Genomic DNA, 138391 nt, shown 5'->3' on the forward strand with positions numbered 1-138391 from the left:
TGTAGATGTTACTGTAATGCCTATATCTCTATGGTCATCAGAGGTAATAAGAACGCGTTTATTTCTCCGTATTCAACTAAGTAGGGCTAAAGGGTATATCTCTATCCTCATTAGCTAAACGATTAAATCTAACAAACTCTATTTATCTTATTACGTACGTGAATTTCCTTTCTCTAGTTCAATTCACGTACCACAGATAGTGTCTAACTATTGGCCAGATAATCAAACAATTGAAATCAAGAATAAATAAGCAACCCACAATATGGTAAATCAATAGATAATAATTGTCATCACATCAACTTTCAAGTCTTTCGCCACAACCCTAGAATTAGGAGATTAGCTACTCATGGTTCGATCATAGACAAAAGAAGCCATGAATAAACTAGGGTTAAAAAAGATGAAAAATAAAATAACCTAGAGAGAGAAAAAAAAAGGAGAACGGTGGCTTACAAATCCTTGAATAATCCCAGCACCTCGTTCTCAGCTATTAAAACGTCTATATATAGGCTAGGGTAAAAATAATAAATAAGGAATCCAAATCCTAGTCTAATCGGGAAAACATCCGCAGATCCCCGCTTTCCTTCCGCATCGCGGAAGGATCGCGCAATGTTCTGCAGGTCCTCGCCTTCTTCACGTGATGCGGATGGATCGCGCAATACTGATGACTGAGTTTGGTTGTTCCACTTTCTTCACGCGATGCACCTCGATAGCCTGAAGTTCTGAAGCCTCTCGCGATCCATCCGCGATCCGGGAGGAAAGCGGAGTATCTTCAGTCGGTTAACTCCTTTTAGTTCGTCCTTTGCGATCTGTGCCTCGTCGCCTAAGCCAATCGACATATGCTACACATTCCCATCATTTCAAGCACAGTTTCTATCGTTTGTCGTCATCGTACCTATACACATAAAATATAACGATATAAGTTCAAATACGACGGTTACTTCATGAATTAAGCGATAAAAGTCATAAGAAGAAGTTGTAATACGACACAAAACATGATATTTTTGCCAAATATCACCACCCCCCACTTAGACTTTGCTCGCCCTCGAGCAAACACAAACCAACATCAGACTACCCTTCTAGCTCACTCATTCAAACAGGTCTGCAACGGGATTCGGCTAGTATGGCTAACTCTTGAAGAGAGATTTTCAAAAACAAACCAACGACCCAGATTGCGAAAGCCATGCCAAAGGTTTTAAAAGCCTCATTTTCAGCACCAAGTACTTCTTCTCAAAGAAAACATTTCGAATTTCAAAACAGTTGACTCAGCGACACCACTTTAAAGCAGATAGGCAACCTTATGATCAAGAAATCAACACTTCACCGCTTTATTGCTAATTGTGTGCCCTCACCTCAACAAAGTAGTCCATATTTCATCAAGAAACACATGTTTAAATCAATGGACCTGAAATCAATAAATGCACTCACTCTCGCAAAGAACATCACATGTAATGTACGACATACCATATCCTTGCCCGTAGTGTAACCACTCTACTAATCCAAGTAAGACGAACCTAGAATCAAGTAGGACTTAGAGGGTTGCAATGTAGGCTACGGGACGGGTAGGAATTATTTGGATAATAGTGACTAACCTCCCAAAGCACTTTAATACATTATACATTCGTCATTCTTGCACGCTTTCTTTATTAGCCCTTATTCAATACCAACCAACCTTTAACTTTCTCCCCAATTCACCCATTTTCTTTGTTTAAGCACCATTCTTTTTTTTTTGGAAGTTACACACGTTAGAAGGGAAACTCTTTTCTCTTTTTTTTTTTGGGACTCCCAACTAACTGGTGAACTAGTTCTGTTCATTCGGTGCTCCCCTTGTCTTTCCTAGATTACAATTTATAACCATTTCCCCTCTTTATTTCTCATCCCATCTCCCATTATACTTGTAATTAATTAAAGTGCTTCTGGAGTGTTTTGGATCAAACATCGAGTGTTATAGAACAAAGGGGTAAGGCTAATTAACTGCTATCAAAGAAAAGGCTAAAGGCTCAAAGGGGTTAACTAGGGTGTCATTTGCACGCTGGTAAGATAACTTTTTAGGCTTTTTAGTGACTAACCAAAGAAACGCCTCTATCACTTTCTAGGCTCAACCCAACTTCATTTCGCTTTGTGAACACACAGGGCAAGTTCTAGATGTCAATACCAAACATGGATTCAAAAACGAAACCTTACTCACACATGGCACATAATCAACGCAAGAGGGATCCGGTTGTCCCTCGAAACAATCAAACACAATGGAAATCAACAATGCCAAGTGGGTCATACGAGTCAACACAAAAACCATTTTCAAGTGCTTCCAAGAAAAGTAATACAGTTTCACGGCATGCTTTCACAAAACATTTCAAGATCACTCATATGCCAAGACTTCACCTATCCCGTGCACCTAGCATTTGAATGCACCTAGCCTACGGACTAATTTTCCCTCAAGAAGGTTGTCATCCACCCGTCATCAGGAACAGCCCTTCCTATGACTAAAAAAAAATCTACCTACGCCCGGTTCAAAGGCCCCCTCTCGGGAAAGAACCGAGGCCATAAGAAAACCAAAGGGGGTGGATGATGAATGCCTACTAATGGGGGGACTTAAGAAATTATCAAAGAAAAATAAAGAAAAATAAAATCTTTTTGAAATTTTTCCACTTTTTCTATATGTTTTCATTTTTTTTCGACACTAAGATGCAAAACTAAAAAGACATCCTAAAAAAAAAATCCTACGGCATACTAATCATCATCCGCAACCTCAAAACATGGTGTTACAAACCAGGGACGTATTTTCCCACCCCACACTTAAAATTATGCAATGCCCTCAATGCATGTATATTTGAAAACAAATAAAGCGCAAGCGAGGTAAGAAATACTCCCTGGGGCCCACTAGGGCCTAGCTAGCAACATGCTCTCATCATCAAGGGGCGAATGACCCCACACTTAAAACTCTGGCATGCTCCTCAGCTTTCAACTTTGGGTACTCAGACTTCCCCTAATCGTCATGGCATGACATGAATAAACTTTTTCCTCCACCTCGAACTTATGAATTTCACCCCTAATTTTGCATCCAATTTTCTATCACGCTTCTGGGCGGTGGTGTGAAAATAAAATAACCAATCAATAGATATCGTTTCTTGAACTTCTTGGCCCTTAAGTGAGGAATGTCGCTTTGTCTTTTCGGTGTGGCAAATTTCAGGATGTAAGGCTCTTGTTTCACATCTCTACAATTCTTCATCGGCGTGGAGGGCTCGATTTCCATGTCGCCAACCAAACATAATGTAGAAAAGTGTTTAGAATGAGGACCAACACGCCCCAACTCTAAAACTGCATTATTTTTGTCATCCTCACTTTTGTACACTTCCTCAACAATGACATCATCAACAAAGATCCGATCGAATGGTTGCAGTTCCTCTATCTGCTCCACATGCAGGCCACTATCCAAGGTAATATGTAGTTGGGCATCAGACACCTCAACCTTTTTATTCATCTGTGCCTGCAAGCCATGGATATCTGAGCCAAATTGGTCTATCTCTTGTCCGAGCTCAGTTCTACCTTCTATCAGTTGTGTAGCCATGTTTGTAAGACCATCACGGAGAAACCCATGAAATTTCATTTGTTGAGCTTGTTCTGTTAGCCAAGATTGGCTCACTATCTCTGCTTCTTCAAAGCTATCTACTTGTGGGAACTCGCTCTCTTCTTCTGTTTGAGGTTCGTCTTGAGTATTGGCTAAGCCTATAACTTGTAGATCATTACAAGTTTCGGCCTCGGCCTGCATCTCTGTGAGGTTGGCACGAATCCTCTCTATGACTTTCCACATTTCTGTGTTTTGCTCTCTCATTAATGCATCATGCTCCATCATTTGCTCCCCTATTTGCTTCATCATATCGCTAACCCGAGCAAGACTTTCCGCATCCTCCACTTCGTTACTACTGTCAACATCACAAATAATAGGAGAATCATAATATGGGCTCGGGGATGGGAAGTGAGAGTTAGGACAACCATTCCAATGACCGTCTTGACCACCACATATATTACAAATATTCCACTCAAAAGATTTGGAAGGTGTACACAACCCATTCCCGGAAATATTTTGACAGTGTTGCCACAAGTGGGGTCCCCCACAAATCAAACAAGGATCACCAAAATAGGAACAACCAATATTCGACCAATTTTTACTCCAAGATGCCATATCAAGCAAACTAACCAAAGTATTAAATTAAAAATAAAATAAAATAATAATAAATAAATAAAAACTTGAATAGAAATTCTAAAATCCAAATTAGAAAAATAGTATTATTGCTAAGTCCTCGGCAGCGGCGCCAAAAACTTGTTGCTCCCAAACGCACACGCAAGTATACGTGGTCGTACAAGTAATATAGACTGTTAAGTCCAGATATCGATCCCACAGAGACTTACATTCTACTGTCAACCTAATTCAAATTCGAATGAAACTATTCAAGAAAGTGAAAATCAAGATTGTTTGTTGTACTAAACTAAAACTGGAAAAGTAAACAATTTGTGATGGGTGTTTTTAGGACTGGGATTATGTGGACAAGGACTGTAAGAATTTTCAGATGAGAAAAAGATCTAGGGTTATGGCTTTCGACAATCCAGTTGATCTTCAGACAATTCCACCTATTTTATTTCCTGGGTTACTAGTTAACGGGTTAATTATGCTTTATGATATTCTCTCGAACTACTCACAAACTTGTAGATGTTACTGTAATGCCTATATCTCTATGGTCATCAGAGGTAACAAGAACGCGTTTATTTCTCCGTATTCAACTAAGTAGGGCTAAAGGGTATATCTCTATCCTCATTAGCTAAACGATTAAATCGAACAAACTCTATTTATTCTTATTACGTACGTGAATTCCCTTTCTCAAGTTCAATTCACGCACCACAGATAGTGTCTAACTATTGGCCAGATAATCAAACAATTGAAATCAAGAATAAATAAGCAACCCACAATATGGTAAATCAATAGATAATAATTGTCATCACATCAACTTTTAAGTCTTTCGCCACAACCCTAGAATTAGGAGATTAGCTACTCATGGTTCGATCATAGACAAAAGAAGCCATGAATAAAGTAGGGTTAAAAAAGATGAAAAATAAAATAACCTAGAGAGAGAAAAAAAGGAGAACGGTAGCTTACAAATCCTTGAATAATCCCAGCACCCCGTTCTCAGCTATTAAAACGTCTATATATAGGCTAGGTAAAGGTGTTAACCGGTTCCAACCGGAACCGGACCGGTAACCGGTTAGTTAACCGGCCGGTTCCGGTTTACCGGTTTTAAACTCCAAACCGGAACCGGTCCGGTTTGGAGTGCTTAAAATCTTTTGTTTTTGTTTTTTGTATTATATATATATATTATAGTATTTATTTGTATATTGTAGGTATATTTACATATGTTATACAACTTTATAATTAAAGTTTAAATATTTACTGACTAACAGCCTAACAGCAAGTCAGCAATACAGAATAGTGTTTTTCGTATACATATATATGTATAACTTACATATACTTATATATATATGTGTATATACTATATATACTTATATATATGTATAACTTAACTATATATATGTATATATATGTACTATACACTATATATACTTATATATAGGTATAACTTAATATATATACTATATATACTTAATATATATACTAAATATATGTATAACTTAATATATATACTATACTTATATACTATATATACTATATATACTTATATACTATATATACTATTTTTTCTATATATACTATATATACTTATATATGTTTAAGTATACTATATAACTTAATATACTTATAAGTATATTCTTAGTATATTTTAGGTATATTCCTAACTTAATAAAAGTAAAAATATGAACACAAGTAAATAGAAGAAAGATCAATGAGCCATATATTTTATTCATTCTTGGATAACATTTATTTGCAAGTTGTATTTTTTTTAACTTGCAAATAATACATGAGTTGTACAAAAATAGTAGAATAATAAAATCACCAATTTTGAACCATTTCGTTAATTTCCCCCACATCATATTCGGTCATGGAAATATCTTCAAAGTCTTCCATTTGGTCCGGTCCACTAGCTATCAAATCTTCAATTTCTTCCTCTTCGCCTTCCTCCGCTTCTGAGTTTTGGTTGCGTCGCTCCGATCTAATCCAATCTCGAATGCACACTAGTACTTGCAAGCTAAAGCCGAATAATGAATGTCTATGGTCTCCAATTTGTTGTCTTCCTTGGCTAAATGCGCTCTCCGAAGCCACGGTTGATACTTGAACCGTAAGGATATCTCAAGCCATTCTTGAAAGTACCGGATAGCTTGCCTTGTACTTCTTCCACCATGCTAAGACGTCCACCTCATCCAGTTGGTTGATATCCACATTTGGCTGCATCAAATAAAAGTTATATTCATCAAAGTTTGCAGTAGAAGAAGAAGTTGGCTGTGAATGTAAAACTTTTAAACCCGACAAGCCCTTTTTGCTACTCTGAGAAGTAGTAGGGCGTGGAACAACGGGTGTATCACGTTCTTCCAAACTAGAATAATGAGTAAAAACTTTTCTAAACTCATCATCAATAGCGAGATCGGCTTCAGCTAAAGATGGTTGAACTCCCTCTTCAATTTCTAAAAATGTATAAATTTGACTAACCAAATTTTTAGTATAAGACACTTTTAAACAAGGATTTAAAAGGGAACCCAATATAAATAAAGTTGGGATGGGAAAAAAAATACTTCTTAAATTTGATTATCATTTCAAAAATAGCCACTTGATAATCGGGTTTATATTTATACTCTTGTAAAGCTCTAGCTATTTCCGCTAAGAAGGCTAAAATTCCGGTTACCGTGGGATAAAATTGTCTAGAAAAAACAAGAGTTGCATTATAAAAAAATTCTAAGAGTTCAATACATTCTTTAACATCTTCCCAATGCCTAAAAGTTAATCAATCCTCACTATCAGTATTATATTTGTTGTGAACTTGTTGTAGCATAATGTAAGTGTAGTTCCATCTAGTCTCAATTTCTACTTGAATTTTCCTAGGTCTAAAGTTATTTTCGACACAAGCATTCTTAAAATCTCTAATTCTTCCCCTATTAGCATTACAAAAAAGAAACGCAACAGCATTTCTAACTTTTTGAACAGAATCATCAAAATGCACAAGACCATCTTTAACAATTAAATTTAAAATGTGACAACTACATCTTACATGAAAAATATTTCTTAGAGGAGGGTTTATTTCTCTTTTTAAAAAGACCAATTGCCTTTGTATTATTAGAAGTATTATCTAAAGCAATACAAAGTGTTTTTCTATAAATGTTAAAAAATCTCATTATAGTAGACATTGAATCGGCTAAAAATTTTCCATCGTGACGACCTTTTCCTTCGTCATATAAAAAAGCTATAATTCTTTTTTGCATAACCCAGTTGTCATCAACCCAATGACATGTAATAGCAAAAAAATCTAAATGGTTAATACTAAGACCCAAATCAGCGGTAAGACAAACATTACAATTTAAAGAATTAAATACATGGCGCAAATAAAATCTATATTTTTTAAACAAATCTATAACATCGGCTCTACAAGTACTTCTAGGAATACCCTCAAATAACGGGTTATAACAACGTTGAATGTAAGTAACAAACCCCAAACCCGAGGGAAAGGAAAATGGTAAACAATCATAGGCTACCATTTTAGCTATTTCTACGCGTTCTTTTTTCTTGTCATACTTAAAATTTCTACCGGTTCGTGGGTCTATCGTCATTTGAATCCCCCCTACATTTGAACCCGTTTGTTCTCCCCAAATATCCATATGTTTGGTTCTCATATGACCATTTAGTGTACCCGTTCCACCATCCTTACCAGTTCCTTACTTAAAACTAAATACTTGTCCACATAGGGTACACGTAGCTGTTTGGTTTTCCCTATTCTTAGTAATAAATTTTCAAACTTTAGCTGTTGGCTTACGAGTTCTAGGCGGTTTGTCTTGTGTATGTGATTGTGCAAGACATGTATCTCCTATGAGATTTTCGGGGGGTTGTGTTTCATCATCATCATCTAAGTCTTCATTAAAAGTGTCGGTAAAATGTTGTTGCATTGCCTCATGACCTAAAAGTGGATTATTTCCACCAACATCAATACCTAAATTAGGTGTTTCTTCCAAATGTTTCCTCATTAAGCGCACCCCTAACAGTACGACTACTACTACCGGCACCACGTCTTAATCTCTTTGACATTATTAAATAGAATTAATTTAAATCACAAGAAAATAAATTACAACAAAATAAATTGTGTAAATTAAATTGCGTAAATTAAATTGCGAAAAATAAATTGGTAGAATTAAATTGCGAAAAATAAAGATAAAGTTGGAACGAAGGTACCAAATTGCCGGATTAATTTCCAACAAAGTGAAGGCGGCTAGAATTGCAAATCCACCAAAGCTACTTCGGATTGTTGCAAAATCACCAACTCCACCAACAATATTATAATTGCAAAATTAATAATTGAAAGTTGAAACTATAATAAGACTTTGTGGCTAATTATTGCAAAGAAACTATAATTGAGAGATTGAAATTTGAGAGAAAGATGAAGAAGAATGAATTGATGTGAATTAAAATGAAAATGAAGAAGGGTTTATATAGGGGTGGGGATGGGTTAAAGTGTTAAAAAAAAAATTGGGGGCCAAAAATTAAAAAACTGACCGTTTGGCAACGGCCATTTTTGCAAATGGACCGTTGCCAACGGTCCATTAAGGCCCAACGGCTCTTTCCTTTTTTTTTTTTTTTTAATTTTCACCGGTTAAACCGGTTCCGGTTTAACCGGTCCGGTTACCGGTTAAAACCGGTTAGCCCGAACCGATTGCCACCTTTAAGGCTAGGGTAAAAATAATAAATAAGGAATCCAAATCCTAATCTAATCGGGAAAACATTCACAGATCCCCGCTTTCCTTCCGCATCGCGGAAGGATCGCGCAATGTTCTGCAGGTCCTCGCCTTCTTCACGCGATGCGGATGGATCGCGCAATACTGATGACTGAGTTTGGTTGTTCCGCTTTCTTCACGCGATGCACCTCGATAGCCTGAAGTTCTGAAGCCTCTCGCGATCCATCCGCGATGCGGGAGGAAAGCAGAGTATCTTCAGTCGGTTAACTCCTTTTAGTTCGTCCTTTGCGATCTGTGCCTCGTCGCCTCAGCCAATCTACATATGCTACGCATTCCCATCATTTCAAGCACAGTTTCCATCGTTTGTCGTCATCGTACCTATACACATAAAATATAACGACATAAGTTCAAATACGACGGTTACTTCATGAATTAAGCGATAAAAGTCATAAGAAGAAGTTGTAATACGACACAAAACATGATATTTGTGCCAAATATCAATTATGTGCATACATCATCAGAAGTTAGTGAGAGCCCGTTTGGATTAGCTTATAAGTTGCTTATAAGCTGTTTTCAGCTTTTTTGAGTGTTTGGCTGACCAGCTTAAAGTCATTTTGTGCTTAAAATAAGCTCAAAAAAATAATTGAGCCCATTTGACTTAGCTTATCTAAAGCAGCTTATAAGCCAAAAAAAATAAGTTAGACTACCCAACTTATTTTTTTAGCTTATAAGCTGTTTGCAGCTTATAGGTATAAGTCCATCCAAACAGGCTCTAAATCGTAATCGTGAATAAGAACTGCACTGTCAAAATATGTCATTTTGGGCTCATGAATAAGTAGAGGCAGAGCTATAAGGCAACTTCCAGGTTCGGCCGAATCCATTATGTTTATCATAAACGCTTTGTGTTCTGAAACTCATTAAATATGTCCAAATTCAAATTTACAACATAGTTATTAGCGCTTGAAGTCGTCGTTGTAGAATTCAGAGCTCATAAAATCAAATCCTGAATCCACATCTGAGAATAATGACAGATGCACTTCAAAGAGACTCTACATCAGGTTGCACTCCTGTATGGATGGCTGCAGGACTGATTTGCAATGAATCTTTAATGTAGGGACCTTTTCAGCCGGAGTCCCGGAGCTCTGCAGCCTTCATAGACCATGGGAAGTTGTACACCTGAGATGTAAATGTATACGAGGGGCCTCTGTAGACTCAATTCATTTATTTTTCACCGATGTTCACCCATAATCTTTTGTATGCAGACTGCTGGACCTAGCTGAATGAAAGAGAGTTGGAGGAAGTTCTCACAACAACAACAAAAAACCCAATGTAATCCTACATGTGGGGAGGTGGGGGAAGTTCTCACACGACTACTAAACTGAATACTCACTCTGCTGGTGCTATCTCTTTCATCTTGATGTCCGGCTCAAGTTGTAACTGTTGTTTGATTTTCCACGTTTAGAAACATAATAAATGTTCATCCTTCCACGCAATCAAGAGTATAGTTCATACACCCATTTCTGCTCTCAGCAAGTAAAATTCATTCGAATCCTCCCAAAGTTAAATCAACTTTTTCGTTCAAAATGCATAAATTAACTGATGCATAAAACTATACAGAGGATCTGGATATTTAATATGACAATTGGGCATAGGAAAATTGCATAATAGTATCTGTTCCTTGCATCAATCAGGAAAAAAACCAAGGGCAATTACATATTGGAAAAGTGTAAAATATTATCTGTTCCTTGCATCAATCACAAATCTGTCGTCTGTTTAGGGCTGCTTCAAAGCGGCTCAAGGAGTCGGATCTCATTTCTGTACTCATGTCATTCTCTGGTGCCGGATAGTAATCTTCTCTCAGCTGTACATCTCTTAGGTTCGGGATTCTAAGTAGGAACATCATGAAATGTTCATGCGCTGTTCCATGAATGAACAGCTTTCTGAGTGCGATGCATTCCTGTAGCAGCCCGGCTGCCGGCAAGGATAGACTCCTTTGATTAACATCTCTATCTTGTGGTGGCCAGTAATCAAGTTCCCTGAGATTCAAATTTCCGATCCCAAAGAGATAAAACCGTTCCCACAAGCTCAAATCCATCTGCCCCGACGGGGCAGTGTGTGCGTAACCTATGATATCTCCACAATCCAAATGCATCTTCACAAGATTATGGTACCGCGAAAGGGTGCTCAACCCAAATGCCCTCTCTGAGGGTTTTGACCATTTCCTGCAATTAGAGGTGGCAAAATTAGCCCACGAAAGCATGACCCGCCAAAGCTCAATCCATTTCAGCCAATCAAAAATTGGGCTGATGCGAAGCCCAAATTGACCCATGAGAAATCTTGTCAAAATATTTTGAAAAAAGACAGTTTTTTTGTTTGATATGTTATGTGTATATAGCCATAATAAAGAAAAAAATAGTTTTATTAGGTACTAAAAATTATAGAACAAACATAGAAATTAAAACTTAGTAAGGAATCGGGCGAGTTGGGTCATGACCCACATTTCAGCCTGAGTAACTTTTGGGCGAGTCAATAACCCGCCCATTTTGACCCCGCCCAGATTCAGCCCAACACGCCCGCGTTTGACACCCTTACCTGCAATCTCCTTCCACCCTAATCTTGATCTCCTCCAAGTTAGGACAACATTGAAGACCTGCATCTGCTAAAGGAGTTAAAAGATCACCTACTCCAATCCAAAGCGAGAGATATTGCAGTTGGTCCCACGTTCGTCCACCAAATCCATTCCCATAGCCATTGTCTTCCGTGCAAACACTATTAAGATCGTAGTCGTACTTGCATCTTTTATTCCTGTTAAACATGATATCATCATCCATGGTACCAAACGTGTCCCCAAATCCAGCACCATGACTCGATGCCTCACCTCCATTGGTCTCATTGAGATCAAACCCGTATTCCACACCGTTAAGATTTTCAATTTCTTCAACACTATCCCACACACAATCAATATGAAGCCTTTGAATTCGTTCTTGTATCGGTTCCAATGCTTTCAACGACGAGGACGCTCCAAGATTCTTACAACAAGATATCCGTACATCAACCAAACTTTTCCGGAGCAAAGAAGCTAACGTCCTCATTCCTCTCATCGTGATCTTCTTACAACTCTGAATCTCAAACTTAGCCAATCTCGTACACCCTCTACCAATCGCTATCAACCCCATATCATCCAAATCACCTACATTTCTAATCGACAAAGATTCAAGCCCTTGACAAAGCGCAACTCCATCCAACTTCGACTCAATTGGCACAGAAACGCCATGAAATTGCCCCAATTTCAACGATCTCAATTTAGGACATTTCGTGTTCAGTATTTCCAAAGCAGGACCACTATCTCTAACATTATTACAAACATCCAACACAAGCTCTTCAAGTAAAGAAAGACCCGAAAATACCTCAATCAAAGTCGAAACACTAAACTTAGCATCATCTTCCGTAAACCCCTCATCATCAGGATCAGCCCTACAATTCGACAAAACAGACGTATCCGCTAAATGAAGCACCGACAACTTAGGACAATTATTAGATATACAAACTAAAGCTTCATCACCAACAAAACCAATGTACCTAGATTCAAACATACAAGCCATTTTCAACTCTGTAAGATTAGGACAACATTGCGTAATAACTCTAATCTCATCAGTCTTAAAACCTTCCGAAAACGATGCATTCATAAGATTCAACAACGTTAAATTACGCGACACGACAGGGTTCGATTCGAGAGCTATAGGTATGTCATCAGTCCAACAATAAAAAGTCGATAAATCAAGCGAACTCAACAGTGGGACACCTTGAAATAGTAAGTTAAATTCATCTCCATTTGCTAACAACTGCGGCCTTTGGTGCCAACGTACGAGCTTCACATGCTTCAGTTGCGGCCACTGAGCGGGCAGCACACGGAGCGCGTGGGGGTCACGCGCGTAGAGGGTGAGAGCGTGGACCGACGGGAACGCGTGGCGGAGGAGGTGGGCTATGAGGGTCGAATCAGGGTCATCTTCGGTGGCGCGTGCGAAGTCGGGGTGGGCGCGTGAGGCGCGTGGGGAGAGGAGTGGGTGTCCCCAAGGGGAGAGGAGGGAGAGGTCGAGGTGGGTGACGGAGCGGAAGCAAGTGGGGAGCATGAAGAGGTCGCGCGTGTTGCCACGGAGAGTGAGGGTTAGGCGCGTGGAGCGTTCGAGGACGAGGAATTTGCGGCACGCGAGTGAGGTTGAGTTGCGGCTGCGGGAGTCGGAGATTGCAGCGATTATGTTGGAAAGGATTACATCAGGAAGGTCGTTAATTGTGGTGGGCGGTTTACTAGTTGAAGTTGTTGCCATTGAAAGGATTATGTTTTTTTTTTTTTTTTTGGATTGAGTAGAATGATAGGAGGATTTTGGGTTTTTAGTTTCTTGAGTGTGAGAAAATTAGAGAGATTTTGGATTGAGTAGAGCTGTGTAGTGGGTTGCAGGGGAGTGGGGACGCTGTGTTGGAACAGAGACGAACCCATGTTAGTATCACGTGTGATGAATGCCAAGTGGGCGTGGGGCGTTAGAACATGTTAACATCGGTAAGAAAATTCATGCACTTAGTTTGTTTCTTTCTTAATTTAAAAACATATTCACTTTATAAAATAATTTACAGTCACACAAATATTCAAGATTTATTTTGAATCATAAGTTTCAAAAGTCTTCACTCTTTCTTAAATGTCGTCTCCAGCCAAATGAGTTCACGTAAATTCAAACGGAGGAAGTAGTCGGTTTCAATTTGTTTGTCTGACTTTAAAAAGGTTTTAGAATTATATGGTTTTAAACTAAAAATAAGTAAGTAGGCATTTGGTCGTGAAAATCAGATTTTCACTTTATTTGGTATTTTAGAGTTGAGTTGTGTTTGGTTATAGTTTTTACTAAGTGGGCATTTGGCCATAAGAATTATTCACTTTATTCTGGATTTTGTTTTTTTATCTTTTTTCACTTTTCAGCGTTTGGCCATAAGAATTCCGAATACAACTTGAAGTTGTATTCCGGAATTCCAAAAACAAAAAAAAAAAAAAAAAAAAAAATCACTTTTTTCACTTTTTTATAATTACATTTCAACAAAAATTACAATTTTAAAAACTATGGCCAAACACAATTCTAACTCTAAAATTTCAAAAAAAGTGAATTTTTTTTTGGTATCTATGGACAAGCAGGCCCTAAGAATATTTTATTGTTTGAATGTATTGAAAGTGAAAACAAGTTTTTTTGATGTTTTTCATGGCCAAAAGTTGATTTCCAAATAAAGTGAAAAGTTTTCCAGAAAAAATTGAAAAAAAAAAATCATGGCCAAATGGGACCTAAATGTATACTGCTTTTTAATCTTGTGATCTTAAACATGTCACGTTGAAAGTTGAAATTAAAGAATTGTCAAAAAATAAAAGCTACATTCTTTTTTAATGGATTAAAATGAAAAGTAACAATTTGAAACTGAGGGAGTAAATAGTTATAGTTTAGAGTGTACTAACAAAGCGAAGCTAGAGTTTCTGTATTTACAAAACATATCTACGATTATTGTATCAGGTGGAAGAGTTGTATTATGGGAGTAGGAGTTGTATAACAGCAAAAGAGTTGTATCAAAAGGCAGATATTAGCTGTATCAGTGCATATTGTATCAGTTGAATCGCACGAAAGAGTTATTCAGCGCATAATCTATCACCACATATAGTTACGCGTGTGTATTGGGTGTTTTGCTGCAAAAAAAACCTAAAATGTAGTTACGCTTCATAATTTTTTAAAATTATAGCTATGTAATATAATTGTCGTCTAGATTTTCGCCACATCACGTAATTTTCCTTAAATGAAAGGTTTAAAATTTTCCCTAAATTTTGTAAATACTTTAGATTTTATCTCCATTAATAATTGAGGTCAAAATTATTTTTATTATTCCAAAAACAAGGTTGGATTTTCATTATTGACTACCAGCGAAGTCATTTCGATAAGTGGCCAATTTTTACAAAGAAAAAAAAGTTAAATTACCTTGAACAATGTGAAATATTCCATTTGTCCTTAAATTTTTTCTAAATGATCCCAACGAGAGTATATCTTTATCTTTAAACTAATACTACTTTCCTCAGACTAACTTTTGTGGATGATTATCCTTGGATTATTTCAAACATGTCTAAACAACACCACTACTTCAAATTTATCACAAAATTAGATTCGAAATTCAAATTTACTTCTTCGAATTTATTCAATAATGATGCATTGCCGTTATAATAAATATGATTTTACCACTCAATTTTGGTAAAATTAATATTCTAACCATGATTTGATCTTCATATACAATAACAAATCGATTTTGGCTACTATATATCAATCAAGAGGTGGCTGATTTGAAGAAAACAAATAGAAAAAATGATCTAATTATCAAATTATATGAAATCCGCAACTATCGAGTAGGGAATAAAAAATTTGACTTTTTTTAATTATAAATCGAGTCAAGTGACAGAGAATTTAAAAATCTCGTTTCTTTTTATATGATAAACTTGGAAGACGGGGTAGTATTTTTAGTGGGTCGGGTCAATAAAATGGTTAAAATGGATACTTGTTTATGTCTTACAATTTTGGCTTTGAATGAAAATCAGCAAAATATAATTAAAAATCACTTAAATATGTTGAGTAACTTTGTAGGTGAAACACCAATAGTTGAGTGACTTTCTGAGTGAAACACTCATAATTGAGTGATTTTCTGAATGAAACATCCATTATTGAGTGACCATCTAAGATATTATCTCGTCAAACTTTAGTAGGTGCATGAATGAGTATCTAACTTTTTTGGCAAATAAATTTGGCTTATATATATCGATAATTGTAAATTTTACGCTATCAAATTGTTAAACAAATATTGCAAGTAACCTTTAATAAAAAGTGACTTTCGTAATCGCAAAAATAAAGTAAGTTATTACTAGTTATATATAATATATAAGAATAATTTGATACTGTAAATTTTCTTATTTATACTAACGATATATATAAATTAAAGTCAGAAACTTTATATGACAAACTTGGAGCTTGGAACGTGGAGCGGGTCAGTGTCTCGGTGAAAAATTGTCTAACTTGGAAGGTGCATGAATGAGTATCCATTTCTTTAGCAAAATGATGGATATATGAATATTTAAGTTCCTCGAAACTTCAAATATTATGTGACTCTTGTTTACACTAACGATATATATAAATTAAAGTAAGAAACCTTATATGACAAACTTGGATCTTGGAGCGTGGAGCGGGTCAGTGTCTCATTGAAAAATTGTCTAACTTTGGAAGGTGCATGAATGAGTATCGATTTCTTCAGCAAAATGATGGATATATGAATATTTAAGTTCCTCGAAACTTCAAATATTACGTGGCTCTTTTTATAAGTAAAGCAAAAAGATTAAAAAAAAAAAAAAGGAAAGAGAAAAGTAGAGACGAGGAAGGAACGCAGGACACACCAAATGTTGCATCAAATCATAACATTTATTATGATTATAAGTGATTTGATAAGATTTTGATGTTTTACTTGAGCTAAAGGTCATTTGAAAAAAATTTCTCTATCTTCGCAAGATAACAATAAGGCTATGTACACATCACCCTCTTCATACTCATTTGTGGCATTATACTGAGTATGATGTTGTTGCTCTCTTCGATTAAAAAGAATGTCTACTTAGTCACTTGCATATCTCTTAAAAAATATTAACTCCTAGAAAAAATTATGTAATGTGACTAAGCTATCTCTAATTAAATATGTATTGGGATTTGGTCACTTAGCACTTAATAAGGCTAAATTCAAAAAATTAATGTTAATTCTTTCTTGATTTGATAAGTGGACACTCTTTTTTAACCAAGATAAATAGACTAATTGTACACTTTTTTTGAATTGAAGAGAGTATTGTTGTAAGTGATTAATAAGGTGATACTTTAAACTAGAAATGATTAAGTGAAAATAGGGTGTGCGAATACATGATATGTATCTATTAATTTGATATAAATATCTAGTACAAGTAAATTTTTACCGATAACAGTCGTGTGTAATTGTTGGCTGTTGTTGTGTTTTGTTCTCCACTTTACCATGTTTCCTTTTTTGGTCTTGCGTCCTTTCGAATACGTTATGAGATTCTTATCCACAACTTTGAAGTGGGTGTCCTTAGTTAGTCACTTCTGCCGGCCCTTCACGAATTCGTTAAAGATAATAAACTCTGTAGGCATTTATCCCTTTTACTGGTGCACTAATAGTTGATGTTGATTAAGACAGTACCTATGCTTTCTATACACATGTTATATAGAAACTTTAAGATGGTAGTTGAATCATAATGTTGCTTGCTCTAATTAGTAGAGTGGTTGATGTATGGTTGTTTAAAATCGAACCGTAATTGGTAATTTAATCATAAAATAAATTTATTGATTTGTTAGTATTTGATGATCGAATTAATGGTTGAAAACGATGTGAAATTTTTTAGTTAACGGTTTGAATTATCGTAGTTCAGTCACTCAATTTACTTTTGCATTCTCCATTTTAGATACTTCTCTTCATTTAAGATAATTCTTTTCCTCAGCATTCTTCATTTTACTTTTCAAGTTAACTGTTTCTTCAATTACCTTCTTTAATACTGATTTAATTTTTGGCTAAACCTAGCTTGTTGTTGTGAAGGTGTTATTAGTTTAACCGATAAATTAATTCATAATCACTAAATCAATACTGAATCAACTGATATTTTATTGATTCAGTATATTTAAAAATTGATAATTGATAATCAATAAGTTGACTTGTTAACCACAAATATCAAATCGAATGACTTGATAAGCACCCCTGGGTTGATGTGTCTTTCCTAATGTGTTCATCCATGTTTGATTCTTATTTCTCCGAATTGCGTATTTCCATTTTGGTATTAACTACTAAGTTGCATAAACTCTTTGTTTTTCTTAAAGTTTTATAACAATATGATTTTCAGAATTAACTAACGAGATTACTTTATTTCCGTGTTGCGTTTGACTCATAAAAAGTAAAAAAAGAGATGCTTCATATTAAGAATTTCTATATTTTTGAAGGTTAAATTCGAGACATCTAATTATGGAATGCAAAAATTTCATTCATCCAACTAAACTTCTTAATAGAGTCGACAAAAATTGTAGGAGTATTTAGAATATGAGGAACTGAATAAGGAAATTGAAAAAAAAAAAAAAAAAAAACGAAAAGTAGGAAGTGTGCGTAATGAACAGAGGCGGAGTTGGTGGAAATAACAAATGCCATTCGCCGCAATGATCCACGTGGCACTTCCATATCCACACACATCCATCATGTTCATGTTGAAATTGAAGTCGAGGAGGAAGTTGTTATACGTATTTTTGTTTTTTTTGTTGATAAAAGGTAGAATAACACACCAAACACTATAATGATATAACTTAATTGTAAATATATTTCATTAGAATTACATACGTATACCTCTGAAAATTCAGTAGCGGAGCCAAGATACAAATGAAAGGGTGTAAAAAAATATAGATATATCGCGACCCAGGTTTGAACACGCAATTTTAGGTACTTTTTACTACTCCTTAACCGTTGCGCTGAGCCTTCAGCTTGTATTAAGGGTTATCAACACTGGTATATACACATACCCATAAAATTAAAAATTCACCTATCTACACAATGTAATTTTCCGGAGAAGACTTGACACCTCTCGAGCAGGATAGTTCTGCCCTGTCTGGAACGTTATATTAATAAAGCAATGTTAACCTTTTTTTAAAATATTTAAATTTCTTACATAATGAAAATCTTACACAAGGAAATGTTAATCTAAATAAGTCAATTTAAGATAACTTGAAGAGGAAAATAAATAAACAAATTAAAATGAAAATGAGAAATTCTTCTACAATAAAACATCATAATAAAAAAATTACGAATAGCTTGGATGTCTAAAATACAAGAAAGTTACTGCTAACTATTTTTACACTTTAATTCTCTTTTTTATGTAAACATTCATGTAGTTACTGTTTGATTTCAGGATGTTTTGTCAGGGCTGCTATACTATTTTGTCTTGGCTTCTTCACTTTCATTATTTCTTTCTTCGAACTGCTTTCGTTTTCGTGCCATGAGTCGAGGTCCATCGGAAACAATTTCTCTACCTCCTTAGGTAGGAGTAAGGTCCGCATACATTCTACTCTCCCCAAACCTCACTCGTAGGATTACACTAACCATGTTGTTGTTATAATTAAAGCTGAAAACAAAAAATTTCAACAAAAATATCTAAGATGTTAAATGAAAAAATGGCTAAAATGCACTCCAAACTATGACCGGATTTGTTGTAACACACCTAAACCCCCCTTGACTAATTTAAACTAAGATATATACCTCCCTCGATGGTAAGGTGGCACAGAGAGTGAGAAACAAATAAAATATTAAAAAAATATTTATTCAATATTTCTTTTATCAAATATATCTTTTTTTAATTCTTTAACTCCTTCTCTTCTTCTCCTTCTTAATTTCTTTTGACAGAAGATGCCATGGATGGTATAGTCCAACCACCTATTTTTTTAAAATATGATGATTTAAGGAGCTTTGAATTGCATTAATCTTCAACGTATAAATACTCTACAATACCTTTTCAGAAATATCAAGCAAAAATGGCATCGAAATGGCATTGGGAAATAGTTCATGAAGTGGGTTTTGAAAAGACTGAATTTTACAAATGAAGATTTCACCGGAAAAAATAGCATTATGTAAATTTCTGAAAAAAATAAATTGATTAACTTAATCTTATGAATGACCACCCAACTATATAAATCAAGTGAGAGCCTCTGAAATAACATAGCATATATCTTCCCAATATTTATTGTGTTCCAAATCTGTACCATTTTCCAGGAACTTCTCATTATTGCTAATTACATGAACATCTTGATATAGTTTCACTGAAATACGTTTTCTCACCGGAAAATATGAATTTTTCACACTTAGATGTTGAGGATCAAAAGCAATCCCATGTTTGTAAAATTGATTTTTATCATAAGAAAATAATTTTATGTGGACAGTGGACACAAGGGCCGTATCGGGCTTTGGGAGTTTCTTGGAAAACCCGATAATGGGAAATCAATTAGGGGCCGTTTGGTGCATGGTATAGGCTGAATATTTCAGCATTAATTTTTTATACTGTGTTTGGTAGGAGGTATAAATTTATCCTGAGATAAATTTATACTTCATACCAAACACGGTACAAAATGAAGCCTTATCCTAAGGATGAGATATCCCACCTTATCCCACTTATCCTGGGATTATTTTATCCCATCTGAAAGATGGGATAAAATAATTCTAAAAAGTGGGATACATTAATCCCGAAATTATAATCTCGAAATAATTTTGGTTACCTACCAAACGACCACTTAGAGATATTCCCACCGGTGGTGGTAGTCTCTGCCAAAATTTTCACTTTACCCATAATTTTCGCCCCGAAAAGATCATCTCATCCTTGAACCAGAACTCCAAAATACAATAAATGCAAGTGAAAAAAAAGAAGGAAAAAATTACAAAAATATATAAAATTGTGATATATACACATGGCGGTGCGTGTACATCACCTTCTTAACTCAGCTTTGGAAGTGGGCATCCAAGGAGATAAATATTTCAGTTTAAATTAGTTCAGGGGCTAATAGGCGCCCTCATAAAGTTTAAGTGTGTTACGGAAAATCTGGGCATAGTTTGGGGTGCATTTTAGCCATTTTCCCATGTTAAATTTCATAAATTTAAATATGTAGGAACACTTTAGTTGTAGCTTTTAATTTGTCTTTTAGTAATTGTATTTTAACATAATTAGTTACGGTTATACTTTATATTTTTCAAAACTAAATATTCAACACCCTTATAACATTGAAATATTATCCGAATTAATATTTTTGTAGGATGTTCATAATGAAGAAATTGTAAGTTTTATTTTTATAATATAATATAATATAGGGAATGTATTTGTAATGAATCATATTATGAGTGTTTAATTAAATATAATTTATCCTAAAAAGTAAAGTAACATAGTGGTGCTTTATTAACACAATTATGAGTGCTTGGAATTCTTATTCCAACACCACAAAAAGTTAAAGCTCTAGATTCGAAGGACGGAAGATATACCAAAAAAAAGTGTCACTTCCTTTTGTGGATAAGTTGATAAGGCTTAATAATATTGTGATATGTTATCAACTATTCAATCTGCTTCTTTTTCTTCTTTCTTTTAAAAGCAACAACAAAGCTTTTGGGATTAGTTATCTTATCCTAAATGTTTTTAAAATGTTTCCAAGATGTGTGAGTCTTCTGTTATTAGGAGAAACAAAGAAAGAAATAAAAGTTCATTGGGAGAAATTAGATAATAGAAATAATTTAACATAATCAGCGCTCAATTCTATTAGCAATCCTTTTTTTTCCAGTTCTTTTCCCCCTGAATATAAAAAATCAACAATAAAGCACTATATTTTTTTTTATCCTATATTTCCTATGTTTTAATTTATGTGCTTTATATTTCTTTTTTAGTCTGTTATAAAAATAATATTACTTTCTACATTTAATAACTTCTTAACTCCACGTCTCCAATACTTAACATGACATGTACGCAAATAATTAACCCAACTATGAATCGGGGTCGAATCCTATAGCGAACAATATGCTAGAGTCATCAAGCAAGTAAGGAATTATCACTTTCTAAGTTAAACCAACCACTTGATAATATTTTAATTTTAAGGAAGATTATAACTAGTGCGGAAATATAAACTAATCAAGAAAGCAAGTAAAATATTTAATGGCCACAATCATGGATATAAGAAAAATTACTCTCAAGTAACGATCTAATGTATTTTACGATTTTACCATTAAGAGCGAGTTTGTGTTAATAAATAATGATTTCAAAAATCTCATTGAAAGTCTTCCAACCAAATTAATGAATTTCACTCTAAGTTCTTCCAAGCCTTAGAGTGCGTAGTTAAGCACAATCTATTTAACCTCAAGTTAACTTTCTATTCTAGCTCAAGTTATTAGATGAGATTTAAAGCCTCAAATCTTTGTTAGTTAATCTTTTCCAACCTCAATTTTCCTCTTCCGAGCTCAAATCGAAGTAAATGGGTGAGTCCTAGAGTTAGCTAATCCTTCCAAGAAACATTAAAAGAACAAGATTAACTAAAGAAATAATGACCCATGTCATTAGAAATAAAAATCTGTGAAGTTGAGAAGATATTCATGCCAATTCCTACTCAAAAGAGGAAAGAAATAAAAGGAAACTTTTTTTCTTTATTGTTTTTCGAGTGTGATTGAGATTTAGATCCTTTCTAGGAAAGGATTAGACCTAGTAGTATAAATACATGCTAGCTAGGATTTATTAAGTAGGATAGAACATAGAACCTAAGAGTATTCAATCTTGTAACTTACTTTCTCCCTTGATATAAATAAAAGTGTCGGCCGTTCTCCGTGGACTAGGATCACATAGATCCAAACCACGTTAATTACTGTGTTTTTATCATTTCCGCGCTAACAATTGGTATCAGAAGCCTACAGGTCTTGAAATCTAGGAGACGAGGAGACTATGGCATCTATGAAGTTTGAGGTAGCGAATTTTGATGGGCGGAGTAATAACTTCAACATCTAGAAGATCAAGATCATGATGTTGTTACAGAGAGAAGGATTAGTCTATGCTTTGGACGACTTGTATCCCGAAAATATGAAAGAGGCCGAGAAGCAGAAGATTGAGATGGATGCATTTAGCGCAATTCAATTATCCTTATCAGACAGCGTGTTATGTGAAGTCAGTACCGAGAAAACAGCTGCGAGTTTGTGAAAGAAACTTGAAGATCTCTACCAGAAGAAATCAGTAACAACTAGAATGTTGTTAAGGCAGCGTTCACACACCTTCAAGATGAAGTCAGGCACAACTTTACAGGATCATCTTGATGCTTTTAATAAATTGGATATGGATCTTACTCATGCTGATATTAAAGTTGGAGATAAAGAACTAGCGTGCACTCTATTGTTTTCATTATCACCGGCATACAATGACGTAGTTAATTCAATGATGTACAGTAATGAGGTGGTCACGTTATAGATGGTAAGAGATGCATTGAATTCAGATGAATTAAGAAACCATATCAACAATGGTCAGAAAGAGGACCATGGTGAGGGTTTGACGGTTAGAGGTCCCTCGAGCCAAAAAGTGAGAGGCAAATCAGTAGCTAGGTCAAAGTCTAGGAAAAAGGTGAGTAGGAAGGATGCTGAATGTTAGGGTTGTCATAAAAAAAGGTCACTTTGAGAGGGATTGCCCGAATAAGAAGATTGATAAAAAAAACAGCCAGCGCATCTACGGTTCAGGTAGCTCAAACATCTAGAGAAGATTAAGTGCTAACTGCTTCAACAGATGACATTCAGACACACAAGTGGATTTTAGATTCAACTTGTACCTTTCACATGTGCTTCAAAAAAGATTGGTTTACTAGCTATGATCATATGAGTGGGACTGTATGTATGGGTAACGATGCAGTATGTGAAATAGCAGGCATTGGTTCAGCTCGTATACGGTGTCATGACGACAACATAAGAACATTGTCTAATGTTCGACATGTTCCTGATATGAAAACGAATCTGATCTTTCTTGGTACTCTTAATAAGCTCGGATATAAGCATGCGGGTGAAGGTGGAATCTACAAGGTGACCAAGGGTTCTCTGGTCATGTTAAAGGCTAAACTGAAGGGTGGTCTTTATGTACTTATGGGCAGCACCATTCTAGGTACTGCGAATGCTGCAACCTCACAGTTATCAGATGATGACAAGGCTAAGATATGGCATACGAGATTAGGTCACATGAGGGAGAAGGGGTTGGCAATTTTGAGCAACCGAAATCTTTTGAAAGGTGAGAAGATTAGTACACTTGATTTTTGTGAGCATTGTGTCCTGTGAAATAAAAAACAGGTCAGCTTTAGCACGGGCAAGCACAAAACCGAAGGGGTACTTGACTACATTCAATCAGATTTATGGGGTCCATCTCAGGTTCCATCCAAGGGTAGAAAGAGGTAGCTTCTTACTTTCATTGATGATTTTTCAAGCAAGGTTTGGGTATACTTCTTAAAGGCTAAAAGTGATGTCTTTGACAATTTCAAAAACTGGAAGACATTAATTGAAAATCAGTGTGACAGAAAGATTAAGTATCTTCGAACAGATAATGGCTTGGATTTTGCAATGATGAGTTTGACAATTTTTGCAAGATTCATAGTGTATTAAGACATAGAACTGTTAGGCATACTCCGCAACAGAATGGAGTAGCTGAAAGGATGAACCGCACTCTTCTTGAGAAAGCACGATGTATGCTCTCTAATGCCAAGGTGCCTAAGGAGTTCTAGGCGGAAGCAGTAAATATTGCTTGTTATGTTGTTAATCGTTCTCTAGTGTCGGCGATTGACTTCAAAACTCCAAATGAGGTATGATCAGGTAAACCGTCTGATTACGCGTACTTAAGAATCTTTGGATGTCCCGCATATTATCATGTAAGTGATGGAAAACTAGAACCTAGAGCTCGAAAAGGTTTATTTATGGGATATGCTGAAGGGGTAAAAGGATATAGAATATGAAGTTTAGATCCTCTTAAGTTTGTAATCAGTAGGGATGTTACTTTTGATGAGGCCTCTATGCTTGATCCTGGAAAGACTTCTATTGAGTTTGCAGGACAGAAAGTTCTTACAACAGAAACGGTGGAGGAAAATGTGAAACTCACCGAGCAGGAGGATCAAGTGACTCAGGTGGAGTCAGATAATGAAAATGCTCACACAGTAGTACATGAAGGTGGACCATACAGTATAGCTATTGGAAGGGACAAACGAACTCCGAAGCCTAACCCAAAATATTATCCTCAGGCTTCGCAAGCTAATCTTGTGGCTTATGCATTAGCTACTGCCGAGGAGGAAATAAAGGATTTGGAACCCTCAAGCTATATCGAAGCTACTATGTGTGGTGAAGCTGATCAATGGCATTTATCCATGACTGAAGAGATAGAGTCTCTGCACAAGAACCATACATGGAATTTAGTGAGTCTACCAAAGGGGAAAAGAACTGTTGGTTGCAAATGGGTCTTTAGAAAAAAGAATGGCATTTCGGGTGTAGAAAATGCTAGATACAAAGCAAGATTGGTTGCTAAGGGCGTTTGTCAGAAGGAGGGAATCGACTACAATGAGATTTTCTCACCAGTCGTGAAGCATAGCTCAATTCGTTTGGTACTAGCTTTGGTTGCCCATTATAACTTAAAGCTTCATCAGCTTGATGTCAAGACTGCATTCTTACATGGTGAACTTGAAGAGGTGACCTTCATGAATCAGCCCGAGGGTTTCCTTACTGAAGGAAAAGAAGACCAGGTTTGTCAATTGAAGAAATCTTTGTATGGTTTGAAACAGTCACCACGACAGTGGTACAAGAGATTTGATGCGTTCATGATTACTAAAGGTTTCTTGAGAAGTGCATTTGATAGCTGCGTTATCACATGACGGTATCTTGTAATTCAAATATTTATTTACTGTTATATGTTGAAGATATGCTTATTGTTGCTAATAGTATGACAGAGATAAATGATTTGAAGAAACTGCTAAGTAAGGAGTTTGAAATGAAAGATTTAAGTGAAGCCAAGAAAATCCTTGGAATGGAGATTCATAGGAAGAACGGTGAGGTACATCTCTCACAGAAAAAGTATATTGAGAAGGTAGTTCAGAGGTTTGGCATGAATAAATGTAAACCCGTTACTTTACCGTTAGCACAACATTTCAGACTTTCTTCTTTGATGGCACCACCATCAAAGGAAGAGGTGGAGTACATGTCAAAAGTTCCTTATTCTAGTGCAGTTGGTAGCATTATGTATGCTATGGTTTGCACTCGGCCTGATATTGCTCAAGCAGTGAGTGTGGTAAGTCGATTCATGTCTAATCCGGGGTAAGACACACTGGGAAACAATTAAGTGGATATTGAGATATCTTTAAAGGTTCTTCGAATGTTGATCTAACTTTTTGTGGGATGAGAAATGAAGGCCTCTCGACCCTTGGTTATATGGATTCTGATTTTGTAGGTGATCTTGATAGAAGGAGATCAACAACGGGCTATATCTTTACTCTTGCAGGTAGTGCCATAAGTTAGAAGGAAACTCTCCAGTCTATAGTTGCTTTGTCCATAACAGAAGCTGAATATACGGCAGCAGCAGAAGCAGTAAAGGAGGCTATATGGTTGAAAGGTTTGGTATCAGAATTGAGTAGGGTTCAACGTGAACCAACTCTAAAATGTGATAGCCAGAGTGTTATTCACTTGATAAAAAAATCAGAGATTTCATGATCACACCAAACATATTGATATCAGATTCCATTTTATTCATTATGTTGTTGAAGAAGGCACAGTTAAGGTCCTGAAGGTTGACACAAAGGACAACGCAGCAGATATGTTGACCAAGGTAGTTCCTCTTGTCAAGTTCAGTCCTTGTAAGAATTTGGCAAGAGTTTGTATCAACTGATGCGTCAAGATGGAGAACGGCAGGGCTAGGTAGAGCTACTAGTATGTACAAGGTTTCGATTAGTGTCTCTTATTTCCTACCCGGAGTTAGCTCACGTAGGCTTAGAGACATTGGACTGAATGACGTTCATATGGAAACTCGAAATTCATCTCAAGGTGGAGATTGTGAAGTTGAGAAGATATTCAAGCCAATTCCTACTCAAACGAGGAAAGAAATAAAAGGCAATTTCTTTTCTAAGAAAGAGATCATAGTGATTCATGGCTTTTTCAATCCGGCGAAATGGAAGGCTTTGGCCGTCTTCATGGGGCCTCAACGATCCTGGTGGCGATGTCCAAAGCGTGACGGACCGAGTCTTCCCCCCGGAATGTCTTCTTTAAGAGCGAATCCAACCTTTCTTCTTCCTTCTCAAGCAGATGCCGAACCTTATTATTTAGCGGCTCTCCGAAGTCCCAGAGGTGGAAGCGGTTCTGATAGGCGGGACAAAGTGCTTGTCCATTCCCTACCTTATGATTTTGCAGTAGTCCAAGCCTTGCCCAAGCTTTTCATTCTAGTCGATCAAGATCTTCTCGCCTCACCCGTTTGGGCTCTCGCTCGAATCGAATCCTTTATGCGTTGGTAGGCTTTCGACTCAATCTAATAGGCTACCTATCGGGCGCCAATAAAAGAGAAAGTTTTCGCATGGGCTCATCATTTGATACAGAACCGATGCGAGAGGGAGAAGCGGGGATTGTCCAACAACACTGGCAACCTCCATGGTCTTTCCCAATCCAATCTTTTTCTATTATTGACACTCGGAGCCAGCAACAATTTCTAAAGCAATTCCTGAACCTAATTCCTAAGGTCACTGAAACTTTTTTTCTTTGTTGGTTTTCGAGTGTGATTGGGATTTAGATCCTTTCTAGGAAAGGATTAGACCTATAAATACATGCTAGCTAGAAGTTATTAAGTAGGATAAAACATAGAGCCTAAGAGTATTCAATCTTGTAACTTACTTTCTCCCTTGACATAAATAAAAGTACCGACCGTTCTCCGTGGACTAGGATCACATCGATTCGAATCCACGTTAATTACTGTGTTTTTATCGTTTCCGCGCTGACAAAAGCATTCAATACATAAGCATAACAAGAGTTTCAATCCAAAACTTGATAATGAATGTTTTTATAAACAAGATTCAAGAAATGGAATAGAGTACTACACACTTAGATATTCAATACATAACAAGGCATTGAAGAAATGAGTAAAAGAGGGAAATGTAAAAGAGTATGAAATTTCTCATCAAAGTGATCAAATCTTCAATCCCCAAGTGTGGATGTATGACCCTAACTCTCCAAGACTTGTATTTTACCAAAGATGAAAGATATTTGCCCCATGTCTTGCTTTTGTAGTTCCCTAATTTTTTCAATAAAATATGGCCAAAAGAGCTTCAGATTTTCAGAATTTTCATATTTGCTGACCACTTTTTGTCTTCTAGCTACTTATTTCATTTCTTCAATTTGACCTCCTTTTGACTTGTATTCACTTGATTTCTTTCAATGCTCTTCTCAACCATATAAAACTTGTAAAACACCGAGAAAACATTATAAGTACACTAATTTTCTAACTATTATTAACAAAAGTCTAAGTAAAAAGAAGAGATAAGTTGACAAAATACCAACTTATCAATGATATCGATATCCAACTCAAAAAATGGCTAAAAACGCTTTTAGTCCTTGTGAGATTTGACTAATTGCATTTAACCTTCAATAATTAAAATGTGCATATTTGATCCCTTTACTTGTAAATATTCATAAATTTATCATAATTAGCAATTGATCTGCCACTTAATTATTCATGTGTATATTAAGATTGTATTGTTACTCCATATTTAAAGGTAACATAGTTTTAAAAATAGTTCAAATATAGCATATTTCCTACAAAAAAAGACTAAAAAATATATTTTAATTAATTGAAGGTTAAATGTGTTGAGTCATAAATATATCACAAGAACCAAAACCATAATTTACCAACAATCGAGGAACAAAAAATTAGGCTATTATTAAGTGACTTTAACTTAGTTTTGTAACTTTACTGACACAATAATTAAAATACTATGAATTTAGTGAGACAATATAATTTTATAACTTTACTGATATAGCAAATAAATTTTAGTGATCATGTGTTAAATTAACCATATATTCATTATAATAGACTCAACTATTGAGTAGCCAATGAAACATTTGACTTGTGATTACTAAATCAAGGTGGAGCCAGTGGAGTTATTCCCAATTTCCATCCGCCATCACAATGTTGGGAGAAACAAAGAATATTGAGTGGTATATAATGCCATAGCAACAAATTTATGTCTAATATAACTTCTCTATAAAATCTTCTATAATAATATTTCATTCTAATCCAACTTGTCTTTGAAATTGGCTTTCATTATATTATAAGTATGTTCTCTATAATTAATAACATCTCGCTAAGAGTCAAAAAATATCAGAGAAATGATGAAGTTGGATCGAACATTCATAAATTTAGAAAGTAATAATTAAGTTATTGAAAGCATAAAACTATATATGAAGATGATGGAATATTAATATCTTATCCCTGAATTAGTTTTATTGATTCTATAGGAACATGTCTCATATCTAATGTTGAAGGAAACGAGGATGCACATTTGCGGAATTATAAACAATATAATTAATTGTGACATAATAGATCAGAATTCAGATTATGCTTTTAAGAAAAGTGTACTATGCATGAGTTATTATGCGAAAAAATTGCAAACGATACTAAAAGATTTAAAAAAAAAATACATGTTATTACTAACTTGATGTCAATATATTAATTTTAGAAAATAATTGATTATTCTTTATGCGGTAGGATTGAAGAGTTTAACTCATAATTTTTTTTTTTGATTTAGACGTAGTAGAAATTAGTATGATTTTTCTACTATCTTTGCAACATTCGTGCACTTTACCATCATACCCCCCCCCCCGACCTTTTTATTTGTCATGATTATTAAAAATAATTAATTCAAAATATTTATATTTAAAAATTAAGATAGAATTATTTTTTTGGCATTTACCTTTGCAGTAATAAATGTGAAAAAAATAACGTGGTTAAATAAATAGTAATATTAAATTGAGATAAAAATAAATAAAAATAATTTTAACCAAATTATTCTTTTAATTAATATTTGGAAGACGTGCAAAAAGCAAACAGAACAAATAAATCAGAGCGGAGGAAATAATTCATAAACATTACTGTAAAAGAAATAAACTATAATAACTTTAGCATTCCTTGTAAATCCACTTTTTAATTTTTATTTTCTTGTTTTTAGCCCTGATATTTTATATAAAAGGACAACAATAAAGCACTATATATCTACAGTGTCGAGTTGGGACATTTCAAACCATATCCTAATGTATTCGTTGTGGATTAGATTTGTTGGTATTAATATAATTTTGGGGCCCTTAAAAGATTGTCGTTCTTTGTCGACAACATTTTTGTGGTTGGGTAAGTCAATAAATTCAGTGCTTTTAACTAAAAGACATTTCATATTAACTGATGCGCGATTCTCGTACTACCACCTGTCCCTACACGTCATCGTTCTAGAATTTATAGGGCCAATGAGCCAACCTAATTTGACTTTTACTTAGCTGGAAATCAATAACAATCTTTGAGTGACTAGAATTATTTTTACCATCTTGTGATAGGTGATAACTGATAAATAGTATTTTATTTTTTTAATAAGATATTTCGAGTTTAATTCAAAAAATGAAGTCGCCTGGTAGGAAGCATTGCACTTATTAAAGTAGGATCTTTGGTGTGAATTCACCGCAATGCGGATACTTTTACAGTTTTACCCTCCATTATACAATATTTTACATCATTATATCCGGGGAAAAACATTATGTATAATGTATCAATCTTGTATAAAGTGTCTAATAGTGTATAAAATGTGTTTATACACAATTATAATGAAAATCAGGTGTTTATATACTAAATATGGGCTACGTGGCATACAACGTTGCAAATTCATATATGTGATGAAAAGTTTCAACTATATTATTGTGAGTCTAATACCTCTCTTATACCTCTCTTGTTTGATTAACTGTAGTTCAAAGGGTACTTAATAGGTTGGTTTAACTTGTGAATCGTGACGATTATGAGCAGAATGGTACCTATAGAATTCACACAACAAATTGTCTTTTATGATACAACCTTTTTTATTCACCATCCACCTCAAGATGATAAATGGCGTTTCAGTTTATCTTTCACGTGATTTAAACTTAAACTTGTTAGAGAGGGGTGAAGGCACTCTATATATGCAATTCGAGCAAATCTCAGTGACTTACTATATGATACCTCTAAAGTCATGTTTTTACTCTCTTTAAAACTCCATTGATGTAGATGTAGAAATTTTCTTGATGATACTATTTAAATCTAATATATACAAATATCAAAGATTGTTGTATCTTCTATTTTTTTTTTCGTTTTTGTTGCAGCCATAAATCTAAAAGCAAAAGGAATAACACCACAAAATGTAGTAATAGCTAGCAAGGAATACGATAGTACCTCAACGTAGTTCTTATCCATCTTCCACGTTGGACCAAGTCACGTTACGCGTAGACGTACAGCTTTTCTTCCTTCCCATGTGAATTTTGGCGGAAAAAAACAAAGTAAAACAGTAAAACAAGAAGAAGAGAGAAAAAACCTTTTCCACCGACATTTTTCTTAAATAAATTTGTTTTGATCTCCCTACCCACTTCACTCCAGCACAACGCTTGTTGGTAGGAAAAGGTTAAATTTGCTATATATATCATTCAAAATCATTCAATTTTACTTTTCGTTGAATTTTAAGTCTAACATTATCTATGCTGTTAGAAGAAAGATCTTGTTATTGCCCTTGATCTCTAACGAAGTTCCAACCTTAGGGCAATTTTAAATCATTGTTAAAAGTTGAAGGGCAAAATTGGATCTTTTATTCGAAGAATTCGAATACATGGAATCCATCCATTTCATGTTACAACTCCATTAATGTCAAGTGTAAGTACGAGACAATTTGCTAATGAATAAACCAAAAGTATAATTGAGGATTTCTCATAGTATAGGAACAAATTTAAACATTTTTCCTTTTATTAATACAGCTCCATCAAGAACTTGTCGACGTTTCCCATCGTTCATCTATCAAGGGACAGCTAATTGTGAGTTTGACATTTTATATAGGATGCAATTCTAGTTTTAGATAGCTGTGAGCTTGACATTTTATGTAGATCACACAATTCTAGTTATAGTGTAATAATCTCGAATTTCAAAAGCCTTCTGATAATTATTCTTCAGCTAAATATTTCCTATTGTTTTTCAGTTGAAAGAAAAACAACTGTTACTTATTACTAGTACTAGAACTATACATAATCGCTTTGGTTATCGAATGAATCCAGCATTCAAAATCGCATTGTATCTGTTGCAAGGGTAGGTAATGGAAAATGGCAAGTGAACTTTGACATTTAATGCAATATTTAAAGTTATCTTATTGAGAGCATAGCAATAAGACAGATTTAAAAAATTAATAAAGCATAATAATCCGTCATGTAATGCACAAACTTATTAAAAGGGTTCAATATGTCCTTAAAATGTTTAAGACATGTTTTAAGCAAATCTGCGATCTCATGCCCTAACAGAAACAAAAATAACTTCTCAAGTCTCCTTAACATTAATTGTCACATTTCAAAAAATAAAAAAAATAAGTTCCTAGCCAACGTCAACTTCCTTCGAGAGATGATTGTCACCATTGGGCCAACAAAGGCTGCCAATGAAGACTACCAATGAAGAGATAATTGTCATTATTCGACTAGTAATACGGATGCAAAACTTAACATTAAAAATTACTTTCAAAGCATCATTAGTCAAATATGTCGCCAATGGAAACTCGACAAGATGATGTTAGATTTTCTAAAAGAATTACAGTAGATTGCAGCTTTAATTAGAGGTTTTAGATTCGAATCCTGAAAATGAAACCACATTTGGGACAAAGTGTTTTACCATCCAAAATGAAACTTCACGGCGCGAACTCGAATTAGTCGAACTCAAAGCGGTCATCAAACATCGAGCTGAAAACCAAAAAGAAAATACTCTAAAAGAACCTAAAGTTAATCAAAGCATGAAATAAAAGTTAACAATAAAGTAGGACTTGAGAAGCATGCGTATATGAAGTAAATCAAAGGCATCCTTTGTCCTAACATCGATGCAGATACCCATTTAATACAAAATCCATAAAGCATTGATGATAGGTCCAATAGTTCATGAAGGAAGAAAATAAGTTTTGTGAATAGAACTGGACCGGACGTGAGTCTAATTATTTTAGAGTTTTTATGCCATTAGGAACAAGATATGATAAAATGTCAAGAATGTTTGGCGATAGATTTTGTGAATTTGCTAAAGAATTGGGACCAACTTGATGGATGGGCTAAGCAGAAGTGAATTCAGGATTTCAAGAGGATGAGTTCACCTTAGAATTTTTTTTCAAAAAGAAAGACGCAAAAGTGCATTTTGTAGGGTTCGATTCCGCAACTTTAAAGGATTAAGCCCAATACTTAACCACTGTTCCACTCAGTCTAGTTTGACCATCTGTTCTTTCAGTTAATATTATGTATATTTGAAGGATTATACACATAATATACAGAGTTTAATCGGGTGACCATAGGTTCACGTGACCCATTTTTTATATGTAGAAATGCCGCTAGGGCTAAGCCCCAAAGGCATTAAATGAATAGACCCCCAAGAATATGCGAGGAGGAATATTACACTCAGACCTCATTTTTTTGCATTTGAGGGAGGTCTGAATTTAAATGGATAAAACCTTAGACCATTAAGTGCATTTGCTTACATTAAGATCTTAGCACTTATGTAGTTTGAATAAGTCTTAATCATTAAAATCTTGAACAAAGTCATAATTTCATTAAGAACTATTTTTGTAAGAATAACTTTTACAATCACTCTATCCACAACCACCACCACCCCTACCACCTTCACAATCAACACTATCATCATCATCATCATTACGAGCCACTAGAACCAACCATCATCTCCACCATTACTAGTGAACATAAATGTTTTATTTTTTATCAAATAATGTTTTAATTTATTAAATTTACATTTATTTTTCTAATATTTAGTTACTTTTTTACTTGAATGTATATTTATTATATTTAAATAAATGCATTATGCACATTCAGATGTTTTAAAACAAACAGTCTTATGTCTAATGGGCCATAAATCTTTTAACGGCACGGGGCATAATTTATAAAATATTAAGATGAGAAAACATGAATTTATAGCCACCAAAAAAGTTATTTGCATTAAGGAGCGAAAATTAAAGACCAACACAAAATAGGTACGAAAGGGCAAATGACCCAACATTTGCCCAAATGTTGCCAAAAGGCCCAAAAACACCTTTTGACTCTCAAACGGGTCATATGCACGATTGGCCTTCAAAGGCACTGGTCTTTAATTTTTGGCCCTCAAGTTGGTGGTCTTTAATTTTTGTCTTTCGCTAAAAATTTCTTGGTTTTGGGTTCGAATCTCCGCTCAGTCAAATTTTTTTTAAAATAAAATCGCAAGGCAAAGTTTCAAACTCAACCTTAAAGCAGAATTTTGCCTTTAGGCATAAGGAAGAGCGGAGGTTTGCCTTCAGGCAATTTTTTTTTAACTTTGTTGGAATTTGACAAACCTCTGCCTTAAGGCATAACTTTTTCCCGAATAGGCCTAATTTTGGACAAAAGTTAGACTTATTCAGGCAAAAGTTTGCCTAACTTTGCTACAAACTTCTGCCTTGCGAATTTTTTCTGAGTTTTAGGCGAAGAAAAAATTTAAAGATTTCAAATTTGAGAACCAAAAATTAAAGACCAATGCCTTTGAAGGACATTCCGCACAAAAAAAATGCTTTGAAACCAGAGATGGGCTTTAACCGGGCCCATATTCAAGCTCAAAAGCTCAAATTCAACCATCCCCGTATTCAAACCCAAAAGCTAAAATTCAACAGGAATCACGCGTGGTGTCCCAAAGTGCCCCTCCTTGAATTTTTATCTCTGTTTAACAAAATCTTTAAAAAATGATCTTAATTTGAAAAAATTTGTTGGGAAGAACTTTTACATTAGGCATAAATTTTAGCTTTTGCCTATAAAACAGAACTTGTGATCAATTGAGCAGGTTCACTATCTTGAAATATCCTGAATTTCTACCTTATACGTAAAACTAATTTATATCCACAACTAATGTCCAATGACAATAAAAACTTTGTCTATTGATTTTTTTTTTTTAAAAACGGAGCCTATTTCTTAAACATTTTGTTAAGCGGAACCAAAAAATCAACGTGGAGGCTATATGTGAAATTAACCCCAAATTCAACCATACGCGTATCCAAGCCCAAAAAGCTCATATTCAGCCCATACCCATATTCAAGCCCAAAAACTAAAATTCACCCGGCAATTTGCAGGACTATCCTTCGCTGGGGGTGGTCTTTAATTTTGCCCCTCAAATTGGTGGTGTTTAACTTTTGCTGTTACATCCCGTGTTTTCATGCGTTGGAAAGTGTACGAGTTAAATGATATTAGTAATGGACACGAGGTTATCCCCCAAGGTTATAGGTGGTTAGATTGATAGTACAAATGTGTTGTAAATATCAGAAGTTAAACAAATAGAAGAAAATAAGTTTAGTCGAGGTTTAAAATTTATTTGAGTGAAATACGGTCCAAGCTATGATATTCCTTATTTTTGGACTAGGAAAGTGAACCGTCCAACATGAGGAAATTTATCTGAATCCGGAGAATTTGGTTATATTTAAGCATGAAAAACAAGAACTTGGTATATGTGAGGAATGAAGTCCAAAAATAATTTGGGCCTTAACAAGTGTAACGACGGTGATTGGAAATTATATTTTATATATGGCAAACGAAGCTGTGGACTAGTGTTATATTGCATGGTCATGATAATGGGTATATGAAGTATATAAAAAAATGATTACTATTTAAGTGAATTGAGATCAAGAAATTAATCATGCGGATAAATTATTAAGTGTTGGATTTTAACGGGATATTATTAAGTTGACTATCAAATTATGGATGGGCATGGGAAATGGGCATCCACGTGGGGGCCATGGAAATGGGGGAACTGGTGACTAATACATATTATGAGGAAGTAGGTGGCATCTTTATCAAAGAATGTATTTTTTATACAATATATGTAATGATTAAGTTTTGACTCCATTATTATCCAAAAAAAAAAAAAAAAGGGATGGTGCATTTAAGATCTGACTTGGGGGACAAAATGGAATTAAGTAGACATTAAATTGGACAAGTATTAAAGTACACCTTTCCACGTGGGCTCATTTCATGAAATAAAGGAGATGACTAATATATATGTCTGTACACACGGATGAAAATGTTTTGTTTCCTTTAGAATTAAAATGGTACCATTGAGTGTAATAATTAAGGTGGGCCCACTTTGATTTAAAAGTGGTCACATTGATGTCTTATGTAAATTTAAAAGACACGTACCAGCAAGAAACAAATACAAACACTTTTACATTTCAGATTGTTCTTTCTTCCACTTTGGGAAATTTTACATAAACTTTAAGTAAATTCCTTGAGCATGAACGTTTCCAGCAATTTAACCTTAGGGAGAGGTTGTTTTGAAGAGGAAACGTGACTAGCGATATAAGGTAAGAATTCTCCTATTCTTGATATATTTAAATTCATCTCGGTCATAGCTATATTATGAGATGAGAACTACGAAATTAATTGCGGAAAATCGGATAAATTGTTGTTGTTATGATGTGGACTGTTTGGTGGTTGTTATAAATTATTTGGTGTGCTGGAATATCGTGGGATTGGCTGTAGTTGTTGTGGTTATATTATGGATATACAGAAATAAAGAAGTGTACACAAGTATTGACATTCGAATGTATATTGGGCTGTTTTGGGAGTAATTTAAGAATGGATTTAATCCTAGTTTGATATGAAATTGTTGATATTGTTGTTGTTGGTATTTTGATTGATGTTTGGCTAAGTTGGAATTTCGAGGATTGTTAAGTTTACAGGGGAAATGCTGCCCAATTTTCTCTAGAAGTTACGACGCGTTCTTATAATCGATTAACTAATGTTAATACGAATTCTCCCGTGAAGGTAACGACGTGACATTGGGAGAGAGCAAGTGAACGATAACATAGCTAAACGACAAAGGTATGTGAGGCTAGTCATTTCTTTCTAATGGCATGAATCCTATAGCATAAGTTCTTTTCCTCTTCATGAGTTCCTATTTTCCGGAAAGCTAGAAGCCTAAGTCCATAAATGTCTATATAAGATAAGAGATAAGAGATATGATACGATGATGCCATATTGATAATGATGCTATTTATTTCTTACACCCACCTTATGTACTAATTCCTTCAAGGTGAGGCAGAATGTCAATAATTGCTCCATAATGAAATCGGGGGATCACGACCTTACGTCACCCCGACAGAGTACAGTTGATCTTGAGTCTTATGCATGTACTATGATAAGCATATTATTACAAGTATTTTTTTTTTAGCATGTCATGATCATATTACACCGCGCCTAGTTGGCCGGGCAGTCACCGCCAAGGCGGGCAGCTATACGGATACACCATGACCTTTTGGCATGGGCAGACACCACTAGTGGGCGGCATGAGATGGTACCCCGGACGCGGGAGGCCTGGACGCGGGCTAATGTTATTGATTATCACACCGTTCCGATATGGACGGGCAGCTTGCATATTATGCATATATGAGATTATGATGAGTATGAGTAAGACAACATGCATTACTTCTTTTATGATTGTCATTCAGATTCAGATGTTTCATATTGATGTTCACATTATATTATCACTGTCTTTCTTCATTGTTTATGCCTGTCATACTCAGTACAATGTTCGTACCGACGTCCGTTTTCTTGGGACGCTGTGTTCATGCCCACAAGTAGACAGGGAGGTGAGCTTGGTCCAGACCCTTAGTAGCTGTCAGCTGATTGAGAGCACTCCATTGTCCGGAGGTGCTTATGATTCTTCTTTTGGTATATATGCATATTTTGGGCACGACGGAGTCTTGTTCCGTCTATATGTTTAGTATGTCAGTAGAGGCTCGTAGATACGCAGTGTGGGTCAGATGGTCTCACAAGATGTTATTATTATGTATATATTATTTTGATGGCCGAGAGGCAAATATATATAAGTATTTATGTTTCTATATAAAATATGATTTTCCTACAATTCGTGTATAAAATTGGTAAAAGAGCACTAAATGAGTAAGATGAGTATTAGAGCGAGTGGTGCTCGGTGGCTAGCCCCGGGTACCCGTCACGGTCCCTAGCTGGGTCGTGACAAAAGTGGTATCAGAGCAGTTCAGTCCTAGGAAGTGTCTACGAGCCGTGTCTAGTAGAGTCTTGTTTATGGTATGTAGCGCGCCACGCTAATAAACAAGAGGCTACAGGGCATTTAGGAAAAATGACCGTCTTTCATCTTAAGAGATCGTGCGATAGAGCCAAGTTAAGGATGCAACTATCTAATCTTTTCTGTTTAATTTTCAGTAATGCCTTTGAGAAAGAAGAAGAAAGTCAGCACAATACTAGGCGCTGCGGGAGAAGGCACCAGCCGAGAGCCCCCGGTTGAACTAGGACATAGTGAGTCTCAGAGTGTCACTCCCTCGCATGCTACCTCTATTCCTCCAGTAGCAGAAGAGCATGAAGAGGTCTCCACTCCAGCTCCAGTGCATCCAGTCCCTCCACCGGTTGCTTCGGGTCAACAAGTGACCGAGGCCATCCATTTACTGACACAATTGGATGCCGCCCAGGCACAGCGGCAGAATGCGAGTTCAAGTGATCAGTCAGCTAGTACTAGAGCTCGTGATTTTATGAGTCAAAGCCAGATGAAGACCCGCAAGGTTTTATTGATGAGATGTTGAGGACATTGAAAGTTATTCATGCCTCCGAGACTGAGTCCGTGGAGTTGGCCTCTTATAGACTCCGGGACGTGGCAGTGTTATGGTATAACAACTGGGTGCTGTCAAGAGGAGAGAATGCGCCTCCGGCTGTATGGCAGGAATTTGTGGATGCTTTTATTCGTCTCTACTTGCCGCCCGAAGTCCGCCGAGCTAGAGCGGACATGTTTTTGAATCTAAAGCAAGGAAGCATGAGTGCTCGAGAGTGTAGCCTGCAATTTAATTCCTTAGCCCGGTATGCCCCGACTATGGTGGTCGACATGGGGGATCGTGTGCATAGATTTGTGAGTGGTTTGGGCCACACTTATTCAAAGACTGTCTGACCGCCTCGTTGCAAGAAGGGATGGACATTGCCCGTATACAAGCTCATGCTCAGAATCTAGAAGGACAGCAACCTCCGCAAAGGGGTGACCGGGATGTTGATCGAAGGCAAAACAAGAGGGCTAGATCGATAGGAGCAAACAGTGAATATAAAGGGGGATCAAGGCAAAACTATTCTAGTTACTCAGGTCAATCGGTGACTAGTGTACCTCCACGAGTTACAAGCCAGGGGTCCGATTTCTCTAGTCATCCCGGACCGGATCAGAGTTCTACAGTGTCGGGCTCTCGATATAGGGGAGATTATAGCCAGAGGAGACCCCCAGCACCGCGGTGCAGTCAGTGCGGTAGACTACATTCCGGACGGTGTCTCCAGGGATCAGATGCTTGTTACGCTTGTGGCCGGGTTGGTCACATGATGAGAGATTGCCCATCGATGAGTGGTGGAGTTGGGACTCAGCCCACAGGATCAGCGGCCGGTTCTTCTTCGGTGCGCCCAGGAGGCCAGACTCCCCCGATTCTAGCAGGTAGAGGTAGAGGCAGAGGGGGAGCATCTACTTCAGGTGCCATTCAGCCCCGCATATATGCTCTAGCGGAGCGACAGAATCCAGAGTCATACCCCGATGCCGTCACAGGTACATCTGCACCTTTGAAATGAATATTTGTAATATTAAGCAAGTATGAATTGAGAGGTTTTATGCTATGTAGCGACGGTAATCGATAAAGTATGTTTTGTTGTATTAACAATGTTTATATATATCCTTGAGGACAGTATTGATCCATCACCCGTAATTTTTATAAAATACCTTTTTAAAAGTACTACCGATGGGACATAAAGGGTATTGTAGGGACGATGGTACTTAAGTTTTAAGGAAGTATTGGGAGCGCAGAACTAGTTTAACATTCGAGGACGAATGTTCTAAAGGGGGGGAAGGATGTTACATCCCGTGTTTTCATGCGTTGGAAAGTGTACGAGTTAAATGATATTAGTAATGGACACGAGGTTATCCCCCAAGGTTATAGGTGGTTAGATTAATAGTACAAATGTGTTGTAAATATCAGAAGTTAAACAAATAGAAGAAAATAAGTTTCGTCGAGGTTTAAAATTTATTTGAGTGAAATACGGTCCAAGCTATGATATTCCTTATTTTTGGACTAGGAAAGTGAACCGTCCAACATGAGGAAATTTATCTGAATCCGGAGAATTTGGTTATATTTAAGCATGAAAAACAAGAACTTGGTATATGTGAGGAATGAAGTCCAAAAATAATTTGGGCCTTAACAAGTGTAACGACGGTGATTGGAAATTATATTTTATATATGGCAAACGAAGCAGTAGACTAGTGTTATATTACATGGTCATGATAATGAGTATATGAAGTATATAAAAAAATGATTACTATTTAAGTGAATTGAGATCAAGAAATTAATCATGCGGATAAATTATTAAGTGTTGGATTTTAACGGGATATTATTAAGTTGACTATCAAATTATAGATGGGCATGGGAAATGGGCATCCACGTGGGGGCCATGGAAATGGGGGAACTGGTGACTAATACATATTATGAGGAAGTAGGTGGCATCTTTATCAAAGAATGTATTTTTTATACAATATATGTAATGATTAAGTTTTTACTCCATTATTATCCAAAAAAAAAAAAAAAAGGGATGGTGCATTTAAGATCTGACTTGGGGGACAAAATGGAATTAAGTAGACATTAAATTGGACAAGTATTAAAGTACACCTTTCCACGTGGGCTCATTTCATGAAATAAAGGAGATGACTAATATATATGTCTGTACACACGGATGAAAATGTTTTGTTTCCTTTAGAATTAAAATGGCACCATTGAGTGTAATAATTAAGGTGGGCCCACTTTGATTTAAAAGTGGTCACATTGATGTCTTATGTAAATTTAAAAGACACGTACCAGCAAGAAACAAATACAAACACTTTTACATTTCAGATGGTTCTTTCTTCCACTTTGGGAAATTTTACATAAACTTTAAGTAAATTCCTTGAGCATGAACGTTTCCAGCAATTTAACCTTGGGGAGAGGTTGTTTTGAAGAGGAAACGTGACTAGCGATATAAGGTAAGAATTCTCCTATTCTTGATATATTTAAATTCATCTCGGTCATAGCTATATTATAAGATGAGAACTACGAAATTAATTGCGGAAAATCGGATAAATTGTTGTTGTTATGATGTGGACTGTTTGGTGGTTGTTATAAATTATTTGGTGTGCTGGAATATCGTGGGATTGGCTGTAGTTGTTGTGGTTATATTATGGATATACGGAAATAAAGAAGTGTACACAAGTATTGACATTCGAATGTATATTGGGCTGTTTTGGGAGTAATTTAAGAATGGATTTAATCCTAGTTTGATATGAAATTGTTGATATTGTTGTTGTTGGTATTTTGATTGATGTTTGGCTAAGTTGGAATTTCGAGGATTGTTAAGTTTACAGGGGAAATGCTGCCCAATTTTCTCTAGAAGTTACGACGCGTTCTTATAATCGATTAACTAATGTTAATACGAATTCTCCCGTGAAGGTAACGACGTGACATTGGGAGAGAGCAAGTGAACGATAACATAGCTAAACGACAAAGGTATGTGAGGCTAGTCCTTTCTTTCTAATGGCATGAATCCTATAGCATAAGTTCTTTTCCTCTTCATGAGTTCCTATTTTCCGGAAAGCTAGAAGCCTAAGTCCATAAATGTCTATATAAGATAAGAGATAAGAGATATGATACGATGATGCCATATTGATAATGATGCTATTTATTTCTTACACCCACCTTATGTACTAATTCCTTCAAGTTGAGGCAGAATGTCAATAATTGCTCCATAATGAAATCGGGGGATCACGACCTTACGTCACCCCGACAGAGTACAGTTGATCTTGAGTCTTATGCATGTACTATGATAAGCATATTATTACAAGTATTTTTTTTTAGCATGTCATGATCATATTACACCGCGCCTAGTTGGCCGGGCAGTCACCGCCAAGGCGGGCAGCTATACGGATACACCATGACCTTTTGGCATGGGCAGACACCACTAGTGGGCGGCATGAGATGGTAACCCGGACGCGGGAGGCCTGGACGCGGGCTAATGTTATTGATTATCACACCGTTCCGATTTGGACGGGCAGCTTGCATATTATGCATATATGAGATTATGATGAGTATGAGTAAGACAGCATGCATTACTTCTTTTATGATTGTCATTCAGATTCAGATGTTTCATATTGATGTTCACATTATATTATCACTGTCTTTCTTCATTGTTTATGCCTCTCATACTCAGTACAATGTTCGTACTGACGTCCGTTTTCTTGGGACGCTGTGTTCATGCCCACAGGTAGACAGGGAGGTGAGCTTGGTCCAGACCCTTAGTAGCTGTCAGCTGATTGAGAGCACTCCATTGTCCGGAGGTGCTTATGATTCTTCTTTTGGTATATATGCATATTTTGGGCACGACGGAGTCTTGTTCCGTCTATATGTTTAGTATGTCAGTAGAGGCTCGTAGATACACAGTGTGGGTCAGATGGTCTCACAAGATGTTATTATTATGTATATATTATTTTGATGGCCGAGAGGCAAATATATATAAGTATTTATGTTTCTATATAAAATATGATTTTCCTACAATTCGTGTATAAAATTGGTAAAAGAGCACTAAATGAGTAAGATGAGTATTAGAGCGAGTGGTGCTCGGTGGCTAGCCCCGGGTACCCGTCATGGTCCCTAGCTGGGTCGTGACATTTGCCTTGCGCTAAAAAATTCCTTGATTTCGGGCTCGAATCCCTGCTCAATTAAAAATTTTAAAAAAATCGCAAGGTAGAATTTGGATTCTCAAGGCGCCTTAAGGCAGAATTTGCATGGATAAAATGTGCAAAATTAGAAATTTGCATGGGCAGAATTTCGCAAAATTATGACTTGCGAACCGAACATCTTCTTTGCCATTTTTTTTTACGGAAAAGGGCCAAAATTACCCCTGAACTTTGGAAAATAGTTCATCTATACCATTCGTTATACTTTAGGGCCAATTATACACTTACCGTTATACTATGGGGTCAATTATACCCTTATGTCTAACAGCTGCCATGTGGCATCATCCCAGCCCTTCAAAATTATTTTCCCCTTAAATAATTTTTTACCCACTAAAATAACCCAACCCGACCCGATTGTTTTTTCCAGCCAAGGGGTAATGGGTTGGGTCCGTACTAGTTTGGTTGGAAAAACAATCGGGTCAGGTTTGGTTATTTTAGTGGGTAAAAAATTATCTGATGGGAAAATAATTTTGAAGGGCTAGGATGATGTCACGTGGCAGCTGTTAGACATAAGGGTATAATTGACCTCATAGTATGACGGTAAGGGTATAATTGGCCATAAAGTATAACGAAGGGTATGGATAAATTATTTCCCAAAGTTCAGGAGTAATTTTGGCCCTTTTCCGTTATTTTTATTGATTTAAAATTCAAACCCATAATCTCAAGTAGGAGTGTTCATGGTTCGGTTTGGGTCGGTTATTGATTAAAATCATAACCAAACCAATTTAGTCGGGTTTTAAATGTCTAAAACCATAATCAAACCAAATAAAATAATAACCACCGGTTTGGTTATTGTCGGTTTGGTTCGTTTTGGTTCGATTTTTCGATTTATGACTAGCAGCCATGAGACTTATCAGTAAAACATTAAAAAGTTGAAAAACACATGTTTTTTTTTTTTGGTTCAAATGATAACTTTTATTTATAGTTTAAGGTGGAACATGCATCATAGAAACATTTTCACTATAGTGATAGTGTAGTACTCAAGTTATCCAAAGTTGCTAAACTATTACATATAGAGCTAAAAACTAACTTAGTAGTGGCTGCACCATTTTTGTCATCTTAATACACATAGCTGGAAATAAAGTAGAGCATAGGAGCTTTTAGTTGTTGTTACAAACATACATATTAATTAAACATAAAGACTACCTAAAATTAAAATGAAAATATATAAAATAAAAAAACTTTGTGTAATGATTCCAAACTTTGGGGCAGTACTTGCATTTTGCCCTCAATTCGCCCATTTTATTAAAAAAACTTTGTGTAATGATCCCAAACTTCAGATGTTTTTCTATCATTATCCCCGAGGCTAGGGTCTGGACTACAAGAAGTTGTTCTTTTCTGCTTTTTAGGAGGATTACTCACAGAAGAAGTATTAGGGTCATGTGCTTGAGTTGCAGCAACTGCTGATGTTACTAAAATATCTTCTATAGGAACCGCCAAATTTACAACCTCTGTCCTTTTCATATAAAAAAATATTAGAAGTTTAGGACCCATTCAGACAAGAAAAAAAAGAAGGTATAAATTCGAAAAAGGAAGAAGAAACAACCTAAAATCAAATGACTGACAAAGAAAGGTTAAAAATTTAAGTTAAAGACATCAGACTCTAACGTGAGCTTCTGTTAGTAGGTTAACATTTAATACTTAAAGAATTAAAAGACTTAAAGATATGAGCTTGGACATATTCTTAAAACCACGGGCCTTAAAAATCACATGAAATAAGTAGACCAAAAATTAAATTAATGATTAAAAAGTATAAAATATGGAAAAATTTCATAAATGACTACATTTTAACGGTTAAAAATCTGGCATAGCAACATTTTTCTTATTTACAGCTCGTAGCTACTTTTTTGTTTGTTGTATTCATTTTTTTCGCTGTATTCAATTTTTGTTTTCGCTGTATTCATGACTAAAATATTTTTTTTCCCGCTGTATTCATGAAATAATTATCTGTATTCATAAATTGGCTTATTTTATTCATGAATACAACAAGTAAAAAACTGAATACACATACACCAATAATTACACAAAATACATCATATTTTCTGATATGTATACAACAGATATAGGCGAAAAAAATTGTATACAACATAGATACACCAAAAAATTAACAAAAACAAGCGAAAAATATTGTATACACGGTAAATATACAACAAATACAGCGAAACCATTAATGAATACAATGAATTGTATACTAAAAAATTAATGAATACACTGAAAAAGAAACGTGATTTTTCAGATCCGGTATCGAAATTTGACCGGAAAAGCCACTGTCGGCCAGACTTCGATAGGGTTGCTTATCGGGCGGATTGAACGGATAATTACACTTAACGGTTCGGCTTAACGGTTATCAGCTTTTAAAAGTACTAATCCGCTAGCCAACCTATAAGATATCGGTTGGTTCGGTATCGGATTAGCAATTATCGGACGGTTATCGGGAGGTGTATCGGTTAAATCTAAGAGAAAAATGAATGATAAAATCACATGTAGTCAAGGAAATTACCAGCCTTTAAAGTGACTCAAAATGTAATATTTTTACCTTATTGGTTATAAAGAAGATACTGATATCCTAAAAAAAAAAAGGATAGGAATATAACCAAGAAGATTGAAATGTTGGATTCAATATTAGTAAAAATACCGTAGCAAGTAGCAACAGTTTTCCAAGAAAATTAGCAAACTACGATATAGGCAAACAAGAAACAGGGAATGAACTATTTGATAGAAAACAACCAGGTTTCGCAATTAACAGAAATAGATATACATATTTTAGGTTGATGCTTTAGCTTTAAGTTTACAAATTACAATCACAATACATATTTTATTTGTTAGGGCTAAGAATATAAATATGACAAATTCTTAACGGATTAACGGTTTACCCGATAAGAAAATTGAGTAATCCGCCCTCGCACCGATAAGCCGATAACTATAAAATCTTAATCCATTCTCCAGCCGCTGATCCGATAACGCAATACCATTAAGCCAATTTTGCGGTTGGGTTATCGGTAGCGGTTCGGTTTGGACAGCCCTAGACTTCGACAAAGCAACACTTGTCGACGGTGAATATCTGATGTATATCCGGTCAGATCCAACAAATATTTGACCAGATCTGACCGTCAAAGTTCGCCGGAGAAGGATGGAAGGCCAATCGGTGAAGATCTGATTTATATCTGGTCAGATCCGGTCGAGATTTGCCCGTAAAAGTTCGTCGGAGAAGGACGAGAGGCCAGTCGGTGAAGATTTGATGTATATCCGATCAGATACGACCAAGATCTGACCGGATTTGTCCTTAAAAGTTCGCCGGAGAAAGGCCGTTGTGGCCGGCGACAGAGCAGGGGTAGGGGAGATGGGAGGATTGAGTTGGAAGTGAATAATGTGATGATGGGGTATTTTACTTTGTATATATATATAGCTATAAGTTGTATTTAACATATAATTATTAGCTATGGAATGTAATTATTTTAAACTATAGCTACTAAATATAAATATGTAGTAATGTTAGTTATGCTATGTAGTTATCCCATAAAATATTTATAATTATTTATGAAAAAACTAATACTCACTATACATATAAATAATTATAAAATTTTATGTATATAATTTATCGGTTTGGTTCGGTTATTTTTAATAGAACTATAACCAAACCAAATATTATCGGTTTTTAAAATTTAAAACCAAATCAAACCAAACCAAATCAAATGTCGGTTTTTTTATTTGATTTGGTTAAATTTTCGGTTTGGTTTTGATTTTAACCAAAATCGTGAACAACCCTAATCTCAAGGTATTAGGCGAAAGATAAAACTTAATGACCACCAATTTGATGGTCAAAAATTAAAGACCACCCCAAATGAAGGCCAATCCGCGCAGAAAAATGAATTCAACCCAACTCCATAGTCAAGCCCAAAAGCTCAAATTCAACCCATACCCCCTCCCTACCCCTAACCCCCACCCCTACCCCACGTAACATCGTCGGCACATTTTTGTCGATGTACCGTCGACCCAATCACACTGAATAACTTCTCACCTTCACACCCCCCTCTCTCTCTAACCCTAAAATCGAAAAAAACTAGGGTTTGCGCCGCCGTCGAATCGCCGCCGTCTCCGATGTCCGACAACGATCTCGATAACAATTCTCCGTCACCGTCGCCGTCGTTCTCACCTCCACCAATAAAAAACGAACACCTAGCTCTTATTCCTCACGCGCCTCCTCCTCCTACAATTTCTCCGGCGACGACAATCTCACCGCCGTTAACTCGAACGCCGGCGTTCCCGGCGCGCGAAGATTGCTGGTCAGAAGCGGCAACTCATACACTCATCGAAGCATGGGGATCTCACTATCTAGAACTGAAACGCGGTAATCTAAGACAGAAACACTGGCAGGAAGTTGCTAATTCCGTCAACGCACTTCACGGACACACGAAAAAGCAATATCGAACGGATATACAGTGCAAAAACCGGATCGATACGTTGAAAAAAAAGTATAAGATCGAAAAAGCTAGGGTTTCGCAATCTCACGGTAGGTATGTTCCTCAATGGCCGTTTTTCAATAGCCTCGATGTACTCATCGGTGATAATTTCAAACCTTCGCCGTCGCCGGTGACAACTACGGTAACAACTCCGTCACCGGTGACGTTAACGGTTGCTACTCGCCGGAAAACACCTCCATTGCTTCCTCCGCCGCCTTCCGCCGTACCGGTTGCTCCTCGATCAAAACGACCGGCCGCCGGAGAACTTTACCGGCGAAATTTCTCCGCCATGGCCGCCGCCGCAGCTGCCGTGTCGGATGATTCGGACGAAGAGGATGAGTCGGAAACTTCAACTCCGGCGAGTTTTCCGGCGGGAGGTATAAGTAGGAGGAAGGAGAGTGGTGGTGGTGAATTGGCGGAAGGTTGTAGCAGGTTAGCGGAAGCGATAGGGAGGTTTGCGGAGATATACGAACGAGTTGAAGATGCTAAGCAGAGGCAAATGGTGGAATTGGAGAAGCAAAGAATGCAATTTGCGAAGGATTTGGAGATTCAAAGAATGAAACTCATTATGGAATCACAAGTACAGCTTGAAAAGATTAAACGCGCTAAGCACAGTCCACAACAAGATGGTGAGTAATGGGAGAATTTGCTGTTTCTTTCATTCTGTTTGATTTTTAGATACCGAGTCAATTGATGGTCGTGTATGCATGTACCTATTTATGTATGTATGATGAAAAGAAGCTTTCGATTTGAATGTTAGATATAAAGATATATGGAGGTGTTTCTTATTCTAGTTGTAGTTGACATTTAATATTTAGATACAAAGAAACTCATTATGGAATCACAAGTACAGCTTGAAAAGATTAAACGCGCTAAGCACAGTTCACAACAAGCTGGTGAGTAATGGGAGAATTTGCCCTTTTTTTTTTTTTTTTCATTCTGTTTCATTTTAGATAGCAATGCAATTAATACTTGTGTATATACGTACCTATTTATATATGTATGGTGAAGAGGGGATTTCAATTTGAATGTTAGATATGAAGATATGTGAAGGTGTTTCTTATTCAAGTTGTAGTTGACATTTAGAGCCCGTTTGGCTTTTTAGTTTTTTTGATTGTTAGGCGGGCCAGCTTATAAGCCATTTTGTGCTTAAAATAAGCCCAAAAAAATAAGTTGCCCGTTTGGCTTAGCTTAAAAAAAGCTAAGCTGTATAAGCTGCTTTTTTTAAGCCCATCCAAACAGGCTCTTAATATTTAGTTACAAACATATATGCAGCTTGAAAAGCTTAAACGCGCTAAGAACAGTTCACAAGCTGGTGAGTGACTTATGTATTCCTAATTGGGAGAATTCGCTGTTTCTTTCATTCTGTTTGATTTTTAGATAGCAATGCAATTTATACTCGTGTATGTATGTACCTATTTATGTATGTATGGTGAAGAGAGGGTCTCAATTTGAATGTTAGATACAAAGATATATGCAGGTGTTTCTTATTCAAGTTGTAGTTGACATATAATATTTAGATACAAAGATATATGCAGCTTGAAAAGCTTAAACGCGCTAAGAACAGTCACAATATTCCTAATGGGAGAATTTGCTGTTTCTTTTGTTCTGTTTCATTTTAGATAGCAATGCAATTGATGGCCGTATACGTATGTACCTATTTATGTATGTATGGTGAGTATAGGCTTTCAGTTTGAATGTTAGATACAAAGATATATGAAGGTGTTTCTTATTCAAGTTGTAGTTGACATTTAATATTTAGATACCTTAAAGATGCATGCAGCTTGAAAAGATTAAACGCGCTAAGAACAGTTCACAAGCGGGTAAGTGACTTATGTATTATTAATGGGAGAATTTGATGTTTCTTTCATTCTGTTTCATTTTAGATAGCAATGCAATTGATGGTCGTGTATGTATGTTACCTATTTATGTATGTATGGTGAAAAAAGGCTTTTAATTTGAATGCTAGATATGAAGAAATATGAAGGTGTTTCTTATTCAAGTTGTAGTTGACATTTATATTTAGATACAAAGATATATGCAGCTTGAAAAGCTTAACGCGCTAAGAACAGTTCACAAGCTGGTGAGCCAGGTATGTTATTCCTAGTTGGGAAAATTTGCTGTTTCTTTGATTCTGTTTGATTTTACGTAGCAATCCAATTGAAACTCGTGTATGTATGTACCTATGTATGTATGTATGTATGGTGAAAAGAAGCTTTCAATTTGATTGGTAGATATAAAGATATATGAAGGTGTTTCTTATTCAAGTTATTAGTTGATATTTAATGATTGGGAAGTTTCCAATTGATCAATAATGATGGTATGTTGTCCTAGAAGCAGTTTATTTAGTGTATCTGCTATTGGGTTTGTTGCTGAGTTGCTCTTTTGTCTTTAAATTGGGTTGCTTCCTTAGGAAAGAGAGATTGGGATTGGTGTAGTTAGTTTGCTTTAATCCTCAGTTCTCTTTTACATTTGCCTCTTTTTAACATGCACTAGTAGGGTTCTTTTTAATACGATTGAAGAAATTAAACCTGAAAAGTTTTCAAGGGGTTAGCCATTAGGGAAATTCACGATGCGTGAGAAGTTAGAACTAGTGATGTAATGACCTTTTCCTTAATCTGTACTTGTGCAAGAAACACTGGATATCATAAAGAACAGATCAAGGCCAAGTCTAGCCAAGGATGGAGAATGGGGGCTTCTCACTAAATGTGAATTGGGCATGCATTGTATCTCTGCTGAGTTATATTTGAATGAATTGAATCCCATCTCACTGATAGAGTTAAGGTAGAAAATAATTCCTTTTTTTTTTTTTTTTTTTTTTAAGATAAGGAGTTAATGTATAAGTTTTCTTATATGAGTTAGTTATCTAGGAGGTTAACTGGATTGAAGATACATAAGGTAATATATGTTGTTTTATCTTTTGAAAAGGCTAACATAACAAATGTTATTAATTTATGGGGAAGTTTCCTTATACAAGAAGTATTCCAACAAGTAGAGAGATTTAAAATTAAATATGGTTCTCCACAAACTACACCCAATCTTCTATGGCGACTGGAATCTTATGGTTGCACCAAAAGATACTAGAAATAAGAGGCTATTCATCTTACAAAATCAGACTCTACGCCATTAAAAGCTATCTAATTCCTCTCCTGCCATCGAATCCACATAAGTACTAGTGTGGCGAAAACCTATGCGCTATGCCTTCGTCTCCTGCTTCCATAGGTTCAGTTGTGCAACACCTTTTTTTTTTTTTTTTTTTTTGGAAATGATAAGTAGTTGTGCAACACTTTCTTTATTGTTCGAACTTGACTTGCCAGTCTCAAAGCTGGTACGAAATCTTTCTTGGATAGTTTGGTGTTTCATGTGTCAGGAATCAGCTTCTGAGGGCTTATACAAGTTCAGGCAGTAGGTCTTATTCTACCTTGGTTAGCTATAGATGTAAGTAAACTGTTTAGATGACCCTCTTGGTTTAAGTATGAGTCCTCGTTTGACCAAAATTAAATAGTATTTTAAATTTTCTTGATCTTATTAATTAAGAAATAAAATGATCTTAACCAAAATGTTACTTTAATCTCTTTTTCATTCTGAGGTTTAGATGATTGGATGTTTTTGTGGTTTCATGAGGGCTTTGACCAACTGTTGGTTCTGGCTCCTCTTGACTTTTTCTTTCTTCTTGGCTGTGGTGACAAAAGTGTTCCTGCAAGATGGGTGGGGAAGGGGTAGTTTTTCTAGTTAATTTGGCATTAGGCGCATTATGGTTTTTTATTGAGCTTTTTTTCTTTCCCATAATCCCTACTACTTACTAGCCACATAATGCATCCTCCAAACAATCCCAGTGGTGTAGAACTGAAATGGTAAGTATGATCAAAATTTTATTTTTTCCAGAAGTACTTTATACTTCAATTTAACCAAATTTGATCTGTTCTATTCAATTTCATATTGAAGAATGCATTTTTGTCTACAGAGTTCTCTTAAAATTGCCATAGGACAATGTTGAGGAATATTATAGTGGAAAGATTTTGCGTTCACATCTCTTGAACAGATTGAATTGAAAATGAAGATAGACACTTTTTGATGTGTCCTTGAACATAATTGCTATGGTCTTGACTATCTATTTACTTTCTATGGGGAATTGTTGATTTAATGACTGGTAAAAATGTTATGATGCCACTGGAGATCTGAGATTGGTCTATATCCTGAGTATAATACATCGTTTAAGCTTCAGAGGAAGAGCAGTAAAGATGCAATGCTTGTGGATATGTGCGGAGATTTTTATTGCATGAAACAAATATATTTACTCAGACCCCAAGATGTGGGATTTCACTGGGCTGTTGTTGTTGTTGTAAATATATTTACTCATAGTTATAAATGTGCATCGTCCCCCCACCATGACATTTAGAGAAGCTGTAGTAGTTCAACTGTGTGATGAAAGCTTTAGTCGATAGTTGATTTTCTCATTAGTCTATTATTGTAATTACCATTTGCTCCTTCTTTAGTTAACTTGTCCTGCTGTATCGTGGTAGCTATGCTTTGAAGGAACGACTTATGCTTGTTGAACTCTAATTATGGAGTTAGCAATTGATAGGGTCAGAGGGTAAAATGTTTCTTAATTCTTGCCCCGCTTGGGATCAACAACAACAACATACCCAGTGTAATTCCACAAGTGGAGTTTGGGGAGGGTAGAGTGTACGCACACCTTACCCCTACCTTGGGATCAAGGAAGGTTATTGAGAAGCTTCATTGGTGCACTGTGGCTCCTAAATATTTAGAAGTTCTCGAAAAGAAGAGAATCCTTTATTTTTTGTTGCCTTCTCTTACCCTCCCACCTTCTAAATATCACGTAAAGCCAGTAATGTCCTCGTTATTATGTATTAAGTACTATTCTCTGGATGTTTAGTTTGAAATTACTTCGACACAAATGTGAAGTTAATGGGTTTCTATTTTTATGAGCAGATGGTTACTTGTAGAAGGAATGTTGACTAGAAGAGTGTGCATTTATCGACAAAACTTTTGGAGGTGATACATATATTTTGGTTAACCTCGCCAAGAGAATACAAGTTTGCTATAGTGAAGATAAGCAGTAGATACTATTTTTAGGTTTGATTTAGTCTGTTGTTGTTTTGAGATTTTAAGAGCTTGTAACTTATTTCTGTGTCAAGTGTTGGCCTGAGCCAGACCCTCAGCGTGGTCCTAGTTATATTCTTTCAACTTTAAGCTTTCTTTTTTTCCGATAAGAAATATCCTTGTGCACATGTGAATCGAATCATGAAGTTCCTGTTTCGACTGACTAGTTTATACATTTCCACCAAATGGGTTCTCATTTCTCCTTCAACATTCGATTCTCAATTTTTGTTTATAGCTTTTACTATGACCGTGGAGGATTATTGTGACTGAGGATTGAAATGATATTTCTGTTCCTGTGAATTTTGCTCTGGTTGGACTGCATTTTCTCAAATTTTCTGCATTATTCGTGAAACAGTTGGGTAAGCTCTGCGTGAACTCTACCGTTTCAGACCCCCCTTGTGCCATTACACTGGTGTATCGTTCTTGTTGTATTTGTGAAACAATTGCCTTTATAGGAGTTCAATCACCATCCATCTTGCTACATCATACACGTTGTCCGTCTCACTATTACTCTATCTCCTTCCTTTAAGTAGTTGATGTTACTTTCCGCCTGAGAGCGACCTGTTGGAGCTCAGTGGAAAGACGACTAAAGGTTTGCTGTATCTTTGTATTTGTTTGACTAGCTATTTCTTTTTGAGTTCTAAGTTCTCTACACTACCGATAAATACTTATACAATTGGATTACTTAAAAGGTAATTGTAGGCAAGTCTATTAATAATATTGATTGATAACCTAGAATAATAACTGTAAGTATCCTGCTATATGGGCTAAATTAAATTTTTGAGTTCTAAGTTCTCTACACTACCGATAAATACTTATACAATTGGATTACTTAAAAGGTAATTGTAGGAAAGTCTATTAATAATATTGATTGATAACCTAGAATAATAACTGTAAGTATCCTGCTATATGGGCTAAATTAAATTGATGGCGTAAATGATTATTTTACTATTATGCGCTGATGCGCCAGTGAGGAGGTGTGAGAGGATGGCTGTGGTGGGCCTGAAGAGAGGGAGGAGTAGGCCAAAGAAGGCTTGGGGAGAGGTGATTCGGCAGGACATGGCGTTACTCCAGCTTACCGAGGACATGACCGGTGATAGGAGGGGGTGGAGGTCGAGTATCAGGGTAGAGGGCTAGTGGGGGGCCGCGAGGTTTCCTTTCTCGTTTTAGGAGTATTTTTATCCTGCTTCTATGTGTTGGTCTTGTCTATCTTTGTTATTTTATCATGACTTCATTGCTCTTGCTATTTCTCATTTTCACATGGTTTTGATTTGCTTGTCCGTATCTGACTCTTTTCCCTTGTTTTCCTTGTTTTCTTCTGAGCCGAGGGTCTTTCGGAAACAGCCTCCCTACCTTCCAAGGTGGGGTAAGGTCTGCGTACACTTTACCCTCCCCAGACCTCACGTTGTGGGATCCAACTGGGTATGTTGTTGTTGTTGTTGTTGTTGTTGTATTGTATATAACTTAAATTATGTTTGAATTAGATCCTTAGGGGTTGCAGAAATTGATACCAGAAAAAAAAAATGCATGTTACGTAGAGAGGAAAATAAATCTATCTTCTAATATGAAAAGCCAAAACCATTATAAACCTTGTGAAAGAAAGGACACATGAAAAAAGATCTTATAATTCTTTATGGTCCTGGCAATGTCAATAGGATGAGAAGCATGGATTGCAACAAAAAATTGTCATGTGCTGCTCTCGTTGAGAGTCGAACTCAAGACCTCCCGCTTACTAAACGGGTGCTCTAACCAACTGAGCTACGAGAGCTTGATGTTTGATGTGCGCTGATTTGGCTTTGTAACAGCAATATGAAAATTCATTCTGGGACGAATTCGCTGTTCAGTATTAATTGTAGTGGAAGAATAATAGGATCCTAAAAGATTGCTGATGATACATTTTTGAGCATTTTTACCTCTTCTTTCGACTTCCATCCAGTTGGAAGTGAATGTAGAAAAGTGAAAGATCAACTATTCTCTTTTAATGGAAGAATTAAAATAAATGTACTAGAAGCCTTTTGTTTCCACCTAATTTGTGTTTTAAGTTATGGTGACATTGGGGTTTTGTTAGGTAAACAATATTAACTATGAAATCATCATAGTTCCTTAACAGGAGTATTTATAGCTTTTTATATCTGCTTACTGGATCTCTAGTGCTACCTGTTTGTTTCTTTTCATTTTGTTTATCTTATTATCTTGTTGTTACGGCCTTTATTATTGTTGCATTTTCATCTTTCTTTGAGCCAAAGGTCTATCGGAAACAACCTCTCTACCTTTACAAGATAGGGGTAGGGTGTGCGTACACTCTACCCTCCCCGCAACCCACCTAGTGAAATTATACTGTGTGTGTTGTTGTTGCCTGTTGGATGAGACGGCGGGTGACTAAGGAAAAAATTACTCGCATATACAATATCAACGAGTGTTCCATATCAGTTGTTGCGTAATATTCAATTGTAGTTTTTTTTCAACATAATAATGGATACATTTGCCTCAACTCTAGCCAGGCCAAGAATTCAGAACCTAAAATTTGCAGAACCCGAACTCATTCTATACAATAATTATGGAATGGAGTTTAAGAGTAAAGAGAAAGAAGACTGGCCATAGAGCAAACTTAAAATCGGGACAAGCAGTGCTTTATTTTGCTCCTTGATGAGTAAACTATCTAAAAGGACATGAATTCAACATGAAAATTCGTTGTTGCTTGAACTATACACCTCGTTATAAAACAAGAAGAATGTTGTAAACATGTATATCTTAGTAGGGGTGGGCATAAATACCGAAAGCCGAAAAACCGAACCGAACCGAATGAATTTGGTTTTTCGGTTTTCGGTGTTTCGGTTCGGTTCCGATTTTTTTAAATAGCAAATTCGGTGTTCGGTTTCGGATTTCCGGTTTTTCGGTGTTACCGAAAATTTAATATATTTTTTTTATACCAATATATAATATATATCAATATCATAATTAGTTAATTACTTCCAGATTTCCGTACTACCCTATGTATGTTAGTGTATCAGTTGTTCTGAGCTAGCAATAACTTTGTCATTATTGAAAACTATAATGAACGAATCTTATAGCTTCGATCTGTTATTCCTTCTTTTTGCATCAGCTGATGGTAATGAAAGACAGAAAGAGGAGGGGCTGCTATTGTTGAGAAATTGGGGTGGCAGAGATTTCCAGATTGCCAAAATACATTGCTTTCAAGTGATGTTTCATTTTCATATTCAAAAACATATATGAGTCATCTAACTTTATTTTGCTGATCCATTGGACAGTTATTTAGAATTTTCTCAGTTTAATTTCAACATTAACGGCAACTTGTTCAATACATGACTCATCCTAGGTATAGAGTAATACTTCTTCCTATAGTGGCTGCTCCATTTGTTCAGGCAGACACTAGTTTGGTTAAATTCAAAATTGCTGACCAGTGTTGATGTGTATAGGTTCATCTTATGTGTTCATTGCCTTGAAAAACTGTTGCGGATAACATGGAGCTATCAGCATAAGTTAAAAAGGTCGTGGACATGTCATTTTCTCTGCTAATTTAAGTTTGGGCAGCTGTCTTTTGGGCGTGATTAATAGCCATTCCTTTTATCATAACTAAACCTTCCTTCAGGATAATATATGTTTACATGTACGTTGAACAAATGGTTGAATCAAAATGAAAAAGTTAGGAATTTGTGGCTGCAGTTGCGGGCAGCTGCTGCTGGCTGCTGCGGCGGCTGTTGATACTTGATCATGAATCATCTAGTAACGGGTGACTATTGCTTAACCAATGTCAAAAAACCGAAACCGAACCAAACTTCAAAACACCGTACCAAACCGAACTAATTCGGTGCGGTGTTCGGTTTCCACTTTCAAAAAACCGAAACCGAAACACCGAACTGAACTTTGAAAAAATCGAACCGAACAATATTGACACAAAAATTATCAAATCCTATAAGGGGGACTTTGGTACTATACCTATAACGTATTAACATTACGTTTCTGTCTTCTTCCCTACAATTGTCACTGCCTCCTCAATTGCTTGTGCAAAAGTTGCAATCTTGTAAGTGAAGAACCCCACTAGCATGGGTATCAACTCAAGGTGCATCAATCCATACTCCGCCGCAAGGATCCTGAAAAGAAACCAAATTAAGCGAGCAAAATACACGAATGTAAGCCGCTTTATGCAACGTAAAAGCATCAGAGCTAGCTCCAGAATAGTCCAAGAATAAAGTCTATAAATAATTCTTTGGTTCATTTTATAGCCCGTTCGGCCAAGCTTTCAAAATTTGTTCATTTTCAAAAAATGCTTTCGAAAAAGTATTTTTAGACAGTAGCAGCTTGTATTTGACTAATCAATTTGGAAAACACTTTTGCCAATATTAAAGCAGTAATTTATGCAACTTGTTTTAGCTTCTGAGAAAACTACTCCTGCTACTACTAAAAAACGCGTACTTTTCCCTACAAGCTTTGCCAAACATCTCAACTTTTTAAAATAAGCACTTTCGGCTTTCCAAAAGCTTGGACAAACAGGACATTAATCACTAACGAGTTCAAGCTACTTCAGAATGGTTGATAATACCCTTTCTAGTGGTGTTTCAACTTTTTAATGGACAAGTCCCAAGTTGAATGAAGGTGATTACTTGGAACTGGGTGAAAACTTCGCTTTGACTTTTGGTCATGGACAATACCCTTGGGACGTCTCAAACTAGAAACAAACAGATTAATTAATTTAATGCCATTACATTAGATTGATATTCAAGTGTCAAAACTTCCCTCAGCTTACTAAGTTTTTCTTTTGTTCTTCGGCAGATAAGTGGTCAACTTCTAAATTTGGTAAACCAAAAGTTCTAATTAAATCTTGTAAATAAATGGTGAATAGGAGAAACAGAAGCTCCTTTTAAACAGCTCGGCAGCTCCAATTTCTTTATCCATGCAGAAACATAATAAGAGAAGTTTCCTTGCAACAATTATTCTATCCGTACGTGTTTTAACGCAATACAATGAGAGCGGAAGATCCTTACCCATTCCACCGGTTATAGATCATGACCAAAACAACAGGAACCAGTAGCCTTGGCTGCCCAGCTGCTCCCCTGCAAGTAAGCCTTTCTCGTAAGTTAATTAATCAGAGATCAAACTAGTCCTTTATGGCATATGACTACTATCCCTGTGCCAGTTAGGGATTCAATAATGATGCATGGTCTTGGATCTCTATTTATTCACCCATTGCTTAATAACTTAAACCCTTGGAATTAAGAAATTGTTGACAGTGAAACAACCACAGTATAGCTGATCATGTACAACCCCAAGATGAAAATGGTAATTGCAAGTCGGGAAATGTTTGAAGAGTGAAGAGTAGGAGGACGTCAAAGAAGTAATCCTAAAAAGATCTTTTTACCTATTTCTTAATCCAAGTATAAGGTACAGAGAGGATGAGGATGTGAAAGTTGACAAATCAACCAATCGACGGTAACATATTTAAGCCTATTTGGTAATAATGGATTACCCCACATTTTTCTTTTCAAATTTTGATATGAGCAAATAAAATATCTTATTAGTATTTGTGGCCAAGCTATTCACAAGCAGAAACCCTAGACACAGTGTCACTCTCAGAGTAGTCTCAGCACAATGTACTCGTGATTCGCCGCCAAAAAGAAAATCCACAAACATGAAGATAAAACGAAAAATTGATCATGTCTACTAACAGAAATTTTTCCAGAACTAGGTAATATGCATCCTATGCAAAGTGGAGTAAAACAATATCCCACGAGGATCAAGGTCCAACTTCACTTAGGAATTTGAAAGTAAACTTCTAAATTAAACCCTTCTTTGATGTGATTGTTAGGATTTTGGTCTACCCAACCAACATTAACAATGATGAACAAATACCATATCTTAGCCCCAAAATAGTTTGGTTGGCTATATGAATTCTTCATACCTATTTTATTGCATTTGAACATGTTCCATGCCACATTCACTCTGACATAACATTACCGGTCTCAATCATTTTATAAAATTTTCCTTCCACTCTAATTGGTATCTTCCTATAGGCTATAGCATAGCACTCTCGTTGCAGTCCTTCATTTCATTCATCCTATTCAAATAATATTATTGCCTTGAATCTGAAAGCCTAGATAATCCCACTTCAATTTCATTCTCCTATGGGGGCCAAAGTTGCAATGTATGCATTCCGTCCTACTTATCTTAAAACCCTCATCTCTAGAGTACTTCTCCTGTTCTCTATAGATCAAAATTTTGGTTGACTTCTTTGCTAGTTTCGTCTATTAATACAATGACATCTTCAAACGGGATATACAATGAAACTTGTATGCTAATGTTACCTCATTCATAACTAGGATAAATGAGAAAGGGCTCAAGGCAAATCCTTGGTGTAAACCCATGCTTATGCGAGACTCTGTTAGTTTACACGAAGAATCTTTTTTGAGCTTATACTTGCTGTTAAATTAACAACCTTAACTTTGAGAATTTCATACTGATCTGTGGATCCTTAATTACTGGGGCCCATATGGTCCAATAGCTTCAGATATCTGATGATAATTATTGCACTTCCCGGGCGTAGCACACACATACCATGCAGAACATGCAAAATAATATAAAGCGAGCCTCAATTAACTTTCCGTCTTAGTATCCTAACTTAATACTCATTAAGCAGAACAACTTTTTGCCCGCAGAAAACAATAAAATTGCAATATGAAAATCAGATTCAGTTTCTTAAGCAAAAGTAAAATATTATGGAATTACACCTAGGCTATGATTAAGGAGGAAGATAAAAGACAACATCAAAATAATGGAGAGAAACATGCACAGAAGAAGTCATCAGCTAAAGCTTGAATATGAAAAGCATACTTGATAAGCGCTTTGGGTCCATCTGTCCTTAGAGAATCCACACTGTTCCCCAACATACGCATGTACATCAATGAACCAAGTAGCCCAGCACCGTAACTGGACAGATGTTAAAACATAACATTATATCAATACCAAACATATGCATGCACATGAAAGAACCAAGTAATTAACACAGTACCGTAACTGGTCACATGAAACATATTTTATGACTACCAATTTTATAAGCTTCATGGCATATGTGCAGACCACCAGCTTAATTCCTTGCAACAAATTCGGAAACTCAAATTTATATAAGCAAAACAGAAATAAAACAGTCCTGGTTTAATAACGGATATGCGAAGTATACTAGAAGATTTGGTCATTTTATGGTATGAAATGGCTATTTTTCCTGTGACAAAATCATTTTTTGAAGAAAATAGGCAAAAAGATTTCATTCATTCGGAAGTACTACCAAAACTAGATTACTAATTGAAGGAAAGCTAGCTTAACGGATAAAGGGTTAGGTCAGACTACAACATCATTTGAGTCACACCATGCATTAATTCAGAAGACATTGAAAAGAACTAGAATTTGTAGAAAGTCAACTAGTTTACCTTGCTGCGATTTCAGGAGAATAAGAGACATATGCTGAAACTATGCCAACACCACCAATACCTAGGGTGAGCAACTGTAGTTTGTCCTTCAACTGCAGAGGAAAGAAACACAAATAATTTAGAACTGTGAACTTGTACAGTCAACAGGTCTCAATCAAGAGTATGAGCCCGTTTGGATTGGCTTATAAGTTGCTTATAAGCTGTTTTTAGCTTTTTTGAGTGTTTGGCTGGCCAGCTTAAAGTCATTTTGTGCTTAAAATAAGCTCAAAAAAATAATTGGGCCCATTTGACTTAGCTTATCTAAAGTAGCTTATACGTTGAAAACAGCTTATAAGCCAAAAAAATAAGTTAAGACTATCCCAACTTATCTTTTTTAGCTTATAAGCTGCAAACAGCTTATAGGCATAAGCCCATCCAAACAGGCTCTATGACTCAGGTGGAGAAAATAGTAAACATGTACCTTAAGATACTGCGCTTCCGACTGAGCAGCCAAAATATTTGGGTCCTCTTTTGAGCGTCTTGTTTCTCGGAGCAACACTTCCTGAGGGATGGATAACTTGGCATTATAAGGTGAGTAGCACTTTTCTATATTTCAGGAGACATGTTTAGCAAAAAACAAGTGATAACCTTTTTGGACCACTCTAAAAAATAATAGCCAGAAAATGTATATGTAATGTATATTAAGTAAAATTTTACATTAATATACATATCGTATACACACAAATATACATGTAATATACTTATCATATACATAATCAATGTATATTTTTGTAGTTTGGCTAGCGCCCGTAATGAATTTTGGCCGACGGTCAAAAATGTCAAAATCCCAAAAAACAAAGAATCAAATTTCAAGAAACAAATTCTTTAGGCAGTTCCTAATGACATACACTGCCTCCAGTTGCAGCCTTTGCAGCCCTATCCCACTTCTCTTGCTCGCGTCGTGTTGGTGCTGGTCTCCATTTTTGAGATGCACTTACACTAGCCTGAAAACTATTTCAGCTTGAACAATGTCCGATTAAAAAAAAATGAATGTCAAATAGCTAAAGCTAAATGCCTTAAAATTGACTTACTTGACTTTCATTGACTTGAGGGTCTAGCATAGGTTTAGAAGGGGCTATTAGCTTCTCGGTTAAGTCAATTTCCATACTGCATCCTCCAAAACGCAATCACATTAGAGGAAGAATCAACTGATATTTCTCTATCAAGAAAGGTCGAAGAAGGGTCCCACCTGTCAAGACTCATGACTCTGTTTAAGCTAAGAAATCCAGATGGCTCTTCCTGTTAAGATCAAGATGACATGGTCACAAACAAATTAAGCAAAATGCCGAATTTTACCCTCTATAGTAGTACAGAACTTCTTCGGTTGAAGCCAGTCAGCCACTACAGGGACAAATCATATTTTCGTGCAATTCAATTTAAAGAAAAGGTAAAAGAACAAAAAGAAAGGGAAAAATCACTCGATGACCAATATTTGTCTATTCCCTGTCGTGCAGAAAGCTAGGGACTATCAAGAAAAGATTCCTCAAAAGACATAACAATTGACGACAAACAACACAACAGAGAATCCTTAATGTAGTTCAAACAAAATTACCTCAACTACAAACAACTTGGAGTCAATTGTATGAATTTTCAGTAACCATTACATTCTATTCAGGACTATTTCATTCCAATACTGGTAATTCATCTTTCAAGACCAATCAAGGATTCTATACAACTAGAGGTCATCTAAATCAGACGCTTACCTTGAAATCAATTCTCTAATCAAAATAAAAACTACTCCTGACAAAACCAGACCAAACTAAGGGTGTGTTTGGTAAAAAATCCAGAAAATGTTCTCCAATTTTCTCATGTTTGGTTGGTCAAAATGTGTTGGTTTGATAGATTCGCCTCGGAAACAAGAAGTTCTGGTCCCGGAAGGATAATATCAACCACTTGACGCCCATCTGACGCATCTGTTATTGTTATCTCATACCCCACTTTGTCTTTTCGTATGATTTTGCTTACTATACCTGCTGCTAAACATTTTCTTTTATAGAAAAACATGTTCCTTAAAAATGAGGAAAATGACTTCCATAATGAAAGTAGGAAAATCAAGTTCCATAAATGATATTCCGAGTTTATTATCTCCTCACCACCCACCCAATGCCCCCAACCCCCACCTCTTGACCACTCCATCCCCGTTGACCCCGAACCTCACCCTCCAGCCCAAATCCAATCCACCTGCATAGTGTTTTGCTAGATTACATATAAATGCTGTTAGGATAATACTTTTTGCTTACTTACAAAACACAAAAACCACTTGTTTTCCAAGAAAACATTTTCCATGGAAAATATTTTCCTTCATACCAAACACACCCTAGGTTTATACAACAACAACTAAGTTGGTAGGCAGCTCAATTGCCTAAAACACTAAAAACCCTCAATAAACGGAAAGCTCAATGCTCCGAAACAAGTTAGAAAACATCGTGTGACAACATTTCATATCATCAAAACACCATGAAATATGACAAAATTCAGAAAGTACTTAACATTGAACAAGATAGCAAAAAGACCAAGATTAGTAATACAAAGATTGGACCGTGGCAGGAGCAGAGCAATTTTCTTGAGGATCCTGAACAAACTTTTTCATAGGACCCACAAATTATTTATTCCAAATAAAATCATCAGAGGTTCGAGGGTCTTCATCTTTACCCCAATATTTCCTTAACTTAGTTGAAGTAGGTGGGCCCCCATATTCACCTGGTGCATCCCCAGTGGACCATTTCATAGGCTTCTTTTTTGGAAGAATCACTTTGGTTTGCCTTTAAAGTGAGGAAAATGACTTCCCTAGGGAGAGTAGGGAAAACAAGTTCAATAAGTGGCGTTTCACAAATATTTTCTCCTCCGTACCCTCCAACCAGAGGCGAATTTATGTATTAATTTTGGGTCACGTAAGCACATGGTCACTCAACTAAACTCGATATATTATGTGTATAATTCTGAAAATATATCTAATATTACCTTAAGGAACACATGGTCAAACTAGGCTGAGTGGAGAACTGGTCAGGGACTGTGTTTATTTCCTCACTCCTGCACGTTCTATGCTTTTATCAAAGCAGCCTTTTAACTTTCCTTTTTATATTATTCTAAATCTTTTTTCTTCTATAGTTCTAATTACCCAAAAGTAAACACCGTGTTTCTTTTTTGTATTACCTCTAATGATTTTTTTTTCCTTTATTTCTAATTACCTAAGTCCCAAAAGGCAAAAGAAATAAAAAACCCCATAGGTGCTAAGCTGCAACGAACCAAAGACAAAAGAAATCAAAAAACCCCATAGCTAATGGTGAACTCATCCTCTTAAAATTCTGGATTCGCCTCCACCTCCAACACACCCCACTCCACCCCCATAGCCCCACCACCACACCCCTACCCCACCTCCAACACCATAGTGTTTGCCTAGATTAGATTACAAATGTTTTTGGAACAATATTTTCTGCTTACTTACAAACGCAAGAAAATCAGTAAGAAAACCACTTATTTTTGTGGAAAATATTTTCCTTCATACCAAACACGCCCTAAGGAGTCGTTTGGACATGATTTGAAATTATGATGATTTGAAGTTGAAGTTTGTTTGGACATGCAATTTGGATTTCTTAAGTTGTATTTTTTCTTATAGATATAAAAACCCCACAAGTTGTGAAAACCATCATTAACTTTCCCAATTCTTATACAATCTTACCAAATAAGCAAGTCATAGTTCATAACAAAATTAATATGCCACTAGAAGGCCTTTCTAAAAAATACAACATCAATTGATCAAACTTTAGTTTAATAAAATGGAAAATTGAACATGAGTTGTAGTGTAACTACTCTTTAATATAATCCTCCCACATGGTTGGTAAGAGTAAATTTGTTATAAATATACTACCAACTTGTAGATCTTTTAATATTTGATATAAATGGTTGGTAAACATAATTGGTATATGATTTGGAATCCCAAATCATGCCTTTTTGGATGATTTGGGATGTCATCTCATGAGATGAAATCACATGTCCAAACGCCTACTTTGTATACAACAACTAACTTGTCAGGCACCCCAATTGCCTAAAACACTTAAAGTTTGATATACCAGAAGCTCATTGCTCCTAAACCAGTTGGAAAAACTTCAGTAACTACATATCACATTTATCTTAACACCATGGAATGTGAAAAAATTCAGAAAGTACTTAACATTTGAACAAGAATAGCAAAAAAAAAAATCAAGATTAGTAATAGAAATATTGGACCTTTACAGGAGCAGAGTGATTTTCTTGAGGATCCTGAACAATTTTTTTCATACGACCCGTAAATTCTTTATTCCAAATAAAATCATCAGAGGTAAGAGGGCCTTCATCTTTACCCCAATACTTCCTTAACTTAGTTGTAGTAGGTGGGCCTCCATATTCACCTGGTGCATCCCCAGTAGACCATTTCATAGGCTTCTTTTTTGGAAGAATTACTTTGGTTGGTAGTGTTGGTGATGAATTTGTTGATGATTCTTGAGATTTTGGTGTGGCTGTTGAGGTTACTGAGAGGTATTAGCAACTTAGAACAGCCATTTCTTCCCTAAGGGTAGTAGGAAAAACAAGTTCCCTAGGGTTTCATAATGATTGTCTCTTCCTCACCCTCCAAAACACCCCACCGACCTAGCCCCATAGCCCCTATACCCACCACCCCCAGATCCCTACCTTACCTCCACCACCATAGTGTTTGCCTAGATTATATACAAATGATTTTGGGACAATGTTTACTGCTTACTCACCAAGCACAAGAAAATCAGTAAGAAAACCACTTATATTTCCGGGAAAATCATCTTTCGTGGAAAATATTTTCATTCATACCAAACACCCCCTAAGTGTATACAACAACTAAATTGTAACGCAGCCCAATTGCCTAAAACATTTAACAGCTAGATAAACCTTGTGTGATTACATTTCATATTATCAAAACACCATGGAATTTGAAAGTAAAAACACTGAAAACCAAGATAAGTATAGAAAGATTGGACCTTGGCAGGATTAGAGCGAGAAGCAGGGTCATTTTTTTCTTCAGGATCCTGAACAAACTTTTTCATACGACCCATTATTCCAAATAAAAGCATCTGAAGTAAGAGGGTCTTCATGTGCATAACCAGTGGACGATTTCATAGGCTTCTTTTTGGGAAGAATAACTGAAAATACTCCTAATGAAAACAAGACTTAATTAAAGGTGTGTTTGGAATGTTCTTATAATTGGTTGGTCAAAATATTTTCTCCAAGAAAACAAGTTCATTAAAAATGAGGAAAATGACTTCCCTAATTGGTATAGGGAAAACAAGTTCCATAAACAGCCTTCCAAACTCATTGTTTCCTCCCCACCCCACAAAGGCCCCCAACCCCCACCCCTTGCCCATCCCCAAACTCCTAGTCCCCACCCCGTTGTTTTTCTGCATTACATATAAATGCTCTTGGGACAATATTTTTTTTGCTTACATACCAAACACTACACACACCATAAGTGTATACAACAACAACAACAACTAAGTTGTAAGGTAGCTCAATTGTGAAAACAACTTAAAGCTCTATAAACCAAAAGCATGTGTGACTACATTTCATATTATGAAAACACCACGGAGTATGAAAAAATTCAGAAAGTACCAACATTGAACAATAAGGAGTCGTTTGGTTGCTGATTAGGAAGGAAGTTATGCATGAAACTAAAATAGCTAATACCATGTTAGGAAGTTATTTAGTTGCTTTGTATAAAATTTAGCACACCAAGTACAATATTTGGTTATCATTTTACAACCCCACATAAATAAAAATAGGTATAAGTTATGAGTCAATTTATGTATTATTTTATACAGTTAGAACATGGAATAACTAAACTCTGCATAACTAAATCCTGCATGACTATAAACATCAACCAAACAACCCCTAAGAACAAAAAAGACCAAGATTAGTATAGAAAAATGTGACCTTTACAGGAGCAGAGTGATCTTCTTGAGGATTCTGAACAAATTTTTTCATTCGACCCATAAATTCTTTATTCCAAATAAAGTCATCAGAAGTAAGAGGATCTTCATCTTTACCCCAATACTTCCTTAACTTAGTTGTAGTAGGTGGGCCACCATATTCACCTGGTGCATCACCAGTAGACCATTTCATAGGCTTCTTTTTTGGAAGAATTATTTTGGTTGGTAGTGTTGGTGATGAATTTGTTGAAGATTCTTGAGATTTTGGTGTGGCTGTGGAGGTTACTGAGAGGTATTAGCAATTTAGAACAGCCATTTTCTTTTGCTAAAATCAGACTTAACTAAGGGTGTGTTTGGTATAAATATTTCCAAGTTTGGTCGATTACAATAGTTTGGAAAACATTTTCTCTAGGAAAACAAGTTTCTTAAAATGAGGAAAATGATGTCCTAGTGGGAGTAGCGAAGACGAGTTCCAAAAGTGTCCTTCCAACCTCATTATCTCCCCCCCAACCCCAACCCCACCCCCACCCCAATGGCCCCCATTCCCCACCCCATCCCTCCTCCATAGTGTTTTGGTTACGTACCAAACACTAGAAAATAAGTAAGAAACTTTCCAAGTAAACATTTTCCTTCATGCCTAACACACCCTACGTGTATAAAACAACAATAACAACAACTAAGTCATAAGGCAGTTCAATTGCTGGAAAAATCTAAAAGCTCGACAAACTAAGGCATAACCTTGTGCTATTACATTTCATATAATCAAAATACCAATGGAATATAACAAAATTCAGAAAGTAATTTAACACTGATCAAGAATAGCAAAAAAGACCAAGATTAGTAAAAGATTGGACCTTGACAGGATTAAAGCGAGAGGCAGTATCATTTTCTTGAACATATTTTTTCATACGACCCATAAATTCTTTATTCCAAATAAAGTCATCAGAAGTAAGAGGATCTTCATCTTTACCCCAATACCTCCTTAACTTAGTTGTAGTAGGTGGGCCACCATATTCACCTGGTGCATCACCAGTAGACCATTTCATAGGCTTCTTTTTTGGAAGAATTATTTTGGTTGGTACTGTTGGTGATGAATTTGTTGATGATTCTTGAGATTTTGGTGTTACTGAGAGGTGGCAATTTAGAACTGCCATTTTTTTTGTTCTTTCTTTCTTTCTTTCTGTTTTTTCTTTGGTTTTTTGGGGATGGAAAAATATGTGAGAAATGATCAAATGTGTGTAGATGGCTGTTGTGTTTTTTTGGTAGGGAAAATAAGTGGAAGGGAAAATCTGCTTACATGGCCTGTTTAGGAACATTTGATTTTTACAGTAAAGATCATATTAAACTATTTTATCGTAGGAGATATAAATAAATTAAATAACAATCATATCATGATTAAGTGCAAAAAATATCCTTTTTCTTTTTTAAAAAATATAAAATCAAAACGATGTTTGGTTTTAGCATTGATTGATTTTTTTGAAGCTGAACTTTTCATACTAATTTTTAAAGTGAAATTTTTTCCCTCATAAAATTTCAACATTTTTTGAGTTAAATACATGTGCAGGTACAATTTAAATTATCAAATATCTTTTTTTATTGTTCAAATATGTTTTCCTTTCACTAATTGGTCTAAGATTGCTCCTCCTTCCACCTATTTGGATTTAAAAAATGTCCTTAACGTATTAGAATTGACTCAAAAATGTCTTTATACCTATTGGATCAAATTTGCCCCCTAAAATTATTTTTAGGCTTAAAATTGCTCCTCCATTAAGGGCACAATTATATGCTACTCCCTCTGTCCCAATTTATATGAGAGCTGACCTATTTGGCGAATCAACCGCTCTTTCTTTGAATATAATTTTCTCCAACTCTTTTCATATATTATGAACTATTAATTATGCAGACTTATAATACTTTTTATGTAGGAATTAGTTAATTAATTATTTACCTGGTACCACTGCAGTGGACCATTTCATAGGCTTCTTTATTTGGAAGAATTATTTTGGTTGGTAGTGAGGGTTGTGTTTGGGATGAATTAGTTAGTGATTCTTGAGATTTTGGTGTTGCTGTTGAGGTCTCTGAGAGGTAGTAGCAATTTACAACTGCCATTTTGTTTTGCTCTCTCTTTCTGTTTTTCTTTGGTGTTTTTTGGGGATGGAAAAAACAGTGTGAAATGATCACAGTGGGGAAAATGATCACTGGTGGCCATTGTGGCTTTTTGGTTGGGAAAAAAAATAAGTGGCAGGGAAAATCTGCTTACATGGCCCCTTTAGGAACAGCAATGCGCACTAGTGGAATTTGAATCACAAATTAAACTATTTTATAAATAAGAGACATAAACGAAATAACAATGCGTATCATGATTAAATGAAAAAAGATCTGTATCATTAAGAAAAAATACCATAGGAATTTATTTCTTTTTCAGATAAAGAAAAAAATCAAAATAGTGCTTGGTTATATATTGAATTGATTTTTTGAAAGAATTTTAAAAGATGAATTTTCAAAACCAGTTATTTAAGTGAATCTTTTTTTCACCAAAAGTTTTTAAAAAATCAAGTTAAATACATGTTCAAATACAAGTTTAATTTGCAAAAAACTTTTGTGCAATTTAATTTTAATCTTTTTTAAATACCACAATTTTTATGTCCAAAATTTTATCTTTATCCGTGGTTAAGGTAACACTTAAGAAAGTTATTATGAATTGGCAATTTGAGTATTAAGGTTGGAAAGAGTTGCTCAATACTTCATCCAATCCATTTTACTTGTCATCCTTATTAAAAATAGATGGTCCAAATTAATTGTCATTTTAGAAAATCAAGATATAATTAATTATTAGTATCTGCCTTTAACACAATAAATGTGCAGAGAGATTAATGTGGTGAAAAGAGAATAGTATTATAATATTAATTGATATTAAAGAACAAATCAGGATATTTTTATTAAATTACTCCTTTAGTTTATTGGACTGGAAGAGGGAATAAAAGAAAAGAGATTTGCCTTCTAAGTAAATATTTTTTTCGGATAAAAAAGAGTGTCTACTTAACTCCTTTTTTTATTGAGTCAAAAAGAGTGTTCACTTATCAAATTAAAAAAATTAACTTTATTATTTTCAAATTTGCTCTCATTAAGTGTTATGTGACCAAATTCCAGTATATATTTAATTAAGGGCAGTTTAATCAAATTACCTATTTTTGTCTAGAAGTTAGTATGTTCTTAAGGGTGTGGAAATGATTAAGTGGGTACTTTTGTTGATCCAGAGGAAGTAGGGAACAAGAATTCTCAAAATTTTGAAATATTAAATTTATTTCTTATATATTATGCTTTTTTATTTTAGTTTCTCACTAGGTGTTTTGTTCCTGCATTAAGTTTCAATTAAATTAAAATACCCGACTAAAAATATCATATTGAAGGTAAGAGCTCCTTAACAAAAGCGATGTACTAAGCTTCTAACAACATACTCCCTCTGTTTCAATTTATGTGAACCTATTTCCTTTTTAGTCTGTGCCAAAATGAATGACCTCTTTCCTAATTTGGAAACAAATTCACTTTATGAAATGATTTACAGCCACACAAATATTCAAGACTTAATTTGAACCACAAGTTTCAAAAGTGTTCACTCTTTCTTAACTGTCGTGCCCAGTCAAATCGGTTCACATAAATTGAAACAGAGGGAGTATTAGTTATTAACTTATCGACTAATCCCTTGAGCAGTAGACGTCACTAATAATAACATACCCAGTATAGTTTCACAAATAGAGCCGAGAAGCATGGGATATCAGTGTCTTGGTTATTTATGGTAATACTATAAATTTAGCCAGGTTGTGATTTTAGTATTATTTTTATTATTTGTTGGTCGACAATGCGTATGTTAGTTTAACATGAGAAAGAGAAATGCATATTCATACTTTAATATCCTAATATGCATTTATAATTCTTTTATCCATTTTAATTTTATATGCAATTTATAATTAAACGTCTTAATTTATACAAAGACATTTAAATTGAGACGGACGGAGTAGTATTTTTAAGTATGTAAGTCTGGTGCAAATATTAAAAGGCGTGGAAGTTCTACGAATATATTCATACACTTCTTTTTGTTAAATTTTTTCAACGATTAAAATCTTCAAATTGTTTTTTCTGACATTGACATAAATTATTCAAGGTATTTGATGTCCAAAATAAATTACGATGACAATACGCTAACCTTCATCCTAACTACTCATGTCGAATTGAATAATTTTGTGACTCATCAACGATTGCAGTGTGACGAAACAAATAGTATCCCTCCACCTTTAACTATAAGTCTCAAACTCGAGCCAAATTTAGAAAAAAGTTTTGATAGAAAATACCTTGCCTCCCATTAAATGGCCCTTCCTGGCACAAATTCAAATTAGTTGGAGCCTCTAATACAGGTGTCGGAAACCGAGGAGTCCGGAACCAAAATGCCCCCAAAAAAATAACTTTGAATCAAAATACCTCAACAAAAAAAAAATGTTACAAAACTATCTAATTACTGCGCTAAAGCAGTTCACGGAGACGGAGCCGTTAACTGCTTTAGCGCAGTATTTTACTGCGTTATAGAAACAGTACCAAAAAAAAAAAAAATTGGCCAACTTTATTTTTTGCAACATTTAGTGTTTTTTTCCATACTTTGACCAATAATTAGTCGTGTGTCAAGACTCCGAAACGTCAATATTTTATATAGAACCTGATATTTTTTTCTGCGTACAATAATGTAGGCTCAATACCCCAAGGATACGTAAACGTTCGGATCGTCATTTTAGGGGTTGAAAAGGTGCCCGAAGTAAGTTTTATTAGTAAACTTTAGGTTAAGTGTTTTATATACATAGACGTCCATTTTTGTTTGAAGACTTATTGTCATTAGCTTAAGGTTTTTTATTTTTAGGGTTTAGATTTATTGAAAATAAAGCCGTTGCCAAAAGTTTTTAACTGCTTTAGCGCAGTATTTTACTGCGCTAAAGTTTTTTTTTTTTTTTGTATAGCGCAGTAAAATAGCGAGCACTAAAAAAAAATTGGCAAATTTTTTTTTTGCAACACTTAGTGTGTTTTTTCATACTTTGACCAACGATTAGTCGTATGTCAAGACTTCGAAACGTCAATATTTTATATAGAACCTGATATCTTTTTCTGTGTACAATAATGTAGGCTCAATACATCAAGGATACGTATACGTTCGGATCGTCATTTTAGGGGTTGAAATGGAGCCCGAAGTAAGTTTTGTTTGGAAAAAACTTAGTGTTTGACTGTAAGGTTATTTTAGTCAACTTTATATGTCGAGAAAATTAGTCAGCTTTATTTTTAAAAAATTGAAACCGCAAAAGTGAAATTGACATTCACAGCTACATTACCCCGGGATTTTTACGTTGAAATCTATTGCGTATCATCATCTTATAAGTAAATAAAACTGAAAATTTCACGCCAATTTGGGAGAAAATTGAAATTGAATGGGATAAAAGGTGTTTTTTTAAAAATCGGCTCGGTCAAACCGCCTTGCGGCCGTTTGTCCGCGTAGATCTCAAAAAAATACGCAAGTTAAAAAAAAACGCGTAAATCGAACGTCCGAGCGCAAAGTTATGACCATCTAAAGTTTGACCACTTTACAACTAGTTTTTCACCTTATATTTTTTAGAATTAGATTTATATTCAAAATAAAGTTACGTCTGGATTAAAAAATAACACGCTTAAATCAAAATCTTAAAAAATAAAACACTTAAACCTTAAACAAAACTTACTTCGGGTACCTTTTCAACCCCTAAAACGACAATCCGAATGTTTACGTATCCTTGATGTATTGAGCCTACATTATTGTACGCAGAAAAAAATATCAGGTTTTATATAAAATATTGACGTTTCGGAGTCTTGACACACGACTAATCGTTGGTCAAAGTATGAAAAAAACACTAAGCGCTGCAAAGAAAAGATTTATTAAAATAAGATGTTGCGATCTTTTTATGGAAAAAAACACTAAGTTCCTTAAGTGTGTTATTTTTTAATGCGTAACTTTCTTTCGAATATGTTGCAAAAAAAAATCGCGTAAATCGGACGTCCGAGCACAAAAATTCGCGTATATTAGAAATAAAGTTACGCTTTAAAAATAACACACTTAAATCTAAACCCTAAAAATAAAAAACTTTAAGCTAATGACAACAAGTCTTCAAACAAAATGGACGTTTATGTATGTAGAACACTTAAACCTAAAGTTTACAAACAAAACTTACTTCGAGCACCTTTTCAACCCCTAAAATGACGATCCGAACGTTTACGTATCCTTAATGTATTGAGCCTACATTATTATACGCACAAAAAAATATCAGGTTCTATATAAAATATTGACGTTTGTGAGTCTTGACACACGACTAATCATTGGTCAAAGTATGAAAAAAAACATTAAGTGTTTCAAAAAATAAAGTTGGTCAATTTTTTTTTTTTTGGGTACTGTTTCTATAACGCAGTATTTTACTGCGTTATAGATTTTTTTTTTAACAACTTCTATAACGTAATAAAATACTGCGCTAAAGCAGTTAACGGCTCCGTCTCTATGAACTGCTTTAGTGCAGTAAATTACTACGCTAAAGGTAATTTTATAACATTTTTTTATTAGAATATTTTAATTGAAAGTGATTTTTTTGGGGCATTTTGATTCCGGACTCGAAACCGAGCGAGAAATAAGAAAAATAAATTATAGAAAGAAAAAGTTTAGGTAAAAGTACATTTTACTCTCTATAGAAGCCCTACTGAAAAATCGCTGTCAGGTAAGAACATTAGTAGGTGCTAGCACTACAAAAAGAAAACAAAAAAGAAGAGATAGAAAGGAATCTCTCTTGTTTTTTTTTCAACAGAGAGAAGAAAGAAAGAGAGATAGATCGGAAAAAATGGCTTCTCGTGAGAACTTTGTATATATCGCTAAGCTTGCTGAACAAGCTGAACGCTATGATGGTTAGGGTTTTAACTTCCTTTTTTTTTTTATAAATTAAGCCTTTTTTGCATCTTTATATCAATAGATCTCAGTTAATGTGTATATGTTCTGCTTAATTGCCTGTTTGGATTGGCTTATTTTAGGCCAAAATGACTTTTAGAGCCCCTTTGGAAAGTGACTTTTAAGTGTTGAACTTATTTTATAAATAAGTAATTACGTGTTTGGATAAAAGTGTTTAAATGGTTTTTAGAAGTAAGGTTAATATTGGAATTAACAGAAAATATAAGGGATAAAAGGGTAAAGTTATTGGTCAAACTAAAATGACTTTTATGTTAAAAAAAAAAAAAATTGAGGTTGAGCAACTTCTTGGTTTTGGCTTATTTTTAAACATTTTTTAACTTAATTTAAGCTGTCTTCTATTTTACCAAACACTTAAATAAGTTAAAAATGGCTTCTAAGCTGGTTTGACCAACTTATAAGCCAATCCAAACGGGCTCGAAGTAGAGTAATTGTTACTCCCTTTTGAATCTTGTGTATTTGTAGTCCTTTAAATACTGTGGTCTTAAACTTGTCAGGTAAAATATTGAAATTGGAAAACTTACTAAATATAGAAAGAGACACTCTATTTAGGACATACAAAAAAGGGAAGTAAGGCCGTTAAATTGGGACGGAGGGTGAATTCTCTTTCTTCAAAAGAAAAAGCTTCATGCTCCCTCTATTCGAATTTAAGTATCTTACTTTCTTTTTTGTATGTCCCAAAAAGAGTGTCTCTTTCTATATTTAGTGAGTTGACAGTTCAAACATATTACATGACCACTTTAAAATCACAGACCTGCAAGGGTTGGGTGAGTGGTTCCCCACATGGGAGACTTGAGGAACGATTTCCCTCACCAGCAACCTTCTCAGTCAGAGCTCGTTGCACCGGGCTTGCCTAGTGAGGTTTACATTTCCAGTGTGGTTTCCAAGCTTGCACAGTGAGCAGGTTACCCAGTGTGCACCCAAAGGATAGCGGGATTTCTGAAACTTTAAAACGACAAGATTCAAAGGATATTTTAGTACATTACACACATCTTTAATTTAGGACCACAAGATTCAAATGTCTCTTTTTATTCCTTAAACTTTGTGTTAGTCAAACTAAGACACTTAAAATTGGGACAGAGGGAGTAATAGATTATCAAAATTTAGTGCTTTGAAATTTCAAGTTTTAGTAAGCTGCTACTATTGGAGTATAGGAAGAACTTGCAGTATGGACAATTTTTAGAAAAAAAGTTTTTTAGGAAAAAGTTGTTATCTCTATATGAATATATCTTAGTTAAATTTTATGTTCTTTAAATTTACCTGCTTAAGTAGAGTGATTTTCATTCTCTTTCTTAAAAGAAAAGGCTTAATAATCAAAATTTCAAGTTTCAGTTAGCTGCTACTGTTGGAGTTTTAGTAAAGGAAGAATTTGCAGTGTGGACAATTTTTAGTTAGAACAATTTTTTTTTTTGTTTTTTTTTGTTTTTGAGAAGAAAGTTTTTGCATCAGGAAAAAGTTGTTGTTTGGATGGTTGAGTTTTTGAGAAGTTCTGTGAGTGGAGGAAGATATATATTTTTTTTTCAAAAGTGCTTCAATAATCACACACTTCTTCACCCAAAAAGGTTTTTGATTTTTTTTCTTCTGTTTGGAAACCTTTACCAAAGTCAAAAACTTTTTTTTCCATTTTCTCATGAACTTCAAGTAGTAAATGAATTCCATCTTGGTTGACTTGCTTATTTTTTCCGCTACGCTGTTCGTTGTGATATGTAATGTTTAGAGAATATGTTGCAGAGATGGTCGATGCAATGAAGAATGTTGCAAATATGGATGTTGAATTGACGGTGGAGGAAAGGAATTTGTTTTCTGTTGGTTACAAGAATGTGGTAGGATCTAGGAGAGCATCTTGGAGGATCTTATCTTCCATCGAGCAGAAGGAAGAGTCTAGAGGAAATGAACAGAATGTGAAGCGGATCCAAGAGTACCGGAAAAAAGTTGAGGCAGAGCTCACCGACATTTGCAATAATATCATGACTGTGATTGATGAGCATCTGATTCCATCATGTACTGCAGGCGAATCAACTGTGTTTTACTACAAAATGTGAGGCTTGGTATATTGTTGGGATTTTTTCATTTTTGACCTGTCAGCTGAAATTAATTATGGGCGCTAGCCAAAATATACAAAAGATATACATCGATTATGTAAATTATATGTAAAAAAATATGTATATTTATATTACTTAATATACAAAACTATATATTTGTTGGCTATTATTTTTTTGGGCGGTCCAAAAAGGTATTATCCCTATATTGTTTACTTTGAGTTGAAAACATTGAGTTTGGTTTTTCAAGTGTTAAGAACTTCATAGGTTGTTCATTTTGGTCAGTTTGCTATATCTTTGGGTGCAGGAAAGGGGATTATTATCGATACCTTGCAGAGTTCAAAACAGGTGATGACAAGAAAGAGGTTTCTGATCTGTCTTTAAAGGCATATCAGGTATGCAGTTGCTAAACGTTTAGATGAAAATGATCATCTTTTTTAATGATAAAGAAGAAGGCACTGATACATATTGTTCGTCGTCTGTGATCTTCCTCTTTTGTTCTTGGTGGATTGCTTCTTAAGGAATGCTAGCATATGTTTTCCTTGATTGCTCCATGTCTAATTACTTAAATTGATGCTGTTCACTTCCTACATTTTGCTATTATTTTCGAAACTGCCTCTTGATTTTCTGGTCTGTAATATGTCACAGATTTCAAATGGTACTACTTATGTTGAACTGTAGGACACATGAGAAATATCCCATCTTGTTACTCTTCCATGTGAGGAGTTAAGAGAATCCCGCTTATGTTGGTCAATTACATTTGAACATGTCTTATTAAAACCCTGACTATTATTCAATCCAACATTTTACCTCTAATTCCGTGTATGAAAGATAAGCAATGCCTGGCATGCTTGATGTGAGTGCTGTCTTCAGATTTTCGGACACTTCACCATAATTCTGAAGCTGACAACTATGAAAAACATTCAGGAGTGGGATTTGGTTTTTATTTAGTGGTTGATGTATAACATCATGATTTGCTAAATAAGAATTTGTTACAGTGGATAACCTTTTTTAGATAGACTCTTATCGAGTTTTGGCCATGGTGATCTTGTTGAGCAATTCTGCTGGATAAGTCTGCAGTTATTGTTCGTTTCTCTGCAACTGTTCCTTTTATTTTAAGGATGCATGGCAGTGAACTCAAAAGTTAAAAACCTACATGCTAGTTGACAATTGTGTAACTAACATATACACAGACTGCACTATTGGTATACCGATGATCTATTGGTTATATCGTATGGGGCCTCAGCTTTGCCACTTGTGCTAGGGCCTCCTTTAAATTTAGCTTCATGATTTAACACATGGCATACACATCATATACGTTATATGTAAGTGTGCAGCAGAGTTCTTATTTTTCTTGTTAGTTATTCTACTTTTTTTTGTGAACCCCTCTCTTCATGTTTTTAAGTATAGTGTTTGTATTTGTTTTCTTAACATGCATATCCATATCTATATGTATCTACTTCCACTTATTGGTCATTCTAAACCTTGTGTACAGAAAGCTACAACTACTGCAGAGGCTGAATTACCAATTACCCATCCCATTCGGTTGGGTTTGGCTTTAAATTTCTCTGTTTTCTACTATGAGATAATGAACTCCCCTGAAAGGTTTGTGTAATTTTGAGTTTATTGAAGTCTATCCATGACATGTTCTTCATCTCAGTTGATTATAATCTGTTTTCTTCAGGGCATGCCAACTGGCTAAGCAGGTTTTTGATGAAGCAATATCAGAGCTGGATTCCCTCAATGAGGACAACTACAAAGATGGCACCTTGATTTTGCAGCTTCTAAGGGACAACCTCACTTTGTGGACTGCTGACATTCCAGAGGATGCCGGTATGTACTAGTCTTGTTCTCAAGGTTGCTTTGGTGCTTGCATGATCCTTGTAGCTGGTTCATTAACTTTCTACCTGCTCTTTTCTTCTCGTAAGTTGCTAAAGTTAACTTGAGTGGTCATGGGTGCAAAATTTGCCTACTAGGCTATTATAGATGAGAGATATCTTCAGAAAATTAATTCATTTCTGCAGCATTATAGATGGCATTTAGTGGGGAATGCACTGCACTATTAGCACATTATTTTCAGGATTAAAACACTAGGCAGCAAAAATGAAAGTTTTAGACATCCCTCCTTGTTTGATGGGAGAAGGGTAGTTGGAGGATTTCTTTTCTTGTTCATACAGTGTTTTATTAGACATTGGATGATTAATAAGGATCTAGACAAATCTGCTTTACTTTTTTTTTTTTTTCCACTTCCTGATTTAGGGTGAGGTTGAGATTACTTGCACTAGTAGGCAGGGGCGGAGCCAAGAAGGGGTTCGAACCCCACTGTTTATACATGGTTAAATTTTTTTTTTTTTATGTATATATAGTAGATGTTGAGCCTCCTTTGGCTTCTTCGTGTGTTCACTTTTTCATATTTTGAACCTCCTTAGTGGAGATCCTGGCTCCGCCACGGCTAGTAGGTAAAGAGGCTTTTGACCTTCTTGAATTAAATGGCTGTATTCATTAGGAAGCAGAATAATTCCGATGGCTGCTCCTACTTGTATTTGGGGCCTTGAGATTGGAAAAAAGACATTTCTAGTTATGCACTTAAATTGAACACTCATTTCCAGTTAGGAATTGTTTCCTTTAGAAAGGTTTATGATCGTAACACAACAGCTAGTTTGAGTTGACGAGGCTATAACAAAGGTATCCTCAATGACGCTACAAAAAGGCAACTAGATTGAATATAAATCGTTCTATGTTATTATTAAGAGGAAACTTAAATTTCTGATTTTACATAATCCTTCTTTTTCCTTCTGTATAGAAGATGGCCAAAAGGGAGATGCTGCAAACAAAACAGGTGGAATTCAGGATGCGGAGGTGGGTTCTTTACACGTTGTCTTTGTTTTGGTATAATCAAGTTCCGTTACACAGTCTAAACCACATCTTTTTGGTGTGCTCTTGCAGTGACGGGCCTTACGAGGAGAACCTACCATGTGTGTTTGGTAAAGGGAGGACGATGAAACATCCTGCTGATTGTTTGTTAAGTACTCTACTCATAGATAATTGTAAGGCACCAATAAAAGAAAATGGATACTTTTTTACTGGGTGCACCTTGCTGGAGATTATTTTCACATTAATTGGACATTTGCATATCGTTTGATTTGCATTTCCATCGTCATTTCCTCTGCGTATTGCTAGTTTTTTCAGCCAAATGGGGATATCAGCTGTTAGTCTCTCAAACCTTTATGATCCATCCTCAGTTTTGGTATAGTTCGCGCCTCTTTCATTAAAGTTTCAAGCTTTCTTTTATAGCATGGTTGTGTTGATATTATTATGGAGTGAAAAGGTGTGCATCTAGCTCTCAATACCAAGAATTGCACTGATTTCTGTGTTTTCATAAACCCAAACGTTTGGAATGTTTTAAACATAACATTGCATTTCAAAATGAGAAAATGCAGAATTTACAAAGGAATAAATTAGACTATTCCAAACAACCTGTGTAAGCTTAATCAAAAAGGAATTTTTACTACAAACTTGCTACATTAAGGTGCCGTTTGGCCATAAAAAGTATTCACTTTTTTTCGGAAGTTTTTTTTACTTTTTTCCGGAAGCAGCGTTTGGTCATGAAAATTCCGAATACAACTTTAAATTGTATTCAGGAATATCAAAAAACTTGTTTTTAAAAAAAATTATACTTTTTTCACTTTTTTACAATTATATTTCAGCAAAAATTACAATTTCAAAAACTATGGTCAAACACAACTCCAACTCCAAAATTTCAAAAAAAAGTGATTTTTTTTTTGATATCTATGGACAAACGGGGCCTAAGACTAACCAAACAGCCTCACTATGTAAGATTTTTTTCAATCTTCACTCTAAGTCCCTTGTATTATGTTTCTACTTCCATGTGAGCTTCAGAACTGCAGTTATTTAGGAAGTATAGTATATATACTAGGATATAAAACAAGCTTTCTCGTATACCTTCCTTAACAAGATAACAGGCATTTGCAATTGTTTTCTTCATAGTAACTGTCAAATACTGCTAAATAAGCAACACCACTTAACAAAATTAAGGAGTATTGCTTGTGCTTATATTAACACTTGGCACAAAACAAAAAATGGAAACCATGATTTTGCCGGGCATGTTGCATTTCCTTTGTTGGCTTCCATTGTTTTACAAGATAAGGTAATATTAATCATACTTGCATCATCAAAACAAACTACGGTGGCCAACTTCAGACTTTACCATTGATTACAAAAAAGATTATGTCAAAATGCACATTTGACCCATCATAAATTGCAAGAGAAATAACTCGAGGAGATATTCAACAAACTTTTTAATTGTCATCAATAAGGCATTACTTGACAAATAAAAATGATATCTCTCATGCCACTGTCCTTACTTTCTTTTATTTACGTTACAGAATTATTTGAAATGCTAATCTCAACCAACTATCTTTAAGTAAAACGTTCCACTTTTACAACTTGGCTTGCCCTTCTTGTTCTTGTCGCTTTTGTTTTCCAATTAAGTTCTTCATAGTACTGCTTCTTTGTGACTTCTTGAACAGCACTTTGCACACACATAACACCAGAAAATGCAACTTGCTCATCATTTACACTCTCCTCTGTAACGTCAACTTGTTCATTAGTCACACCAGCTGACTGTTGGCTTGGTACCTAATGAAAAAATTCAAAAATAAGAAGCTGATAAACAAAGTTTTATCAAATTAAGAGAAAATAATGTATATCGCGTTATCATAGACTCAACATCTCAATATTACTATGAGTTTCCAAGGAAGAGATTCACTTCAGGCTAGAGTCAATCTTATTTGCGCATAGATTGTACCATATTTTGCATTTTGTAGTCATCAATAAGATCAAACCATGATTATTAATCAAACAAAAGCTAGTCAAGATCAGTTATACCCATTTTGTTCCCCAATTAAGCTTTTCATAGTGCTGCTTCTTTGTGACTTCTTGAACATAGTCCTCCATGACTCTTTTCGGAACACCCACAGCACTTTGAACACACATAACACCAGAAAATCCAACTTGTTCATCATTCACACTCCCTTCTGTAACGTCAACTTGTTCGTTAGTCACATCAGCTGACTGTTGGCTTGGTGCCTAATGAAAAAAAAAAAAAAAAAAACAGAAAATAAGAAGCTGATAAACAATTAAAGCTATATCAAATTAAGAGAAAATAAGTGTATATGGCGTTATCATAGACTCAGCAACTCAATATTACTATGAGTATCTAAGGAAGAGATTCACTACAGGCTCGAGATCAATATTTTTTGTGCATAGATTGTACCATAGTTTGCATTTCCTATCTATCAGTATGATCAAACCATGATTATCAATCAAACACAAGCTAGTCAAGATCAGTTATACCCATTTTGTTCCCCAATTAAGCTTTTCATAGTGCTGCTTCTTTGTGACTTCTTGAACATAGTCCTTCTCCATGACTCTTTTCGAAACACCCATAGCACTTTGCACACACATAACACCAGAAAATGCAACTTGTTCATCATTTACACTCGCTTCTGTAACATCGACTTGTTCATTAGTCACACCAGCTGACTGTTGGCTTGGTGCCTAATAAAAGGGAAAGATTTATTTCAGGCTCTAGATCAATCTTTTTTGCACATAGATTGTACCAAAATTTGCATTTCCTAGCCATCACTAAGATCCAACCATGATTATCAATCAAACACAAGCTAGTCAAGATCAGTTATACACATGTTGTTCTATTAGGACTCCTTACATTTCAGTACTAGTAATCCTATGCCACGAAGAAACAGAATCTTTTTCTTAATTTATTTTTTTTCACTCCAAGTAAACAAGACATTACTGATCACCTTTTGCTTCTTCATTGGCGGCATATTCAGCACTGATGAAGCTGAAGCGTTAGTCTTCTCCTTGCGGTGAACTGAGTCCTTGACACCGTTAGAGAAACAAATGGTTTGCAGAGAAGTGACACAGCATTCTTGCCAATTGAGATGAGTGAGGTCTTTGATTGCTTCATTGAGAGAAACGAACGCTTCTGATGATATCTCCTCTTGCAATGTGGAGCGTCGCAGGTCCATTAAATCCATTGATCTCACCGTGTCAACCAGAACGTTCTGTAAAGTTAGCACATCACGGAATTAAGATTCGAATTAGCAGTGACTACAGAATTTGACAAGGTAAGCAGCAGTTAAATTCGACGTTTGAACACTGCAAACTGTGAATTTGACCTTTTGACCCTTGTGTTTTTTGAATCCGTGAATGCTGATGATCTGCAAAAATCATCGACATATAAAGAAAATATTATTCTCACGGCACATAAAAACGGAGATTGAATTCCAATTCTGTTCCGAACTCATATCATGAAATTGACGATTCAAACGTCAAAATCAAATACAAATAATAAGAATTTCCGATTTCATACTGGAAACACGACTAGGAGAAACACTGAAGTGTATTGAAATACAAAAAAAACAAGCAGATCTATAGCAGATATTACTCGTATCAACGATTAACCACACAATCTCTACGCAGTTCGCATATTCAGAGAGAAGGAAAGATACCTCACTGAGATTAGTGTTAATGAAATCGAGTTGCTTGTTACATTATAATACAGAGATTGAGTTCCAATGCTGTTGCGAACTCATCTCTTCAACTTGATTTGATAAATAAATCGAGCAACACATAATAATGAAAATTGACCATTCAAACATCAAAATGACTACGAATAATAGTAGGAATCTTTATTTTTCACACTGTGATGTACGATTTCATACTGGAAAAACAACTAGGAGATACACATCCTCGAGTAATTGGAACCACAACGTATAATTCATTAAACAAAACACTGTAGAGAAATCTCTACACATTGAGATTAGCAATAGTGAAATCAAGGTAATTTTCTAAGGGTTATTAGATTAAACTTAGATCTTCAAATCATATATAGCTACTCTAATAAGAAGTTAAAAATAGAGTTTGAATTCCAATTCTCTTCTGAAATCACCTCCTGAACTTGATTTTGGTAAAAATCGAGCAACGCACATCATGAAATTGACTACAAATAATAAGAATCTTATGATTCACAGTCAAATCATCATTCTCCGATTTCATACAAGCAGATCTCTGCATATATTTGGCTACACAAACACTGTAGAGAAATTATACACAGTTTGCACATTCAGTGAAAAGGAAGAGATACCTCTTTGAGATTAGTGATAGTGAAATCGAGTTGCTTTTTTTTACATTATGATATAAGGATTACACTCACGGAAAAACAAAACAGAGAATTTTGTTCCAATTCTATTCCGAAGTCCTCTATTCAACTTGATTTTGGTAAGATCGAGCAACGCACATCACGCAATTGACTATTCGAACATCAAAAATCAATATAAATGATAAGAATCTCCGATTTCATACTGAAAAAACGAAAGCGATATTGAAATACGTAAAACAAGCAAGCAGATATTATTAACGATTCAGATCAACGAACGAGAAATGAATACTGATAGGCATTATGCATTATAATTCAGTAAATAAAACACTGTAGAAATACGTATAAACACTGAAGCATTATTGAAATACGTCAAAACAAGCAGATATCAGGAGATATTATCAACGATTTAAGATTACCGAACTACAAATGAATACTGATAATTCAGTAAACAAAAACAGTGTAGAAAAATGTGCATACATCATTGAGATTACCGACAGTTAAATGGAGTCTCTTGTTGCTGTCAATGAAATCGAGATAATTCTCTAAGCTTATCGATTTTTTCACCATTGTGATCTCCCGTATGTTTGTTTTGTGTCAATTTTGAGCACATCCGAGATGTTTATAGTGACTACTGGGAATGTTAACACGTTAATTACAAGCATTTTGCGATCCATTTTCCCGCCACTCAAGTGCAAGCAATTAAGTTTTGTATGACACAAAATGTTTTCTTGAAAAATACTCCCTCCGCATAACTTATTCTTTTTTTTTTTTTTTTTTGTTAAAAAATAGTGTCTACTTATTAAATCAGAAATAATTTAACCATATTCATTCAAAATTGTCCTTATTAAGTGTTAAGTGAGCAAATCACAATACTTATTTAATCAGGGGTAGTTTAGTCAAATTACATATTTTTGCCTATGGGTTAGTATTTTCTTAAAAGGTGTACAAATGACTAAGTGGACACTCTTTTTGATCCGGAGGGAGTAAGTGATTGTTCTACTTATTTTTTGATATTTGATAGGCAAGTTGGAAAATGTCATTCTAAAAGCATTTCCATATATTCAAAGAAAACTCTAAGGTTGTTAAGTTCGAAATGCAACTTATGGTGGTGGGGATGGAAGAAGTGAGAGGTGGTGTAGGCAGGGGCGTGGGGGAATAAAATTTATACTTTTTTTTTTTCGAAATAAAATATATACTTGTCTGTATCCTTTTGTACCCTTAGGGGTCGTTTGGTGCATGGTATAGGCTGGGATATCCCAGCACTATTTTTTGCCCATTAAAATGAAAGTATTTAACTTTTTCCCTTCACTTAAAACTTCAGGGTTTCGGGTTCGAATCCCTGCTCAGGCGAAAATTTTAAAAAAAAATCGCTAGGCAGAGGTTGCCTACAAACTCTGCCCTATCGGGCATAGTTTGCCTGCAAACTATGCCCTATCGGGCATAGTTTGCCTGCAAACTATGCCTTAGCAAACTCTACCTGATAAGACATAGTTTGCAAGAAACTTTGGCCCATCAGGCATGCAAACTCTACCCCATTAGTATAAGTGTTAGTTTGCAATCATCTGCCATAATCCCATAGTAGTTCTCTTCAAAATTCTTCCTTGCGAATCCAAACATCTGCCTTGCTATTTTTTTTTTACTGAGCTGCAGTTCGAACACACAACCTCGGAGTATTAGGCGAAGGGAAAAACTTAAAGACCACCGATTTGAAGGGCAAAAATTAAAGACCACCCCAAATGAAGGGCAATCTGCACACAAAAAAAAAAAAAAAAAAAAAAAAAAAAAAAAAAAAAGAGAAATTTCAAGGCGTGCCATATTTGGACAATGTCATTTAACATGTATCCATTATTTTTAAGGGGAATTTACTTGGGGTAGCGAACATATGAGTGATATTTATATTTAGTAACTATAGTTTACTTTAATTAGATCTTATAGCTAAATGTTGTATTTCAATTACATAAGATAACCAATACATAACTCTCTCTCCTCCTCTCTCTAACGTCTGCTCTCTTCTCTCACTTTCTCTCTCACCCATCTCCTCTTTCCCACCCTTCTGTCTTCCTCTACATCTTCTCCGGCGAGTCTAACCGCCGCCGCCGTTGAACCATCCTTAAAAACAGTCGAAACACCTTCGCCGCCGTCACACACACACATATATATACACATATACTCGTTACATATCGTGTATCTACATGTCCACTTCGTAACCCTAGGGTTTTGGATTGTTAACAGTTCGTTTGATTTTGTGTGGATCTGTGTTGATTTGAATGGATACAACATCGTTTTCTTCGTCAATGGCAGAGTAGCGTCTTCTCCGGCGAGTTCTAACCGCAGCCGCCACACGCCGACCGAAAAAGGAGTAGTAAGGCCCAGATCTGACAAGAACAACGATTTCCGGTAACTTCCAATGGACCCCGACGATCTCCAACGTATTTAATTTCTTGTATCTCAGATCGGAATGTATTTGAGTGTATTCGGTAGCTACAATTTCTTTATTGGAGATGACGGAGGGAGTAGAAGGAGAAGGGAATAAAGGAGCAGTGGTGTGTTGTTGGTCGGTGGCCCGAGCTCCGGCGATGGTCCGGCGGCTGAGAGAGAAGCAGTCAAGATAATTTTTTTTATAAATAATAAAAATAAAATATTCTACTTTAAATATATATGTAGCTATTAATTGTATTTAACATATTACTCTTAGCTATAGGATGTAATTAATCTAAACTATAACTACTAAATATAAATATATACTAGTAGTTAGTTATGCCATGTAAATTTCCCATAAAAAATTTAGTGTTGTCTTATTCTTTGTTTGGTTATTAATTCTGGGATAAGTTATACCGAGATTAGAAATAATACCCGGATAAGTTATTCTTGTCGGAGAGTGGAATAATAGTATCCCAATTAGTTATATCTAGATAAAATAATGAAAATGACAAAAATACTCCTCAGTTATCTCTAATTTGACAAAAATGACGAGTTATCTCTAATTTTCTAACCCTCTGTTTGGATGGTTGTTTCCCGTGGTTCATTAATGTACAGTATGGTGTTGTATGGTGTTATATTGTATTGTACTGTATTAATGAACATAATGTTTGGATAGGCTGTATCGTTTGTTGTGATTTAATAACATTTGTATTGTTTGATTTGACTGTATGATATTATATAATAACTTGTAAGTTTACTAAAATACCCTTAACTCTTAATTAGAAATTAATTTACATATATTAATAAAACAAAATAGGAACTTTAAAAAATAAGTAGGTAGTAAATGAGGGTGGTGGAGGGGTAGGTGGTGTGAGATGGGTGGTGGTGAGGGGTAGTGGGCGAGGGTGGTGGATGGGTGGATGGTGTGAGGTGGGTGGTAGGGTGGGGGTGAGTTGTGGGGTGGGGTTGGGCGGTGATGAGAGGTAGTGGGTGGTGGTTGGGCTGGTAGGGATAGGTGGCAGAGGAGTAGGGTAGTTGGGGGTGGGTGGGGTGGGGGTGAGTGGTAAGGTAGGGGTGGGTGGGGTGGATGGTGCAGAGTGGGGAGGGGTGGGGTCGATGGTGGAGGGTGGGGCAGAGGTGGGGTGGGGGTGAGTGTGAGTGGTAAAGTGGGGGTGAGATGGGATGGATGGTGGAGGGTGGGATATAATATTGAAATAAAATACGTAATCACGAAAAAATCACCAAATCCGTGATTACAAAAATTGAGACTTTTCATGGTTATACAATCATGGGATAAACCACGAATTTACAACACCATACCACATAATGTTAAGAACAAAAGAAACAAACATGATTTCATACAAAACCATACATTAATGAACCACGGGAACCACCATCCAAACAGGGGGTAAGGTTATAATCTTCTGTGACTTTCTCGTCATTTTGTTAATGTGAATTTTGGAAAGTTTTGAGCACATCCGGGATATTTATAGTGACTTGGGAATGTAAACACGCTAAAAGCATTTTGGGATCCATTTCCCTGCCACTGTAGTGGAAGCAAACACACGTCATAATCCCTTACAAAGTTGTAGCAAGTCGCCTGCCCAGCGCTAAGACTAGCATTACTATAAAATGGTGATAATTATCATCAGCTCTTAACAAAAAAAGGGCAAACCAGATTCTAGAAAGGCTACAACAAAGAAGAAAGAACAAGAACAAATTCAATCCTCGCCCCGACAAACCCTATTTAGACAATTAGTTAAACCTTTGATTGGGAAACATTAACTAGCATGGCTAAAGAGACCTATGTTTCTCGGACTCCTCAATAATGTCGAGGGGTTCGTGTTGGATACTCCAAAAGTAGTGCATTTTCGAGGATCCGACACGGGTGTATCAACATTTTTGAAGAGTCCAAGCAACACAGAAAGAGACTCCAATCTGTGTTTTTATTCCGTTAATCTGCAAAAGATACATAACAATCAAAAGTACACAGATGACATAGTTAAGTTAACAGAAAAAGGTTGAATTTTTCATAATTTACCAACAGAAATATGTTCAGTAGATCTTCTTACCCTCCAAAAATCACAGCATACAGAAATGATCTACCTTTAAAAATTGCTCAACCAGACTAAACATAACCTCCGGCCTAATGCCTTACTCCTTCCAATTCCATAAAACCACCACCATCACAATAGACGTGACTGACAAAGAACTTTAGTTGCCAGTTTGTCTGAGCTCGGGACGGACAAAGTCGGCATCTGGAGGAACTGAAATGTCGACTGTCGGTCTCAATCGGGCACAAACTTCAATAGCTTCGTGCACAGGATCACATACGAAATTGGTGATAAGATCAATATCGATAGGAAGGTTATTGTCGACTGCCACCAGAGCTTGCTGGGTGAGGTTGTAATCAAATCGAGGGGCCCACTTCCTGGATCCTAAACGCGCTGTTGTAGAGCAATTGTCAACCATGAATGACACTCCACGTGCATGCATGAAAGGATTGAGGGAATCAACAGACTCAATGACACTTTCGTTTATGATCTCTGAGTAAGAGTGGCCTTTCTTCCTCAGAACCTCAATCTGTTAATATTTGACAACAAAACGTTATATGATAAAGATGTCACAGAATAGGGCACATCTCTTTGCTATCGTTTTCTTTTTGGGCATTAAGGTAAATTCTCATGTCTTTTTTCACTGTGTTTCCTGGTTTTCAATTTTTACCACTTTAGGCAGCTTTCTGCAAGAGGCAATATTTCTTTTTTGAGTTTTGCAAAAACCTAATTTTGCTTCTAGAAAGCTGAATTTCATTAAACAAGACCTAGATGCTCTCACTCTAAGCTAATACCATGTACCATCAAATTCAGGAGATAGAAGCAAAGAAGAAATCACAAAAACTGAAAATAAGCAAAAGAGATCTGGGAGGGGGTTGTTCATCAGGTTGATCTAAACCTTGTCAAGTAGTGAGGATCTAGGTAAAAAGCGCTTGTAGCTAAAAAGAGAGCATATAAGAGAAGGTTCTGAAGAGATTCAAAGTTGACAGCAGCTCAAGATACACACACTCAGACCTCCTTTTACGACTCAAAACATAAAAATGAAATCAACCACATGGATTGAATAAAAAGCAGACCTGGGCCATCATCAATGCGACATAGACACCAGCTGTGAAAGGATACAGAGGACCCAGATCACCGGATGGGCGTGTTGCACGGACATGCTCACCGACTTTCCACATCCTTGTCTGGTCTATTTTGCCCATTGGGAAAGCTGGTAACCCCTCTTTCTCCTGTATGAAAAAAAAGAAGGTTAACATCTTCATTTTTTATTTTTTTTTGAGAAGGTAACATATATTAACATCTTCATTTGATAATCAGTATTTCACTTTTCCATAATGCCGCAGAAGCCCTTGTAATATTAGGTTTTACAACAAGGATAACCAATTTCTTAAAGTGATCAAAAGAAAATGTAGGGGAAAAGCACACCACAAGCTAAGAAGTTTCCATCAAGGAGGTTAAATATTAATGTGCCTATGTAGAAGGGGGTGCGACAGAGAAAGAGAGAGAAACAAATTGTTAGGAAACTTAATGATCAAGAATCAACTTACAGAAAAGCGGCGACCTGCCAAGACAACACTCCTGATCTCACTACCTGTTGCAACATCTTCATAGCACTCATACAAGATCTCCATGCAAGGGTAATATGAAGCAGTATATGCAGTCGCGAACTCCTTCTTGCCATCCGCATCTAATGAATTGTATAGAGCTAACATACCCTAATAAACACATATATTACACGTAGAATACTTTCAGAACAATTTGAGAAGTTATAAAAGTATCTTGCTAAACATAATACTCCCTCCGGATCAAAAAGAATGTCCACTTAGCCATTTGCAAACCCCTTAAGGAAATACTAACTCCTAGACAAAAATAGGTAATTTGACTAAACTGCCCCTAATTAAATAGGTATTGGGATTTGATCACATAACACTTAATAGGAGCAAATCTGGAAAAATAAGGTTAATTCTTCTTGATTTGATAAGTGGACACTCTTTTTGACCCAGGAAAAAAAGGCTAAGTGGACACTCTTTTTGATCCGGAGGGAGTAATACACCAAATCAGAAGATTGAGAAATTAATTCCGACCTTGGTTGATATGGTCCTAGAAATGTTTCCAGTTATGCACTCAACAGTATTCTTGTATGCGAGCTCTTCACTCATTCCATTTTCCGTGTACCTTCTGAACAACGACTCAACAATGCCATGGACAGCGCCAAGTAATATGCCTAAAAGAAGACCAGTGGAACTCAGCAATACTGGTTTAGTAAGTGAAAAAAGACTTTGGAAACATGCTAACCTCGCTCGCCAAATATATCGCTCCTGTATTCCTGTTCAAGGGTAGTAGCAAATGTAAAGGGGGAACCAAGGGCAACTGACCACCCAAGAGCAACATCTGTGGCCCTTCCATCAATATCCTGTATATAGTGAAAGGCGTTACATCTCATAGAACATGAAAGCCAAGAGTTTGAGAGAAAGTAGAGGAGGGTGAATTATAAAAGGCTGCACAAGACCTGGTGAACACCAAAACTTGCATTGATTCCAGCACCATTGATTTCTTTTCCTTGCACATATAATCTCCTGACAGATGGGCCCATTCCCTTGGGACATACAGCAATCACACTGATATTCTTGGGAAAGTCAAGGCCCATTGACTGCAAATGGCCGAGAAGGAATCCATGCGAAAGACCTAGTATGCTATTCGGCTTCATGTGAGAAAACACTTCTTCATAGTTGTCCGCCTGCACATACATCAGGAACTTCAGAACACAGGAGTGGTGATCCTGTGAAGGAACACGCTGTCTGATAAGCTATCAATTTCCATTTTCTTAAGGTGTAATGTGTCAGGGAAAATACAGGGCTATGTTTATCCTTTCAGAGTGTGTGGCTCGGTCTTATATTACAATCCTTCAGTTCTCTTTTTAAAGGTTCAGCTCATATATGTTGCCAAGCTAAATACTCCATTGAATAGAAAGTTCAAGAATACAGTAGGTACACGAGACTATCAATTCATGAATTGGAGAAAAATAATGTGGAACAAGTGATTCTGATAATAATCTGTGTTTCCGCTAACCAAAATGAGTTCTATTTAGATTCTTCAAAACCTCACCAGAGAAATACTAAATTTAGTGGAAGTAACTGAGTTCGCTGACCATAGTCCACCCCCCCCCCCCAACCAACCCAAACCCCAAATAAAACAACAAAATCACATCTAATCACCAGTGGTGGGAGCAGAAAGCACAAAGGTATAACTTATGACATAGCAAAACATTTGTCGCACTTGTTATGACATAGCAAAACATTTGTCGCACTTTGGAATGAGTTCTATTTAGAATGTTCAAAGTCTCACCAGAGAAGCCCTTAGTGAAAGTTACTCTGTTCGTTGACCATAGCGCCGCCCTCCCCCACCCCAAATAAATCAACACAATCACATCTAATCACCAAATGGCAGGAGCAGAAAGCACAAAGGTATAACTTATGACATAGCAAAACATATGTCGCGCTTTGGAAGAGTAGAAGCAAGAAACAAGATATCTAGCATCCAGGTGCAAAAACCAAGCACCAGATCTACCAGTATATGAATTTTACAGTCCAACAAAAAGCATGCTATAAAGAGATGAACCCCAATGGCGAAAGGAGCTCCTATGAACAGCATGACTAGCTTTTGCATGCCTATTCTAATAAGAATTCCAGTGTTAGTAGGGTTCTTTATGGGTGACCTGATAATTCTGAAGTGCCCACTTAAAGCCTACTAATGATTTTCCGTCCATATTTACAGCAGATACACAACTAATGTGAGCTGCCAAGAATTGGGACGTTGCAAGAACGTATAATTCAAATATTCTGCACAAAGACACTTCTATTTTACCAATACCTATATAGTCATCTTTCTCGTTCATACTAAATGTATTCCTGTACCATTTTCATTTCAACAGTTTGCAAAAGGTGACATTGAACTATCAGGTGAAGGAAGCCTTCACTAAATGGTATTACCAAGTTGTCACGAAAAGAACACGAGGCTAACACAATGTGCCAACCTGAGCTGCATCAGAAATCAAAAGCAGCACTAGATCACTGCCAGAGATAGTTTCATATATGTCTCCTAAGGTACCATTTTCTTCGGTAAACCCAGCTGCACGAGCCTCAGCAAAGGAGCGAGAACCCTTTCTCAAACCAATCTGCATAAGACCAACGTTCATACCTCATAAGTTGCAAGACTACAAGAATTTAATCTGTATGCAAACCAGATAAGGTCCAGCTTCAATTTCTAAACCAGAAGTAATGAAGTATTACCTTAACAACTATATCAGATTTTGCTTCTGCAAGAGAATCCCTCAAGTTCTGGGCTTGAGCTGGTCCCTGCCAAAAAAGAAGGGTATTGCTAGGCTACTTTAATTTGGAAGAAAGAAGGAATGAAACTTCAACTGGAGAGATAAAAAAACATTAACCTGACCTAGAAAAAAATGCATTTTTAACCAAAATAATTCAATGCTATATATTTACACTTTCAAAACAGTATTCAGATATATTCTGATATAACCTTCAGTGTTAATGATGAAAAATTAACAACATAACCAATTATCTATGGAAGTAGAGTATGGAATACATAAAATTTTGAATGGACAAAGAAGCATCATCTTGAGAAATACTACAATAGAGAAACTTTATCAGCAAATATGCTAGAATGAGTACGAAGAGCAAACACTCGATGATAGCATAAATGATTTTAGAAAAATCAACAAAATGAGTAGTTTGACGCTGCTTTTATCAAGTACATCCGAAAGATTGTAGCTTTACAGCAAAAATAGTAAATCAGAAGACTTCTATAATATAGAATCTAGAAAGAAAGATCTTCTCCAAATTTTGGTTAATTAAACTCTTGGTAACGGATGGCACTCAGAAATACTATTCCCTCAGATTTCATTGAGCTCAAACTGCAAACTTTCTCTTCATCAAATTCATATTCCAATAACTCTCAGAATGAAACATCCTACAGATATCATTATTGAATCAACTGAATAAAATTAAAACAGCAGAAATTTCACCTGAGAACCCCAGCCAATGACACCAATCTGCTTGATTCCCTTGAATGCATCCGGCAACAACTTGAACAAATCTCTCCCTCCTTTCACAATGTACTAAACCACAATCCCAACAATATACATTACACATCAAAGCCAAGAACTTTCACATATAAAGATAAATGTATTCAACATAGATACACTGAAGAAGAATGATAATGCCCCTTCCGTCCGATTATTGTGTTTTACGGTACTTCTACCAAGTTTCCGAATATCTAGTGCTTAATGGTATCTGTTTGAGTTTCTCCAAAGAAGTGTAGCAAAATTATTTTTTGAAATTAAAAAAAAAAAGTACTTTTTTTGAAGAAGTTCATACTAAAAAGCTCAGGAATCTTTTTATAGAAGAACTCTGACTATCTGAACACACATTTCCTTTTTGTACAAACCCCTTATTCTAAAGCTTTTTAAGAAAAAACTTCCTATTATTTCGCAAAACAATAAAAAAAATGGGTTGACATCCAGAAATAGATGTCCAACTACTTGAAATTAAGTGTAAAAGAAAAACTTTCGCTCTTGCTTAAGTTAAATACTTGATACAAAAATGAAATGGAGTTATTTAGTACTTTAATATAGTTTTCAAATACCTAAATATTACTCCCTCCGTCCCAAGTTATGTAGCATTCTAGAGTCAAAAGAATTTTTCTTTGACTGAGATTTTTTCATACGCCTTTTAAATACTTTGAGTTGTTGATTATTGTGATTTATTTCAAAACCTATAAATTTTATTTGAAGAAACCTATAAAGCTTCTATCTATGCCGAATTCACTGTCAAAATTTAAAAGTTTGAATCTCGATATCTGAACGGTGCCACATAAATTGTGAAAAAGAGAGTATATCACCAAAAATAAAATTCTCACTCCGTTCACTTTTACTTATCCACATACTAAAAATACATTTTCACTTTTAGCATATCCTCAAATCATTTCCCAAGATCTAAGACTAAACATAAACTAATATGAATATTATGGTAAAATACCTGTATCAATTACTCCCTTAGTCCCAATCTAAGTGTGTTACTCTCTTTTTGGTCTATCCCAAAAAAAATATCTCTTTCTATATTTAGTAAGTTGACAAATCAAATGTCAAGACAAGTTTAAAATCATAAGACACTTTAGTATATTACATACATCTTTAATTTAGAACCATAAGATTGAAAAATCTCCCTATATTTCTTAAACTTCTTGACCAGTCAAACTAGACACTTAAAATTGTGAAGGCTGGAGAATAACATTCTATGTCTATTTGGAGAAAATATTTACCCGAAATGGCCCATATTTTTAATATTACCCAAAATAGCCCAAGGATTATACATTATCTACAGTAGTAAGTGTATAATGTTTTATAATGTTGTATATAAACACTGTTGAAAAAAAGGTTGCTTATGCGGATGTAAATAAAAAATATAGCTACGTGGATGTAATATTTTATGCTGGATTGTATATTATTGAAATTATCCCTATTATTAAACTTGTGTCCAGTACACTTAAATTGTGAAGGAGGGAGTATTATTTTTTTTAAAGGATGTGCAAAGTTCACACTAGACAAGTAAAAGTGAAGGGAGTGAGTACAAAATTACTGCACCCGAGAAGGGAAGGGAAGAGAAACAGACCTCATCGTGTCCAGAAAGGGTAACTTTCTCTTTATTGAATACAGACGTTTCAAAATCGAGTGAAATCGGTGCTTTTATAGTAGCAGGAGCAGCAACCATACGAGCATTAAGTGCTCCATTTCCATTTCGAGTAGATGAAAGTGATTTAGTAGCTCTGAGAGGTTTAAGTGAAGAAGAAAGGAACCCTAAGTTACTCGAAAATGTAGCTAATTTTAGGAATTTCGAAGTGGAAATGGAGAAAGCAGTAATCGCCGCCCCCGCCATTGCTGCCGCTGGAGAGTGTGGAAATGAGGGTCACGTGTTTATGTTCGGATTTGTTTTATCAGAATTTATAGCTAGGGTAAGGATACGCCGTATATCTGAATAGACTATACAAATGTGGCGAAGCTGAAACTGTGATTGTAATACCCTCTTAGCTTTTTACAGTATTAGACTATTTCTGTAAAAAAAAAAAAAAAAAAACATACACCCTCCATTTCATGTTTTTTGTTGCATTTACCAAAAAAATAGTTGTCGTTTTAGAAATTTAAGGCACAATTAATTATTTTTTTTATTTACTTTTAGTAGAATTTTGTTTTTAATGGGGATGACACATAAATAAAGTATACATTTAATGGAAAGAGATCATAACTTAGATATAAATAAGGATAAAATTAGTCAAATATTCCTCTTAATTAATAGTGTTTCTTAAGAAGTGTGTAAAACAAAAAAAAAAAAGACAAATAATTTGAGATAGGGAGAGTAGATTATGTTTTATTGTCTGTTTAGGCAAGTTTATGAGAAGCTAAAAGTATATACCTTTTAAAAAAAGTGTTTATTTTAGAAGATTGTGGAAATTGGTCAAATTTCTCAGAAAAATAAATGTTTTTAAATATTAGTAGAAAATTTTTCCTGAAATTTTAATTTTTTTGTAAAATATTTTTAGAATTTTGGCCAATTACAATTATTATAATACTAATAAAAGTACTTTTCAAATTGAATACGCAAAAGCAAAACACTAATATTCTCTTAAAAGTACATTTTTGTATGCATCGGAAATATAACTTTACATGTGGCATGAAGAGAGAAGGACATATGGAGACGGGGTCAAATAATGGTGTGATGTGTGATTTAATTCAGAATGAATGATGTCGTACAAATCCGGATCAAATGTTACAGAACAATTGATACGGGTCATTTATGAGCAACTAACGTTACGTAACTGGTCCGGATTCGAAGTTGAATGTTACACATCTGCAATAAAAGTAGCATTTATTGGTTATTATTACTCATTGTTGGGCACGAATTTACGGCTCAAAGCTAGCGATTATCAACTATAAAAGGAGCTTAAGCTCAATGTAATAAGCATCTAATATATACATCTTACACTCAATTACACAATCTGCATTCTAGTTATTAGCAAAATTATTCTTTTGTCATTCTTTTTGTTCCGAATTAATAAAAGTTTCACAAGATTAAGTGCTCAGTTGGGGGCATTCAACGAAGGATATCCGCCGAGCTCAAACGGCCCAGGCTTATTTTTGTCACGACTCAACCGGAGGGCCATGACGGTCCCCACTCCTCCTCCTCCCACCCCTCCCCCTCCCCACCCCCACCCCCTTTCGCCCACAAACAAAAAAAATTGAAGATTTTTTCTTTTTGTTTTTTTGCACCCCTCACCCTTCCAAAATTTTTTTTAGAAGGGTGAGGGGAGGCGGGGAAGGAGTGGGAGGAGGAGAAGGGGGGCTAGTGTTTTTTTTTTGATTAAGTTGGAATCTTTTTGTATTTTATAAAAAATTTAAAAATTTGAAAAAAATATATTTTGGGCTCAATCTTTTTAATTTCAAATTTAATTAAATTTTGATTTGATGTGATCCCACACGTCACCTGAGCTAATTTCACGACTAAAAGGACACTTTACCCCCTGTTTGGATGGTGGTTTCCCGTGGTTCATTAATGTATGGTTTTCTAGGAAATCATGTTTGTTTCCATTATTCTTAAAATTATGTGGTATAGTGTTGTAAACCCGTGGTTCATTCCATGGTTATATAACCATGAAAAGTCCCAATTTTTTAAATCACGGATTTGGTGATTTTTTCGTGGTTTCGCATTTCATTTCTCCATTACACTCTCCACCATCCACCCCACCCCACCCCATCCCCACCCCCACCCCCACCCCCGCCCTACGCTACCACTCACCCCACCTACCCCCGCCACTCACCCCAACCCCACTCTGCCCTACCACCCACCTCCACCCCCAACTACCTCACTCCTCTGCCACCTACCCCCACCACCACCCACTACCTCTCACCACCGCCCAACCCCACCCCACAACAACTCACCCCCACCCTCATCCTACACTACCCACCCCTCCACCACCCCTACTGTTACATCCGACATTTTTGCATATTCGAAAAATCCGAGATAATTTGGCTTGTAATGAATGAGGCCATATTTGGACCTTACTTGGTATGAACGTGTCGGTTAAGAATACATTGGCGTGGAATTACGAAAGGAGGCCAAGGACAAAATAGGAATTTTGGAAATTAGTTTCGGGATTTACAAAATAAGAATTCTAACCAAATGGGCTCAAAAATAAAAAGGAAAAATAAGGCCCAAACTTGGAGGCCCAACCGGCCATGTTGGCCCAAACCCATGGCCATAAGTCATGTGATTAGTCACATGACTAATTAATATAAAGAGGTAATAATACATGTTTATTCATAGAAGGTTCAAGAAAATTTGAGAACAAGAGAAAAAGGAGAGAATTCGGCCAAAGAAAAGAGAAAGAGAAAAAGAAAGAAAAATTCTTGGAGCTTAATTCTTGGTTCAAAAATCCATCTCTTTTAAAATTTCTACTAAGCTCAAGGTGCTCTTCAAGTTGGTATAATTATTGTGGCAAGAAACTACCAATTGTGGCAAGTGGAAGAGTTGGAAAAAGGTAAGAATCCATCCCTTTTTTATTATGTTATGGAGCTTTGTTCATGTTGTGGAATGTAGAAATGAATAGAATTTGTGAAAATATGGAAGTTTGCAAAGTGGGTGTGTTTGTTGGAAAGTGGTCGTGTGTGTGTGTTGATGTATTGATGTAATGAGTTGAATTTTTATGTTGTATTCTAGTTGTAGTTATGGTGAAAATTGTATTAGAAATGAAAGTTGAATGAATTCGACGGAAATTGGAAATATGGAATGTAGCCGTGTGGTGTTGTGTTGATGGTGGAAAATGAACTAAATTTTGTTAATATGTTAATTGTGTTGTAGTGAAGTAGATGGAAGAATAAGGGGTTAAGCTAACATGAAGAATTTGTTGTTAAGTTGTTGTCGGAAAGTATGTTGTTTAGTATGATCTTATGAAATTAAGAAAATGAAGTGGTTAAGGTGCAAATGATGGTTAATGTTGATAAACTTGGAAGATGGAAATGTGTTATGAACTGGCATGTTAAAGATTAGGAGAATTGGATAGATTATGGCCTTGATGGAAAGTTTGCATGTTTGTATATTTTGTGTATATCTCGTGTATATATTGTAGAAATGTTATGATATGATTCCGAATGGTATTGTAATGACTTTGATTAGAATAAATGAGAGAATGTTGGTATTGATTTGGGAGCGTGAAGTCGAAATGAGGATTATTGTATTATGTCGTAAAGTAGACTAATTGTGTATATTATGAATTATGATAATTGTTGATGTTGTTGATATTGTTGTTGGGTTGTTGTTGGTTGTTTGGAGCCGAGTTGAATCTCGGGGAGGCTATATGTATAGGGGAGGTGCTGCCCAAATTCTTATAGACAAGTATTGGTTAAGGTTAGAAATGTTAAGTCTCATGAATAGTAACTGGTAAATGTGACCATTTGCAGTTTTTGAGCGAAACAGGAATCGAGTTTGGACGAGCGTAGGACGCAACCAAGGTATGTAAAGCCTACCCCTTCATTCTTAGGCATGTTCTGAATGTAATAGGCTCGGCCGCGAGCCTTAAGTACGACTCCGTTCCTCGGAATTCGAGATGGAAATCCGCTCCAATTCCTTCAGTAAGATTGAATCATTTCTCTTATAACTTGTCCCTAAAGTGAACTTTTGTATAAAACTTTCCTAAACGGAGTCGGAATACTTCCAAATGATTATGGATGACCTCATAAGGTCTATTATCAGTAATTTACATATGTCGCCTCGAGTTGGTCCGAGGCGGGCCCACAAGGCCCGATGCCTTCTGTATAACCTTAATTACTTTGGTTCTGTTCCATTTTCTCAGAAAACATCTGGACTATTATTGTGATTATGAAATGACTATTTTTATGCAAATCTTACAAAATGATTTCTGGACATCTGAGAATCTGATCCTGATAATAATCTGTCGTGCCTTCCCAAGTAGGACATAGGCGCGTATTATGCATACTATCCGGATACTCTGACTTGACTCGCCGTCTGGCACCATTCAGTTCGATTGAGTATGTATGTTGAGTCTGTATGTATGTGGTTTCTCATTAGTCTGTTCGTGGATGTCTCAATGCTTCCTTCACTGCGTCCCGGGCCAGGTTCTGTTATCGTGCATATTACTCTGCATTGTTCACCGCGTCCCTCGGTGTGCGGGCCGGGATCTGTTTATATCTGTATGATATTATGATCTGTGTATGGGGATGGCGGCCAGGATGGCACATTATCTGATTCTGTCTGTCCACCGCGTCCCGTACTAAGAGGGCCGGGTTCTGTTTACCGCGCCCCCATGACAGGGCCGGATCTGTATGTATGTATGTATGTGCTATCAGCATTTATATAAGCACATGACTCTGTATGATTCTGTATGACTCTGCATGCATAATTCTGTCCGGCATACTCCTGTCTGTCCGTCTGGATTACGATTATGTCTGTATGTCCGTATGGATTCTGATTTTGTCTGTCCGTATGGATTATGATTCTGTCCGTCCGTTTCACTTATGGTTCTATCCGCTATAACTCTGTACTTCTGGTTCAGACTATGACTATGCTTGTTATGTTTCGGCTTTACATACTCGGTACATTTTTCGTACTGACCCCCGGTTCTTCGGGGGCTGCGTTACATGCCTGCAGGTACAGACGCACCTGGAGATACACCGCCAGTCTAGGACTCAGATTCTGCTATTTTGAAGAGCTCCTTTGATCCGGAGCGAATACTTTTGGTATATATCTTCTGACATCTGTATATTCTGTATGTATGATAATTCTGGGTACGGCGGGGCCCTGTCCCGTCATCTGATTCGGTACGTCTACTAGAGGCCTGTAGATATGTATGTGGGTTACGGGTTACATCTGTTCAGGTAGATGCGTACGATTTTGTGACTCTATCTGTTATGTTAGCCTCATCGGCTTATGCAAAAGTTTCAGTATGCATATGTATATATATTTTCGCGCGCGCCGTATCTGAATTGGCTTGAATCTGTAAACACCTATTTGAAATATTCTGTCTGGTACGCCAATTCTGTCAGGTAGGTACGTATGGGTATCCAGTTAGGATACCAGTCGCGGCCCACGGGGTTGGGTCGTGACACCTACCCACTACCCCTCACCACCACCCAACCCCACCTCTACAACTACTCACCCCCACCCTACTACCCACTACCCCTACTGTCATCTCACAATCACCCACCTCACACCACCCACTACCTATTTATTTTTTAAAGTTTCTATTTTATTTTTTACCTGAGTTTATTAATATATATAAATTATTTCTAATTAAGAGTTAAGGGTATTTTAGTAAACTTACAAGTTATTATACAGTATCATACAGTCAAACCAAACAATACAGATGTTATTAAACCACAATAAATGATACAGTCTATCCAAACATTCTATTCATTAATACAGTACAATACAATACAACACCATACTGTACCATACCATACTGTACATTAATGAAACACGAGAAACAACCATCCAAACAGAGGGTTAATTTCATAACCGGCAAAGGCTCAAATATGCCCCTGAACTATACAAAATTGCATACATTTGCCCGTCGTTAAAAGGTTGGTGCAAAGATGCCCCTAACGTTTTTTTTTGGCTATATATGCCCTTGAGTTAACGGAAAGTTTTGGAGGGCATATTTGTTGAGTTTGCATAGTATAGGGGCATATTTGAGCCTTTGAAATTCCTGAATATTACGGCACAAATAGTTTTCAGAATTTTTTGTAGTGCACTTTATGCTAGCCAATAATTTATTGCAACTGCGTTTTGAAACTCCACACTTATCGTACAACTCCTCACTTTTCTCTCTTATTCTTTCACTTGTTTATGAAATGTTAGAAGCTCCGAGTTCTTCAAATAACTATGGAAGGGTTTGTGGATGTGGAGTTATGGAAGGGTTTGTGGACGTGAAGTTACTGCACTCCATCTCACTTATGAGCTTCAAATAATTCTACTAAATTTCAGTTATGCGTGAAATTTACGAAAGAGCCAAACCACATTGAATGTTATATAAGAAAATGTATAAATGCTTAAGATGTGATACTCTTTCTATTATTATTATCAAAATTTTGAGCACCGCGGGAGACATTTTTTCATATGTCATAAGTCTAATATAAGTTATATCCTTTTTTATGTTTATGTTTTATTACGGCAATTGTTGCATCCATTATTGTGTAGATATTGGGACTGAGAAGACAAAAAATATCCAGAAAGAACAACAAATTTAAAAATAAAAATGATATTATCATTAGTAAAAAAAAAATCTTCTGAAAAGGGAAAATGATGCTCTTGTTGTGAAAACAGTCTTTAAAAGATGTTTGTAATTGCATCTGCTCTTTCAGTTGTATAATTGTGATGTAATACAATGGTGGATGGATTGTAATTACAAATGTTTTTTTTTTTTATGTTTTGGAATGCAATTATATTTTGTGCCATAATATTCAAGAATTTCAAAGGTTCAAATATGCTCCTATACTATGCGAACTAAACAAATATGCTCTTCAAAATTTTTCGTTAACTCAAGGGCATATATAGCAAAAAAAACATTAGAAGCATCTTTGCACCAATCTTTTAACAACGAGCAAATGTGTGTAATTTGTTATAGTTAAGGGCATATTCGAGCCTTCACCGTTTCATAACTAAAAGGACACCTTTAGTTAAATCTTCCTCTCATCTCTCTCTCATCTCACAGAACAACAATGGCGGCGGCGGCGGCTACTTCGTTCTGCATTTCCGCTTCCTCTACTTCTTCTTCTTCAACGAAATCCCTAAAAGTACCTACACTTTCAAGTAATTTAGGGTTCCCTTCTTCTTCGTTTAAGCCTCTCGGAGCTACTGAATCACTTTCATCTACCCGAAATGGAGCACTTAATGCTCGTATGGTCGCTGCTCCTGCTACTATAAAACCACCGATTTCTCTAGATTTTGAAACGTCTGTATTCAATAAGGAGAAAGTTACCCTTGCTGGACGCGACGAGGTCTGCTTCTCTTCTCGGTGTAGTGATTTTATTAATACTGCTTTTGGTCCCTCAATTATTGATAAATTCTACTCCCTCGATCCTAATTTGTGTGTTACTTTCCACTTTTTGAGAGTCAATTTGACTAAACTTTGAAGCTAAATTCAATTAGATTAATTCTATATTTTAAGATTAAAGTCTATATATTTGATTCTTTGTCATGTCAATTTGGTGAAAAAGATATTGGTAAAAGTGCATGCAGTTTGAATATGCAAAAAGTATCACATAAATCGGGACTGAGGAAATACTTTAGTCCTTGGGATATTTGATTAAGCACATTAACCTTCAGTTACTCGAAATATGCACTTCCATCCCTTTGCCTATGAATATTCACAAGGTTCCAGAACAATTAACCATTCCACCATTTAACTATCTAGTATGTATTATCGTAAACTTGTATTGTTAATCTATAATTGATTTTGAAACCTCTGTCTTCAATGAGGAGAAAGTTACCTTATTAATAATTGATTTCTGGACACCATGAGGTGCTTCTCTTCTCAGTGTAATTTTATTAATGATAGCATTTTTGGTCCCTCAATTATTGATAAAGTTCTACTCTAGTCCTTGAAGATATTTGATTAAGCACATTTAGCATACAAATCAAATATTTTTCACTTTATTTGGAATCTTTGAAGTTGGAGTTGAAAATAGAGTTGTGTTTGGTTATAGTGTTTGGAAATAATATTTGATTGTTTGAATGTTTTGAAAGTGAAAAAAGTGTTTTTCAAATTCCAAAACAACTTAAGTTGTATTTGGAATTTTCATTTCCAAACACTGATTTTCAAATAAAGTGAATAAAAATTCGGAAAAAAGTGAATAATTCTCATGGCCAAACGGGTTCAATTACTTGAGATATGCACTTTTGATCCCTTTGCCTATGAATATCCACAATTTTTCAAAATAATTAACCATTCCACCGTTTAATTTATCTATGTATTATCTTTAACTTGTATTGTTACTCTATATTTGATTTTGAGGGTGATATACTTCTAAAAGTAGTTCAAATGTATGACATATTTCCTGCATAAAGGGGCCAAAAGCACACATTTTAATTGATTGAAGGTTAGATGTGTTGAGTCATTTATCACAAGGACCAAAATCAGAATTTACCAATAATCGAGGGACCAAAGATACTGTTATTCCTTTTATATTTTGTGATATACCCCTCTTTCACAATTTATGTGGCACCGTTTGGATTTCGAGATTCAAACTTTTAAATTGTGACGGTGGATTCGTCATAGAATCTTTAAGTTTTTTTAAAAAATAAAATTTATAGATTTTGAAATGAATTACGATAATTAACAACTCAAAAACCTCAGTCAAAGAAATATTAGTTTGACTCCCGGAGTCTGAAAGTTGCTGCATAAATTGGGACGGAGGGAGTAATATTTAGATATTTAAAAACTACATCAAAGTACTAAATTACTCTGTTTCATTTTGTAGCAAGTATTTAACTTAAGAAAGAGCGAATTTTACAGTTCATTCCGAGTAGCTGGACATCTATCTCTAGATTTAAAGTCATTCTTATTGTTTTGTAGGAGGATTTGAACAAATTTGACAATTTTGCTTATAAAACTTTTTAGAAAAGGGGTTTGTATAAAAAGGAAATGCATGTTCGGATAGTTAGAGTTCTTTAAATAGATTCCTGAGCTTTAGTATGAACTTCTTCAAAAGAAGTTCTGCATTTTTTTTTTCTCAAAAAAGAATTTTGTAAAAACTTCTTTGGAGAACTTCAAACAAACACCTTTAAGCATTAGATTTTTGGAAACTTGGTAGAAGTACCATAAAACACAATTTCTGACGGAGGGAGTAATATCATTCTTGTTCGGTGTATCTATGTTGAATATGCTTATCTTTATATGTGAAAGTTTTTGGCTTTGATGTTTAATGTATATTGTTGGGATTGTGGTGCAGTATATTGTGAAAGGAGGGAGAGATTTGTTGAAGTTGTTGCCGGATGCATTCAAGGGAATCAAGCAGATTGGAATCATTGGCTGGGGTTCTCAGGTGAAATTTCTTTTGCTATGATTTTATTCGGTTGATTCAATTTTGATATCTGTAGGATGTTTCATTCTGAGAGTAATTGAAATATGAAGTTAATGCAAACAGAAAATTTGTTGTTTGAGCTCAATGACGTTTGAGGGAATAGTAATTTTGAGTGCCATCTGATACCAAGAGTTGAGTTAACCAAAATTTCGGAAAAGATCTCTCTTTCTAGATACACTAATGTAGAAGTCTTATGATCTACTATTTTTGCTGGAAAGCTAGTCTTTTAAATGTATGTGGTAAAGGTAGCTTCAAACTACTCATTTTGTTGACTTTTCTAAAATCATATATGTTCTCACCAAGTGTTTGCTTTTCGTACTAATTCTAGCATATTTGCTGATAAAGTTCTCTGTTGTTGTATTTCTCGAGATGATACTTCTTCCTCCATTCAAAACTTGTTGTATTCCATACTCTACTTCCATTGATAATTGGTTATGTTGGTATTGTTTCATCATTAACATAGAAGAAAAAAGGGCAGCCCGGTGCATTAAGCTCCCGCTATGCGCGGGGTCCGGGGAAGGGCCGGACCACAAGGGTCTATTGTACGCAGTCTTACCTTGCATTTCTGCAAGAGGCTGTTTCCACGGCTCGAACCCGTGACCTCCTGGTCACATGGCAGCAACTTTACCAGTTACGCCAAGGCTCCCCTTCTTCATTAACATAGAAGGGTTTTATCATTAACATAGAAGGTTTTATCAAAATCTATCTGAATACTGTTCTGAAAGTGGTTTAGTGTATATAGCATTGAATTATTTTGATTAGAAAATGCACATTTTGTTGTTTAGGTCAGATTAATGTTTTTCATCTCTCCTTTTCAAGTTTCATTCCTTCTTTCTTCCACATTCAAGTAGCTTAGCAATACCCTTCTTTTTTGGTAGGGACCAGCTCAAGCCCAAAACTTGAGGGATTCTCTTGCAGAAGCAAAATCTGATATAGTCGTTAAGGTAATACTTTCATTACTTCTTTTTTAGAAATTGAAGCTGGAGTTTATCGGGTTTGCATACGGATTATATTCTTATAGCTTGCAACTTATGAGGTATGACTATCCTTTTGAACACATGTTTTCCTAATTTAAAAATAATTCTAATACTAATGTATATTGGGAAATCTGTTTCGATGACCCCAAATCAAAGGATAATAACTTGGATTTAAACTCTTGTGATGATCTTCCACCACCAGGGGTGCAACTGCCTCAACAACCACTTTTATCCACATCTGTCGCAAACCAAGGCCTTTTCAACAATTCAGGTACTGCTCTATCTTTATTGCCAAATATTTCTCCTAATCCATCTTCATCTCACTCTGGCAGTATCTCTGCCACTGCTTCTGTCCCGCCACTATCTACATCCCCTTCAACATCCCACCCAACCACTTCTGCACCCATAATTAACCGCCCCCTCATCACCTATCGACGCCGTAACTCTCACTCTGTAGCCAAACCTCTACCTTCCTCCAACCTGCCAACAGTCGCTCCCTCTATTTCTCCTTCTAAGACATCACAAGTCAAGTCAACAAACCTATCTTCCAAACCTTCCTGCCATCCTATGATTACTTGGTCCAAGAGTATCCAACATCCCCCTTCCCAGTTTCTTATCACTACTGAAAATATTTCAATTCCCAGAACTCACAAACAAGCCCAATCTCAATCTCAGTGGAGAGCTGCAATGCAGGCTGAATTCGATGCACTTATTAGAAATCAGACGTGGAAATTGGTGCCCTATGACCCGTCAAAGAACGTGGTGGACTGGAAGTGGTTATTTTGCATAAAGCATCATCCTGATGGTTCTGTTGACAGGTATAAAGCTCGTCTAGTTGCTTGAGGATTCCCTCAGCGACCTGGTGTTGACTTTCATTCCACCTTCAGCCCAGTGGTTAAACCCACTACGGTGCAATTGGTAATCTCCATCGCAACTCAACATAACTGGCCACTTCATCAGCTCGATGTAAATAATGCGTTTCTATAGGGACATCTTGACGAAGAGGTTTATATGCGACAACCACCTGCCTTTGAAGACTCTTCATTTCCTCATTATGTCTGCAAACTGAACAAGGCAATTTATGGTCTTAAGCAGGCACCTCGAGCTTGGTATACTGAACTCAAAAATTATTTGATATCAGCAGGTTTCAATAAGTGCAAGTCTGACTCCTCCTTATTTATTTTTCATAACTTTGGCTTTACAGCATATGTGCTCGTTTACGTCGATGATGTTATCATTACTGGCAATCACATTTCTGGTGTTCGTCATGTTATTAATGGTTTGTCCAATCGTTTTTCTATTAAAGATCTTGGTGCACTGCATTACTTTCTGGGAGTTGAGGTCTTTCGCACTACTAATGGTGTTTTGTTGTCTCAGCAAAAGTATATTATGGGCCTACTGCATGATGTTCATATGCAGGACAACAAAGGTGTGCCTACACCGATGTGCTCTACCACCGTTTTTGCTCCTTTGAAGAATGATTCTTCTGTTGATATATCCAAATATCGGCAACTCAACGGCAAGCTTCAATACCTGTCCTTCACTCGGCCAGATATTGCATTTACTGTAAACAAGGTTGCTCAGTTTATGCATTGTCCTAACCAAGTTCACTGGAAGGTGGTTAAACGCTTGCTCAGGTACCTTAATAACACTTCCTCCTATGGTATTCGAGTGATTACAGAGCGAGATTCACGGTTGGTATTCACGGTTGGTCGCTTATTCTGACTCTGATTGGGATGGGGACCTTATTGATCGCACCTCTACTACTGGTTACGTGATTTATCTTGGCAGCACTCCTATTTCCTGGTCCTCCAAGAAACAACGCTCAGTTTCACGTTCTTCAACGGAGGCTGAATATCGTGCAGTAGCAGCTACTGCTGCAGAACTTAATTGGCTAGTCAATCTCTGTCGAGAATTTCGGTTTCCTCTCACTGGAATTCCCAAATCATGTGTGACAATGTTAGTGCAACCTACATTTGCCAGAACCCTGTGTTCCACAGCAAAACGAAACATATTGCAACTAATTTTCACTTCGGTGACGAACAAGTGCAGAACAACACACTAGAAGTGAAACATTTACACTCTGCAGATCAGGTTGCTGACATACTCACCAATCCGCTTCCACATGCTTCGTTTGAACGGGTTTTCAAAAAGTTGGGTGTTGTCAATGTCACCACCAACTTGCTGGGGTGTAACAGTGGAAGAGACCTATTGTGACTGCTATTTGTTATTTGTTTCCTAGTTTTCAGGGATATTTTAATTTTCAACATCTTTTACTTGTTTTCTAATCTTAGGACTCTATTTCATATAGGGAGAGTAGTTGAGACTTATACGAATAGTAGTTAGGGTATCATCCTTTATATACCCTGTCATGTATCACAGAATATACACAATAAAATTTAATTAGCCATTCCCTTTTATTCCACACCCGCAATTTCTTCTTTATATAGGTTGGCTTCTTGCCCTTCATTCACTTTAATCTCGGCCCTCCACGTATATAACCAATTTTGAATTATTTGCTGAATTACATTTAATTGGACTGTAATAGCTACTCAATACGCTGTCGTTTGGATAAATAATAACTAATGCTCTTTAGTTAATGACTTGGGTCATTACATAGCTTTGGTGGAGACTACTAAATTTTGTTTTTACATTCCAAAAACTAACTCACCGGAAAATGAAATTCTCGCAAGACTAATGAAACCCAACATGTTTAATGTGCGGGTGGCGCCATCCCCCGAAAAATAAAAAACAAGTCTCTACCTGGAGCTTTCATCATTTTCTTCCCGTTGGAAGTAATTGTTTATGGATCTACCCCATCAATTAGATTAGATAAAATCCATGGCTACTGTGAACCCTCTGTAGATATTGAAATTTTGTTGGACTCTACAAGATAAGCCCAATATCTGTTAGGGTTTCTTGGATTCTACTCTACCCCAGACCCTAGCTTACGCCTATATAAAGGGGCACATATTCCCTTAAAAAGGCATCTCAAATATCCCATAAACTCATGAGTATTCAAAAATAGGTCAATATGTGACCGGATATTTCTTGACAACCAATACTTCAAGAAGATCCTCAATATCCTTTCATGGAGATCAAATACATCCCAAGAAAGTCCGCATATCCAAATCCAAATCATCCTACGTTCGAGAAATAAGCTACTAACGGTCCTTGAATTACGGAGAAACATTAGGAGAGAAGAATCAAGGGAGTAAACAGATCTTGTACCCGCAATATTCATCAATAAAATCTCTGTTTCTTCATATTTTGTTTGGGGTTGTAATTTATTTCCGCATATTAAAATTTGTTGCAAACACCCTCCAATTACTACTATTTTATTTCAAATTTCTTTCCTCCGGTAGACAGACATTAATGTTTAGTTGACATTAATTAGCGACTCTTATTAAAAGGAAATTATTTAGGCTGTAAACCATGTGTTTAAGCTGTGTAATCTACAAAATATGACGTGTTTAACAAATTCCAAGTTTAATTGACCTATAAATTATCCATGGCCGACTCGAATCTTGCTGTTGACTTGGTCTCTACGTGGGGCTTGGCTTTCATCATTTTAGGGTGTTTATTTGGGATCGGGTCAGTTATTTTATTTAGGGGACGGGTCGTAAATATTATAAGTGTTTTTTAGTTTAGAAAATATTATAAAAAAAAGAAACTCATTAAATGACGTGGACCTATCACAAGGCGAGTGGTGAAACAACACCCAACTCTTAATTAGTCCGGGCTAAGTAAGGTTGAACATAATTCACGTATAAGTTGTTTAGGGGATAAAGAATTGGCGGAATGGCTTGGGAGGCCATCATATTTGTCCGGACTTGGCATCTTGGTGTTTGTACTTCACAAGGTTTCATCCAGACCTTTCTAATTTTTAAAACACATTATTTTAAACTCCTCTAACCGTTGACTAAACTATGTGGCAACTTGATGGTCGAATTGGAGAAAATGAGTGTATATCACGAGTTTAAGGAGCGTGAAAGTAGATAATTAGAGAAAACATACTAGTAAAAGAAAAGTAAAGAAAAGGGGAAAAAAAGATTAAAAAAAATAATTGCACCATACCCTAGTCGTCACCCCTTTGTCGTTGCCCCCCGCCAACCCCCAACCCTCATGGTCCTCCACCGGTTGCAAACAGCTGCACCGTCCTTTCTTCTTCCCTATAAAGACCAAATTGTGTTATGTCGTTAGGGTTTGTGAAATGTGGGAATTGAATCGATTTGGGGATTTAGATGAATTAGGGATTTCGTTTGGAAAGGACACGTGCAGAATAAGGGAAAGGGCTAGCTCATTTAGTGAAGCAAGGATCCTACGGTGGAGATTAGAAGTAGCAAATAAAGGGTGGACGGTGGAGATGAGCTCAATACAGCTGGAAGCTGAGTCGGTGCCAGCTGGTGCCAACTGGCAAACCCAAATAAATATCCCAACTGAAAATAGGGAGAGGCAATTAATCATTTTCTGGTAAAATAATTTCTCCCATATTTTTATCATTCTCTCTCTTCGATTCTCTCCTTCCTCTCTCTAAATTCTTCTTATTCTCTCATCTCAGGTAACTCAATTACTGTGGAATCATTTGACTGTGGAGATTGTAGTTTAGATTCATTGGCAATCATGTGGTAACTGAAATTGTAGTTCATTTGACTGTCAATTGGTGACTGTAATTGGGAAATTTGGTTGAGTGATAATAAAATTACCAGATTTGGCCCTAATTTCTCTTGATTACTTCCGCAACCCATTAGAATATTACAATTGGTATCAGAGCCCAGTCCTGGCCCAAAACAGCATGACTATTACATAAATTAGATCAAAAACTATGGAGCAAAGTGTAAAAAAACTCGAAAATCAGTTGAAGAACCACATTGTTGAAGCGGCTCGCAAATCCGAAATAACGAATGCAAAAATAGACGACTTAGGGAAGAAGCTTGATATGTTGATGGAGAGGTTTGCACCAGTTCGTGATGGAATATTGGGCAGTCCTTCTAGAGTCAACGTGCAAGAGGTGGAACAGCAGACGAGTGGATCTGGTAATCAAACCAGAGAAAATCTAATGGGAGCACCTGCAATAAGGAATCAGATTAATCATTTTAGTCGCAATGTTGAATTTCCTTATTTTGAAGATGGAAATCCACAATCGTGGTTGAGAAAATGTAACAGATACTTCCAATACCACAATGTGAGGGATCCTAAAGAGAAACTAGAGATGGCAGTCCTTCATTTGAGTGGAAGGGAAGAGTCCTGGTATTTCTCATATCACTTGAGTAAGGGTTCAGTAGGATGGACTGAATTCACTGAGGAGTTGTGCAAAAGATTTGCTGAAGGCACCAACAGTGTACTCAACCTTTTGGGAGAATTCAAGAGGGTGGAGCAGAGGAGTACAGTTAATGAATACTTGGAAAGGTTCGAGGATCTAAAGGCATGGGTGTTAATTAGAAATCCAACCATTTCGGATGACTTTTTTCTAGGGTTCTTTGTGGAGGGGTTGAAAGAGGATATCTGACACAGTAAAATTGTTAGACCCTTTCTCATTGAGCCAGGCTGTAGAGAAAGCTAGGTATCAGGAGAAGGTGTTGGAGGTAGCTAGCAGAAAGAACAAATTAACATGGAGCAAAGGGCCAGGCCCCGCCAACAACACTTACAATACTAGTAATAGAACTTTCCCAACAGGTTCTACAGGAAACAAGTTGATGGAAACAAAAAGGAATTCAGGACATTCCTATAAATGTGGTCACAAGTATTTCTATAGTCACTAGTGCAAGAATAAGCAGCTTAATGCCATAACTGCTGCTGAAGATCAATCCAGTGCAGAAACAGAAGGAGAAACAATGCCAGAAGAAGAGGATCCTGCACTTTTCGATGAATCGGAGATTGTGGAGGAAGCTATAAGTCTGCATACATTATTAGGAACTGAGGTTCCTAACACTATCAGTCTCAGATTCAGGAAGTACTCATAACTTCGTGGACTTGAATACTGCTAAGGAAATGGGGAGTGTCATCAGACAGGTGAACCCATTGAAGGTGACGGTAGCAGATGGCAATCAAGTGATGAGTTATCACATTTGCCCTAGGTTTAAATGGAGGATACATGATATTGAATTTGAGGATTGTGTCGGGCCGATTAACCTAGGGGCATCTGATATGATATTAGGGGAGACTGGATGAAAAAACACAACCCTGTGCTCTTGGATATCGAAGCATATGAGGCACAAGTTACTCATAAGGGGAAAAGAGTATGGCTGAGGGGTATGCATCATCAAGCTACCCTTAAAAGCATGACATCTACCAGTGTTAAGCAATTGTTGGAAAAGAGTAAACTGTTTTGGGGCCATCTATTTACCATAACAGCAGAAGAGGTTCATGAGGTGGAAGAATTACCTGTGGGTATAACTACAGCATTGGAACTGTTTGCTGATGTATTCAGTGAGCCAAAGATCTTTCCGCCCAAAGGATGCCATGACCACTTTATCCCCTTGAAGCCTGAGGCAGCACCAGTTAGTATAAGACCGTACAAGTACAATTTCTTTCAAAACAATGAGATAGGAAAGCAAGTGAATGATATGCTAAGTAATGGAATAATACAACCTAGTCACTCTCCATTCTCTTCACCAGTGCTATTGGTTAAAGAAAATGATAGTACTTGGAGATTTTGTGTAGATTACAGAGAATTGAATAAGATGACCATTAAGGATAAATTTCCAATTCCCTCGGTTGATGATCTGTTAGATGAACTGAATGGGGCTGCTATCTTTTCTAAGATAGACCTTGGGGCTGGGTATCGTCAAATTAGGATAAATGTGGATGACATATATAAGACAGCTTTCAGGACACACTTAGGTCATTATGAATTTTAGGTCATGCCCTTTGGCCTAACTAATGCACCAGCCACTTTTCAGAGTTTGATGAATCATGTGTTCCAAGATCACATTAGACATTTTGTACTTGTGTTCTTTGATGATATATTAGTCTATAGTTTTACAGTACCGGAACATGAGGAGCATTTGAAGAAGGTGCTGCATATTCTCAGAAAAAAGCAACTTTATGCAAAGAGGTCAAAATGTTCCTTCTGTCAAAAGAAGGTGGAATATCTGGGACATGTAATCACCGGAGAGGGTGTATCCACTGATCCTGCTAAGATTGAAGCAATGGCTTCTTGGCCTGTGCCTAGGTCACTTAAGGCATTGAGAGGATTTTTGGGCCTGACTGGTTATTACAGGAGGTTTGCAAGGAACTATGGGTGGATTAGTAAGCCCTTAACTGCATTACTTAAAAAGAATTCATTCAAGTGGAGTTCTGAACCCCAAACAGCCTTTGAGGAGCTAAAGAAAGCTATGTCATCAGCACTAGTTTTGGCTTTGGCAGACTTCACTAAGGCTTTTATTGTTGAGACTGATGCTTGTTCTAAGGGGATTGGAGCTGTTCTAATGTAGGAAGGCAGACCTATAACCTTCTTTAGTAAAACATTAGCACCAAGACATTAGGGGTTGTCAACATATGAAAAGGTTTATCTAGCAGTTCTATCGGCGGTAGACCGGTGGAGGCATTACCTAATGGCGGGTCATTTCATTATTAGGACTGATCACCACAGTCTTAAGTATTTGTTGGAGAAAAAAGTCACTACAACACTGCAACAAAAGGGTTTGACTAAACTCTTCTTGATAATGAGGTGCAGTATAAAAAGGGGACTAAGAATAGGGTGGTTGATGCCCTATCCAGGAGAAATGAAGAGGATCCTATGTTGTGTGCTATAACTATGACTGAACCCACTTGGATACAGGAAGCGAGTGGAAGTTATGAACATGATCTTGCAGCATTACAACTATTGACTGAACTGATTACTGATCCTTCAAGTCAGGACACATATTCATTACATCAGGGAATTATTAGGTATGAGCAGAAGATCTTTGTGGGCAAGGGTACTGACCTGAGATTAACAATTTTTGCTGCCTCACACCATTCTCCTGTGGGAGGTCATTCAGGGCAACAGGCTACTTTTAAGAGGATCAGGGTCATCTTTTATTGGCTAAATATGAGGAAGGATATATTCAAATGGGTGGCTGAATGTGATGTGTGCCAAAGAGTTAAGACTGAAAATGTGCATTATCCTGGACTATTACAACCTTTACCCATCCCTGAACTGCCGTGGCAAGATATTGGGATGGATTTTATTGAGGGGTTGCCATCGTCCCACCACACAAATTCTATCCTAGTAGTGGTAGATAGATTGACTAAGTATGGTCATTTTTTCTAGCACTTAAACACCCTTACACTGCTCAGGATGTGGCTGACCTGTATCTGAAGGAGGTGTACAAGTTACATGGCCTACCTAAGTCTATTTTGACTGACAGGAACTCTGTCTTTACTAGTCATTTTTGGCAGCAACTATTCAAGTCCTTGGGTACAAGATTAAACATGACCACAGCCTATCATCCTCAGTCGGATGGGCAAACAGAGAGACTCAATAGGTGTCTAGAAACCTATTTGAGGGCCATGGTGTTTGCTGCTCCTAGACAGTGGGTTAAATGGTTGCATTTGGCAGAATGGTGGTACAACACCAACCATCATAGTGCCATTAACAAGACTCCCTTTGAGGCCCTCTATGGGTTTTGTCCTCCACATATTCCTATGGGGTCTTTGTCGCACCCAATTAATAGTCAAATTAGCACATGCATGGTTCAGAGACAACAATTACTACAATCACTCAAAGACAACCTCCATATAGCTCAAGCAAGAATGAAATTTTTTGTTGATCGAAGCAGATCTGAGAGGGTTTTACAGCCTAGTTCTCTAGTCTATCTCAAACTACAACCATATAGGAAGTCTACCGTGGAAGTGCGTCCGAATCTTAAGCTAAGCGCGAAATATTATGGGCCCTACAAAATACTCGAGAGAATAGGTGAGGTAGCTTACCGATTGGAGTTTCCACGTGTCGCAGCTCTAGCTTCGTGTGGGTCCAGCTATCACACCTCAATCACAGCCATCGGCGTGTGATGATGATGGTAGAGTCTTGGTGGAACATTTGGCTATCTTGCGCAAACAAATCGTCAAGGTGAACAACGCTGCCTCGGTGCTAGTTTTGGTGCAATGGACGAATCTCGGCTCCGATGAGGCTACATGGGAGGACTGGTCGTATATTTGTAGCAGGTTTCCTGAGTTTGTGGCTCACACCCAACCTTGAGGACAAGGTTTTTTCGATGGGGGTGGAATTTTGTTATGTCGTTAGGGTTTGTGAAATATGGGAATTGAATCGATTTGGGGATTTCGATGAATTAGGGATTTCGTTTGGAAGGGACACGTGCAGAATAATGGAAAAGGCCAGCTCATTTAATGAAGCAAGGATCCTACGGTGGAGATTAGAAGTAGCAAATAAAGGGTGGACGGTGGAGATGAGCTCAATACAGCTGGAAGCTCAGTCAGTGCCAACTGGCACACAGCTGGAAGCTGAGTCGGTGCCAGCTGGTGCCAACTGGCAAACCCAAATAAATATCCCAACTGAAAATAGGGAGAGGCAATTAATCATTTTCTGGTAAAATACTTTCTCCAATATTCTTATCCTTCTGTCTCGTCGATTCTCTCCTTCCTCTCTCTAAATTCTACTTATTCTCTCATCTCAGGTAACTCAATTACTGTGGAATCATTTGACTGTGGAGATTGTAGTTCAGATTCATTGGCAATCATGTGGTAACTGAAATTGTAGTTCATTTGACTATGAATTGGTGATTGTAATTGAGCAATTTGGTTGAGTGATAATAAAATTACCAGATTTGGCCCTAATTTCTCTTGATTACTTCCGCAACCCATTAGAATATTACAGTTGGTATCAGAGCTCAGTCCTGGCCCAAAACAGCATGACTATTACAGAAACTAGATAAAAAACTATGGAGGAAAGTGTAAAAAAACTTGAAAATCAGTTGAAGAACCACATTGTTGAAGCAGGTCGCAAATCCGAAGTGACAGATGCGAAAATAGACGACTTAGGGAAGAAGCTTGATATGTTGATGGAGAGGTTTGCACCAGTTCGTGATGGAATATTGGCAGTCCTTCTAGAGTCAACGTGCAAGAGGTGGAAGAACAGATGAGTGGATCTGGTAATCGAACCAGAGAAAATCAAATGGAAGCACATGCAATAAGGAATCCGATTAATCATTTTAGTCGCAAGGTTGAACTTCCTTATTTTGAAGATGGAGATCCATAATCGTGGTTGAGAAAATGTAACAGATATTTCCTATACCACAATGTGAGGGATCCTAAAGAGAAACTAGAGATGGCAGTCTTTCATTTGAGTGGAAGGGAAGAGTCCTGGTATTTCTCATATCACTTGAGTAAGGGTTCAGTAGGATGGACTGAATTCACTGAGGAGTTGTGCAAAAGATTTGCTGAAGGCACCAACAGTGTACTCAACCTCTTGGGAGAATTCAAGAGGGTGGAGCAGAGGAGTACAGTTAATGAATACTTGGAAAGGTTCGAGGATCTAAAGGCATGGGTGTTAATTAGAAATCCAACCATTTCAGATGACTTTTTTCTAGGGTTCTTTGTGGAGGGGCTGAAAGAGGATATCAGACACACAGTAAAATTGTTAGACCCTTTCTCATTGAGCCAGGTTGTAGAGAAAGCTAGGTATCAGGAGAAGGTGTTGGAGGTAGCTAGCAGAAAGAACAAATTAACATGGAGCAAAGGGCCAGGCCCCGCCAACAACACTTACAATACTGGTAATAGAACTTTCCCAACAGGTTCTACAGGAAACAAGTTGATGGAAACAAAAAGGAATTCAGGACTTTGCTATAAATATGGTGACAACTATTACTACTATATAGAAACGTCAGTTTCTATATCATCGTCGTCAGTCACTCGTTTTTCCTCATCCGTTTAAAAAAAATTGTTGGCCCACTTATTTGAAATAACTACTAATATTTTAGAAAAACAATTGTGGGCCCATATATTTTAAACAACTACTAATATTTAAAAAAAATATTGTGGGCCCCATATTAAACACCAACCAGTAATAAAAAAAAGAGAAAAAAGTGGAACCCACCACATCCAAACTCAGAAAAAAAAACGTGCTTAGAAAATCAAACAGTTAAATCAATAATGATGGATTCATTGCCACATGCGTATTGTACAAATGAAATTAGAGGGATCAAATGAAATTATTGTACAACAACATATTTAAAATACTCATATATTAAATCCGTTTTCCAATTTTTGAAAAAAATATTTGTGGGCCCATATATTTGAAACAGCTAATAATATTTTTAAAAAATTGTGGGCCCACATATTTTAAACAACTACTAATATTTAAAAAAATAAATTGTGGGCCCCATATTAAACACCAACCAGTAATTAAACAAAAAGTGGAACCCACCACATCCAAACTCACAGGAAAAAAAAGTGGATCCCATATTAACAAAATCAAGCAATATTAAAAAAAAAAAAAGCGAATCCATATTAAAAAAACAAACAATGTTAAAAAAAAAGTGCTTAGAAAATCAAACAATTAAATCAATAATGATAGATTCATTGCCACATGCGTATCAACCCATTAGAGGGAACAAATGAAATTATTGTACAGCAACATACTTAAAATACAAAAGTGCTTAGAAAATCAAACAATTAAATCAATAATGATGGATTTATTGTCACATGCGTATCAATCCATTAGTGGGAGCAAATAGAATTATTGTACAACAACATTCTTAAAATACTTATATATTAAATCCGTTTTCCAATTTTTGAAAAAAAAAATTGTGGGGCCATATAGCTTGATGGATTCATTGCCACATGAGTACCAACCCATTAGAGAGAGCAAATGAAATTATTGTACAACAACATACTTAAAATACAAAAGTGCTTAGAAAATCAAACAATTAAATCAATAATAATTGATTTATTGCCACATGCGTATCAACCCATTAGTGGGAGTAAATGTAATTATTGTACAGTAACATACTTAAAATAATTATATATTAAATCCGTTTTCCAATTTTTGAAAATAAATAAATTGTGGGCCCATATATATTAAACAACTAATATTAAAAAAAATGTGGGCCCGATATTAAACACCAACCAGTAATAAAAAAGAAGAAGAAAAAAAGTGGAACCCACCACATACAAACTCACGGGAAAAAAAAGCGGATCCCATATTAACAAAATCAAGCAATATTAAAAAAAAAAGTGAATCCGATATTAAAAAAACAAACAATGTTAAAAAAAAAGTGCTTAGAAAATCAAACAATTAAATCAATAATGATGGATTCATTGCCACATGCGTATCAACCCATTAGAGGGAGCAAATGAAATTATTGTACAACAACATACTTAAAAATTAAAATACAACAGTGCTTAGAAAATCAAACAATTAAATCAATAATGATGGATTTATTGTCACATGCGTATCAACCCATTAGTGGGAGCAAATGCAATTATTGTACAACAATATACTTAAAATACTTATATATTAAAATAAGATAAAATTTAATTACTTTTTCATTTTTTCCTTACTTTATTAAATGTGAAAAGAGATTAATGTCATAAAAGAAAAAATAATATTAAATGAAGATCAAATAATTAATAAGATAAATTAGTGAAGCTATAGTTCTAATTAACGATTCCTTAAAAAATCGTGTAAAAAACAACATGACAAGTAAAATGTTCCCATGCTTTGTCGTCCGTTAAGCATTTAAAAAAAAAGTGTGATCCCCATATTAAACACTAACCAATATTAAAAAATTCAAAAAAACACCAACCATTAAGCATTAAAAAAAAAGTGTGATCCCATATTAAACACCAACCAATATTAAAATATAAAAAAACCACCAACCAATATTTAAAAAAACAAAGAAGTAAATAAAGTGGAAACCACCATCTCCAAACTCACGGGGAAAAAAAAAGGTGGACTCCGTATTAACAAAATCAAACAATATTAAAAAAAAGGTGAATTCCATATTAAAAAAACAAACAATGTCAAAAAAAAAGAGTGCAGACTTTGTATTCGTAGCAAACACTAATATAATAAAGTTTTCGATACGGAGCACAAACTACAATGTTATATTAATCGTGTTTTGAACACAGTATCCCATATTGACAAAATCGCAATATAAAAAAAAAGTGAATCACATATTATAAAAACAGTGTAAAAAAAAAGTGCAAACTTTGTATTCATAGCAAACACTAATATAATAAAGTTTTAGATACGGAGCACAAACTATAATTTTATATTAATCGTGTTTTGAACATAGTGTATATATATATATATATATATATATATATATATATATATATTATATGCATAAAAATAATAGAAACTAATAATGTCCAAAAGGCTGGGCCCCATACTAAACAACACCAATCAATATAAAAAATATAAAAAAAGAAGAAACTATATAAAGCATGGGTTTAGACCCATGCTTCGCCGTCCGTTGTCCCTTAAAAAAAAAGGAGGGGGGTGGGCCCCACACTAAATAACACCGAGCAATAAAAAAAAAGGAAGAAAAAAATGGAACTCACCACCTCCAAACTCGTGCGAAAAAAAAAGTGGACCCCATTTTATCAAAATCAAGCAATATCAAAAAAAAAAAGTGAACCCCATATTAAAACAAATATAATGTTAAAGAAATAAAGTGCAGACGTTATATTCGTAGCAAACATTAATATGATAAAGTTTTAGATACGGAACACAAACTACTATGTTATATTAATCGTGTTTTGAACATAGTATATGTATATATATTATATGCATAAAAATAGTACAAACTAATAATGTCCAAAAAAAAAGTGTACCCCATAAAGAGTGGACCCCATATTAGATAACATCAAGCAGTATAAAAAAAAGTGGAACCCACCATCTCCAAACTCACGGCAAAAAAAAGTGGACCCCATATTAACAAAATCAAGTAATATAAAAAAAACTGAACCCCATATTAAAAAAAAATAATGTCAAAAAAAAAAGTGCAGACTTTGTATTCGTAGTAAACACTAATATAATAAAATTTTAAATACGGAGTACAAACTACAATGTTATATTAATCATGTTTTGAACATAGTGTATACACACACACACACACACACACACATATATATATATATATACTTTATATATGTACTTTATATATATATTATCACTATTCAAAAACAACTACATACACATAAATGCACTATAATCTAAAGTGTTGGGCCCGTGCAGCCGTCTAGTATTTCTATGGTCAGCAGTGCAAGAATAAGCAGCTTAATGCCATAACTGCTGCTGAAGATCAACCCAGTGCAGAAACAGAAGGGGAAACAATGCCAGAAGAAGAGGATCCTGCACTTTTCAATGAGCCGGAGATTGCGGAGGAAGCTATAAGTACGCATGCATTGTCAGGAACTGAGGTTCCTAACACTATCAGTCTCATTGGAGAAGTCAAAAAAAGGATGGTGAGTGTACTTCTAGATTCAGGAAGTACTCATAACTTCGTGGACATGAATACTGCTAAGGAAATGGGGAGTGTCATCAGACAGGTGAACCCAATGAAGGTGACGGTAGCAGATGGCAATCAAGTGATGAGTTATCACATTTGCCCTAGGTTTAAATGGAGGATACATGATATTGAATTTGAGGATTGTGTCGGGCTGATTAACCTAGGGGCATCTGATATGATATTGGGGGGAGACTGGATGAAAAAACACAACCCTGTGCTCTTGGATTTCGAAGCATATGAGGCACAAGTTACTCATAAGGGGAAAAGAGTATGGCTTAGGGGTATGCATCATCAAGCTACCCTTAAAAGCATGACATCCACCAGTGTTAAGCAATTGTTGGAAAAGAGTAAACTGTTTTGGGGCCATCTATTTACCATAACAGCAGAAGAGGTTCATGAGGTGGAAGAATTACCTGTGGGTATAACTACAGCATTGGAACTGTTTGCTGATGTATTCAGTGAGCCAAAGATCTTTCCGCCCAAAGGATGCCATGACCACTTTATCCCCTTGAAGCCTGAGGCAGCACCAGTTAGTATAAGACCGTACAAGTACAATTTCTTTCAAAACAATGAGATAGGAAAGCAAGTGAATGACATGCTAAGTAATGGAATAATACAACCTAGTCACTCTCCATTCTCTTCACCAGTGCTATTGGTTAAAGAAAATGATAGTACTTGGAGATTTTGTGTAGATTACAGAGAATTGAATAAGATGACCATTAAGGATAAATTTCCAATTCCCTCGGTTGATGATCTGTTAGATGAACTGAATGGGGCTGCTATCTTTTCTAAGATAGACCTTGGGGCTGGGTATCGTCAAATTAGGATAAATGTGGATGACATATATAAGACAGCTTTCAGGACACACTTAGGTCATTATGAATTTTAGGTCATGCCCTTTGGCCTAACTAATGCACCAACCACTTTTCAGAGTTTGATGAATCATGTGTTCCAAGATCACATTAGACATTTTGTACTTGTGTTCTTTGATGATATATTAGTCTATAGTTTTACAGTACCGGAACATGAGGAGCATTTGAAGAAGGTGCTGCATATTCTCAGAAAAAAGCAACTTTATGCAAAGAGGTCAAAATGTTCCTTCTGTCAAAAGAAGGTGGAATATCTGGGACATGTAATGACCGGAGAGGGTGTATCCACTGATCCTGCTAAGATTGAAGCAATGGCTTCTTGGCCTGTGCCTAGGTCACTTAAGGCATTGAGAGGATTTTTGGGCCTGACTGGTTATTACAGGAGGTTTGCAAGGAACTATGGGTGGATTAGTAAGCCCTTAACTGCATTACTTAAAAAGAATTCATTCAAGTGGAGTTCTGAACCCCAAACAACCTTTGAGGAGCTAAAGAAAGCTATGTCATCAGCACTAGTTTTGGCTTTGGCAGACTTCACTAAGGCTTTTATTGTTGAGACTGATGCTTGTTCTAAGGGGATTGGAGCTGTTCTAATGTAGGAAGGCAGACCTATAGCCTTCTTTAGTAAAACATTAGCACCAAGACATTAGGGGTTGTCAACATATGAAAAGGTTTATCTAGCAGTTCTATCGGCGGTAGACCGGTGGAGGCATTACCTAATGGCGGGTCATTTCATTATTAGGACTGATCACCACAGTCTTAAGTATTTGTTGGAGCAAAAAGTCACTACAATACTGCAACAAAAGGGTTTGACTAAACTCTTCTTGATAATGAGGTGCAGTATAAAAAGGGGACTGAGAATAGGGTGGTTGATGCCCTATCCAGGAGAAATGAAGAGGATCCTATGTTGTGTGCTATAACTATGACTGAACCCACTTGGATACAGGAAGCGAGTGGAAGTTATGAACATGATCCTGCAACATTACAACTATTGACTGAACTGATTACTGATCCTTCAAGTCAGGACAAATATTCATTACATCAGGGAATTATTAGGTATGAGCAGAAGATCTTTGTGGGCAAGGGTACTGACCTGAGATTAACAATTTTTGCTGCCTCACACCATTCTCCTGTGGGAGGTCATTCAGGGCAACAGGCTACTTTTAAGAGGATCAGGGTCATCTTTTATTGGCCAAATATGAAGAAGGATATATTCAAATGGGTGGTTGAATGTGATGTGTGCCAAAGAGTTAAGACTGAAAATGTGCATTATCCTGGACTATTACAACCTTTACCCATCCCTGAACTGCCGTGGCAAGATATTGGGATGGATTTTATTGAGGGGTTGCCATCGTCCCACCACACAAATTCTATCCTAGTAGTGGTAGATAGATTGACTAAGTATGGTCATTTTTTCTAGCACTTAAACACCCTTACACTGCTCAGGATGTGGCTGACCTGTTTCTGAAGGAGGTGTACAAGTTACATGGCCTACCTAAGTCTATTTTGACTGACAGGAACTCTGTCTTTACTAGTCATTTTTGGCAGCAACTATTCAAGTCCTTGGGTACAAGATTAAACATGACCACAGCCTATCATCCTCAGTCGGATGGGCAAACAGAGAGACTCAATAGGTGTCTAGAAACCTATTTGAGGGCCATGGTGTTTGCTGCTCCTAGACAGTGGGTTAAATGGTTGCATTTGGCAGAATGGTGGTACAACACCAACCATCATAGTGCCATTAACAAGACTCCCTTTGAGGCCCTCTATGGGTTTTGTCCTCCACATATTCCTATGGGGTCTTTGCCGCACCCAATTAATAGTCAAATTAGCACATGCATGGTTCAGAGACATCAATTACTACAATCACTCAAAGACAACCTCCATATAGCTCAAGCAAGAATGAAAGTTTTTGCTGATCGAAGCAGATCTGAGAGGGTTTTATAGCCTGGTTCTCTAGTCTATATCAAACTACAACCATATAGGCAGTCTAGTGTGAAAGTGCGTCGGAATCTTAAGCTAAGTGCAAAATATTATGGGCCCTACAAAATACTCGAGAGAATAGGTGAGGTAGCTTACCGATTGGAGTTTCCTCCGGGTTCAAGAATCCATCCGGTGTTCCACGTGTCGCAGCTCTAGCTTCGTGTGGGTCCAGCTATCACACCTCAATCACAACCATCGGCGTGATGATGATGATCGAGTCTTGGTGGAACATTTGGCTATCTTGCGCAGACGAATCGTCAAGGTGAACAACGCTGCCTCGGTGCAAGTTTTGGTGCAATGGACGAATCTCGGCTCCGATGAGGCTACATGGGAGGACTGGTCGTATATTCGTAGCAGGTTTCCTCAGTTTGTGGCTCACACCCAACCTTGAGGACAAGGTTTTCGATGGGGGTGGAATTTGTTATGTCGTTAGGGTTTGTGAAATGTGGGAATTGAATCGATTTGGGGATTTCGATGAATTTAGGATTTCGTTTGGAAGGGACACGTGCAGAATAAGGGAAAGGGCCAGCTTATTTAATGAAGCAAGGATCCTACGGTGGAGATTAGAAGTAGCAAATAAAGGGTGGACGGTGGAGATGATCTCAATACAGCTGGAAGCTGAGTCAGTGCCAACTGGCACACAGCTGGAAGCTGAGTCGGTGCCAGCTGGTGCCAACTGGCAAACCCAAATAAATATCCCAACTGAAAATAGGGAGAGGCAATTAATCATTTTCTGGTAAAATACTTTCTCCAATATTCTTATCCTTCTCTCTCTTCGATTATCTCCTTCCTCTCTCTAAATTCTACTTATTCTCTCATCTCAGGTAACTCAATTACTGTGGAATCATTTGACTGTGGAGATTGTAGTTTAGATTCATTGGCAATCATGTGGTAACTGAAATTGTAGTTCAATTGACTATCAATTGGTGATTGTAATTGAGCAATTTGGTTGAGTGATAATAAAATTACCAGATTTGGCCCTAATTTCTCTTGATTACTTCCGCAACCTATTAGAATATTACAAATTGAAACCCCCATAGGAGGCTGTGGGAGCTCACCCATTTCTCAAAATCAATGGTGCAGCATAGCCCCCCAAAATCAAACACCCATTTCTCCTTTGATCCATTTTTTGTACAAATTATGCAATATTCATCCAAACCCAGGCTTGCACTCCAATCCTCCACAAGGTCAATGTACATACTCAGAATATAGGTGCGCATCCTAATGACAAACAAAAAGTTGATTCCTGTAAACATTCTTCTACATTTGATCTACTTTGATATATCCTGTTGCAGCTTTACTGATTTTTCAGTCATAGGTTAATACTTTAATTAGCTTAATTATCTGTCAATATTGCAGTCAAATCACTTCATTTTAGTTGTACAGTTGCAGAGAGGATTAGCAACCAATATTTCACTTTTACATAGTAGTTAGAATGAGTTTTATTAGTAAAGATATAATGACACTTTTTAGATGGACAAGTTGAACTGGTGATGTTAAATTTTCCTATTAATTTCGGGGCACGTGATCATGTGCAATTAAATTTAGATGAGTGGATGCAGATATCAATTTCAATGTTAGTTATTACCATGATGGTCTAAATCAAGGATACGTAGACGTTCGGATCATCATTTTAGGGGGTTAAAAGGGTGCCCGAAGTAAGTTGTATTTGAAAAAACTTAGTGTTTTTGGTCAATTTTTTTTTTTTTTTGCAACACTTAGTGTTTTTTCCATACTTTGATCAACGATTAGTCGTGTGTCAAGACTCTGAAACGTCAATATTTTATATAGAGCCTGATATTTTTTTCTGCCCACAATAATGTAGGCTCAATACATTAAGGATACGTAGACGCTCGGATCGTCATTTTAGGAGTTGAAAAGGTGTCCGAAGTAAGTTTTGTTTGAAAAAACTTAGTGTTTTTTGGTCAATTTTTTTTTTTGCAACACTTAGTGTTTTTTTCATACTTTGACCAACGATTAGTCGTGCGTCAAGACTCTGAAACATTAATATTTTATATAGAACCTGATATTTTTTTCTGCGTACAATAATATAGGCTTAATACATCAAGGATACATAAATGTTCGGATTATTATTTTAGGGGTTGAAAAGGTGTCCGAAGTAGGTTTTGTTCGAAAAAACTTCGTGTTTTTTTGTCATTTTTTTTTTTGCAACACTTAGTGTTTTTTCCATACTTTGACTAACGATTAGTCGTATGTCAACACTCCGAAACATTAATGTTTTATATAGAACCTGATATTTTTTTCTGCGTACAATAATATAGGCTCAATACATCAAAGATACGTAGATCGAATTGTCATTTTAGGGGTTGCAAAAGTTCCCGAAGTAAGTTTTATTTGAAAAAACTTGGTGTTTTTGGTCAACTTTTTTTTTTTGGGTAAATAATCATTTTATTAATCATCAAATTAATCCTTGAACGCCCCAGCTAAGCTACATCACAGCTTTCTGTCCATATTAGCACTATTGCACTATTACATCACTACTGCATTAACTACTACCAGCTCTTATGTTCAGTAAGTAAAACATAAGCTGTTGTAGTACACTTCTGCTCGTCTCTGATGCTCTAGCATTGCAGATGCAAGCTATTTCCCTTGCTAGGCTGTTTGGCTCCCTCTCTGATTGCTCGAACACTCTGGTATTTCTTTCGGTCCAAATGGCATGGATGAATTCTGTGAAGACCATTTTGATGATCTGTGCTGTGTTGGACTTCCCTTTGGTCAGTTTCCAATTCTCTTGCTGTCTAATATTTCTTCCCGGTGGAATGTGTGTCCTTTGGTGTACCCATTGCATCAGCCTTTGCCATAATCTCTGTGCATAATCACATTCCTGTAATAGGTGTTCACTAGTTTCCCTTGTACCTCCACATAGCACACAATCCGGGTTTACATCAAGTCCCCATTTGGCTAGTCTATCAGTTGTATTCAAATGGCCATGCAGGTACACCCAAAGAGTGAATCTTGCTTTTGGTCTAGCCTCGTTTTTGAACATCAAGTGCTTCCAGGAGACTTTGGGATGGGTACCTATCAGCTGTAGATACATATGATTGATTCTGCTATTTTGTGCTGGTGGGTCCCCTTGTATGTGTTGGAGAGTGACTCTAGCTTCTATAATCTTCCGTACCATCCAACTTGCTTGGGTTGGTATGGCCATGTCTTTAACCTGGTCATCCTTCACATAATACGCATGTATCCACCTTATCCACAATTTATCCTCCTTGTGTGCTAAATCCCAACATATTTTAGCAACTGCTGCTTTGTTCCAGTTTTTCAAATCAAAGATATGTAGGCCCCCTGCTGCTTTTGGTAGACACATTGTGCTCCATGCCACCAATGCCCTTTTGGTAATTTCATTCGTGCCAGACTATATGTAACTTTTACAATATGCCTCTATGGTCTTTATCACTTTGGCAGGTAGTAGGAACAGTTGTGCCCAGTACGATTGTATCCCAAAGATCACTGTTTTTACTAGCTGTACCCGGCCTGCATAAGACAGTTTTTTTGCTGTCCAGGAGGATATTCTTGCTACTATTTTATCTATCAATGGTTGCCACTGCAAGACGGACAATTTCTTTGAAGCAAGGGGTACACCCAAGTATTTGAAAGGTAGGTCTCCTAATGTGATACCCAGTTGCTGTAAGATGTTCACCTTTTCATTTCTGGTCACACCTCCGAAATAGATACTACTTTTGGCCATATTAGCTTGTAGTCTAGAGGCTCGGGAGAACACCATAAATTTGTCATATAATAGCTGGATAGAAAGGATGTCTCCTTTGGCAAATAGGAAGAGATCATCTGCAAATGAAAGATGAGTTAATTTTACCTTAGCACATTTCGGATGAGTCAACTTTTTTTTTTTTTTGCAACCCTTAGTGTTTTTTCTATACTTTGACGAACGACTAGTCGTGTGTCAAGACTCCAAAACGTCAATATTTTATATAGAACCTGATATTTTTTTTCTGCATACAATAATATAGGCTCAATACATCAAAGATACGTAAACGTTTGGGTCATCATTTTAAGGGTTGAAAAAGTGCCCGAAGTAAGTTTTGTTCGAAAAAACTTAGTGTTTTTTGGTCAACTTTTTTTTTGCAACACTTAGTGTTTTTTCCATACTTTGACCAACGATTAGTCGTGTGTCAAGACTCCGAAACGTCAATATTTTATATAGAACCTGCTATTTTTTTCTGCGTACAATAATATAAGCTCAATACATCTGTCACGACCCAATCGAAGGGCCATAACGGGCACCCGGTGCTAACCCACCCGGGCACCTCTAGTCGTACATTCACATTTACATTTAGGCGAGCCACATCGCTTAATCATAATTTCTATCCATCATTAATGCTAATCTCATCGGACAACAAGACATTTATATCATCATCGACACAATGCCCATATCAATATACGCAAGCTGACGAGGCTATCAAAATGATATACAAAATATGAGCCGACAAGGCTAAGGACATCTAATCATATACAACTGTCTACGAGCCTCTAAGAAGAGTAGAGTATGTCACATCATATAGGCGGGACAGGACCTCGCCATGCCCATAGGTATATACACAAAAGAATAATACCAAAAGTTGTAGCTCCGGATGAAATGGAGCTCCTCTATGCAGTGCCTGAATAAGATATCTATGGATCAAACCTGTCTTCCTGTCCACCTGCGGGCATGACGCAGCGTCCACAAACAAAAGGACATCAGTACGAGTAATGTACTGAGTATGTAAAGCATAATCAGCATCATAATAGGAGCATAAAAGACAGTATAAGAAATAGCATAAGATGGGAGAATCAGGAGATAGTAGCCATCATCGTAATTACTTACTTGTCTTTCATAGGGACCTTCCATTTCTAATGCGTGCTCGTGTACATACATATATACATATTCAAATATCCATATCTGTATCCATATTCGTATCCGTACTCATATACATATTCGCATCCATAGCATACCCGACCATGAAGGTTCGGTTGTTTCACATACCCGGCCATGACAAGGCTCGTGTCGTACGTACCTGGCCCTACCAAGGCTCAGTGTTATCCTTACCCAACTGTAGTGGTGTGCGCGCGATATGTATCATACTCGGCCATATAAGCTCGGTGTTACATAATAGTCATACATACATAGACACGTATACATAAAAGTCCATAAGTATCATCAATATCATTGCCATCATCGTTTTCGTTACACCGATCCTTATAGGATCAACTATTATATAAAGGAAGTACCAGTATTGTGAAAGTATCGAGAATCATGAGCTTTGGTACTCTTAGAGGTAGAGTCATTTATAAATCATTATGGAACTCATGAAAGGATCCGCCAGACACCTATAAATAGCAGCATTTGTGAAGAAGCAAAGACATCACCAAGAAGAGCATCAACCACCTCTCTCTCTAAAAAACTTCACTTGTCTTTTAGCTGATCTGTCCGTTTACTGTGGCTGATCTGTCTATTTACTGTGGCTGATCTGTCAATTCACTGTGACTGCTTTATTAAAGTTGCTTTTAATAAAGCCTTCTTTTTCTGCAAATGTCTACTAGCCGTTGATTTTTTCAACGAATCTTTCAGCCTTTTGTATCATCATGACTATTTCCTCCACTACGTTTGTCTGATTACATACATATATAATTTTTTTTTAGTGTCTAAATTATGTAGTGCAATAGAATCAAAACTCATTCCCGAATGGTAGTCGTTTGGGTCTTGTGAATCTTGAAATGCACTATTCTGGAAATTTATCATATCTCTTTCTTCTGAACTATGGACTGGAGACATCCTTGGACTTGGAGATAGTTCTGGACTAGGGTTCTTGATTATATGCTTGTCTTGTTCTGCTTTTGTTTGGAAAAATCTTTCCAAAGTCTCTTTAACTATATTTTCTATGTTGTCATTTTTTTTCTTTTTTGCAAGTATGCTTTTCTTGGTAGAAATAGCTCCTTGCGTCAATGTCTTTGGTAGTCTTCTTCTTGTCTGGAGAGATGAACATCCCTCATCTTCACTTTTTGGCAAAGTGACAGCCATCAACGGATTTGATGAGTCTTTACCGGCTACCGTTTGAACCGGACTAGCTGTATCTTTATCCGATACAGTGGATCTATTTGCATTCATTGGGGAATGCACACCCGTCTCACCTAATGTACACCAATTCTAAGGGAGAAACATCTATACGTTTTACTAATTATAATTATACGCCACAAAAGGACATAGAAGAAGAAAGTACTCTAGATGAAAATGAAACTACTGAGTCAACCTTTATGAACATAGAATTAATACAAAAAGATTTTGAAGTAGACATGGCTATAGAAGAAGCAAAAAGACTCCAAAAAGAAATCCGTTTTAATGTCCAAATAATAAAGGACGGTGTTGGCCGTGGTTACCAGGATGTGGTTAAAGAAGACTGTTATTAAGCATATACGTTAAGAGAAAGAGATGAACAGCATAACAAGATTCGTGACAAAATAATAATAATAATAATAATAATAATAAAAATTACTGTTCATTACTGATCACTTTTACTGTTCATAGTACTGTTCACGGTACTATTGGTAGTACTGTTCATAAAAACTAATTGGGAGATAGATAGAAAATTAATAAATATAACTACATGATAAGAAGAGAAATATAGGAGTGAGGAAGTACCGAGTAGGATTGTTAAAAATTTATTTGAAAACAACATTAATTTATACATGTTCAGAATTTTACAAACCAAGCTATAAAATGGATAAGATATGGGTAAGAGACCTTAATATAAATGTAGACTTTGTCATAGGATTGGACTTTATGTTACATAATAATGGCAGCTGTATGATTACAAGAGATGGAGTAATGTTCTTAAAAAATATTACCCATACACCAGTACAAGTTCTTAAGACTGAAACTAGGATCCGTCATAAAAAGATACCTACTACAGACCTGCAAAAGAAAAAGGATAGTTGTTGTAAAGAATGTCAAGAAAAAGAAGGCTTTATTAAAAGCAACTTTAATAAAGCAGCCACAGTGAATTGACAGATCAGCCACAGTAAATAGACAGATCAGCCACAGTAAACGGACAGATCAGCTAAAAGACAAGTAAATGAAGTTTCTTTCACAGTAAGCGGACAAGTAAATGAAGTTTCTTTTGAAAAAGTTCATGTGACGATGGGCCCAAAGAGCACCCGGCTGATTTAGGATATATAGTCTAAAACTATTTAATCCATATATTACAGCTAGAATTTCCGCTAACACCTCAGAAAGAAAAAGTTAAAGTAATTAGAAAACCACAAAGATGGACCTTCTTTCAGCTAGACCAAGAAACGAAGGAGGATCAGAAAGGCAAGAAAGACCAAGAGTAAGTTTCTCAGAAAATAGAATAGGTAATAATTTCTTATCAAGAATTCTAAGTAGAAGAACACCAGAAGAAAACAATCAACAGCTAAGTGAGGTAATAGACGTAGATAGAGATATAAATTTTTTCCAACAAAACCAATTAAAACTATTAAATCCAAATTTTTTATATAATATAGGACAGTTCTCAAGAACAGCACAATTATATAGACATTATAGAGAGGAACAATTATCAGCCATATATATATATATATATATATAGCAAGGGAACCATGCCTTAATGAAAGAAGGATTAGCCTTACATACCTCTTTGTCTCCTTAACTATTTAACGTTCCCCGTTGAAGCTTGAATAATCTACATTTAGAAGGATTCATAGCATGGTTAAGCCTTAATGATACTCCTAAATTCAAACTAGAATAATTCATGACCTAATGAAAATTGAGCAGCATTTCCCCTATTTCGTCAACTTCTACCATATCACAAAACAACTCCCAACAACCACAATAATATCCACAATATCATTATCGAGTATTCACATTCGATTTAGCCTTCAAAATTCATCCTTGTGTTTAATTTATACCAACAACTTCACACCCATTTAAGCATATTTCCGTACAATGCTTCCTCATCACTATTACTAACTTCCATAACAATATTATATCCATATTATACTAAGAATCATAACTCAAGTTAGCTTACAACTCAAAAACATCATAAAAACTACATTTAGAACTCATCTTCTACTTTCTCCTTCCACCCAAGTTATTCAACAACTAAACATTCTTGATAATATGCAATAAGCATGAAAACTAATCTTTTATCTCATAAGAATGAGCTTTGGAGCAAGCTATCAACTTATATGAAAACCCTAGCCTCAATATCCAAAGAATTCTTGGAGTCTACTAACCTTAGCAAGACTTGTAACACATGGGTCTCTTGATTCTTGCCTCTAGATATTTAATCTCCCTTGGATTTTGTCTTGGATTAGTTTATGGAGTTGAAGAGAGGGTTTTTGCAGAGCTTTTGGGTATGATTTGGTAAAATAAAATGTCCAAATGAAGTGGAGTGAAATATATAAAGTGGAACTTAAAATCCCATCGGGCAATTCTACGCCCATTTTGACGGGCCGTCAAAATTCCTACAGACCGTCAAAATGGTTCGTAGAACTGCCCAGTCAAATATGGTTCACTGTAACCATTTTACGTTGGGTTGGTGCAGTTTGACGGGCCGCAGAATTTTCTGCGGGGGGTCAAAATTCCTGCGGGCCGTCAAATGGTCCACAGAAATGTTCTGCTCAGACAGTCTGTCTTGAAACACCCATAAATTTTTACTCCGAAGTTTGTTGCGTTGGAAACTAGACTCGATGAGCTTCAATTTTGATGAAAGAAACACACCAAAACTCCTCATATTCTAGGAGATATGCCTCCTTAATCTAGACCAAAATCCTGTCCGAAAAGTTTGCCAAGTTTTACCAAAGTTCCCACAAACTCCATTCATTTATTTGCTTGTTCTTAAATCCTTCCATAGCTCATTTCATGGACTTAAACCCCCATAACCATAATATGGGAACATGTAATCTCATATATCCTAAGGTAACTCCCATTTCCACGATTAGGACAACTAACGCCTAATGAATCTCAACGGACCAAACTACGAAGTGTAACATTCTCCTCCTCTTAGAAACATTCGTCCTCGAATGATAGACTCTTGGGGATTATACAAAAATTTCGCCACAGTTTCCCCTGTAATATGGCACTTCCATCCTGTCACAGCAACCCAAAATATATATCGCCTCACAGGGCTACAACAACAACATCAACAACAATGGCCACACACGACCAAGAAAACATTGAATAAAGCATCACATACGTGGGGGCAATGGCGTCTCTGCCTGAGTCTCCTCTGAAGGTGGAAATAAATGCGGGTACCTGAACTTCATGTCTTTTTCCGCTTCCCATGTCATTTTCTCTCTGTTATTATTTCTCCATAAGATTTTAACTGAAGTTACATCTTTGGTTCTGAGTCTCCGTACTTGCCTATCTAGAATGGCAATGGGAGCTTCTTCATAGGATAATTGCTTAGCGACTTGCACATCATCTACCGGTACAACTCTAGAAGGATCTCCAATGCAGTTACGAAGCATTGATATATGGAAAACTGGATGGATTGACTCCAAATCCGCAGGTAGGTCTAATTCATAAGCCACTTGTCCTACCTTGCGTACAATCTCATAAGGTCCAATGTACCGCGGACTAAGCTTGCCCCTTTTGCCAAATCTCATGACGCCCTTCATTGGCGACACCTTTAAAAATACCCAATCTTTCACTTGGAATTCTAAGTCTCTTCGACGATTATCCGCGTAGGATTTCTGTCGACTCTGAGCTGTTAATAATCGATCCCATATAAGCTTGACTTTCTCTATAGCTTGCTGGACCAAGTCTGGCCCTATCAATTTGGTCTCTCCTACTTCGAACCACCCAATTGGAGATCTACACTTTCGCCCATATAAAGCCTCATACGGGGCCATTTGGATGCTAGAATGATAACTATTGTTATAAGCAAATTCAATAAGTGGTAAGTGATGATCCCACTACTTCCAAAATCCAATACACATGCCCGTAGCATGTCCTCAAGGGTCTGAATAGTACGTTCAGCTTGCCCATCCGTCTGTGGGTGAAATGTCGTGCTAAGGCTCACCTGAGTCCCCAAACCTTCTTGGAAATATTTCGAAAAATTGGCTATAAACTGAGTTCCTCTATTGGAGATAAAAGAAATTGGAACACCGTAAAGTCACACTATCTCTTTAACATAAAGCTTTGCATAATCTTATGCAACGTATGTTGTTCTGATTGGTAAGAAATAAGTTGACTTCGTGAGTCTATCCACAATCACCCATATAGAATCATACTTATGTCGAGAACGGGGGAAGCCTGTAATGAAGTCCATGTTAATCACTTCCCATTTCCAAGTTGGAATTTCCATAGCTTGCAACAATCCACCTGACTTTTGGTGCTCAATTTTCACTTGCTGACAGTTAGGACATTGAGCTACGAATTCAGCTATATCTTTCTTCATCCCATTCCACCAATATATAGATTTAAGATCATGATACATTTTCGTTGCTCCTGGGTGAACAGAATAACGAGAACAATAGGCTTCTCTCAATATTTGGTGGCGTAATCCTACAACATCAGGAACACATAACCTGCCTCGGTATCGGAGAACCCATCTCCATAAATCTCAAATGATGACTTCTCGTTCTGAGGGAGTGTATTTCTGTAATGAATTAGCATGAGATCTTCGTATTGACGCTTTTTCACTTTCATTACTAGTGACGAGACCGTTGCATTTTGAATGATAGCCCCCATACAACCTGAGTCCACTACTCGAACTCCTAGGCTAGCTAACCGCTGGAGCTCACGAGCCATCTCTCTTTTCTCTGGTTGCACATCGCATAAACTTCCCATGGATCTACGGCTAAGAGCATCAGCCACTACATTTGCTTTACCGGGATGATACAGGATGTCAACATCATAGTCTTTCAACAATTCCAACCACCGCCGTTGCCGTAAATTCAATTCTTTCTGCTTGAAGATATACTGAAGGCTCTTATGATCTGTATAAATATCAACGTGGACGCCATACAAATAATGTCTCCACATCTTCAATGCATGAATTACTGCAGCCAATTCAAGATCATGGGTCAGATAATTTTTCTCATGTTTCCACAACTGTCTTGAAGCATACGCAATCACCTTACCATGTTGCATCAACACACAACCTAACCCAACGCCTGAAGTATCACAATAGACAACATAACCTTCTGATCCCTCTGGAAGTGTCAGGACTGGGGCAGAAGTTAACCTATCCTTTAGCTCTTGAAAACTATGTTCACAAGCATCTGTCCATTGAAACTTAGCTGATTTCTGGGTCAGCTTCGTGAGTGGTGCAGAAATAGAAGAAAAACCTTCTACAAATCTCCTGTAATAACCCGCTAAGCCCAAAAAACTACGGACCTCCGTAGGTGTTGTGGGCCTTAGCCAAGTCTTCACCGCTTTAATCTTTTGGGTATCTACCCGAATACCATCGGCTGAAATAATATGCCCCAAAAAGGTCACTGAGTTCAACCAAAATTCACACTTATAAAATTTGACAAATAACTCTCGCGTTTGAAGAACTCTAAGAACGGTACGCAAATGATCCGCATGTTCTGCCTCGGACCTCGAATATACCAGAATATCATCGATGAACATAATCACAAATAAATCTAAGAAAGGTCTGAACACATTGTTCATCAATTCCATAAATACCGCCGGTGTATTGGTTAGCCCGAATGACATTACCTGGATCTCATAATGGCCGTATCTGGTTCTGAAGGCTGTCTTAGGAATATCTTTCTCCCTAACTCGCACTTGATGATACCCGGATCTCAAATTTATCTTTGAAAACCATTTGGCACCTTGCAATTGGTCAAATAAATCATCAATCCTCGGAAGCGGATATTTATTCTTGATTGTGACCTTATTTAGCTGCCGATAGTCAATGCACATTCGCAAGGAGCCATCTGTCTTTCGCACAAACAACACGGGTGCTCCCCACGGGAAAGAACTAGGCCTAATAAAAAAAAATTCAAGCAAGTCCTTCAATTGATCCTTCAACTCTTTCAGCTATGCGGGGGCCATTCTATAAGGAGGAATAGATATAGGCTAGGTATCCAGTAGCACATCTATAGCGAAATTAATCTCCCGCTCTGGAGGGAGGCCTGAAAGCTCTTCCGGGAATACATCTGGAAACTCATTCACCACAGGGACAGATTGAAGAGTTGGCGATTCAACTTCTACATCATGGACCCGAGCTAGATGGTAAATACAACCTTTGGCGATCATTTTCCTTGCCTTGAGATAGGAAATAAACCTACCTTTTAGGGACGCAATATTTCCTTTCCATTCTAAAACTGGTTCTCCCAGAAACTGGAAACGAACCATTTTCATTCTACAATCAACATTGGCATAGCAAGAAGCCAACCAATCCATGCCCATGATAACATCAAAATCCACCATTTTTAACTCATGTAAATCAACCATAGTATGATGGTCACAAGTCACAACCACACAATTTCTATATAATCGACTAGCTATTACCGGTTCACCAAAGGGTGTAGATACCTTAAAAGGTTTGATCGACACTGGTTTGACCCTAGACCGACCCACAATATATGGAGTAACATACGACAATGTGGAGCCCGGATCTATCAAAGCATATACATCATGAGTAAATACCAATAATATACCTGGAACGACATCGGGGGAAGACTCAAGATCTTGGCGTCCAGCCAAAGCATAAATACGGTGCTGAGGGCCACTAGAACTAGGAGTTCTCCCTCTACCTCTACCATGGCTGACCGGCGCCTGTGAACCTTGCTCCATAGGGCGTATCGATGATGAAAACTCGGCTGCCGATCCTAAAGGCTGGACTCTACCCCTACCACCAACCGAGCGGCAATCACTCATGATATGGCTTGGCCGACCGCATGTATAGCAAATCTCTGAACCTAGTCGACACTGGCCACAATGTAACTTCCCACACTGGGAACACCGTGGCATGGGTGGCCTAGCCTGACCCGAATCACCCCTGAACTGAGAACCCGAAGCCCTGAAACTCTTACTCGGCCCGAAATGAGTAGATCTATCAAATCTTTGGCCTGTAAACCTTGGAGGCGCACTAGTCATAGAATGGCCTGAATGCCTAGAAAATTGTTGTCTTGGCCCGCCTCTAAACTCACTTGTTGGACCGGAAGATCTAGCCCTCTTGTTATACCCTATATCATGCTCACACTCACTTCTTTGCTATTGTTGGATTTCTTCCAAATTCTGGGCATGGGCTTGAATGCGTGAAATATCCATGTTGTCCTGAAGGTACGCAGTCAAGCACCTATCCATCAAATGTGGCCCTAGGCCTCTCACAAATCGGTGCACTCGGTCACCCATATCCGCTACCATGGCCGGAGCATACCTAGCCAAAGAATTGAAGCGGAGACTATACTCTAAAGTACTCATACTTCCTTGCCTAAGATTTAAGAACTTATCGGCTCTAGCTCGCTGAACCTTTGGAGGCAAGTAGTGTCAGAGGAAGGCATCCACAAATTCTTACCACACCGGGAGAGGTGCATTGACTCCCCATGAAGCCATCCAAACTGTGTACCAATGAACCGCGCGTCCCTCAATCTATAGGATGCTAACTCCACCGATTCAATGTCCGAAGCATGTATTAACCGAAGTGTCCTCAACATCCCATCAATAAAATTCTGGGGGTCCTCATCCGGCTTCGACCCGAAGAATTCCGGAGGGTTTAAGCTAATAAAATCACAGGCGCTTGCACTAACAGCCGTGTACCTTGCCGCTGAGTCTGGGCGGTAACCAACTGAGTAAGTAAATGAATGGCCTCTTTTACATCTTGGCCCGACGCATCCAGTGGAAGAGCTGGGGCTGAGGCATAAGAGACAGTATAAGAAATAACATAAGATAGGAGAATCAGAAGATAGTAGCCATCATCGTAATTACTTACTTGTCTTTCATAGGGACCTTCCATTTCTAATGCGTGCTCGTGTACATACATATATACATATACAAATATCCATATCCGTATCCATATTCGTATCCGTGCTCATATACATATTCGCATCCATAACATACCCGATCATGAAGGTTCGGTGGTTTCACATACCCGGCCATGACAAGGCTCGGTGTCGTACATACCTAGCCCTACCAAGGCTCAGTGTTATCCGTACCCAACTGCAGTGGTGCGCGCGCGATAGGTATCATACCTGGCCATATAAGCTCGGTGTTACATAATAGTCATACATAGTTAGACACGTATACATAAAAATCCATAAGTATCATCAACATCATTGCCATCATCGTTTTCGTTACACCGATCCTTATAGGATAACCTATCATATAAAGGAAGCACTAGTATTGTGAAAGTATCGAGAATCATGAGCTTTGGTACTCTTAAAGGTAGAGTCATTTATAAATCATTATGAAACTCATGAAAGGATATATATATATAGCAAGGGAACCATGCCTTAATGAAAGAAGGGTTAGCCTTACATACCTCTTGGTCACCTTAACTATTTAACGTTCCTCGTTGAAGCTTGAATAATCTACATTTAGAAGGATTCATAACATGATTCAGCCTTAATGATACTCCTAAATTCAAACTAGAATAATTCATGACCTAATGAAAAATGGGTAGCATTTCCCCTAGTTCGTCAACTTCCACCATATCACAAAACAACTCCTAACAACCATAATAATATCCACAATATCATAATCGAGTATTCACATTCGATTTAGCCTTCAAAATTCATCCTTGTGTTTAATTTATACCAACAACTTCACACCCATTTAAGCACATTTCCGTACAATGCTTCCTCATCACTATTACTACCTTCTATAATAATATTATATCCATATTATACTAAGAATCATAACTCAAGTTAGCTTACAACTCAAAAACATCATAAAAACTACATTTAGAACTCATCTTCTACTTTCTCCTTCCACCCAAGTTATTCAACAACTAAACATTCTTGATAATATGTAATAAGCATGAAAACTAACCTTTTATCTCATAAGAATGAGCTTTGGATCAAGCTATCAACTTATATGAAAAATCTAGCCTCAATATCCAAAGAATTCTTGGAGTCTACTAACCCTAGCAAGACTTGTAACACATCGGTCTCTTGATTGTTGCCTCTTGATATTTAATCTCCCTTGGATTTTGGCTTGGATTAGTTTATGGAGTTGAAGAGAGGGATTTTGGATATGATTTGGTAAAATGAAATGTCCAAATGAAGTGGAGTGAAATATATAAAGTGGAACTTAAAATCCCGTCGGGCAATTCTACACTTATTTTGACGGGCCGTCAAAATTCCTACGGACCGTCAAAATGGTCCTAGAACTGCCCAGTCAAATATGGTTCACTGTAGCCATTTTACGCTGGGCTGGTGCAGTTTGACGGGCCGCAGAATTTTTTGCTGGGGGTCAAAATTCCTGCGGGCCGTCAAATGGTCCGCAGAAATTTTCTGCTCAGACAGTCCGTCTGGAAACACCCATAACTTTTTACTTCGAAGTTTGTTGCGTTGGAACCTAGACTCGATGTGCTTGAATTTGGATAAAAGAAACACACCAAAACTCCTCATATTCTAGGAGATATGCCTCCCCCAATCTGGACCAAAATCCTGTACGAAAATTTTGCCAAGTTTTACCAAAGTTCCCACAAACTCCATTCATTTATTTGCTTGTTATTAAATCCTTCCATAGCTCATTTCATGGGCTTAAACCCCCATAACCATAGTATGGGAACATGTAATCTCATATATCCTAAGGCAACTCCCATTTTCACGATTAGGACAACTAACGCCTAACGAATCTCAACGGACGAAACTACGAGGTGTAACAACATCAAGGATACGTAAACGTTCGGATAGTCATTTTGGGAGTTGAAAAGGTGCCCGAAGTAAGTCTTGTTTGAAAACTTTAGGTTTGAGTGTTCTATATACATAGACGTCCATTTTTATTTGAAGACTTGTTGTCATTAGCTTAAAGTTTTTTATTTTTAGGGTTTATATTTAAGTGTGTTATTTTTTAATGCGTAACTTTATTTCGAATATACGCAATTTTTTGCGCTCGGACGTCCGATTTACGCGATTTCTTTTTGCAACATATTCAAAATAAAGTTACGCATTAAAAAATAACACAATTAAGGAATACTTAGTGTTTTTTTGCATAAAAAGATCGCAACATCTTATTTTATTAAATCTTTTTTTTTTGCAACACTTAGTGTTTTTTCCATACTTTGACCAATGGTTAGTCGTGTGTCAAGACTCCAAAATGTCAATATTTTATATAGAACCTAGTTTTTTTCTGCGTACTATAATGTAGGCTCAATACATCAAGAATACGTAAGCGTTCGAACCATCGTTTTAGGGATTGAAAAGGTACCCGAAGTAAGTTTTTTTTGGAAACTTTAGGTTTAAGTGTTTTATTTTTTAAGGCTTTGATTTAAGCGTGTTATTTTTTAATTAAGACATAACTTTATTTTGAATATAAATCTAATTCAATTAGATAAAAACGTATTTAAAAAATATAGCGAGAAAAGCTAGTTGTAAAGTGATCAAACTTTATATGGTCATAATTTTGCGTACGAACGTCCTATTAACGCGATTTTTTTTTAAAATTTATTTTGGGTGTTTTTCCGAGATCTATGTGGACAAACTGCCGCAAGGCGATTTGGCTAAGCCGATTTTAAAAGAAACACCTTTTATCCCATTCAATTTCAATTTTCCCCTAAATTGGCGTGAAATTTTCAGTTTTCTTTTTTTATACTATGATGATACGCAATAAATTTCAATGTAAAAATCTCGGGGTAATGTAGCTGTGAATGCCAATTTCACTTCTGTGGTTTCAATTTTCGAAAATAAAGCTGACTAATTTTCTCGACATATAAAGTTGACCAAAAAATACTAAGTTTTTTCAAACAAAACTTACTTCGGGCACCTTTTCAACCCCTAAAATGACAATCCGAACGTCTACATATCCTTGATGTATTGAGCCTACTTTATTGTACGTAGAAAAAAATTCAAGTTCTATATAAATATTGACGTTTCGGAGTCTTGACACACGACTAATCGTTCTTTATCGTCAAACCCCCAAATGTGCATCTTCGAGTCTTTCATCCGATCCGCAATCTCCCAGTATCAATATTTCGGCTGCGCACTTTATGGCCTTAAACAAGCACCCAACCTATACTCCAATTCTGATCGGTAATAAATTCCGGGACTTTGCTATATTTGATTGATCACAATTCTATATATTCCATTGACTTCCCAGGGAATTCATTAGAGGAATGGTTCTGATCAAAATTGTTTGTTCTTGCATATCCCTACTGTTTTTCCAAATTAATCCCGCGTCCATCAACCTACAAAAAGAAAGAGCACGTCTTGTCCGATCGGAAACAGGTTTCCTTTTTTCATTTGGATCCTATCAACTAGGAGAAAAACCACCTGCCGCCGTTTTCCCCCTCTTTCCTATTCAAGAGTTCTCCTCCCTAACGGCACGCTTTGTCGCAATCAATCAAGAATGCCTCAACTGGATAAATTCACTTATTTCTTTTTCTCGATGGCATTTTCTTTTGACCCAATTTTTTTTCTCTCCTTATCACTCAGAAAAGACAAAAAAATTTCAGGATAACAAACATTCTCTAGAATTTCTCTTAGATTCAAACCCAAGAAGGCCCGCTGGATCTATCCAAATTCAAAGCCCATCAAAGACTCTG

The 138391-nt window shown here is 36.4% G+C and overlaps 9 protein-coding genes and 2 non-coding genes across 20 annotated transcripts; 5 read left to right on the forward strand and 6 right to left on the reverse strand.

Moving 5' to 3' along the window:
- Positions 1–10432: 10432 nt before the first annotated feature.
- LOC132636581 (F-box/LRR-repeat MAX2 homolog A-like) lies at positions 10433–13362 on the reverse strand. Its single transcript, XM_060353508.1, has 2 exons — positions 11473–13362; positions 10433–11102 (listed from the first exon to the last, which is right to left on the reverse strand). Exons 1-2 carry the CDS (start codon positions 13203–13205, stop codon positions 10631–10633), a joined length of 2205 nt encoding a protein of 734 aa, XP_060209491.1. The 5' UTR covers positions 13206–13362; the 3' UTR covers positions 10433–10630.
- A 33088-nt stretch (positions 13363–46450) lies between these two features.
- On the forward strand, positions 46451–52323 carry LOC132636582 (trihelix transcription factor ENAP2-like). Of its 3 annotated transcripts, XR_009581318.1 has the most exons (3): positions 46451–47618; positions 47790–47885; positions 51943–52323. XR_009581318.1 is itself a non-coding variant. In XM_060353509.1 (2 exons), the coding sequence occupies exons 1-2, from the start codon at positions 46628–46630 to the stop codon at positions 49000–49002; spliced, it is 1035 nt and encodes a 344-aa protein (XP_060209492.1). In that variant the 5' UTR covers positions 46451–46627; the 3' UTR covers positions 49003–51936. The 3 variants fall into 3 exon arrangements, 2 of the variants coding, with proteins under 2 accessions (XP_060209492.1, XP_060209493.1); XM_060353509.1 differs by lacking the exons at positions 47790–47885; positions 51943–52323 and adding an exon at positions 48959–51936; XM_060353510.1 differs by lacking the exon at positions 47790–47885 and having other exon boundaries at positions 46452–47618.
- A 1484-nt stretch (positions 52324–53807) lies between these two features.
- TRNAT-AGU (transfer RNA threonine (anticodon AGU)) lies at positions 53808–53881 on the reverse strand. The gene has a single exon. It is a non-coding gene; the product is annotated as a tRNA-Thr (tRNA).
- Positions 53882–55696: 1815 nt separating this feature from the next.
- LOC132636583 (protein CONSERVED ONLY IN THE GREEN LINEAGE 160, chloroplastic-like) lies at positions 55697–66824 on the reverse strand. Of its 4 annotated transcripts, XM_060353512.1 has the most exons (10): positions 66379–66824; positions 60781–60830; positions 60623–60698; positions 60440–60535; positions 60013–60093; positions 59553–59644; positions 58960–59055; positions 57117–57185; positions 56071–56225; positions 55697–55874 (listed from the first exon to the last, which is right to left on the reverse strand). In XM_060353512.1, exons 1-9 carry the CDS (start codon positions 66676–66678, stop codon positions 56087–56089), a joined length of 999 nt encoding a protein of 332 aa, XP_060209495.1. In that variant the 5' UTR covers positions 66679–66824; the 3' UTR covers positions 55697–55874; positions 56071–56086. The 4 variants fall into 4 exon arrangements, with proteins under 4 accessions (XP_060209495.1, XP_060209494.1, XP_060209496.1 ...); XM_060353511.1 differs by having other exon boundaries at positions 55697–56225; positions 66379–66821; XM_060353513.1 differs by lacking the exon at positions 66379–66824 and adding an exon at positions 65529–65717 and having other exon boundaries at positions 55697–56225.
- A 5469-nt stretch (positions 66825–72293) lies between these two features.
- Positions 72294–77738, forward strand: LOC132636584 (14-3-3 protein 8). 2 transcript variants are annotated; one of them, XM_060353517.1, is made up of 7 exons: positions 72294–72481; positions 74271–74577; positions 74886–74973; positions 76074–76183; positions 76263–76411; positions 77385–77437; positions 77525–77738. In XM_060353517.1, the coding sequence occupies exons 1-7, from the start codon at positions 72418–72420 to the stop codon at positions 77525–77527; spliced, it is 774 nt and encodes a 257-aa protein (XP_060209500.1). In that variant the 5' UTR covers positions 72294–72417; the 3' UTR covers positions 77528–77738. The 2 variants fall into 2 exon arrangements, with proteins under 2 accessions (XP_060209500.1, XP_060209498.1); XM_060353515.1 differs by having other exon boundaries at positions 72297–72481; positions 77382–77437.
- A 1096-nt stretch (positions 77739–78834) lies between these two features.
- LOC132638628 (uncharacterized) lies at positions 78835–82738 on the reverse strand. 3 transcript variants are annotated; one of them, XM_060355439.1, is made up of 6 exons: positions 82260–82734; positions 80800–80841; positions 80422–80685; positions 79955–80158; positions 79487–79687; positions 78835–79237 (listed from the first exon to the last, which is right to left on the reverse strand). In XM_060355439.1, the coding sequence occupies exons 1-6, from the start codon at positions 82347–82349 to the stop codon at positions 79019–79021; spliced, it is 1020 nt and encodes a 339-aa protein (XP_060211422.1). In that variant the 5' UTR covers positions 82350–82734; the 3' UTR covers positions 78835–79018. The 3 variants fall into 3 exon arrangements, with proteins under 3 accessions (XP_060211422.1, XP_060211423.1, XP_060211424.1); XM_060355440.1 differs by lacking the exon at positions 82260–82734 and adding an exon at positions 81768–82064; XM_060355441.1 differs by lacking the exon at positions 79955–80158 and having other exon boundaries at positions 82260–82738.
- Positions 82739–85709: 2971 nt separating this feature from the next.
- On the reverse strand, positions 85710–93320 carry LOC132636585 (ketol-acid reductoisomerase, chloroplastic-like). Of its 2 annotated transcripts, XR_009581319.1 has the most exons (11): positions 92947–93320; positions 91302–91394; positions 90550–90615; positions 90294–90434; positions 88770–88997; positions 88556–88673; positions 88345–88484; positions 87808–87975; positions 87334–87489; positions 86276–86786; positions 85710–86162 (listed from the first exon to the last, which is right to left on the reverse strand). XR_009581319.1 is itself a non-coding variant. In XM_060353518.1 (10 exons), the coding sequence occupies exons 1-10, from the start codon at positions 93208–93210 to the stop codon at positions 86418–86420; spliced, it is 1743 nt and encodes a 580-aa protein (XP_060209501.1). In that variant the 5' UTR covers positions 93211–93320; the 3' UTR covers positions 86211–86417. The 2 variants fall into 2 exon arrangements, 1 of the variants encoding a protein (XP_060209501.1); XM_060353518.1 differs by lacking the exon at positions 85710–86162 and having other exon boundaries at positions 86211–86786.
- LOC132639023 (small nucleolar RNA snoR103) lies at positions 89947–90052 on the reverse strand. The gene has a single exon (XR_009582070.1). It is a non-coding gene; the product is annotated as a small nucleolar RNA snoR103 (small nucleolar RNA).
- Positions 93321–100024: 6704 nt separating the features above from the next.
- Positions 100025–103422, forward strand: LOC132638629 (ketol-acid reductoisomerase, chloroplastic-like). The gene is made up of 3 exons (XM_060355442.1): positions 100025–100340; positions 102294–102386; positions 103304–103422. Exons 1-3 carry the CDS (start codon positions 100062–100064, stop codon positions 103394–103396), a joined length of 465 nt encoding a protein of 154 aa, XP_060211425.1. The 5' UTR covers positions 100025–100061; the 3' UTR covers positions 103397–103422.
- Positions 103423–110265: 6843 nt separating this feature from the next.
- Positions 110266–110838, forward strand: LOC132637822 (uncharacterized mitochondrial protein AtMg00860-like). Its single transcript, XM_060354853.1, has one exon. The coding sequence runs from the start codon at positions 110266–110268 to the stop codon at positions 110836–110838; it is 573 nt and encodes a 190-aa protein (XP_060210836.1).
- Positions 110839–118753: 7915 nt separating this feature from the next.
- LOC132637824 (uncharacterized mitochondrial protein AtMg00860-like) lies at positions 118754–119326 on the forward strand. The gene has a single exon (XM_060354854.1). The coding sequence runs from the start codon at positions 118754–118756 to the stop codon at positions 119324–119326; it is 573 nt and encodes a 190-aa protein (XP_060210837.1).
- Positions 119327–138391: the final 19065 nt, after the last annotated feature.

This window comes from Lycium barbarum, chromosome 4 (genome assembly GCF_019175385.1).
Source record: "Lycium barbarum isolate Lr01 chromosome 4, ASM1917538v2, whole genome shotgun sequence".
Taxonomy (NCBI): Eukaryota; Viridiplantae; Streptophyta; class Magnoliopsida; order Solanales; family Solanaceae; genus Lycium; species Lycium barbarum.

Coding starts and splice junctions, on each gene's coding strand:
- LOC132636583 (XM_060353512.1), bottom strand. CDS start 66,678: ATGGCAGTTCTAAATTGCCACCTCTCAGTAACACCAAAATCTCAAGAA. Junction 60,831..66,378: donor CTCGCTTTAATCCTGTCAAG/GTCCAATCTTTT, acceptor TGATCTTAACAG/GAAGAGCCATCTGGATTTCT. Junction 57,186..58,959: donor GGACCCAAAGCGCTTATCAA/GTATGCTTTTCA, acceptor GCTTACTTGCAG/GGGAGCAGCTGGGCAGCCAA.
- LOC132636585 (XM_060353518.1), bottom strand. CDS start 93,210: ATGGCGGGGGCGGCGATTACTGCTTTCTCCATTTCCACTTCGAAATTC. Junction 90,435..90,549: donor AATCTGATATAGTTGTTAAG/GTAATACTTCAT, acceptor GGTCTTATGCAG/ATTGGTTTGAGAAAGGGTTC. Junction 88,485..88,555: donor CGATATATTTGGCGAGCGAG/GTTAGCATGTTT, acceptor GTCTTCTTTTAG/GCATATTACTTGGCGCTGTC.
- LOC132637822 (XM_060354853.1), top strand. CDS start 110,266: ATGCCCTTTGGCCTAACTAATGCACCAGCCACTTTTCAGAGTTTGATG.
- LOC132636584 (XM_060353515.1), top strand. CDS start 72,418: ATGGCTTCTCGTGAGAACTTTGTATATATCGCTAAGCTTGCTGAACAA. Junction 74,578..74,885: donor ACTGTGTTTTACTACAAAAT/GTGAGGCTTGGT, acceptor CTTTGGGTGCAG/GAAAGGGGATTATTATCGAT. Junction 76,184..76,262: donor ATAATGAACTCCCCTGAAAG/GTTTGTGTAATT, acceptor TGTTTTCTTCAG/GGCATGCCAACTGGCTAAGC.
- LOC132636581 (XM_060353508.1), bottom strand. CDS start 13,205: ATGGCAACAACTTCAACTAGTAAACCGCCCACCACAATTAACGACCTT. Junction 11,103..11,472: donor AGGGTGGAAGGAGATTGCAG/GTAAGGGTGTCA, acceptor CTCTAATTGCAG/GAAATGGTCAAAACCCTCAG.
- LOC132637824 (XM_060354854.1), top strand. CDS start 118,754: ATGCCCTTTGGCCTAACTAATGCACCAACCACTTTTCAGAGTTTGATG.
- LOC132636582 (XM_060353509.1), top strand. CDS start 46,628: ATGTCCGACAACGATCTCGATAACAATTCTCCGTCACCGTCGCCGTCG. Junction 47,619..48,958: donor GCACAGTCCACAACAAGATG/GTGAGTAATGGG, acceptor TTTGAATGCTAG/ATATGAAGAAATATGAAGGT.
- LOC132638629 (XM_060355442.1), top strand. CDS start 100,062: ATGGCGGCGGCGGCGGCTACTTCGTTCTGCATTTCCGCTTCCTCTACT. Junction 100,341..102,293: donor CCCTTGCTGGACGCGACGAG/GTCTGCTTCTCT, acceptor ATTGTGGTGCAG/TATATTGTGAAAGGAGGGAG. Junction 102,387..103,303: donor TCATTGGCTGGGGTTCTCAG/GTGAAATTTCTT, acceptor CTTTTTTGGTAG/GGACCAGCTCAAGCCCAAAA.
- LOC132638628 (XM_060355439.1), bottom strand. CDS start 82,349: ATGGTGAAAAAATCGATAAGCTTAGAGAATTATCTCGATTTCATTGAC. Junction 80,842..82,259: donor CTGTCGGTAATCTCAATGAT/GTATGCACATTT, acceptor TGATTTTTGCAG/ATCATCAGCATTCACGGATT. Junction 79,238..79,486: donor TTAATTGGGGAACAAAATGG/GTATAACTGATC, acceptor TTTTTTCATTAG/GTACCAAGCCAACAGTCAGC.